Source organism: Ursus arctos, unplaced genomic scaffold, assembly GCF_023065955.2.
Source record: "Ursus arctos isolate Adak ecotype North America unplaced genomic scaffold, UrsArc2.0 scaffold_11, whole genome shotgun sequence".
Taxonomy (NCBI): domain Eukaryota; kingdom Metazoa; phylum Chordata; class Mammalia; order Carnivora; family Ursidae; genus Ursus; species Ursus arctos.
In genome coordinates this window covers 64,595,070-64,728,358 of record NW_026622775.1, presented here as the reverse complement: position 1 = coordinate 64,728,358, position 133,289 = coordinate 64,595,070, and the positions used below count along the sequence as shown (strand labels likewise).

General features: G+C 39.3%; 1 protein-coding gene across 1 annotated transcript; it reads left to right on the top strand.

Moving 5' to 3' along the window:
- The first annotated feature begins 15,362 nt into the window (after nt 1–15,362).
- ELP3 (elongator acetyltransferase complex subunit 3) lies at nt 15,363–116,592 on the top strand. Its single transcript, XM_026518933.4, has 15 exons — nt 15,363–15,484; nt 18,593–18,692; nt 21,444–21,582; nt 37,396–37,466; nt 38,268–38,331; nt 39,697–39,765; nt 42,876–43,030; nt 57,948–58,109; nt 61,985–62,111; nt 74,107–74,300; nt 85,930–86,020; nt 88,368–88,433; nt 90,053–90,280; nt 91,455–91,536; nt 115,374–116,592. The coding sequence occupies exons 1-15, from the start codon at nt 15,466–15,468 to the stop codon at nt 115,451–115,453; spliced, it is 1,647 nt and encodes a 548-aa protein (XP_026374718.1). The 5' UTR covers nt 15,363–15,465; the 3' UTR covers nt 115,454–116,592.
- The last annotated feature ends 16,697 nt before the right edge of the window (nt 116,593–133,289 follow it).

Sequence of the window (133,289 nt, the reverse complement as noted above, 5' to 3'; positions counted from 1 at the left end):
AAAATTGCCAGGGCATCAGAGAAAAACTCACCGAGGCACCAAACCAACCATTTTCAGTCTTTCTTCTAATCAGGAAGAGGTTATTTTGACAACAGCCCTCCTATCCAGAGACTTCTAGAGATGAACTACCAAATTACAGATCTCTGCAGACTCTGAGACCTCCTTTTCTGGATCATGATCATTTGAAAATATTTCATCCTTCTTTCCAATTTAACCTTCTCCTCCTTTGAGCATTTTTACACGTTTGGAAAAGAACAGAGCCACATTAAAACAAGCCACACAGCAGTGTCATGACACTCACATTCCTTAAGAGCACTTTGTTCCACGGAGGGAAATGCTCGGAACCGCTGGTCTCTATCTGAACGTCTTCTTTTTCTCATTGGTTCTTTAAATACATCATCATCAACTAGAGATAAACAGAGGTCATATAAAATTAAAGGTCTGGGGGCATAGCATACGTGCCTGACATCTATCACTACACAAACCCAAAGAATCTAAGAAGGCTCCTGCCAGCTCTGTATGCCTGTAAACTCATAGCAGAAGCAGGCGCTGTTGGACCAATCCAGTCCCATTCCTACCTCCCAGAGTCATAGGACTTTGCATCTAGCTCCAAAATGCAGTCTGACGTATCTCCCCAGAGTGTATGTTGAAATGAAAAGTTTGGAAATCTAGAGAAGCCAAAATGGCTGGATATTCTTCACTAAACGCCAACTACGTACAGAGAAGCCCAAGATAGGACTAAGTGTGGGGTGAAGAAAGGCCTCTGGGAGGTCTTTTCAGACTGGGAAAGAAATTGATCAGGAGCAGAGTGCAGAGGAAAGAACAGGCCACATGACCAGGGCAAATCTCTTCTCCTTGACCATCTGGAAGATGAGAGGGCCGACACAAACACACATAATGTAATAGTGTGGGAGGGCGTTCTACCAGTGGATGCCCTTTAGAGGTTAAATTTGGAAGAATTTCCCGCCTTCCTCAGTGAAAGTCATGAGCAGCTGCTTCCTTACACAAAAAAAGAAGAGAAATCCCCAAGAAGCAAATTTTTGCAGTTCTCTGGAAATTTATTCACTTTCATGATTTCCCTCGGTTATGAAGTGAAGGGCTGGTAGGGTCCATAATCCTCGGGAAAGGGTACACCAAAGCATTGTGCTTTGGATGAGTTTTAGAAAATACCCCCTGAAGGTCTCCACCTGGTTAGAAAAGGGCCATAGGTGGGTCTGTGGGGTCAAGTTTACTGGAAATGATCCTAACCGAGTGCTTTATGGAGTGGGAAATGGCCATAAGATGAACCCAAAGAGCTGATCCCCAAGAGTCATGGCCCTCCAAGCTCATACGGGGGCGTGAGGTCCCAGAACTGAGCATGACATTGGGAGGTCATCTTCCCTGAAGAACCACAGAGGAGAAGTTTCACTTTGGGCCCAGAAGGCCCAGCCTCCACCACCGGGCTCCAGACAGTAGGACTTCCAGACCTTTCAGCCGGCCTTCCCCCTCGGTTCAGCCTTACGGCTTCCAGCATGAATTCTGCCATGTCCTGGAGCCAGCTCACCCCCCAGAAAGTACTGCAGTGTGGTAGGATGCTGTCTGCCAAAGCCCGACTCTCTGCCACCTCATGCTCCTGCAGAGACAGGGAGCTGAAAGAGCTTGTATTCCAGACCCTTCTGTCTCAGACATTCTAACTTCTTTAATTGTGCTCAACTCTAAGAATTCAACATGGCTTAGTTTAAGGACTACAGAGAATTAAATGCCAAGTTGCGGGCTCAGTGGTTGGAACTGGAGAAGAAGAAGCAGGGAAGAAACGAATCTGCCACTCAGGCCACCCTACGCCAGCTACAGGTCAAAGAATAATTTAGTCCATGTTATAAAAGGTTTCTCAGGATTCCAGGATGTTTCTACAACCTGCATGTGGAAAGTCAAGGATGTCGGGCCTTGATCTCAACTTTATAACTCAGGAACTCTTTTTTTCAAACAATATGTGTGTAGTATCTTAGCCACATGTATAAAGCAAGGGATGGGTCCATGTATCCATGGTCTTTATTTCAATTTCATAAGCACTGGCAATTAATCTGATAAAAGATCAGAAGCTTATTTCTCAATGAAAGCAAAGGCTAAGATGTCAGATAAAACAGTAGGGTTTTAAACTTTTTCTTTAATTTCTAAAATGAAAAGCCACTTGGAAAGGAGAAAGAATTCTATCTGGGATTTAGACCATTTAAGGGTAGTCTTTCTATATAGATTATAACTGGAATGAACTGGTCTGAACTGGTCACATCTCTTCTCATTCCCTGTAACTGCTCAAGCACTCCCTCCCCCTTTCCAGCATTTTAAACTGAATCACCCAAGAAAAAGAGCAGTAGGGTGAGTGGGGACAGCCCAAAGCTATTCTACTACTGCTGTTGCTTCTTGCTGCCACAAGGTGTCGCTTTTGAAAACTGATCCCTAAAAGCCGGACACAGGGTACAGGCTCCTTGATCCCCAGGGTTGTAGGAGAGTGCCATGCATCTTCCAAGCAAGCTCTTTCAGGGCTAAGCTCAACCAAGGGTGCCCCGTTGTTGTTGTTCTTTCAGTTTATGTGCCCAACCACGCCTCGGATGCTAGCCACCACTCCACTGACCCAGAAACCCGTGTATCCCTTGCCCCTACGGTATTTTATCCCCTGTGAGTGAGGAATTTTTCCTCTCAATTCTCAAAACACAATGTGATACTCCCTGTTTTCTGCACATAGGGGTTACTGTCCTGCATCCTCCTAGGGAAGGCTCCCTTCTTGACTCCAGGGGCCCTACGTCAGCCTTCTAGAGAGGGAGACCACCCTCGCTGGCTCCAAAGGCATTCATGCTATATCTCTCCTTCTAAGGAAAGCAGCTGATATGATTCCAGGGGCCTTACCTTGCCCATTCCAAGAGAGACTATCCTCAGAAAATCCAGAAAATCCAAAGGAACTTCCTTTTAAAAGGGGGGGGGTGTATATAAATATAATTGCTAGTCAGACAGTCCACTACATTATGAATAGGCTATTTTGATTGTTGAAATAATTTATATTCATTCACTATTAAACAGTGTCATAAGAAAGCAGCTTTTGAATAAAGAGGAAGGAACACTGACTATAATTAAATACAGTCTCAACCCATCAGCCTTCATTATATAACGATAAATAGGAACTATTTACTCCATCAGGGATCTTGCAGGGATGTTACCTGAATGTGGTCCCTGACCCACAAAATCCTCAGTGTCTTCCATCACCTGTTATGCAAATGTCTGCTTTTGTCCACTTAGGAGAACCAGCCTGAAAAAATATACAAAGTACAAGGGTGGGGGCAGGGGTGGCAGAAATTGTAAATACAAAAAGCAAAACAATAACAACAACAACAATGTGTAAATCTGCTTATGCTGTTTCCCCAACTAGATTCCAAGCTCCTAAAGGGCAATGGCCATTCTAACTTATCTTGGACCTCCTCACAACACCTCATATACTACATGTCGATCTGAACATGACAAAAATCCACGTTTGACTATTGGTTTTCAGTAGTAGTTACATCTATAAGAACTTTAAGCAGATATTATCTGAGATCTTTAAGACAACCCACTCTGAAATAACTATAAACCTCCAGTGACCAGAACCACGAAAGTGAGTTTATATGGCTTTGCTCCTTTGGGTGACATCAGTGGCCCAATCAGATAAGTCTCGGGTTCAGTTATATTTAGTTCCAGCAGGTCTCAGCAAGAATCTGGAAGGTGGATGGAACATTTGGTATTCCTAGGGTTCCCTGGAGTGGCTTTGGGAGCTCCTGAGTGGACCAGGAGAGACGAGATAACTAGGTTCTCCGGGTCTTCCTTGCCACCCCACTCCACTTCGACAAGGGAGACACCCCCTCCTCGGCTCTACATGCAGCACCACGGCTGGGGGCATCTGCAGGGGTAGGGGGTGGGGGGAAGAGAGAGACATCCAAAAGAAGTGTCAGATCCCACCTGTCTGCAGTCTTAGACCGACAGAGCTTGGGCATGGAGGGAGAACGGGGCCCAGAGAGGCCCAGAACAGAGTGTGCTGTTAGGGTAGGGTAGGGTATGCTACCCTGCAGCTTCTTTGCCTCCACACATAGAGGAGAATTTGAGCAACACAGGTGGGGAGCACCCGAAGGGCTTCCTCTCTTATATCTGACGTTGCTGTGTGGATCACTCAGCCATGTACTTCAAAAGCAGAGAGTCACCAGCCCTTCTGAAAAATGCAAAATCCCACCTGATCTGGCAACTGCCACTGGACCCCTGGGCCGTTAGAGTCAAAACAGCCTCTTCTTCTTAGCCTGGCTGGTGTCGGCTGGATGTAGTGGGGATCCCTACTACGTGCAAGGTCCTGAGCCTTAGGTGGAGTTCCTCATCTCTCTATTCCTTATCTTGAGGCTCCCTCTCGGACCACCCCGAACTCCTTACGATTCTCCAAGGCAGGTATCCTAATCCGTGCAGTGTAGCATAGGCGGTTCTCTCTGTGTGCAGTACCCTTCCCCTCTTCTTCCCGGTGAATTCCTACTCTTTCTTCAAGATCCTGTTTTAGCATTTCCTCTGTGAAACTGTCCTGATTCCCAGTCATTCCCCTCCTGTGTCACCACTGCTCCAAGCACACCTCTGTTATAATCCTTTCTTGCCCCTTCCTCCTTTCTGAACCAAGAGCTATTCGAGGTCATATCTACGTTTGTTTCAGTGTTGCATTTCCATCATGAAGTGTAATGACTGACGGTAAGTGAGGATGGAAGGAAGGAGGGAGGGAAAGGAGGAAGGGAGGAAGGAAGGAAGGAAGGAAGGAAGGAAGGAAGGAAGGAAGGAAGGAAGAAGCGAAGCAGGAAGGAAGGAAATAATGGATGGGAAGCTTCTAATGAGATTCTACACCATAGGATGTTTAAAGCCAATTAGTTTTTTTAAGTTTTTATTTAAACCAAATTAGTTTTTGATACAATTAGAGTCCTGGCTTAAAAAGTAAAGCAAAGAGTAGGAACAAGAGGACACGTATGCAAATGGAGCAGCATCAACCACGAAGAGTGTTGGGAATACTGAGCCTGACAAAGGGATGACACTGCAAAGGCAGAAGATGTGCAGAGGACTTCACACTGGTCTGCAAATGCATGACCGTAGAGTCGCGTATATGAGGTAAATGATACAAGTTTTCTGTGGTCCCAAGAGAGGACCACGAGGGCTCTTAGCTTCCATGGAAGGGCCATTTTGGCCTCACATTCTCCAGTAGTTAGAGTTGTCCAAAATGCAATGAGCTCCCTTCCAAAGGAAGGAATTCTCTGCCCCTAAAGGTATCTGAACCCATACTGGGATGACCACTTGTTAACAATGGCATCGGACTAGATGAATTTTAAGCCTCTTCAAATCCCAAGATTCTATGTTCTTACTTGAAGTGTTCACCAGCAAAGCTAGTGGTAGAAGTCCTCTATGAAGTCACAAGAATTCACGAGACACACAAGCAGCTCCTGGTTTGTAATGCTGAGTTGGAAATGTTAAATCACGTCGAAACCTAGGTAGGATAGGAAAACAAAAGGGTAGGTGAGCTATAACATGTGCAAGTATATGGCAATGCCTATCAATAACTTGATTTTTTTTAAGTAGGCTCTATGCCCAACATGGGGCTTGAACTCATGACCTAGAGATGAAGAGTCATGCTCCACCAACCGAGCCAGCCAGGGTCTGCCCATCAATACCTTTAGATACAGAACTAGGAATTACCCCAAGAAAGAAAGCAAGCTGTTGTTGTCTGAAGACAGCAGCTCAAAGAGCCACAGTCACACAAAGTGTTAGGCACCATATCATAGGGAGCGCTGGGAACAAAACAAAATATATGGTCCTATCAATAGACAAATCGACTGCAGACCTCCAGGATAACTTGTTTTCTGGTAGCCACAATCCAGGAAGAAATAGAGAAGTCAGATGAAGTCCAAAAGAACTAACAAGTTGGTAAGTGTTGCCACCATATAAACACTGAGACGAAGGCCCTTCAGTCTGAGAGAGAAGGCGATTTAGAGGAGAGGCAGACATGTTCGCCAAATCCTGGGCATTGGTTTTGGCTTCCGTTAGGGTTATAGGAACTTCAGTTCATCTAACTTCATTTATGAAATCAACAGTACACAATGGCCAGCAAGGGCTGTTAGCATGTAGCTATTCGGGTTTGGGCTGGGCTTAGCTGCTGCATGCAGTGGAGACACCGAACCATGAGCCTCCCAATGCAGGGGCATCTATGGTACCAGTACATGAGTAATTTGTGATCCCTAATTGAAACGTGGAGAAATGGGAAATGATCTGAGTTGTGGTTGTGGCAAATGGGGCTTCCAATTCCTTCTGCTAGTGTTCAAAGACTGGCAGGAAGGGACCATTTGATCAGCAAACTAAGACACTGAAAAGTGGGAAGGGATCACCAACAAAAAGGCTGAGAAAGCAGAATGAAAGAAACACCAGGCACTTCAAAGGAAAACTTATAAACAAATGTATCAATAGGAAGGGTAGTATGGTGCAGACATTCAGTACATAGTCACTGAGCTGAACTAGGTGATGGCAGGAAGGGCGGTAAGCTGCCAGTCAGGTGTGGAATGTAGAGTTCTGGCTTTGCCACCAAAGTAGCTGGTAGGACTTCAGACAAGTCATCTTATCACCCTGGGTCTTAGTTTCCCCATCTACGAATGAGAGATGGAACTAGTATTTAAAATGTGAATATTCTCTGATGTAGTTGGATGCCAAAAAGATTAAAAGCCTTAATTTGAAATGTCACCTGCCGTTGAAACCAAGACTTTACCAATTATTAGGGCTCCTGTGTAATCAAAAGCAACACAACCGAGATTCCTGTAATTTCAGGTTCATTTCGCTTTCAGGAGCAAATGACCCATAGGTGCACAGTCCTTCCTCAAATTATGTGCAGATTGACTTTACCCTCAAGGAGAGGCAGTAATGGTGGTTGCATTTTGTGCAAGTTTGGCTGCTGTGGAGAAGCAATTGAAAAGAGTTCAAATTTATTGCTCAAACAGACAAGGTTTTCACGTGTGGTTTATTTCACTTGTATTTCAACGATGCGGTTAGCACTTAAGTTTTGATTTTAGTACTTATTTACATTCATGTGCACAGAGCCTAAGAATAGCATCTTTTAAATGAGACTCTCTGCATATTTGGCTAGATATGGGAAGGTTGCACAGAACGCATTTCCTGTTAAATAATTGTGACTTTTGACAGTTATTCTTGCTTCTCCCATTCTCCATTTCTTGTTTGTGTTTACTTGACGTCTTTTTTTTTTTTTGGACATCAAATGCACAAATGCAATAGTTCTTCCTTGACTAGAACAGCTTCATATAGTTGAATTAAATAAAGAATGCTCTTGAGCCCCTTCTTTTACAGATATTGACATTGAGGCCCAGAGAGGGGAAAGAACTTGTCCAAGGTCAGAGCAACTCCAAGTTCAGTGTTCTCTCCATTCCACGGAGCAGCCTCTCACAGGTACTATATAAATAAAGCCTCTGGAGCTTAAGTGCAGGAGAATGGAGGGAACAGCGTTCACAAATGAGGGGTTCCTTCAAATACACGACAAAGTCATTTTGGGGATGAAGGCTGTTGAGTAGGACTGAGAGTAGTTACTAGATAAAATTGTACTTGGGACTCAAACTGAAGCTTTCGATTGAACATTAATTCTTCAGTGCCCTCAGACGTAAAATAACCCAGTGTGTGTGTGTGTGTGTGTGTGTGTGTGTGTGTGTGTGTGTGTGAGAGAGAGAGAGAGAGAGAGAGAGAGGTGAGGGGGAGAGACTGAGTAGAACACTTTCACTGCATTCCTTCCGTGTCTGTTGCAGAATCGAATGTGTTTAAGAATTGTAAACATCCTGTTCTCTTCCCCTAGCTCGTCTCCTTCAGCCAGAATCTCATCTCATCCTACCTTGCTTCACATCACTAACCCTTCCTAACATGATTTTTGTTATCCTTGCATTTCTGTCTCCTAACTTAGCAAACTTCCTTTACGGGGTATTCTGATCATTAACTGGTTTACTCCCCACTTTTATTGAATGTGGGAAGGGTTTGGTCCATAGTAAGCACTGAATAAATATTTGTGGAAGGAATGAGGTATATCTTTTAAATGTATCTTAGATGTAAGATTAATAATGGCAGGAATTATGTTCATTCATTCATTTATTCAAGTATTTGTTGAGTATCTCTTATGTGCCAGGCACTGTTCCTAGGTGCTGGGGCTACACCGGGGAAGGTGTCTACACACACAGGGCTTACATTGCAAAATGTGAACAGTGTAGTGGAAGTTACTCAGGATTTGGCTTCAGAATGTCTTTATTTGGGGATCATGTTCCAGAACTCCAATGTAACACTGAGCAAATCACCTAAGCTCTGTAAGCCTCAGTTTATCCACATATAAAATGGGAATATAAAGAGACCTATATCAGGAGTTCATTGTGATGATTAAATGTGATATTGCATGCACAGTTGGTCTGCAGGCACTTAAGCATCTGTACAAATGTTATTTATTTTTAGAATATTTGGTGAAGACAATTAAATTAGAAATTAGTACAAGGATTCACCAGGGTCAAGTCTATTTAGTTTTGAGAGCACATATGCCGCCTTCTCTGATAAACTGACTCCATTCTTGTCCACCTTGATCAGTCAATCACCTGGAGAGTTCTATCTCTTTGTCCTCCAAGAGGCCTTGGTGAAGTCTTTACCTCCTCCCATAGAGAGGTGACTGGAGTATGAAATAAGGAGAAGGAGATTCTTAATAAACTTATGGAATGCTGGTGACGTTTAGGATGTATTTCCTTTCTTTTTAAGTTTTAATACCTTTGGTATTGGCAACATGTCTTAACCATTTTATTGGACATCGCACTGTTCTTCCAAGCTAGGTATGTGCCAAAAAAGCAATTTAAACACATTAGCTCCAATGCAAAAGTGAAACAAGAGCTTTCGAATCCCAAAGGATAGGAATTATATTTTCAGCATTAACACATGAGCTAGTATGTGCAACCTGAGACGTGCAGTCCCCAGAGGTGGCTATAGTAAAGGAGTTACTAGAATAACATGATTTTCTCCTTCCTTCCCACCCCCTCAAGAAGAGGTAAGAAAAATAAGCAGATATTTTCATAATGTACATTATCAGAGTCCAACAGAATGAATTCCAATCCTCTCATACTGCTCCCCCAAGCTTGCCAAAGCTAATGAGGCATAAGATGACATTAATAGGGGCACTTGGGTGGCTCAGTCCATTAAGCATCTGCCTTTGGCTCAGGTCATGATCTCAGGGTCCTGGGATCAAGCCCCGTGTCAGGCTCCCTGCTTAGCGGGAACTCTGCTTCCCCCTCTCCCTCTGTCCCTCCCCTGTCCCCGCTTGTGCTCTCTCTCTATCTTCCTTAAATAAATAAATAAATAAATAAATAAATATGACATTAATACTACCCCTAATGATGACTGAACTGGCTGGTTTTTTTTTGGAAGGAAGGAATGATTAGTAACTTGCCTAAGATCACACTCTTATGTAAAATTCAAGCAAAAACCTGATTCTCCAGATTCTAGTTCATTGGTGTTTGCATAGCCTTAAAATTCACTTAAACCAATCAGAAAGTGAAACCCACTTTCCTTCATTAAAAAACTTACCGTAAGACAATTAGAGAGGGAGAAGAAACAAGTCTTCCATATAGAAAAAAACCAAATAATTTATGTAGGTACTCCAACCTCAAGAAGAGGGAGCATAACCCCCCACTCCTTAAGTGAGGGCTTTGCAGAGTGACTCCCTTCCAAAGAGGGCAACATGGAAAGGAGGGGAGAAAAGTAACTTTACAGTAGAGAGACCTGACGCATTGCCTCAGCCAGGTGATGAAGGTCAACAACAGTCAGAGATCAAATTGTCTGTATGTACCCTTGACATGATATGATGAGAGCAGCACTTTAACTCTGTGATCTTCCTCCCCTAAACCCATCACTCCAGTCTAATCATGAGAAAAACAGATTCATTTCAATAGGGGTTAAGCCTACAGAATATCTGACCTGTACTCCTCCAAACTGTCAAGATCATCAAAAACAAATTCTGAAAAACTGTCACAGCCAAGAGGAGCCTAACACGACATGACAATGAAATGTAATATGGTGTCCTGGATGGGATCCTACAACACAAAAAGGACAGTAGAATGAAAACTAAGACAATCTGAATAAAGTATAGCCCTTAGTTAATAATAATGCTACAAATATGGTTTCATTAATTGTGACAAATGCACCATTCTGTTGTAAGATAAGAGAGGAACTTGGATGTGGGTTACATGGGGACTCTTAGTACTATCTTCTCAATGTTTCTATAAATCTGAAGTCTATTTCTTTAAACCAACCATACATTACAGCAAAAATTACATAAGAGATACAACTTACCAGATGTCACTTTTTCTGCTTCAGCTCTAGGAGTCCACAGAGGAGATGGTGGCAGTTTCTTTGCCTTGGTATAGATATGTGGAACCAGCTGGGGTATATAGCCCTTTGTGGCCACAGTCACAAGCCACATTCAAACAAGCAGAAGTGAAACTGACTTGCCATCCGAGGGCTATTTATGACGATCTCCCCCTTCAGAAATTGATTCATGCTATTTCCCCCTCTCGTTTAAACTTCGATTCTGTGTGATTGGGGATCTTACATCCTTCTCTGCCCTATTCCTACAAGTAGGCAGGTATTAGTATTTTTTTCTTTCCAAATAAATTGCAACATTCATCCTGCAGCATCCTTTCTTTGAGGGGGAAATTTATTCTGATGGATCTTTATTTTAAGACATTATTTATTTGAGATCACAAGCAAGGGGGAAGGATCGAGGGAGAAGCAGACTCCCCACTGAGCAGGAAGTCCGACTTGGGCCTCGATCCCAGGACCCTGGGATCATGACCTGAGCTGAAGGCAGATGCTTAACCAACTAAGTCACCCAGGCACCCTATTCTGATGGATCTTACTTGAGCAGATAGGAAAAATGCCCCAGCCCCAAGAGAGACAATGCACTGGTTCCTGCACCCTGAAATACAAGATCACTGTTCGAGATCGATATCATGAGGTGGTAAAGATTAACTAACTCTTGGTAACCTCACCAAAAACCAAACAACATTGGATTGTTTGTAGAAATGAGGGTCATATAGTTTTAAAGATCTCTATGGAACTTAAATTTTACATCCATATTTAAAAAAAAAAAAAAGAAAAACAGGGGCACCTGGCTCAGTTGGTTAGGCATCCTACTCTTAATTTCAGCTCAGATCATGAACTCAGGGTCCTGAGATCGATCGAGCCCTGCTGATGTCAGGCTCTGTGCTCAGCAGGAGTCTGCTTGAGATTCTCTCCCTTCCTCTCCCTCTGCCCCCCCATACTTGTGCATACTCTCTCTCTGTGTAAAAATAAATACGTAAATAAATAAATAAATCTTTTTAAAAACCCAGAAAAACAAATATTTTTAAAATGCTGTCTAATGGAGAAGAAAGTAGAACTTTACTTCGCTGTGTTTGGCAACCTAAACAATCACATCACGTACAGGGAAAAAACCATTTTTTTGACCTTCAGCTTCAGGTTGTGTTTGACCTTCAAAGGCAGACTCAGTCTTTACGAGGACAACTCTCAGTAACTGTAGGTATTTTTTAGTACAAAGTGGGGATTCAGAAAGCAAAGAGCTTAAAAAGAATTAAAGATAAATATTTAGAGGGGCGCCCAGGTGGCTCAGTCGTTAAGCGTCTGCCTTCGGCTCAGGGTGTGATACTGGAGTTCTGGAATGGAGCCCCACATCAGGCTCCTCCGCTGGGAGCCTGCTTCTTCCTCTCCCACTCCCCCTGCTTGTGTTCCCTCTCTCGCTGCCTGTCTCTCTCTCTGTCAAATAAATAAATAAAATATTTTTTTAAAAAAGATAAATATTTAGAACTTTTAGCAAGATGGTATGCCTCATCCACAAGAAAATCATAGAAATACCAGTATAAAGTTCAAAGCAAAGAATATCAACGTGAATACCATCATTAGATTTGGATCTTCTGTTTCTGGGCAAAACCACACCTTACGCTTACGTTCATGTCACACATGCTTAGGTCTCCCCCTACTGGCTGTTTCTTTGCTTCAATAGTTAATTAACTGTATTCTAAATCAGAGGTACTACTAAAGTACCTAATAACTAAAATTAATTTTGATCATTTTTAAAGATGCCTGGGTTATTTATGATTGTCCTTCATACCTGCTGTTAGACACCTGAATGCTAGGTCTGTTAAAAGTTTGGAAAATCTACCAGGCTGCATTTTCATTGAATTCACTTGAAATACTGAAGCAATTGAAAGAAAACTTCGCAGAGCCCCATCATCACAATAACCATCTAACAGAATCTGCACTCATGTGCTCCGCCTTCCAGCCTGTTACTAGAGGGACTATCCACGCACCCATTAAAAGCAAATATCTTCTCCTGTGCACTTCTCTCCAACTGCAGGACTAGGAAAAGTACCTTCCTCTTGTAATTCATCAGATTTTCACTCTCCATTGGATTATTCCCACTGGCATAAAAACTGGCTATTATTTATTATTATGTTTTATTTTATTTTTTAAAAATTTATTTATTTATCTAAGAGAGAGAGCAAGCATGAGTGGGGGGGAGCAGAGGGAGAGGGGCAAGCAGACTCCGTGCTGAGCACAGAGCCCAATGCAGGACTCGATTCCAGGACCCTGAAGTCATGACCTGAGCTGAAGTTAGATGCTTAACTGACTGACTTACCCAGTCGCCCCTGTTATTTATTATTTTAATAAATACTTTCTTTGACACCATTTTCCCTGCCAGCTACTACCCCATTTCTCTGTTTTTCTTGAGGGCAAAATCCTTCAAGAGTTGTCTAAACTCACCTTCTCAAATTCCTCTCCCCTCAATCTATCAAATACATTCTCTAGTCAAGCTTACACATCTACACTTTCATAAAACTGTTGTCGTCAAAGTCCCAGATGATCTTAGTTCTCCGCCCTCATCTGACTTGACCTTTCAGCAGCAGCATTTGATCACTCCCTTCTCCTTACCACACTTTCACTTGTTTCCCAGGTAACCACCACTCTCCTAGTTTTCCTCAGCTTCCCTTGTTGGTTATTCCTCTTCTCCTCCACCTGCCAAGAATACAATGCCCCCAAAACTTGGTCTTCGGCCTTCTCTTTCTTTTCCACATTTACCCTGTTTCATAGCTTTAAATTTCACCTGTGTACCTGTAACTCTCATTTGGTATCTCCAGCCTGAAACTTTTTCATGGCTTACTGCTCACTAGGCATCCCAAACATGACATGTCTGGATTGACCTCCTCACACCCCCGCCAAACCCCACTCTGCCTACAAGCTTCTCCATTTCAGTTAACGGCAACTAAAGCTTCAGTGTCACCCTTGATGTTGATGTCTTTCTTTCTCTCATATCCCACATCTGGTCCATCAGGAAAGCTTGTTGAAATCTTCAAGATATTTTCCAAATCTGAACACTTCTCATCACCTCCACAACCTACTACCCTGGCTCAAGTTATAATCATTTCTGGGCTTGGTCAGTAGTTCTCAAACTTCGTTGCACATTGGAATCACCTGAGGATATTTAAAACATGAGTGGCTCCCACCCCTTGATATTTTTATTTAATCGGTATGGGATGTGATTGGTATTGGGATTTTTCACTACTCTCTAGGTGATTCTAATGTACAGCCAAGTTTAGGAATCTGCAACATAGGTATGATAACAGCCACCTAACTGATCTCCCTTCTTCTGCCCATCCCGACCTCCAAGTCTATTCCCAACACAGCAAATAGAGATAATTTTAAAAATTATAAATCAGATCACATCTCTGCTAAAAATTCTCCAACAGCTCCCCATGTCATTTAGAGTAAAAGCCAAAGGCTTTACAATGGCCTACAAGATCTTATATAAACTGCTCTGTTCCCCACCCCACCCCATCACTTCTCTGATCTCTATTACACACCCCTCACTCAGTGTCCCATTGACACTGGCCTCCTTACTTTCCATGAACATACCAGGCATCCTCTCACCCCAGGACCTTTGCACTAACTGTTCCCTTTACCTAAAATACGCTTCCCCCTGATATCTGCATATCAAATATTAGCTCAAATATCACATTCTCAATAAGTCCCACTCTCTCTTTAAAATTTACCACTGTACTATTCACCTCACTTGTTCTCTTTTGTGAGGCAAGAGAGTAATAAGGTGGACGATGGTGACTTCAGATAAGGAAGAGTGGGAAAAGAGCAGATCTGGAGTAAAAATAGAGTTCTGTTTTGGACATGTTGCTTGAGATGTCTGAATCTAGATACCCAGATCTAACCAGATGTCAAATGGGGAAGAAGTTGGGGCTGGACTATAAAAATGGGAGCAGATAGATGGTGTTTAAAGCTTTGGTACTCTGGAGATTACCTTGGGAGAGACGAGGCTGAGAAATGAACCCTGTGGTACACCAATATTTTGAAGTGAGGTAGAGGAGGAGTCCACCAAATAGATGAGAAAAAATAGAAGAAAAATGAAGAGCGTGGATGGTCCTATCATGAAAGACTTTCAAGGAAGATAACATGTCCATTGGTACCAGGATAACAATAAGGACAGACAAATACTACTGAATTTGGTCTGATGGGAAGTCACAAAACTTGACCAGAACGGTTTCAGTGTCATGGTGGGGTCAAAGACTTGGGGTTGCCTCAATTCTAGTGGGAAGAAAGGGGACTGGAAAAAGAACCAATTCCTGTCTTTATGTTAATGAGAGGAGCTCTAAATTTCTGGCCCATGAACAAAGATCATGGATGGCTTTCAGGAAAACGTTTTCCCAAGTCCTCCCTCCAAACTCTGCAAAACTTCGTGCATGTGCTAGTTTTTCTGGAGAGATTTCCACAGCTTCTACGATGTTTATTGATAATTTGTGCCACTCATCTGAGACCAAGGTGTTTAACTGGCGTCAAATCCTGCACCTCAGATTGTTACTTGATTCCTGCATGGTCTGTTCCAGGCTCTGATTTGGTTTCCAACACACTAGATGGCTCGTCCTCAGACTATCTCCCACTGGGGTGTTAGCCCAGCCTCCTTGGACTTAGCGCTCCCTGGACTCCTTACTTAGAGACCACCCATATCCACACTCTGATTTAGGCTTGCTGGCGTAGCCCCTATTCATAAGCATTGTCCGGTCGCTCTACCCTCCAGGTCGAGCTCCCTAACGCGTAAGCTGTCCTTTGCGTGCAGACAGTCCCATCTTACAGCCCTTAAACCCCAGGCAGAAACCATCTCGGCTGCACATTTGCCCCGCCTCCTGCAGCTTCGCTAGCCGCCGCTGGGGGGCGGGGCGGGCCGTTGCCCGCGCCGTCTTCTGGGAACAGCTTTACGATACGTTGACCGTCATTTTACGACAGGCTGGGGTTGCTTTGTGGCTGTCAACTTTCCCCAGGATCCGCGTTGGTAGTTACGTTGTGTGTGGTCGCAGATACTACCACCGCGGAGAAATGAAGCAGAAGCGGAAAGGTACGGAAACGTGGAAGAGGCAGAGGGGGCAAGCGGGGTGATAGGGAAGGGGCGAACACTTGAGCGGTCAGATGCTGAACGCAGTTTTTCCCGCGGGAATTCTCTGCCTGAGCCAGTCGCCCTGCCACCCTAGGGTCAGTCCATGTGTCGGCTCCAGCCCCTTGTCTTTCGTTTTACCTGTTGTGCTTTTTACCAGCCTACCTTTACCTTCTTCCTTTTTTGGCAGTCAGTTGGTGTCTTTTGCATAGATGGCAGGAAAAGCTTTATTCCAAAGTGTGCCCTCCAAGGAGTTAACGTGGTCGGTCGATTAAACGTGCTTTTGGGTCTCTTAATTTGCTAAAATTTGTTTTATGGTACATTTCACCTATTTTTTAAAATTTTTTTAAAAGATCTGGGTTAAAAAACAAACTCTTGAGTTCTTGGTTTTCTGTAGGACAGTTATGTAGTTATTTTCGTTTATACTACCTCGTGAATTAGCATGGAGCAATTCCATCTTTCGTTTTCAACAGGATGTAATCAAATTTTCAAGTATTTCCTCACAAGTGCTAGACTTACCTCTGTACTCTCATGTGAGCAGTCGGGCTAATCATGATTGATGGCTATGATAATAATAGCTACTGTTTATTGAGCCTTTGCTAATAATTTTGAAGTCGGTATCATTTCCACTGTGACGGAAAGTGGAATCTTTCCCGCGGGAGATTCAAAGAGTTAAGTAACTTTCCCAGCCCAAAATTATGGAATTGATGGTCAGGCTGTGTGCACCCAAAAAACCACAATTTTTTCTTTTAAATCTGTCTTTAATCACTATGCCTCTGGGCATCCACTACCATTTCCTGGAACAACAGCTCCAGATGTCCAGGTTACTTTCAGTTGTCTTGTGGAATCAAACTACATGCCCCCAGTTAGTCATCTTCTCCCTCTGCCTTGCTCTTCCTCAGACTGTCAGGCCAGACAGCTTCACAGTCTTCATTTCATCTATCGTTAAGCCCTGCCTAATTTATTACTAGTCATTTTGACCACCATCCTCCTAAGCCATCTTCATCAGTAACTAATATTTGAATAGTACATTGGCTTTCCTGTATGTTATTTCAATTAATTCTTACAACAGTCTTGTCAAATGTGTATGTTTTATCCCAATTTGGCAGGCAGGGAAATGGGAGTACAGAAGTCTTTGATCTTCCCATTATCACACAGCCAGTAGGGGTTGGAAGCTAGGGATGGGAGCCTAATGTCCAAATTTTTACTTTAAATCTTGTGGGTTTTTTTTTTTTTTTACATTGTTGCCATTCAAAAGGCTTTTGTTTCGTATCAAATTATATGTATTCTTTTCACCTTCTGAATCATTTTTATATCATTTTCTTTATTTTATATACTTTTTTGAAAACATGACTTTCATCTTACTCCCAAACTTGAGAATATATAATTCTACACTCAATTTAAATGCCTTTGCCTAGTAGTCAGTGTACCCTGTAATCTGTTTTTTTATCGAACCTTGTCAGAAAGCCTGTATTCTTGTTAGACAACACTCCTTCACACAAAGATAGGAAATTCCTGTACCTGACATTGTTCCTTCTGGATTGCCCTCTGTTTTGCTTGTCCATTCCTTTCCTTTCTTTAAAGACCCCTGTGCCATTTTCTCTATGAAGCCTTTTCTTACTAATTTGCTTCTCTAGTTGATTTTTTATATACTCAAGAGCTATACATGTAGCTTTCAAATCTTTTATCTATTTTTATCACCTGAATCCTCTTTTCCTCTCCAAATTATTACATAGAGCTTCAATATATTAAAGATGCAAAAGCCAAGCTGCTTTGGTTTAATTGGTTTAATGAACAAAGAGACCCTCCTTTTCCTTCCTTTCCTTACTCTCCCTCTTCTTCCAGCACCACCACCAACCCTACCTCTGTTATGTGATCCTTGAAGTGCCTTTTTGGAACTCTGGAGTGCTGAATTACGTGGTTTCGAAAGCATTTAGCTTTCAATTATAGATGGACTTCTTTTCTCTCAACATTGTATGTGTTAACTTTGCTTCATTAAGTTAGAGACAGCTTAGTATAGTGAAAAAAGTGTGGAAGTTGTGGCCAAAACACCTGGATTTAAGTCTTAACTATACCATTTACAATGGCATCTTAATTTTTAACATCTATAAAAGGGGCTGACAATATCAACCTTACAGTGTTGTGAGGTTTCAAATGAGATAAAGTAAATGAAGGGGCTCCATAACTGCCAGGGCTCTCTCATCTATACTTCTCTCTGATGACTCCATCGTCTCTGCACACTAGCTTTCTCTGCAGGCTGGAAGTATGCTTGGTAGCAGTTCCCAAGCTATAGTCTCACAGCTGTTATCACTGGCGGGAGACTGGCATTTTTTACCTTGAGGAAAGAGCTCAGATTGGTCTTACTTGGGTAGGTGCCCAACCTTGAACCAATCTACTATAATTGGGAGGGGGTCATTTAAGAACATGTCAGCTTCCACTTGTCATGTCAGCTTCAGTTGCCAGAAGCCCATGATAGTGGACAGACTATATCAGAGATGCATTAAGATCCCTAGGCAAATATAGAACCAGATTCCTTTGTATTACAAAGTAGTACTGCCTTGCTTTGTAATATTAATTCTGTTGATACCTGAATTTGAGTTTCAGCTTTACCCCTTGGTGGCATTTTTGTGGGACAAGCAAATATTCCTGTTCTATCTACTGCGTTCTGTTCTGAGAGTCAGATGAAATAATGCATCTAAATGTCGTTATAATTCTGGAGATAAAAGGAAGCTATTTTAACCACTTTGGCACTTTCTTGTGCAGTTAGGTTCTTTCTCCTCGTGTTTGTCTCTATTCTTTTCTGTATCTGTCATTCTTACAGTGTTTGTACTTCTAAAGTCACTTCTTTCCATATATAGGTGAAGCAGGTTTGTTTTAATTAAAGATACAAAAGTGATAAAAAAACTGTAAGCAGTGGAAGTTTGGTGTCTTATAAAGTTTGGTGTCTTATAAAGTTTGGTGTCTTGAGCTATTCATCTGGGATGATTGGAATAATTTTGGAAGAAAAAAATAAATACAAAAAACTTTACTGGATAATACGATTTTTTACATTGTTAATTATTATTTTTCCAGGAGATCTCAGCCCTGCCGAGCTGATGATGCTGACTATAGGAGATGTTATTAAACAACTGATTGAAGCCCATGAACAGGGGAAAGACATCGATCTGAATAAGTAAGTGGACTTTATAAAAAAAGAAAGCAATCCTGTTCTTAGGTGGTAGGTCTTTTTACTGAAATTATCAAATACTACTTGTTTTCTGTCTCACATTTTATGTTTTAATTGAGAACTTAGCATTCTGCTCTGTCCTGTCACTCATTTATGGCAAAATTCTCTCATAGCCCAATAATACTAATAGCTTCCAATATTTATTGGGTGCTCACTATGTCCTAATCACTGTTAGTAGTGTGTTGTGTTAGTTCAGTTGGTCCTCTCAAAAACTGTGTTAGGTACTTACATCACCCTCATTTGACAGGTGGGTAATCTGAGACAGAGAAAGATTAAATAATTTGTCTAAGAGGAAAGAAATAGTAATTGGCAGAACTGGGATTTGGAATTAAATCGTCGGTTCTGTCCCAGAGCCCGTGTTGTCTTCTGTGCTACATCACTTCACATCCTGTCTCCAAAGAAGCAGTAGTTCTCTCAGGAAAACACTGCCTTTGGGATCCTTGATCTCATCCAACCCTTTCCTACTTTATAGCCTCTTTGACCTGTTCATCTGTTTCTTTTCAACAGTCACGTTCAGTTTTGACTTTGCTACATCCTCAGTTAAGAGTAGTCTTTCATCTCTGTGTCTTTTGTTTTCATTAGATGATCACTGTGTAGATCTGCTCTAATGAAAGGGTTTTCTCCCCATTCCTAAGTGGGTTGTCAGTGATCTAGTCACCACAGCATGGCCTTTTTAAGACTGTTTCCTATCGCTTGAGATACTGCAGTGTTTCATCACTTCCTTGGAATATTGTGCTTAATAAACTTTTGCTAAAGGAATAAATAAGTAACTATCCTTTCTTGACTGTGGAGTTATATTTTGGTGATTTTTCTACCCTGTCTTTAGAAGTTGCTTTTCTGTCATTGTTGGCTATACCTCTAATTATACAAGTGTTTTATTTCTAGTGAACATTTCTACTTCTTCTATATTTTTCTTGGTCTCTTTAATTTAGCACATCTAAAGTTTATGCTAGCATCTTCCTTAAAACCAGCCTGTATGCATATGTCCTCATTGCTTAATTGTGTTAATCTTCACCCAGGCTTGAAACTCTAGTGTCCTCTTCAGATTGTTTTTATTAGGTCAAATTAGTATTTAAATTTTGCCTACTTTCCCTTCGTTATGATTCTCACTTTCATTTCCACTTTTAACTCCCTATTCCATCCCTTTTTGAACTTAATTCTAGAGTACTGCAATAGCTTATGCTTTCTGTCTCTATCTCCTGCTGGGTTCATTGTTCCTTGTCTCCTCTTTTATCATGTCATTTCCCTGTACAGGAATTTTCACCATGTCCCCAATATTTATGAAATTAAATGCAAATTCCTCAGCCCGTTATGTAAGGCCTCTCAGTCTGGCTTCAATTTTCCCATCTTTTTAAACTTCTGTAGCTTTACATTGAAAGTCTCTTGCTTTCTATCAAGTCTACCCATATATCTTAAAATATGTGCATTCCTGTTTTTGTGTCTTCACATAAGCCAGCCTGTTTGCTCTCAGTGGCATCTCCATGTCTTCACTGCCTGTCTAAAGCTAACTCTTTTCTGGGCCTGTTTTCCATGACTGTCTCCCCAGCTCACATTGAGTTCCTCTCTTGAACTCTGGACACATTCATTATCATATGTGTGTTTCATCACATATATTTTTATCACTTACACATTAATTTTTGTGAATGCCTATCTGAAAATATGCAAACATGCAAACGTAGAGCGTGCAACAACTATGCCTTATACCTTCTGGTATACCAAGTACTTAGGTAGTCTCTTTACAAATCAGGTACTGAGTTAACTTATTTTGAAAATGATGCAAATACCTCACAATATTTTTAGATGGATTAAAATGAGAAATTAAGGTGACCGTTACGGTTTGCTAGCATGCAAGAAACGAGAAAGCAATAAAATTGTAGAGAAAAGCAAGAGATTTTTAGTTGGGCTGAAGGTTATTTTGAGGGATTAGGGCTAGAATTATTATCGGGAAGGGGTAAATGGTTCTTCCGAAGCACTGACCATATTCTGTTCCTCAGAGTGTAGTAAAAGAAGTGTTTGCTTCTTAAATGTTTACGTATGTTTATGTTTTATGTTCTGTTTTTTATGTATGTACTACGTTACATTAGAAAAAGTTTTAAAACACTTTTAAAAATATATACTTTTTTTACTGTTTGGTTCTTCACACCTTTCCTTTAAGTTGTTTTTTGTTCGTTGGTCTGGTCAAGACCATGGCTTACAACCAGGTATGATACCCCGTCTGCCACCCGCCCAGGAGACATTTCACAATGTCAGGAGACATTTTTAGTTGTTAACAATGGGAAGTGGGGTGCTAGTGGGTAGAAGCCGATGAATCTGATAAACATCCTATAGTGTAATAATAAACAGTCCCTTACACCAGAATTAATCCCAGATGCTGTAGTGTTGAGGTTGAGAAAAGGGTAGAACCCTGTGAAGCTAGAGCACTTTGTTGAATGAGACCTATGTTGTGTCACTCTCCTGGGAGCCTTCCCTGTAGTCATCTTGTTTTCTTTCTTGTACTCCAGGTTAAGAAGAAGTCATTGATATGTTTTCCTGATTTTCTTCTATTTTTCTGATACTCAGAAATGTTAAAGCCACTGTCGTCATTGGATGAAAGGATAGGGGAGTGACAGGAGTTGATGATGTTATTTATAGGTCATTCTTTTGGTAGTATGCCTTGAAATATTACGATCTTGATAATGCTAGATACTTTACTTCCAGGGTAAAAACCAGGACAGCTGCCAAATATGGCCTTTCAGCACAGCCCCGCCTGGTGGATATCATCGCTGCAGTCCCACCTCAGTATCGAAAGGTCTTAGTCCCCAAATTAAAGGCAAAACCCATCAGAACTGCCAGTGGGGTGAGTAATTTGATTCATGAAATGTTGATTGCATATCTATTCTGCCAGAAATCCTTGCCTCTATGTAACACCCAGGTAGCGAGGTGGAAAAGGGGGATTCAGTTTAATAAAATCCATATATTATGATATGTGCTGCAATAGAGACATGTGCAGAATGTTATGAGGTCATAGCGAGGAAAAACATTCAGTGTGCTTAAAGGAGTAGATGATGTTTTGATGTCCTTAAAGGTATAAATGGAGGCTTGGTGACTATCTCGATATGATAAAATATTGTCGGCCATTTTGAGCTCATGGCTTTTAATACAATTGATACTTATAAAAAGTACTTTTATTTTTAAAATATTTTGTTTGTTTGAGAGAGAGAGCACATGAGCAGCGGAAGGGGCTGAGGGAGAAGGAGAGAATCTCAGGCAGACTCTGCTGAGTGCAGAGCCCGATGCTAAACCCAATCTCACAATCATGACCTGAGCTGAAATCAAGAGTAGGACACTCAACTGACTGAGCCATCCCCGTACTTTTAAAAGGTAGTTAATGGTACAGAGTCATTCTGTATATGGTATTTGTGAAGCAACTGACATAATGGGAAGCACTATGGAAGTCCAGAGGACAAAGATGTCCCTGCAGTAAAAGAGACTAGGGAAAGCCTAAGAGAAAGCATGGCACTCACTTGACATAAATGGAGCCCGTATAAGCAGAGAAGAGTAATGGGAGCAAGGGCACAAGGAACTAAGGCACAGAGGTAGAGGTGTTATAAGAGGTATGATGTGTGCAGGGAACAGTGAGTGCCTCAGACTGACTGGAGTTGATAATTCATTTGAGAAAGCAGCAGGACATTAGGTTAAAGAGTTAGTTTGGGGTCCATCTTGTAAAAGATCTTAAATGTCCTGCAAAGAAGCTGGGTTATAGGAAACTGTTAAAAGATACTTGAGGAGAGTAATATGAACAAAAAAATTTTTCAGAAAATTAATTTGGATACAAGATGTAGAGTAGCTTGGAGCCAAAAAGACCAGTTAGGAGACTCTTGATTTGGTCTGGGTGTGAAATATGTTAAGAGCTGGAATTAAGGTAGGGGCTTTAGGATAAAAAGGATAAGTGTGAAAGATAGGATTTGGACCCTCTTAAAACATAATACCCAGAATTGAATTGTGTGTTTCTGATATGATCATAGAAATTCAATCTCTTATTTGGATGGGAGTATTATACTTGTGGTAATTACAGTTTTTGTTGACTTGTTTGGCCATATCTCCTGGATCATATTGCATTTGTGGCTAATTAAACCCTAAAACTTTAATACACAATGTATCAGCAATCCTGGTGTCTTCTCCCTTGTACTTGCAAGTGTTTTTGTTTTAATTATTTGTACCTAGTGTAAAGGGTTAAGAGAAATTAATACAGTTGAACAACATGGGTTTGAACTGCATGGGTCCACTTACAGGCAGATTTTTTCTGATAAGTACAGTATTATAGATGTATTTTCTTTATGATTGTCCTGATATTTCCTTTTTGTCTAGCTTACTTTATTGCAAGAATACAGTGTATAATACCTATAACATACAAAATGTGTATTAATTGATGGTTTCTGTTACCAGTAAAGCTTCTGATCAACAGTAGGCTATGAAAGTAATTAAGTTTCTGGGGATTCGAAAGTTATATGCAGATATTCAACTGAGTTGAGGGATTGTCACTCTTAACCCCTGCTTTGTTCAACTATAGTTTCAAACCCCTCACCTCCCATTTTTCCCCTCAGGGCAAGCACTTTTAACTCTTAGCTGATTTCTTGACATTTGTTTCCATATTCCCAAGTAACATGCTCTATAGATAAGTCTTGAATTTTTAGTTTTCAGCATTATGTATGAACTTGCCACTGTGGAAGACAAAGATTTATCAACCTTTCAACCTCACTAATAAGCCTGGCTTCCATGACACCATTCTCTCTCCTTCTCCTTCTACCTCTAGTTACTTCTTTTCTTTCTTTGAGGTCTCTTCTTGTTCTGCTTGCCTCTAAAAATTGATGTTTTCTGTGGTCCTGAGTCCACTGTTCTAAGTACCGTACGTGCCTTTGGTGATCTCATCCATTGACATTTCTAAGTATTCTTATATGCTGACTTCCAGCTCTGACCACTCCTCAAGTTTCAGGCTTTTGTCAGAGTGCCTGTTAAACATCTCTCCTTTGAGTGCCTATATGCCCTCAAGTGTAACATAACCAAAACTAACCTCAAACTTGCTCATTCATCTTTCTTCTCCATCCTAGTTCATGGTACCTCTAGCCACTCAGTTTCTAAAAGATGTGAAATGCATTGCCCATTCCTACCACCGTTGGTAGGAATATTTTGGCCTTCATTATTTCTTGTTTAGACTATTTCAGTCTAACTTTCAGTCTAACTTGTCTACTTTTTCTTACCAGTACCAGATCTGTCATTGACAATATCACCAGAGTGAACTATTAAAAATATCAGATATAGAGGAAGAGGTTGGAAGATGGCAGAGTAGGAGGACTCTAGGCTCACCTCATCCCACAAATACAACTAGATAACTATCAAATTATCCTAAATACCCCAGAAATTGACCTGAAGAATTGCAGAACAAACTACACAACTAAAGGTAGGTAGAGAAGAGGCTACATTGAAGAAGGTGGTAAGTGCAGAGAAGCGGTTTGGGAGAGAAAGAGATGATAGCCGCTGTGGTGGAGAGATAGCCACAGTTGCAGAGAAGGGTGAGAGACAGCCTAACACTGTCCCACCAGGGAACCCACAAGTAAAATGAATCCCCATAGCATTTGGCTTGGCAAGTGAGAGGGGCTGAATTTGGGGAGTTCTTGCAACTAGTGGGGCTTAAAGACTAGAATTTTAAAGGTCATGGGGCTGGCTGGTATAGAGCCCAGAGGGCATTGCACTGGTCTTAGAAGTCAGGCAAACAACCCATGACATACAGTGTGGAAACAGTGATCTGAAGAGCACCTGGGGCACACAGTGCAGCGGTTATTTGCTCATCTCAGAGCACATCCCAGAGAAGCAGAGTTCAAGGAGAGACCCCTCCAGGAACAAGGAACTGACTAAGACCATTTCCCTCCCCCATCCCTCAGCATAAGCACAGGGCCACCTCTGGGAATCAGTGCAGCGCCCACACTCACTACGTAATTTGCTTATACCAAGCTCCACTTCCCTTTAGTCCTGTGGAACTGCCCTTCCCAGTCACACTTGCCTCAGTCCCAACTTGGCCAGTCCCCTCCCCCAAAAGACGGGCCCAAATTCCTGCTTACACTGTGTCTCCTGACTCAGGAGTTTTGTGGAGCCCCTGTTCAGACAGCTGTGGTAATAGGTCTCATTCACAAGCAGACCAGAACACACCTATTTAAAATGCACTACGTTCAGGTCAGGGGCCAAGCACCGCTCACAACAGGCAAAGATAGCCTCTGAAAATGACTGGCCTGAAGGATAGAACAGCCAGGATAAAACAACACAGCACATGCAGCACACATTGGTGACAGTCCCAGAAGCACCAGGCCCTGGGACATAACACAGCAGGGCAGTATAGGACTTCTTCATCAGGCCATTATCCTCAAGAACAGGAGATTTAGCTGACTTTCCTAACATACAGAAACAGGCACAGAGACTTAGACAAAAAGAAAAGAAAGAAAGAAGATAAGGCCATGGCCAGATATCTAAGCAAAGTAGATATAAGTAACATGCCTGATGGGGTACTTAAAGCAAGGATATTCACAGGACTTGAGAAAAGAGTAGAAGACGTGAGCAAGGTACTTAACACAGAGATAAGGAATAACATAGCAGAGATAAAGGGCTCAATAAATGAAATGAGAAACACTTGATGGACTGAATAGCAGGATGGAAGAAGCAGGAGTGAATTAATGACCTACAAGACAAAGTAATGGAAAAAAGCTGAACAAAAGACAGAAAAAAGAATTATGCAAAATTAGAATAGATTTCGGGAACTCAGTGACTCCATCAAATGTAATAACATTCATATTATAGGTATCCCAGAAGCGGAAGAGAGATTAAAGGGGGCAGAGATTTTATTTGAGGAAATAATAGCTGAAAACTTACCTAATTTGGGGAAGGAAACAGATATCCACATCCAGGAGGCACAGTGAATGCCCAGTAAAAGCAACAAAAGCAGATCTACACCAAGACATAATGTAATTAACATGGCAAAAGGATTGATTTTAAAAAAATACATCCTAAAAGCAGCAGGAGAAGACAGTTACATAAGGGAAAACCCCCATAAGGCTATCAGCAGATTTTTCAGCAGAAACTTTGCAAGTCAGAAGAGAGTGGCATGATATATTCAAAGTGCTGAATGGCTGGGGTGCCTGGGTGGCTCAGTCATTAAGCGTCTGCCTTCGGCTAAGGGCGTGATCCCGGTGTTCTGGGATCGAGCCCCACATCAGGCTCCTCCACTGGGAGCCTGCTTCTCCCCCTCCCACCCCCCCCGCTTGTGTTCCCTCTCTCGCTGGCTGTCTCTCTCTCTCTGTCAAATAAATAAACAAAATCTTTATAAACAAAAAAGTGCTGAATGGGAAAAATCTTCAGTCAAGAATTCTCTGTCCAGCAAGGCTATCATTCAGAATAGAAGGGGAGATAAAGAGTTTCCCAAACAAAAACTAAAGGAGTTCATGACCACTAAAACCAGCCCCACGAAAAATATTAAAGAGGACTCTTGGAGTGGAAAGGAAGACCAAAAGTGACAGTATGAAGGTAGGAAACAGAAAAGCAGTAAAAATGAATATTTATGTAAAAAAGCAGTTACAGAACTCACAGAATAAAAGGATATAAAATATAACACAATATACCTAAAACATGGGGAGGAGAGGAGTAAAGAATGGGTTCAAACTTAAACAACCATCAACTTAATATAGACTCCTATGTGCAGAAGATGTTATATACAAACCTAATGGTAACCACAAATCAAAAACTAGTAGATTAACAAAGAATAGAGAGAAAGGAATCCAAATATATCACTAAAGAAAACAAGCAAACCATGAAAGAGAGAGAAGAAAGGATCAAAGAAAAACATCAGAAACAACCACAAAACAGGGAATAAAATGGTTATAAGTACATACCTATCAATAATGACTTTGACTATAAAGGGACTAAGTGCTCCAAAAGACTTAGGGTGATAGAATGAATTAAAAAACAAGACCCACCTGTGTGCTGCTTACAGGAAACTCATTTTAGACCTAATGACACCTGCAGACTGAAAGTGAGGAGATGGAGAAACATCTTTCGTGCAAATGTATATCAAAAGAAATCCAGGGTAGTGATACTTATATTGGACAAGATCCATCTATATGCTACGTATAAGAGGCTCACTCGAGAGCTAAAAACACTTGTAGATTGAAAGTGAGGGAATGGAAAAACATCTATCATGCAAATGGATGTCAAAAGAAAGCCAAGCTAGCAATACTTAAATCAGACAAAATAGACTTTAAAACAAAGACTGTAACAGGAGACAAAGAAGGACACTATATAATAATAAAGGGGACAATCCAACAAGAAGATACAACAATTGTAAATATTTATGCACCCAACATGGGAGGACCCAAATATATTAAACAGTTAATAACAAACATAAAAGACTAATCCATAGTAATACAATAATAGTAGAGGGCTTAATAGCCCACTTACATTGATGGACATATCATCCAACCAGAAACAAGGAAACAGTGGCTATGAATGACACATTGGACCGGATGAATTTAACAGATATTTCAAAACATTCCATCCTAAAATAGCAGAATACACATTCTTTTCAAGTGTACATGGAGTATTTTCCAGAATAGATCACATATTAGACCACAAAACAAGCCTCAACAAATTCAAGAAGATTGAAGTCATACCATGCATCTTTTCTGACCATAACACTATAAAACTAGAAATCAACCACAAAAAAAAATCTGGAAAGGCTACAAATACATGGAGGCTAAATAACATGCTACTAAACAATGAATGGATCAATCAGGGAAATAAAAGAAAAATTAAAAAGTACACGGACACAAATAAAAATGGAAACACAACAATCCCAAACCTTGGGATGCTCCAAAAGCAGTTCTCTGGGGGAAATTTATAACAATACAGATTTACCTCAAGAAGCAAGACAAATCTCAAATTAACAACCTTCTCTTACATGTAAAGGAGCTAGAAAAAGAACAAACGAAGCCTAAAAGTAGCAGAAGGAAGGAAATAATAAAGATTAGAGCAGAAACAAGTGATATAGAAACTAAGAAAATAATAGAACAGATCAGTGAAACCAGGAACTGGTTCTTTGGGGGAAAAAAATCAATAAAATTGATAAACCTTTAGCCAGACTTATCAAGAAGAAAACAAAAGAAAGGAGTCAAAATCACAAACGAGAGAGGAGAAATAACAACCAACACCAAAGAAATAAATTATAAGAGAATACTATGAAAATCTAAATGCCAACAAATCAGACAGCCTACAAGAAATAAGTTCCTAGAAACATGTAAACTACCAAAACTGAAATAGGAAGAAATGAAAAATTTGAAGAGACTGATTATTAGCAAAGAAATTGAATCAGTAATCAAAAGACTCCCAACAAACAAAAGCCCAGGCCTGGATGGCTTCACAGGTAAATTCTACCAAACATTTAAAGAAGGGTTAATACCTATTCCTCTCCAACTGTCCCAAAAAAATAGTAAGGAAAACTTCCACATTCATTCTGTGAGGCCAGCTTTACCCTGATAGCAAAACCAGGTAAAGACACCACTAAAAAAGAGAACTACAGGCCAATATTCATGATGAAGATAGATGCAAACATCTTTAACAAAATACTAGCAAACTGAATCTAACAATACATTTAAAAAAAAATTGTTCCCCATAATTAAATGGGATTTATTCCTGGGTGGCCAGGGTGATTCAGTATTCATAAATCATTCAACAAATACATCACATCAATAAGAGAAAGGAAAAGAACCATATGATCATTTTAATAGACCCAGAAAAAGCATTTGGCAAAGTACAACATACATCCATCATAAAAATCCTTAACAAAGTAGGTTTAGAGTGAACATACCTCAACATAATAAAGGTCATATATGAAAAACGCACACCTAATATCATCCTTAATGGGGAAAGACTGAGAGCTTTTCCCCTAAGGTCAGGAACGAGTTACGGATGTCCGGTCTCACCCCTTCTGTTCAGCGTAGTACAGGAAGACCTAACAGCAGCAATCATACAACAAAAAGAAATAAAAACCATCCAAATCAGTAAGGGAGAAGTAAAACTTCCACTATTTGCAGATGGCATGATACTGCATGTAGAAAACCCAAAAGACTCCACCAAAAACCTACTAGAACTGATACACGATTTCAGTAAAGTTTGGATACAAAATCAATGTAGAGAAATCATTGCATTTTTATACATCAATAATGAAGCATCAGAAAGCGAAATTAAGGGGTGCCTGGGTGGCTGTCAGTTAAGCATCTGACTCTTGATTTCAGCTCAGGTCCTGATCTCAGGGTGTCGGGCTCTGACCTCAGCATGTCGGGCTCCAAGCTCAGCATGGAGTCTGCTTAAGATTCTTTCTCTCTCTCTCCCTCTCCCCTGCTCGCCCCCTCACCCCATTCATTCTCTCTCTCTAAAATAAATAAAATCTTAAGAAAAAGAAATTAAGAAAACCCGTCTACAATGACACCAAAAATAATAAGACACCTAGATATAACCCTAACCAAAGGGGTGAAAGACCTGTACTCTGAAAACTATAAAACACTAATGAAAGAAATTGAAGAAGACACAAATGTAAAGACATCCCATGCTCGTGGATTAGAAGAACAAATATTGTTAAAATCTCCATCCTACCCAAAACAATCTACACATTTAATGCAATCCCTATCAAAAAACCAATAGCATCTTTCTTAGGACTAGAACAAACAATCGTAAAATTCATTATGGAGTCACTGAAGACTCCAAATAGCCAAAGCAATCTTGGGGAGGGGGGGAAGCAAAGCTGGAGGGATCACCGTTCCAGACTTCAAGTCCTATCACAAAGCTGCAGTAATCAAAACAGCATGATACTGGCACAGAAATAGACACACAGATCAGTAGAACAGAATGGAAAGCCCAGAAATAAACTTAGAACTATATGGTCGATTAATGTTTGACAATGCATAAAAGAACATCTGGGAAAAAGACAGTCTCTTCAACAAATGGTATTGGGAAAACTGGACAGCAACATGCAAAAGAAAGAAACTGGACCACTTTCTTACGCCATACACAAAAATAAATTCAGAATGGATTAAAGACCTAAGTGTGAGACCTGAAACCTTACAAATCCCAGAAGAGAACACAGGCTGTAACTTCTTTGACATCAGCCATAACAACTTTTTCTAGTTATGTCTCCTGAGGCAAGGGAAACAAAAGCAAAAAATAAACTATTGTGGCTACATCAAAATAAAAACCTTTTGCACATTGAAGGGAAACAATCAAGAAAGCTAAAAGGCAACCTATTGAATGGGAGAGGATATTTACAAATGACATACCCGATAAAGGGTTAGTATTCAAAATATATAAAGAACTGATACAACTCAATATCCATCCAATTAAAAAATGGACAGAAGACATGAACAGACATTTCTCCAAAGAAGACATCCAGATGGCCAGAAGACATGAAAAGATGCTCATTATGACTTACCATTAGAGAAATGCAAATCAAAACCACAATGGTGGCCAACTTGTCAGAATGGCTAAAAGCAACAACAGATATACAGCAGGTGTTGACAAGGATGTGGGGAAAAAAAGGAACCTTCTTGTACTGCTGGTGGGAATGCAAACTGGTGCAGCCACTGTGGAAAATAGTATGGAGGTTCCTCAAAAATTTAAAAATAGAACTACCCTGCAAAGCAGCAATCACACTACTGGGTATTTACCCAAAGAATACGAAAACACTAATTCAGAAGGGTACATGCACCTCTATATTTATTGCAGAATTATTTACAATAGCCAAATTACAGGAGCAGCCCAAGTGTCTATCGATTCATGAATGGATAAAGGAGATGTGGTGTATATATATACAATGGTATATTATTCATTAAAAAGAATGAAATCTTGCCATTTGCAATGACATGGATGGAGCTAGAGATATGCTAAGCGAAATGAGGCAGTCAGAAAAAGACAATTGCCATATGATTTCACTCATTTGTGAAATTTAAGAAACAAAATAAGTGAGCAAAGGGGAAAAAAGACAGAGACAAATCAAGAAACTGACCTTAAGTGTATAGTACAAACTGATGGTTACTGGGGGGAGGAGTTTAGGGGGATGAGTAAAATAGGTGGTGGGGATTAAGGAGGGCACTTGTGATGAGCACCAGGTGATGTATGGAATTGTTGAATCACTGTATTGTACATCTCAAACTAATACAACACTGGATGTTAACTAACTGGAATTAAAAACTTTAAAAAATTTAAAAATATAAAAATACCAGAAGCACATACACAGGTAAGATTGTCATTCCCTGTTTGCTACACATCCTGATCTTCATGCTTTTATTCCTGTTGTTACTCTGGAGTTTTGTTTTTTTTGTTGTTGTTGTTTTTTGTTTTTTGTTTTTTTTTTTTAAAGATTTTATTTATTTATTTGACAGAGAGAGACAGCCAGCGAGAGAGGGAACACAAGCAGGGGGAGTGGGAGAGGAAGAAGCAGGCTCATAGCAGAAGAGCCTGATGTGGGACTCGATCCCGTAACACCGGGATCACGCCCTGAGCCGAAGGCAGACGATTAACCGCTGTGCCACCCAGGCGCCCCCTGTTTTTTGTTTTTTTGTTTGTTTTTTGTTTGGTTTTTTGCAGAGCAGTTTTAGGTCTGCCTAAAAATTGAGCAGAAAGTTCACAGGGTTCCCATATACTTCCTTTCCTCCCTCCCTAGGTTGCCCTTGGCATTGGTTTGGCACAGTTGTTATAATTGATGAACCAATAGTGCTACCTTATTATTAAGTAAAGCCTATAGTTTATACTGGGGTCACTCAGCAGTGTTGTGTATTTTGTGGGTTTTACCAATGCATAATGGCATGTGTCCACCATTTCAGGATCATGTGGAATAGTTTCCCTGCCCTAAAACTCCCCTATTCATCCTTTCCTTTGCTGCAAACTTCTGGTAAACTCATCTATTCACTCTCTCTGTAGTTTTACCTTTTTCAGAAAGATGCAGTTGGAATCAAATAATATGTAGCCTTTTCAGATTGGCTTCTTTCACTTAGCAATATGCACTTAAGGTTATGCCACGTGTTTTTAATTTAGTGGCTTGATGCAGCTCATTTGTTTTTAGAACTGAATAATATTCCATTTCTGAATGTACCACAGTTTATCCATTCACCAACATCTGGGTTGCTTCCAATTTTTGGCAATTATGAACAGAGCTGCTATAAACATGTCTGAAGGGTTTTGTGTACACGTAGGTTTTTAACTCACTTAGATAAATACCTAGGAGCATGATTGCTGGATCATATGGTAAGACTAGGTTTAGCTTTGTGAAATTGCCACACTGTCTTCCAAAGTGGCTGTACCATTTTGCATTCCCACCAACAATTAGAATTCCTGTTGTCCCACATGTTTGTCAGCATTTGGTATTGTCTGTGTTCTGGATTTGGGCCATTCTAAGAGGTGTGTGGTAGTATTTCGTTTTAGTTTGCAATTCCCAAATGACATATGTTGAGTATCTTTCATATTATTATTGCCATTAGTATATCTTATTTGACCTGGTGTCTGTTTGGATCTTTTGCCTATTCCTAATGGGTTGTTTGGTTTTTTATTGTGAAATTTTAAGAATTCCTTGTATATTTAAGATACATATCTTTCATCAGACATGTGTTTTGCAAATATTTTCTCTGAGTCTTTCTTTTCATTCTCTTAAGAGTATCTTTATCAGAACAGAACTTTCAAATTTTAATGTAGTCCAGTTTACCAGTTTTTTTCTTTCTGGATCATCCTTTTGGTGTTGATCTAAAAACTCATTGCAAAACCCAAGGTCACCTAGATAGTCTCCTGTGTTACCTTCTAGAAGTTTTATAGTTTTGATTTTACGTTTAGGTCTGTGATCCATTTTGAGTTTGTATTTGAGTTTTTGTTTGTTTTCCTTAGAATACCATGATTATTATTAGTAGTAGTAGTATCAGTATTAAATATAACAACAGCTACTATATGTTGCCCACCTGTTACATACTGGCCACTGTGTTTCTAATTTAATCCTCAAAACAGTTTTGAGGGGTAGGTAGTATTGTCTGCGTTTTTCAAAATAAGAAAATACATAGTAAGGGGCAGAGAAAAGATTCAAACCTACATCTCCCTGACTGACTCCAAAGTCATTGCTTTTTCGACTTACCGGTAATTTTTAAATTGCAAAAGTAGAGTTCTGTAGAAGTCTTTTGGAGCGACTATGGGGAATAATGAGTAGGGACGCCATAGGAGCAGGTACATTGCCATTTCACCCAGGGCTGTAGCTTTTATGTCTTTCATAAATTGAGGTTGTAAGGAAAATGTTACTTCAAAGGAGAGTTCTGCTGCTTAAAAACTGTTTGGAAACTACAGCACTTTGCTTCCCTAGCCCCACCTTACCCTGTCTCTTTATTATTTTATTCTATTTATTTAATTTTATTTTATTTTGAGAGAGAGTGCGTGCATGCGAGTGCGAGCGAGGGGAGGAGCAGAGGGAGAGGGACAAGCAAACTCCACACTGTGCGTAGAGCCCAACACGGGGCTCTGTCTCACCACCCTGAGATCATCAACTGAGCCACTCAAGCACCCCATCAATTAATTCTTAATCAGCACAATTGTTAGCATCTCAGGAAGGCTTCCCTGACTTCCTTGGTAAGGGCTAATTCATTGCCTTCTTTGGCATTCCTAGTATTTTCTACATCCCTCTTACCATGTGGTTTAATTTTTTTATTTTATTTATTTATTTATTTATTTATTTAAAGATTTATTTATTTGACAGAGAGAGAGACAGCCAACGAGAGAGGGAACACAAGCAGGGGGAGTGGGAGAGGAAGAAGCAGGCTCCCAGCGGAGGAGCCTGATGTGGGGCTCGATCCCACAACGCCAGGATCACGCCCTGAGCCGAAGGCAGACGCTTACGACTGAGTCACCCAGGCGCCCCCCTTACCATGTGGTTTTAAATAGCCTGTTTTCTATGTTTTTTGCTCCCCTAGACAGGTCTGATTTCAGAGGACAGAAGCAGTGCATTAATATTTTTGTAGTCTCAAGGGCCATTTGCTTTGTGAGCTTAGAACCTGGCCTATGTACTGGGCCCTCAATAAAAGATTTAAATTAAATTAAAGATTGAGTTAGACTGACCTCATCAGTGGTATATGTAGTTGTGGCTCATTTTAAATAAAAGCATTTCTTTGAAAATTTAAGTTTTCATTCAGATTTGCAATTTTTTATAAATTTTGGACTTTCTCTAGATCACTATCACTATTTAATGACTTAAATTTTATTAATTTTTATTATGAAAAATAATCAAACCTACAGAAGAATTGAAGGTCTAGTATAAACCTGAACCGCTTGAGAATCTGTTGCAGAGTAAGTTGCCTTTGAATAATTTAGTGTGCATTTCCTACAAATAAGGACATTTTCTTATATCACCACAACACGGTGTCAAATTCAGGAATTTAACACTGATAAATACTGTCATCTAATCCTCAGACCTTGTTCAAGTTTCATCCACTGTTTCAATAATGACCTACAGAACCCAGTTCAGAGACATGTGTTACATTTGATTGTCATGTCTCTTTAGTCTGGACACTTCCTGTCTTTCCTTGACTTCATTGCCTTAACACTTTTGAAGATTTCAGACAGGTTATTTTGTAGCATGTTCTTCAATCTGGCTTAATCAGATGTTTCCCCATAATTAGATTCAGGATATGCATTTTTGGCAGGAACAGCATAGAAGTGATAATGCGTTCTTATGGTATCCTATAAGGTGGTATATAGTTTCAATTTGTCCTGTCACTGATAATGTTCTTTTTTTTTCATTGAGGTAAAATTGGTATGTAACATTTTTATTGGGGTAAAATTGATATATATCATGTTAACTTCAGGTGTATAAGATAATAATTTGATAATTGTATACACTACAAAATGATAACCACAATAAGTTTCATTACCATCCATCACCATACAGTCGACCCCCTTCACCTGTTTTGTCCATCCCCTAGCCCCCTCCCTCCTTGATAACTCCCAGTCTGTTCTCTGTATATATGGGTTTTATTTTGTTTTCTTTTTTATATTCTACATATAAATGAAATCATATGGTATTTGTGTTTCTCTTCTGACTTATTTCATCTACCATTTAATACCCTCAAGGTCCATCCATGTTGTCACAAATGGCAAAATTTCATTCTTTATCCACACCTTCTTTATCCGTTCATCCATTGATGGACACTTTGGTTGTTTCCATATCTTGGCTATCATAAACAATGTTTCAGCAAACATAGGGGTGCATATGTCTTTTCAAATTAGTGTTCTCATTTTCTTAGGACAAATACCGAGAAGTGGAATAGCTGGATCATATTGTAGGCCTATTTTTAATTTTGACCTCCATACTGTTTTCAGTAGTGGCTGCACCAATTTGTATTCCCACCAACAGTGCATGAAGGTTCCCTTTTCTCCACATCCTCACCCACACTTGTTCTTTCTTATCTCTTTCATAGTAGCTATTCTAACAGGTAATATCTCATGGTTTTAATGTGCGTTTCCCTGATAATTATTAATGTTGAACATCTTTTCATGTGCCTGCTGGCCATCTGTATGTCTTTGGGAAAATATCTGTCCCAGTTTTCTGCTCATTATTTAATCATATGTGGTTTTTGCTATTGAGATGAGTTTTACATTTTGGATATTAACCCCTTATTGGATGTATGATTTGCAAATATTTTCTCCAGTTCAGTAGGTTGCTTTTCCCTTTTGTTGATGGTTTCCTTTGCTGTGCAGAAGCTTTTGTCGCCTTTGCTTTTGGAGTTAGGTTCAAAACTTCAACACCCAGACTAGTGTCAGGGAACTTCTGCCTGTGTTTTTTTTCCAGGAGTTTTATGGTTTCAGGTCTTACATTCAAGTCTTTAATCCATTTGGAGTTAATTTTTGTGTGTTATGTAAGATAGTAGTATAGTTTTATTCTTTTGCATGTGGATCTCCAGTTTTCTCACCACCATTTATTGAAAAGACTGTTTTTTCCCCATTTATATTCTTGGCTCCTTTGTTGTAAATTAACTGAGCCTATATGAGGGGTTTATTTCTGGGCTTTCTATTCCTGTTCTATTGGTCTATGTGTCTGTTTTTATGCCAATATCATATTGTGTAGTATAGTTTGAAATCAAGAAGCGCTCTGTTCTTCATTCTGATATTTTTCGCTTTGATCAAGGTAGTGTCTACCAAGCTTCTCCTCTGTAAAGTTAATCTTTTCCATTTTGTAATTAAAAAGTTTTGTGTGGTGAAGTACTTTGAAACTATGTAAGTATTTTATTCCTTATCAGATTTTCAGTTTACTCATTCATTTATTTGTATGAATGGATTAATGGTTTCCAGTTTGGTGGGTTATAATCTGTTACTGTTATTATTTATTTTTATGTACAAATGATCCCTGATTTGACCAGTGAGAGCCCTTTCAGGCTGGTTTCTGTGTCTTTCTAAAATGTCCCCATCATTTTTTGATCAGTTTCTAGCTTTCTGTCATAATAAAATGTTCCAGGCTCACCTTGTTCTTTCTTTGCGCCACGTCTGGAATCAGCTGTTTCTCCAAGGAGCCCTCGTTTTTTTCACTGGAGAAGGGTGTTTAGAAACCAAGATCTGAATGCTGATACACTCATTGCTCTTCGGGTGTTGCTGCTTCTAGACCGAGTCAGTGATCCAAGCCAGGAAATACATACGTATACATACATACCTGTGTGTACACACATACACATAACACGTTTGCATTTATATTGTATATCAGTATATTTATTGAAAACTGAGAGTTCACAGCAATACCTTCCATTCTATCCAAGTTCTCTCCCTGTTCATATTTATAACTTCCTTCCCTGATAGTAAGAAACCTGGCTTATATTCACCTTAGTCTATACCCTTATTTGGCCAACTCCCCCCATATGTAACCATACTTCTTTTTTTTTATAATAATTTTTTATTATGTTAGTCACCATACAGTACACCTTAGTTTTTGATGTAGTGTTCCATGATTCATTATTTGTGTATAACACCCAGTGCCCCATACTTCTATCTCTGTCATCATCCCCTTTCTGAAGCACATACTGTCCTCAGACCAGGAGGGCTCTGACAGACCCCTCTGAGAATATTTTGTACATACTCTGAAGTATAGCTCCTAGTTTAATAATGTCTGCTCTAAATATTGAGATCAGTATATCCGTGAGGAGGTTGAGTTGCAAAGGTTAGGCTTAGATGTAATTTTATATCTTTATTGCATAAAGTAAATTTGTCTTGTAGGCTATTTTAGTAAAATAGAGTGAGAGAATAGAATCACTCTGACTTTGAAAATTATTAATTCCTTATTTTGCACTAATTTATAGGTAAAATATAATCCAAGCTAGTATATAAGTCCATTTGTATATTTTAGAGATTAAAAACATTAAAAAGAGATCACCCTTTAACCACTGCTCAGCTTAAGAAATACAGTGTTACCGATACATTGAAGCCCCTTATGTGCCATTTTCTTTTTGTTTTTTTCCTTATGTGCCATTTTCTGATTGCATTCCTTTCCCTCCTTCTGAGAGATAGCCACTCTCCAGGATTGTGTATTCACTATTCCATAATAGCTTTTTTATTAATCTTTCTTTTGTAGATTGCTGTTGTGGCTGTGATGTGCAAACCCCACAGATGCCCACACATCAGTTTTACAGGAAATATATGCGTGTAAGTATGGATGATTTTCATAAGTTGTGTGCATGTGTATTTTAAATGAATTAGTTAATCCCCTAGAGTTTTAATCAGTGCATGCTGGTAATATTTAAAACTTCGTTAATTTTGATTTTAAAACTAACTAAAAGTTCTTTGAAACAAGCAGCCATTGATAGGATGTTTCACTGCTTTAAAAATGAAACATACAAAGATTTTAATATGTTGCAATAAACCAAAAAAACAGAGGTTATAGAACTCAAGAGTGACAGTCTGTAACTTGATAAATGAAACGTGGAAATATGAACTGCCTAAATTCTAAATGTCAGAAGTATAAAATGAGCTTGGATCAGAAAAGTATCAGATTAAAAAGTTGTCCTTATAAATAACTTTTAAGCTTCTTAAATTTAGATAATTGGAAAAATAGGCAGAAGAACATGCATGATTCTAGGTAGGAAGATTAAATGAGAGAAAGGTTTTTTAAGTATAGTTACCAAGCGAGCACTGTGAGCCATTCCAAACCTAGGAAAACTTAGATCCTGTTCCTTGTCCCTAAAAGCTTAAACTTCTAAAATAACAGTGACTGCAACATTCTGACAATGACTATAATAATGTTCCTTATATGTTCATTGTGTTTACTTGTTCATAGAAAATATATTAATTGTAGATACTGCAAAGATGGACTCTTCTATTAGGATTTGAAAATGAATCTTGTTTGCTCTCAGGATTTTATGGAGACTGCAGATACTTGAACTAGACTGTATCTGACAGTCTGAACTGACTTTTGTGTCTGACATCATTTTTTGGTTGTTTTGGCAGATACTGTCCCGGTGGACCTGATTCAGATTTTGAATATTCAACCCAGTCTTATACTGGATATGAGGTAAAGTAATGTGAAGTTGTCCTGAGGACATGTAACATACTTTACCTATTGTGTGCTCATACAAGTACTGGCTTTCTTAAATTTTTTTATATTTTTTGTCCTGATTATAGAAGGTGTTCACCAAATATTTGCTGAATGTCTACATATATTGCTCTAGTCACTGGAAAAATACTTATATAAGCACTTGTTATATATGTCCAGCTATTCTAAGTGCTTTTACAACTTGAAACCTTACAGCAGCATTTTGAAGGTAGACACTGTTATTATCCTGGTTTTATGAATAAGGAAACAGGCTTAGAAGTCCTAAACACCTGGCCTAGAGAGACACTGCTAATAAGTGACAGAGCCAGGTTTTGAATTCTTTGTTTTTCACCACCACATTATACTGCTTCTTCAGCAGCAAAAAATGGACAAAGCCCCTGATCTTATGGAATTTACGTTCTAATGGAGATAGACAAAAAAGAAGAAAATGTCAGGTACTAGTAAATGCTAAGCACAGAAGTAAAATTGAGTTAGAGCCGTAGAAGCCGAGTAGATACTTCAGTCTGGGTGGTTGGGAAGTGACTGTCTGAAGAGATATTTGCACTGAATCCCAAATGACATGAAGGAGCCATGCAGGAATAGCGGGAGAGGGCATTTCCAGCAGAGAGAATAGCTAGAACAAGGAGCCGTAGCAGGAACGACAGTGGGGTGTACCAGGACTTAGTGGGTAAGGGGAAGAATGAGATTGGAGAGACAGATGACATAGGAGTTTGTAAGCTGGGCAGAAAGTTTGGATTTTATTATAGGTGTCACGAGAAGCCATTAAGGTTGAAGGCAAGGGGATGATCTGTTCCAGTGTCGTGTTTTAAAAGATCATTTGATGCTGTGTGGGTAAAGAATTAGAGTAGGGACAAGGTGCAAGCAGGAGAACAGCAAGCAGGCTTTTGAAGCAGTCAGCCTCTTCAGAAGAGGTCAGCAGCCAGCAAACCACTGGACTTTTTCTTATATATGGCGTTTCACTTTTTACTTGTTTTCCATTGTTCAAGTTTTTAAAAATACAAAAGGAATTCTTCGGTGAAAAGGCTCCCTGTCATTTCTGTCCCTTAGCCGCCGCTTTCTGCTCCAGCAGAAAGTGAGCCTGGAGATTTCGTAAGTGTTTACACAAAGATAAATACGATTCAAGGAGACGCCCTGCCGTTAGATACTTAAGACAGTGGGGTAGAGACTAGCCGCATGCTATTCAGGACATTGTTTGGATCCCTAACAAGACTGAAGAAGGAAGGAGCACAAGAGAATTTTATTTTTAATACAGTCCTTTTGAAACTACTTTTTATTTTTTATTGAATGTGAGGCCAGCAGGAGACTTTTCTCTTTTTTTCTTAGCCAACCTCCATGCGAGCTATCCGTGCGAGATATGACCCTTATCTACAGACAAGACACCGAATAGAACAGGTAAGTTTTTAAAAAGCATTTTTAAATTAGATTTTTGTACACAGAAGGTATTATCGTTTGATTTGAGTTGAACCCGAAATAACTAAAAGAGTGTCTTTCCCCTCGGTAAGTTTTTAATATCCATCTGAAGGAGGAAGACTATTTTGCAATACCCAGCAAGGTCAGAAACGCTACTTCCTGTAGAGACTCTATTATTTTCTTTAAGGGTTTTATATTCTCTAAATTTCTTTCAACTTCTACAAGCTCATTTACCATATGAAATTTACAAATGTAGGTGTGTGGAAGTTCTTAGACAGTAGGTGGATGGATTGAATTTTTGCTTCCATAAGCCACATAAAAAGTATTGTGCCTGGTTTGCCAGGGTGGGACTGCAAAACAGTATGAGGAACTTTTGGGAGTCGTGAAATTGTTCTGTATCATGACTGTGGTGGTAGTTACACAACTCTAGACACTTAAGCAAATTCATCCAGTTGTACACTTAAAAATTAATTCATTTTCTTGTATGTAAATTATACTTCAATGTAACTGATTAAAAACAAGTCCTGTGTAAATAGCCTTGCTGTTTGGGAAATCTGAGCATTAATATAGTTTTTTTACAATTCTATTTTGAATTTACCCAATTTAAAAAAGCGTGAACACTAATTTTTACAGTAACATCTAGTAGGGCAACTACAGAATCTCTAATGGGAAGTAGTATACCCACGGTCATTAAGTCATTTCTGCATTTATCTAACTAGTATTAGTGAATACCAGCCAGTTCAGATTTTGCACTTCACTGCCACCCAAGCACACGTGAATCAGGATTGTCAGCTGTAGGAGAGGACTCCACCTGGGTGGAACCTACCATGTTCTAAACTGACCATTGCTTCAGTTTCCTTTTTAAAATGTTTCATTTTAAATGTTTAAAATGTTTCAATACCATATGAAATTTTTATGTTTACGAAAAGAAAATGGGTTTTAAAAGATTTAGAAACTACCACAGAGCAGTGATTCTTTTTTTTTTTTTTTAAGATTTTATTTATTTATTTGACAGAGATAGAGACAGCCAGCGAGAGAGGGAACACAAGCAGGGGGAGTGGGAGAGGAAGAAGCAGGCTCATAGCGGAGGAGCCTGATGTGGGGCTCCATCCCATAACGCCAGGATCACGCCCTGAGCTGAAGGCAGACGCTCAACCGCTGTGCCACCCAGGCGCCCCAGTGATTCTTTTCTTAACTCTAAATGCACTAGAATCACCTGAGTATCTTTTCCAAATTATATGCCAGCATTTCACCCCTGGAGTTCTGATTAAGTGTGGTTTAGGGTCCTGGCAAGATATTTTGAAAAAGCTACCAGAATGATTTTGCTCTGTAAACAATCACAGATAGCTTTCTTTTAGTGTGTGAGTGTGTGTGTGTGTGTGTGTGTGTACACACACCTTACATGTATACTTAAATACATATTTGCATGTGTATGTATGTATGAATATGATTTACATACATAAAGATATACATATGTATAAATTCTTATTTGCCATTTTCAGAAACACTTTAAAAGGTGCCTTTTTGTCCATATTAAGTGTAGACATCCTTTACATAGTGCATTAATTTGAGTTCATAAGTTGGTAGTCCACTTGACCCAGTTTTTCTCAAGCCTAAGATGTGGCAACAAATTTTTTTTTAATTGTAGTTGGCACACAATGTTACATTAGTTTCAGGTGTCCAGACTAATGGTTCAACGAGTTTGCTTTGCTTTGCTATGCTTACCACACCTGTAGCTACCATCGCTCACTATACAACCCTGTTACAGTATCACTGACTATATTTTCTATGCTGTACCTTTTATCCCTGTGACTTATTCATTCCATGACTGATTCATTCCTTAACTGGAAGCCTGTATCTCCTACTGCCCTTCACCCATTTTGTCCATCCCCTCACCCACTTACCTTCTGGCAACCATCAGTGTGTTCTCTGCATTTATGGGTCTTTCTGCTTTTTGTTTATCTGTTTTTGTTTTTTAGATTTCACACATAAATGAAATCATATGGTATTTGTTTTTCTCTGACTTATTCCACTCAGCACAATACCCTCTAGTTCCCTCCATGTTGTTGTAAATGGCAAGATCTCATTGTTTTCTATGGGTGAGTTATAGTCAATTGTCTATATATACCACATCATCTTTTTTTTGTTTTTAATTTTTTATTATGTTATGTTAGTCAACATACAGACATCATTATATACCACATCTTTATCCATTTGTCTATCAGTGGACACTCGGGTTGCTTTCCTAACTTGGGTATTGTAAATAATGCTGCAATAAACAGAGGAGTGCATATATCTTTTTGAATTAGTGTTTTTGTTTTCTTTGGCTAAATACTCAGTAGTTGAATTACTGTATCATACTGATTTTCTATTTTTAATTTTTTGAAGAACCTAAGAAATTTAAATACCTGTTTTTAAAATTTAGAATCTTGGCTTATTATAGTTGACAAAATGAAAAATCTGTACCATTCTCTCCCCTAGTAGAGAGAGATTATATTTTGTATTTCATCAATCGGACTTTTATTTTCCTTTTTTCCCTCCAGAGAGCAGTGCCACCTGTGCTCATAATCTTCACAATTGATTTAAAACTTTAAAGTTTTGAGTTAAAACTGCCTTCTTAATTTTTCTTTCTAATGTAATGTTCTTTTTCTTCCATTGGCATCAAGTCCTGATTATGTTTCATATAGTCATCTTTTTCATCCCCAAGGCTTACCAGAAGTTCTGACATAAAAATACATAATCAATAAATATTTGTTTATTGTATTGCATATTGTATTATATTATTATATTTGCTCTTCCTGCTTTCTAGCTTATATTCCATGTGTTTTTTAATTTCCACATAGGTATTGATGTTAAGTTTCTTGCTGATTCTTTTTAATTCTCCCTTTCCCTCAATGAGCTATAATTTTTTTTTCTTTCAGACTCTGGAGTCTATTTTTTTAATCCACAGAATTTGCTAAATATGTTTAATTGCTTTTCATTTTTAAACTATACTGATGAAAACACTACAAAATAAAATTAGAAATTTGCAGTGCCTTCTTAGGGTAGTTGACCATATCTGTCTAATGCTGATGAATTTATATGTATTTCAGTTAAAACAACTTGGTCACAGTGTGGATAAAGTGGAGTTTATTGTGATGGGTGGAACATTTATGGCCCTTCCAGAAGAATACAGAGATTATTTTATTCGAAATTTACATGATGCCTTATCAGGACATACCTCCAACAATATTTACGAGGCAGTCAAGTAAGAAATCCTTATTTTACTGTCTTCTCCAGAGTGGTTGTCAACTTATCCTCCTAGCCACAGCCTGTGAGAATTCCTTCTGTTCTACATCTATATTCCTAGTTCTTTTTTGGCAGTGGTGGGGGGTGGAGTGGGGGTGAATTTTGTTCCTTTTGTTTGCATATTTTTGATCGGCTATAATTAAAATACATTTTTTCTAGTTTATTGAGATGTAATTGACCTACAGCATTGTAAAAGTTTATGGTGTACAGCATAAGGACGTACATATATTGTGAAATGGTCACCACAGTCAGCTTAGTTAACATCCATCACCTTACACGTTCCTAGTTCTCATAGTTACATCCCTTTTGTGGGAAAGGATTGTTTTCATTGAAAAAATTATTTTTTTTAATAAGTGAGTATGGTTCATTGACATTAGTATTCTCTGAGAAAGAGTGATTCATATAATCACTGAAGGTTTTTCAACCTTAGGCTGGTCTAAACTACAGGGGTAGTTTTGATTTGAGTGGTTGAGTTTTTCGCAGACATTTAACCACTCAAAAAGAGCACTAGGAGTACACTTTATGTAAAACATCTGGCTGCCATGAAGTCAGCAAAACAAGTGTTTTTTATTTAATAACTTCTGTTCTTAATAATTACTAAATGATTCCGTTCATGAATGATATGACTTATTCATTGTAGTTGACAAAAGAGAATTATACATTCTTTTGATATCTCATATCTCAGTTTTTAGCAAGAAGAATACTAATGTTTTATATATAGTTCAGTTATTTAAAAAGTGAGTCTTAAAGTAGTTTTTATTTTCTGAAGTTTCAGGAAAACCTAGTTAATTACCATATACTAGTCCCTCTTATTTACTGAATGTTTATGGAAGGCCCACTAGGTGTTGTGCACTGCTTTAGGCACTGGGAATAAGAAGGATGTTGTCCTTGCCCTTGTGGTGCTTATTTCTACTAGTTCAACGAATAAACAGGAATGCTATGGTAGAAATAGACTACTATGATAAAGAATAAGATTATTCTCTAGACAAAGTGGTAATATTTAAGCTGGGACCCGAAATATAAGGAGGAATCAGGCCAAGAGCAGAAAAACTAAGACGAAGTCACTGAAATAGGGAAGATCTTGGGGTCTTCTAGGAACAGAGAGGAGGCCAGTGTGGCTAAACTCCAGTGAACAAAGGAGAGAATGTCATAAGGTGAGCTTGCAGAGTGAAGTATGGGCCAGAGAATATAATGCTTTTGGGGAGCTAAAATTTTATTTGAAATGCAGTAGGAAGTAGATGAATGGTTTTAAGCAGGAGAGTGACACATTCAGGTTGATAAGAAGGTCATTCTGTCTGTTGACTGGCTAATGGATTAAAGGATTACAAGAGTAAAAGTGAGAAGCCAGATAGAAGACTATTACATCGGGGCGCCTGGGTGGCGCAGTCGTTAAGCGTCTGCCTTCGGCTCAGGGTGTGATCCTGGCATTCCGGGATCGAGCCACACATCAGGCTCTTCCGCTGGAAGCCTGTTTCTTCCTCTCCCACTCCCACTGCTTGTGTTCTCTCTCGCTGGCTGTCTGTCTCTGTCAAATAAAAAAAAAAAAAAAAATCTTTAAAAAAAAAAAAGAATATTATATCCATCATAGCTCAGTTGAGGGTGGTGGCAGTAATGATGGAGAAGAGAGGATGGATTAGAACTCTGTTTCATTGTTGCAAATGACAGGGCTTTGAATTGGGTTGGGGGTAAGAAAGAGGAAGGAATCAAGTGTGATACCCAACTTTTGGTTATAGGAAATGGTTGATGGGTGGTGCCATATGCTGAGATGGAAAAGACAGAGAGAAGAGCAGGTATATGGGAGAAAACCAAGAATTTTACTTCGGATATGCTAAGTTTGAAATACCTAAGATATATTCAAGTGGAGATTCAGGTAGACTATACAAGAGACATCTGTGCTGGCAGTGCAAAATTGGGGGTTATCAACCTATACATGGCATTTATAGCCATGCAGATGGATAAGTTCACCTAATGTGGAAGAGTTACAGGTCTCTGAGGTATACTGTGTGAAAAAGCAATTTTTAGAACAATTCTTACAGTAGAGATCCCATCATTTTTGTGAATGGTTTTACATGCACATAAATGTAAATGCATGGAAAAGTAAGCACATGGAAATGTGTGTAAATGCTTAGAAAATGTAAATGCATTGAAGCGGTAGTAGAGTGATGATTATTATGGGCATTAGTTAGAGCTGAGGAGGAAGGAACATGGGAGATGGGGATAAAGGAGGACATTCATGTTTACTCTGTATATCATGTGCTGGGCATTGTGATAAATATTTACTCATTTATTCAAAACTCACAGTAAACCTTTGAGTTAAGTATTTATTTATTTATTTTTAAAGATTTTATTTACTTATTTGAGAGAAAGAGCACGAGAGCACAAGCAGGGGGAGGGACAGAGGAAGAGGGAAAAGCAGGCTCCCCGCTGATCAGGGAGCCCAATGTGGGACTCGATCCCAGGACCCTGGGATCGTGACCTAAGCTGAAGGCAGACATTTTAACCAACTGAGCCTCCCAGGCGCCCTGAGTTGAGTATTTAAATTATCCCTGTTTTACAGGTAAGGAAACTAAGGCACAGAGATTAAGCAGCTTGTCAAAGTTACACAGGTAGTTGGTGGCCGAGTGGGGCTGTGAAACCAGGCAGCTTTGCTTTCAGAGCCTGAACTTTGCTATAATCCAGGAAACTATGCTAGGTACAAAGATGTATGAAAGTGTGTGTCTGTGTGTATATGAGCACACGTGTGTACATCATCAGAACTTCAAAATATTGGAAGAAATAGGATCTCTTGAGTTTTTTTTACACTCCTCTTCCTGCATTCAGGCTTTTTTCTAGCTTCTCTTTTACATTGGGTAGGGAGGGTCACATAGGTAATTACAAAGCTGTTCAAATAGTGCCTCTCTTAGAGAATTTTTTGTAGAGTGGTAAGTGCAACCAAGGTTTGAATGAACCTAAGGGTAGTTTTCATTGACCCGTAAATAAAATGGTTCTTGGCACATAGTAGCCATAAGTAAATGTGTAAATGAATTTTGAAAGAATGCTCAACCTGTAGGTCAAATACTGACAGCTAATAACTTAGGTAGGGCAACCTCTTAGAATAGGGACATCTTTTGTGTCCTTCCTACTTTCCCTACCCCCTTAGCTTAAAGGTATCTCGAGAGATCTGTATAAAGAGTTCAGCAACTGGGAGAGTGTGTGAGGAACATACTTCGATTGCTTCTAGAGAATGTGATGGGTTAATTCTATGTCCATGAATCTGGACTTTTAACAACAGCTGGCTGGTGTGATCTCTTCCTCCTACAGGATCTTTAGTAGCAAGATGAGATGATGACCGTATTTTTACTGCTTATTCAAAACCTTGATCATTCATGAATATAAATCATGCTTTGTAAAACACTGAAGTCTTTGAGACTTTAGAGGACTAATGATGTAATCCAACTCATTCTTCTTTTTTTTTTTTTTTTTTTTTTTAAAGATTTTATTTATTTATTCGACAGAGATAGAGACAGCCAGCGAGAGAGGGAACACAAGCAGGGGGAGTGGGAGAGAAAGAAGCAGGCTCATAGCGGAAGAGCCTGATGTGGGGCTCGATCCCATAACACCGGGATCACACCCTGAGCCGAAGGCAGACGCTTAACCGCTGTGCCACCCAGGCGCCCCAAACTCATTCTTCTTAATACTGAAAATCAGGTGATAGCTTAGAATAAAACGTAATTTGAGGGGAAACAACATTAATTAGTTCAAAGCCTCATGACATCGAAATGGCAACAGTACCTCAGAATTACTGACTTAAATTCATTTAACTCTGAGAATTCCCTAACAGGATAATCTATCAAGACCACTGAATTTGTCTACCCACACTTAGATGTTATATATCCTTTTCTCAGTGCGACTCTTCTCGTGTTAAAGACCTTGTTTATTAAGTGGAATTGAGTATACTTACCCCACCCTCCCAGCCTCCATAAAAGTTTGCCACAGAGCTTTTCACCATCTATAGTTTGGGTCCCCTGGGTCATATGAGCTAGGTTAACGGAAGTCTGCATAATGAATTTTTAGGATGCAGCTAGTTTGACATTTTTATCAATTGAAACTTTAAAATTTTTGCTTTATTCTTGGTGTGAAGTTTTAGCTTTATTTTTGCAGAAATATTTTAGCGCCTTTTGTAAGTTGTCTGTCATTGGGGTAAAAACAGAGTTTATATTATAACTATCCAGCTTCAGATCATGATATGTTTGTAGAAGAAGCCTGTTGGAGAAGAACGCTTCTTTCTGTAATGGACTAGGTCAAGCCAGCGTTGTTTTATTTCTGTTCTTGAATTTACCTCAAGAGGGCAACAAACACTTTACTTTCAGATGAAAATTTACATATAATTTGAGTCTTCATTGCAACAAATTTCATGAATGGCTCTTGGGAAGTAATAAAAGTACAATCTGGGAGCCATAAAACCATCCATAAGTGTTATACTGAGTCATGCCAACCCATATTTGACATGTTTTGTTCTTTTCTCCTGGTCTCTATAGTTTTATGAGATAATCTGGATAAAGCTGATTTGTGACATCTTGTTTGTTTTGTTGAGGTAGATTTTTTGCTACTAACTCCCTACAATAAAGATTGTATTTAGTTTTTAGGGAAATGTTACATAGTTTAAAGAAATGGTAGTCTGGTTTGTACTATAGAACTAGAGACCTAGAAAACCATTTTCAAATGTTAACATTTTGTGAAAGGGAGCAGCCCAGAGATACTGTGTTTGGGACATAATGTGTTTTCTTCAAAATTTTTGGATGAGCTATTTACCTCTCTGTTCTCTGTGTTATCTTGCACCCAGGGTATTTGTGAAGACTGGCTGGGTTACCCCTTTTGGCTGACCTTTCTCAGATGTAAAGTAATGAGCTTTATGTTTGTTTTAAGATTAGTTGCTATTAGTTGTTATTGCTGAGTACAGATACACCATACTGACTTTCATTAGCATAGCAGAGGTTTTAATTTAAAAGATTAATTCTAAGTTAGGTTAAAAATTACAGTGACAGACGAGTCCATAATGTTTAATGTTAAAAGTCTTCATTCATATTGCAGTTAGCTCATGTTACCCTCCTTTGGTAGCCAGTGTCTCACCTGATCAAAGTTGAAGCGATGTTTAAACCTGATTAAAGTTTTGCTTTTTACTTAAAAGATTAAAAGTTAAGGTAAGGAAAAGTCCCCAAAAGTGAACCTGGTTATTATTTACAGCAAGTTAGTAGCAAAAAGTATGTTCTATCCTTGCAAATAGAAAAATTGGAAAGCTAAGTAAAAGAGTTCAAGGACAAAGCAGGTGTGGTTTCTGTGAAGGTGCATAAAATCAAGCAGAGTGGTAATCACTCATTTCTATCAGCTAGACTGAGACGTCAGTTGTCTCCAGAGAGCAACAATTACTGGTGACTGTTGTCCTTTAAAAATCATAGCTCTGGAGATGAAAAGGACCAGCATTAGGATCTGAGTCACCCATTCACTGGAATGCAAATATTGCCAAATAACTCAGAGTAACCTTTTAAAATAGTTTTATTCCTTTTTAATCAGTCCTGCCCAGAAGCAATTTTACATTCAATCTTTAATGCTTCTTGGCTGTTTTCAATAGATGCAATTTCAAAGGGTAGTTACCCATCAAGAAGTGGGTGAGTCATACCTTCTCCCAGTGGAATTTTTAATTCATTTCCGTTCCTTCTATTTTGCCCCTCATCAATGACTTTAAATCCTCCAGCTGTGTCCTTATGCATCTTGGAAAAGCTAGAGTGCTAGATAATGCTGGATACTAGGCCTAGAAGACAGTTTCATAGACTTGCAGAAGTTAAGAAGAAAGCAAAAGCAATCTCAGAAGGCTTAAATGTGACTATTTTCTGCCTTGCTGCGCTGGGCGTTTTTTCAGGCACAGTTCAGACTTCTTGCATTTATTGGCTTTGGCTCTAATTTACTCCCCACCCCTCACTTTATATATTGACCTCTTTTACTTCCTCCCTTGGTCAACCAGATTTTCATGGATGGTGACCAGGATCCTTGACATTGGCAGTTCAACCTAAAATACGATCTCAGTCATATTAACTGCTGTTTTTCTTCCCAGTATTTTATATGAAACAAGCAAACAAAAACCCAGAATTTTTCAGTGAGCACTACATACTTGTCACCTGGATTCTACAGTACTTGCTTTATCACATACTTATCCAGCTATCCATTTTTCTACTCATCCATGGATCCCTCTTTTTTTTATGCATTTCAAAATACATTGCAGACTTCAGTACACTTCTTTCCAAATATATCATTATGTACATCATTACTAGTCCACTGTGTTTTCCTTTGAAGTAAAGTTACGTACAATCAAGTGCAAAGATCTTAAGTATATCATTTGATGAGTTCTAATAAATGTATATACCTGTGCATCAAAACCCTATTAGGATATAGAACATAACCATCATCCCAGAAAGTTTCCTAGTGCCCCTTCCCAGTGAATTCTCACCTGTATCTCCCAAAGGCAGCTGTTATTCCCTTTTTTCCCCTTCCATATAACCATATCCTCTTTTGTGTAAGGCTTCTTTAACTGAGCTTAATATTTTGAGATTGATCAATGTTGTTGGGTATTTCAGTGGTTGTGCTGAGTAGTATGCATAGACCACAGCTTGTCCATTCTATTGATGGACACCAGGGCTATTTCCAGTTAGCAGTTATTATGATAAAACTTCAATGAATATACTCGTACAAGTCTTACTGTGAATGTAGTATTTATTTCTGTTGGGTAAGCTAGAAGTAGAACTGCTCTGTTTTATGTTTAATTTTATAAGAAACTGCCAGACATTTTTCCAAAGTAGTTGTACCATTTGTACTCCCGAGGGTGATGTATGAGCATTTGGTTGTTCCACATCCTCACCAACATATGGTGTTGTCAGTCTCTTTAATTTTGGCCATTCTAGTAGGTGTGTAATGGTATCTCATTGTGGCTTTAATTTGCATTTTCCTGATGACTAATGATGATGAACACTTTATCATGTGCTTATACTTTCTGTATATATTTCCTTTGTGAAGTATCTGTTAAAATCTTTTGCCTGTTTTTTATTGGGCTGTTATAAATCCTGGATACCAGTTTTTGCTAGATCTATATTTTACAAATATGAAAACCCAGTCTGTGGCTTGAGTATTCATTATATTAAGATTAACTTTAAGCTGAAGTTTTTATTTTGATGAAGTCTAATTTATCATTTTTTTGCTTTAATAGTTATTGCCTTTTGTATTGTCTTTATTAAACCTGTGCTTACTCCCAGTACAAGAAGTTACTCTCCTGTGTTTTCTTCTAGTTCTAGTTTTAGTTTTTTATATTTAGCTAGCCAATTAGGCTTATGATCCATCTTGAATAATTTTTATATGTAATGTGAGGTAGGAGTCAAGATTTCTTTTTTCCCATATAGGTAGACCTCTGATTGTTTCAACATCACTTGTTTAAAAACTTCCCTTTCCGGGGCGCCTGGGTGGCACAGCGGTTAAGCGTCTGCCTTCGGCTCAGGGCATGATCCCGGCATTGTGGGATCGAGCCCCACATCAGGCTCCTCTGCTAGGAGCCTGCTTCTTCCTCTCCCACTCCCCCTGCTTGTGTTCCCTCTCTCGCTGGCTGTCTCTATCTCTGTCAAATAAATAAATAAAATCTTTAAAAAAAAAAAAAACAAAACTTCCCTTTCCCGTTTGGATTATATTGGTGGCTTTGTCAAAAATTGATGGAATATAAACGTGGAGCTGGGCTCTGTTCTGTCCCATTGATCTATTTTTTAATTCTTACGCCACTAACACACTGTCTTGATTATTGTAGCTTCATAGTATATCTTGAAGTCAAGCAGTGTGAGTCATCTTTATCATTGTTTTTCAAGATTGTCTTGGATATTCTAGTTCCTTTGCATTTCTGTATAAAGTTTAGAATCAGCTTGTCAATTTCTGCTAAAAAGTGTGTTAGGATTGGGATCATGTTAAAACTATAGAACAATTTGGAGGAAATTGACAACAATATTAAGTCTTCTGACCCATGAACATAGTCTGTCTCTTCGTTTACTTAGGTCTTCTTTAATTTCTCTTAGAAATGTCCAGTGTAGAGATGTTATTAGCCTTTTGTTAAATTTATTCCAAAATATTTTTGTGTCTGTTGATGCTACAGAAATTGAACTTCTTAAAAATTTCATTTTCAGATGGTTTACAGATAGTATATAGATATACCATTGATTTTTGTATATTACCTTATATTACCTTAATAAATTCACTGCTTAGTTCTAAAAGTTGTTTTTGTAAATTTGCTAGGATTTTTTTCATAAACAATCACTTAATTTGCAAATACAGTAGGCTTTAATTTTTCTTTTTGGATTTGCATCCTTTTTCTTGCTTTATTGTAATGGCTAGGACATTAGGACAGTGGTAAATAGAAGTGGTGAGAGTGGGCCTCTTTTTCTTATTCCCAGTAACACAGGGGAAACATTTCAATATTAACTGCAGTGTTACTTGAGGGGTTTTTTGTAGGTACCTTTATTAGATTGAAGAAGTTTGCTGAGCGGTTTTATCATTAATTCATTTGTCTAATTACTTCTCTTTATCTAGTCAGACGATTACATAATTTTCCTCCTATATTTTTATCAGGTAGATTACTTTGATTTTTTTTAAATTTTAAACTAACCTTGCATTCCTAGGTTAAACCCTATTTGGTCATAATGTGTTATCCTTCTTATATATAATTTTGCTAATACTTTGGAAAGGATTGTGTGTATATGTTCATGAGAGAGGGTGGTTTGTAATTTTCTTTTTCGTAATTTCTTTGTTAGCTTTTGGTATTATTATGCCAGCCCCATAAAGTATGTTAGGAAGTGTGTCCTCCTCTGTTTTCTAAAAGTTCAAATAAAATGAATGTTTTTTCTTCCATCAGTGTTTGTTAAAACTCACCAGTAAAATTATCCAAGGCTGAAGTTTTCTTTATGGAAGGGTGTTAGATGATTAAGTCAGTTCCTAACTAGGGATATTCAGATTTTCTGTTTTATTTGTATCTATTTTGGTAAGTTATATTTTTCAAGGAATTTGTCTGCTTCATCCAGATTGTCAAACTTTTTGGTATTAAGTTCATAATTCCCTTATTATGCTTTTAATGTCTGTAGGATGTTGGTGATCACCCCTCTTTCAAACCTGATACTGATAATCCGTGTTCTTTTTTTTTTTTTTTCCTTGATTAGTCTAGTTAGGGGTTTATCAATTTTGTTGTTCTTTTCAATGAACTGACTTTTGACTTTGTGTCCTCTACTTCATTGATTTCTGCTTCACTTTTTGTTGTTTGTTTTCTTCTACTTTCTTTGGGGTACTTTATGGTTCTTTTTCTATGACTTAGTAAGGTATAGAGGCCTGGCCATTATTATAGACCTTTTTTCTTTTCTGATGTAAGTATTGAAACCATTAGGTTTTTCTCTAAGCCCTGCTTTGACAGAATCCCATAAACTTTGATATGTTGTTTATAATTATTATTCTATTCAAAATATTTTTTAAATCCTTTATATTTTGACCCATGGATTATATAGAAATGGGTTGTTTAATTTCCAAATTTCCAAAAACATGGAGTTTTTCTTGATATCTCATGGTCGTCAATTTTTAATTTAATGCCATTTTGGTCAAGGAGAGCCTGTTCTATATGATTTTAGTTTTTTGTTTTTGGGGGTTTTTTTGTTTGTTTGTTTTTAGATTTTTATTTATTTATTTGATTGATTTGCGGGAGGGAGGGAGAGAGGGCAGGGGAGGGGCAGAGGGAGAGGAAAGAGCGAATCCCAAGCAGACTCCACACTGAGCGAGGAGCCTAATGCGGGGCTCAATCTCACAACTCTGAGATCATGACCTGAGCTGAAATCAGGAGTTGGATGCCTAACTGTCTGAGCCACCCAGGCACCCCTTCCTATTTCCTTTAATAGGGAATGTCTTCTTAAGAGAGAAGATCCCTTATAGCTAGCATAATGTCTTACAGATAGAGAGTACTAAGGAAACGTTATGAAATGACCCAGTGGAAAGAACTGTGCATGAAGAATCAGGAGACGTAGGTTCCACATTTATTTCTGTGATTATCTTACATTATTACCTGATTTAAGCCACTTAACGTGTTCTGTGCTTTAGTTTCCTCATCTATAAAAATGAGGTGGGACTAAATTATGTCTGAAATTACTTCTTTCTCTGACATCCTGTAGTTTGAAGATTTCTATTGGAATGAGAATGTTTATCTAAAGGATGTATTTGGAAGTTATTTTTTATCTAGCAATTATTTTCTGGCAACGACAGCTTTTCTATAATGCATTTATAGTCCTTATATAGTTGTTAAATTTGAATGTAAATGTAATGTTAAGAGAATGTGTAATAACTGTGGTTTTTTTCTATTAATAATGCATTGCTGTTGGTTCTTCAGCTGTCTGATAGCATTCTTGTCAGCTGTTGAAAGAATCAAAACCCAAAATGTTATGGGTTGTTTTGCCTATACATATCTTATACCTTGTCAACTAGCATGATAGGGAGCAAGGATCCCTGATTAGTCTCTAAACCACAAGGTCACCAGGTTAGTTTGTCATAGGTTGTACTCATTTAAAAATCAGAATTCTGTTTCCTTGGTTTGTGTTGGACAGAACATTACTGTTTTATAGACCCCCTTGACATAGCAACCAATATCCAGGAAGCAAAATTGACCACCGTCTCAAAAAATAAAGGGAAAAGGAAAAAAGATGTTATTTTTATATCATCAAACACCCAACTCAGTCATTGTACAGAGCATAAAATTTTATTGAGATATTTTCCAGATATAATTATAGCAAAAAAGAATTTGTTCTGTGATGCTACTATTGAGGAATTGCATCAATAATCCCAGATGTTATTTGGCAATTCACACAGATCTTTGGCTGTCCAAGAATTTTGTAGATTCTACATACCGATTTTGGGATTATAGATATGGAAGAGAGTTTTTTACATTATGACTAATGAAAATTAACATTTCATCTATGTACCATTTTTATTTACTTTGCCATTTCATTTAAGCAGGTTGAGGTCCATGCAGGAAGGTTCTATAAGGTTTTCAGGAATTTGGGCCTAGAGCTCTAGTGGATTTCACGCAGGAGTAGACTAAGATATATCTGACCTTATTAATGACAGAGGCTTTAACAGAGGACTGCAACAAATTGATAGCAATGAGAAGTGTTCTTTGATGCCATAGCCCTCCTGGAGTGTATCATGTAAACAGTTTCCAGAAGATAATAGAGAGACTTTAACATTGGTTTGCTGTCTTCCTTCAGTGTCCCCTTTGTTGGGGCCCTTTAGGCAAGGAGTTTAATAATAGATATCATTTTTATAGTTTACTTTTTTCCTTCCATAAATAGACCAAGAAATAATATATATTTCTGCCTCTTCTAGCTCCTTGTTCTTAAGTAGTTCTTGATTTTACCTTTGTCTTTTTCTTGTAGCTAGGTTGTGAAGCATCTCTGGGACAAGAGCTAGTGTATTTTTCCTTTCTATAGAATACCTAGTCCAGTGTGAGGCACCCTCTAGGGTTGATTCTTTGCAAGAGGAAAGATAACCAACCGGCAGAATTATCTAGAGGCTGCTATGGGAGTAAAGAGAGACCTGTGTCTTCAGTTACGCCTGATTCATTTATTCATTCTTTGTATTTGTATTTTTTTACACTGAAGGAAAGATTTTAGTGCTGAAGCCCTTAAGCAGTTACCTTTAAACATATTCGAGCCTCCTGTCTAGATGCACAGATAAATATCCACAAATAACAAGGCAAACTGTATTCATATTATGGTCAAGGTGGCTCTGGGAATGGGAGCACAAAGTTATGAGAGGCTCTGGGAAGATGTTGTGGAAGGAGAAATGTATTTGAGCTATGTTTTGAAGACCGGGTAGCATTTAGTTTTTGTGTACATTCAAACTCTGAAGGTATTGTCCCACCCCACCCCCACCCCTACGCCCCAACCTTGTAAAAAAAAAAAAATGCTGTCAGCATAAGTTATTGGTTTAAGTTATATTTGGCTTTGCAGAGCATATTATCTTCTATAGTTGGTGCCACTACTGTGGCATACAAAAAGTGTAGGATTCATCATAGCCCCACATAGGTAGGGTCCAGACTTATTTAAGATGACCCTGTAATATCACAAAAAGAACAGTGGAATTGAAGTTAGAAGAAGGAATTGGATATGAGTCCTGACTTGGTCTCTTAAAAGTTCATGATCAGGGTTGGAAAATGTGTAGCACATTTCCCAGGTGCCCAAGAACTTAAGAATTCTGTGGCCCCCAGAAGGTATGGAAGTTGAACAAGGTACTAAACGAGAGGCATACTGTTGGATGGCTACCTAAAATGATAATGGAGGTTTATGGCAGGCCCTGAAAATCGTCCCAAAAGTTGTAATTTGCTTAGACTAGTTGAAAGCCTTTATGCAAATACTTGCATATTAAAGAACAATCATTAATATCTTTACACCTCTCTTAAATAAAGAGGTAGGTTCAGTGATTGTAGGACTAAATGTAGCATTAACAAAATCCTAATAAAAATAGGATTTCCTTTCCTATAGGAAAGATGACCTTGAACTCTGTTCTTGAGGAAAATACCCCATTGTTTTTGTCATCCAAATTAAGAGTTTCTGCTTAATTGCTTTTCAAATGAAATAAAATTCTGAAAAGATAGTAGTAAAAGCTTTTCGTAAATATAAAATGTCAGCTTTTAGAAACTGAATTTTTTCTTTTTATTTTTCCATTTCTTCTCCTGCCAAAGGTAATGACAGTTCTCTTAAGAGGAAAGACATTTTTGAAGTGGTGTTAAATTATTGTTTGAGAAGAAGGCTTGTCTCTGTCCTTATACTATATTCCAACTACTTAGGAAGAAGCCTTACAGTCCTTGCAGCGGCTTCTTCTCTGTGTCTGCATGCCTTCCATGATCTGGACAATAGAAAGATTAGCTGGTGATTTTTCTCTTTCCCCTACGAAGATTCCCACTTGCACAGTTACCCATCCTCTAGTTTTTTCCCCAGTTTTCCAAGGTACTGTTGTGTTGCTGAGCTTTCTTTTAAGAAATATTGGAGGCTTTATGAAACAGTGTTAATAGGGAGATCTATGATACAATTTTGGAATGCCTGGTTCTAATATGTTCTTACTCACTTTCTTAAATACACTAATTTAGAGTTTCTTGCTTTCCTTTTTTTTTAAATCAATCTTCATGTGATTTCCTTTCTCCATAACATAGGAGTATTTTAACTTTTTAATATGGTTTTCCCCAAACACAATGATTGATATTTGAAGAAAATTATATTTAGCCACGGCATTATGTACTCCTGTCACTGTAGGTCTTGGTACCCACCTTTCTGAGACGCTCGGGACTTTCAGATTTATTTCAAAGAAGCATAATGATTTAGTATCCTGTCTTAGGCAAGATTTGATAAAATCTGAGCCCTTTTTCTCTCTTATGATTCACTTTTTAGTAACTTTGGACTACTTATTTACTTTTTAGTTCTGTTGCCAGTGGTAATCCTGTATAAAACCTTCTGGAATACAGTAGTAAACAGTGCAAAAGAGTTTGAATGTCAAGAATGAAAAATTTCAGAATCAGTCCTCCAGTTCAGTGATTCTTAACTTCGTTAATAACTGTTATTAACATTGACTAAGTTGGCTTTTATTGACAGTTAATGAAGAAGTGAACCTAAAGGAGTAGTTACAAAATTTTGGAAATGTTATGATTTTTGTACTTCAAGAAAGAACTTTGAACTTCTTTGAAAGGAAGGAAATTAAACGAAAAAAAAAAAAAAAGAGGTTTACCTTTTACCTTACCCTCCCAAGGAATTGAGAAAGTTGTAGAAGGGTGCACCAAAAAGAATCACTGGGTTCTAGGACGTTAGAGAGTTGAAAAGAGAAATCTGATGTTCCTTGCTGAATTGTCTAAGCAGTGCTGTAAAATGAAATGTAGAATAAGGATTTGGAAGTCAGGTGGACCGAATTTCAAATCCTGACTTGGATTTTATGAGCTCTATGTCCTTGGACAAGGTACTTCATCTCCTTGAACCTGTTTCTTCATCTGTGAAATGGAGATAAGAAGACACACTTCATAGAGCTGATGGAGCATTCCATATGTACTGAGTATCTAGCATTGCGCTTGGCACGGTGGCCTCCATAAACGTTAGGTCCTCCCCTCACATCAGCAGTCCCCTCAGCAAGTCGTTTTTACTTCTCTGGACTCTTGGCCAGCAATAAAGCCATTAACTCAAGCAACTAGAATCTAAAGTGTTACTCACTACTTTGATACCTGGTGTTAGTGAAAGAGAAAAATGATGCCTAATTTTGTAAATCATTGGTAAGATTAATAGGCTTGGCAGAATGACTTGTGTGTATATAGAAGACATTTTATATGAATTATTCCTATGATCATTATACATACCTTCTCCTTTTTTTTTTATTTAACATGACATAAAATATGGAATGGGAAATAAATAAGGCAGATAATTTTCACATATATGAAAAGGGATTGCTAGGGTTTCCACAGTTGAAATCACAGCTTTCAAGGAAACTGTGGTTAGTAGCGTACTGTAGGAGGATAAGAATGAACGTGGTGATGGTAACAGTACTGTGTGCCAGGTCACTCATGTCGGTCCTATGAGGTGTGACTCCCATTAGCCTCATTTTGCAGATAATGAAACCAAAGGACAGAGAGGTTAACAACATTCCTGTTTGCATAGTTAGGAAGTAGCAGAGGCAGGATTTGAACTCAGACAGTCTGGGTCCAGAGGCCACGCTTTTAACCACTGTCTTATAGGAAGGACTAAGAGAAAACAGTCCTTTAAATGTCCTAAAGCTGTGGTAAGTTGTTTACTTTTAGGTTTGCTCTGCAGGTATTCTGAGAGAAGCCTCACAAAGTGTATCGGAATTACTATTGAGACCAGACCAGATTATTGTATGAAGCGGCATTTAAGTGACATGTTGACCTATGGCTGCACAAGGCTGGAGATTGGGGTGCAGAGTGTCTACGAAGATGTGGCCAGAGATACCAACAGGTAAGATGGGGGCAAATGATTTCACACAAGCCTCCTTCTAACTCCCACTGGTCATATCTATGTTCATACTCATCCTCTCCTCCTTCCTACCAATCTTAGAGAAAGGGGTATAGGTATTCCTTCTTTTCAGAGTCATCCTTCTGTCTCTGCTCTTAATTTCCATCCCCTTGTCTTGTCATAAACAGCCTTTCCCATATGGAAAACAGAAGACAGGGCTCAAGGTCAGCCATCTAAAGCAGGAGAGGCGGACAGGAGCATGGAAACGAAGAGAAGGGTTTGAACAAGAAGGAAATCAGGGTGATATGTAAAAGATAAGTTTTCGTGAAGTAGAGGCTGATAAGCAGAGTAGTGAGAGAAGGGTTGGTGAGCAGTGGGTACAAACTTTGAGAAATTTGAGAGGGTAAGAAAGGATAGAAGTAAGGTTTAACAGAGCCATATGAAGTTCTCTCGTAGAACTCTAGAAATAGATCACTGAGTTGAGGAGAAAAGATATACATGAGAGATTAGCTGTACAAGGAACTTTATGGTTAACTGGTAAATTAGAGAAAAACAAAAGATTTCAGCAGTTTACTAGGCAGCAGAGATCGATTGTGGATGTAAAGGCGGGCTTCGGGGAGTTGGTATGTGTTCAGCTGGACTTTAAGGGCCACTTTACCAGGAGGGGCAGATGGGATTGGGGGTTGTGGTAGGAGAAGGAAGTAAAAGGGAACTAGGGAAACATGCACTGGTCAGCATCTTAGAAACCACCAGAAGGATGCCAGGCTAAAGAGAGAGGAATCTTTCCTTTAAGTACTAGAAGTCTGTTGGATACTTTTGAGCACAGGGAAGAATTACACAGATATCAGGCTTAAGAGAGATTAACCTGAGTAGAATGCACCCTTGTAGGGGGAGTCTTAAACCGGAAACCCTGGTGGGCCTGCTGCAGTGATCAAGGGTTGTACCCGGGGAGATAGGAAGAGTCTCATGAAGGTCAGGAAAGCTTCCTAAAAAGAATGACATCAGACCTGAGACTTACAGGAAGAGTATGACTCAGGTGGGGAAGAAGAAGATTATTTCAGGCAGAAAGAAACATATAAGCAAACTCCTGAGGATGGGAGCACATGGCTTATTCAGGGGATTTGGAGTGGGTTAGTTAAGAGTGTAGAGCACGAGGTGGGAGAGTGGTAAGAGGTGAGGCTGAAAAGGTAAGTCGTGGCGGCCAAATGATGAGGAACCTTAAAAGTCAGCCCGGGGAGTTTGGGCTTTAATCTGAGGACAGGCTTTATTTATTTATTTATTTATTTATTTATTTATTTATTTATTTTTAATAATAATTTTTTATTCTGTTATATTAGTCACCATACAGTACATCCCTAGTTTTTGATGTAATGTTCTATGATTCATTGCTTGCGTATAACACCCAGTGCACCATGCAATACGTGCCCTCCTTAATACCCATCACCGGCCTATCCCAGTCCCCCACCCCCCTCCCCTCTGAAGCCCTCAGTTTGTTTCCCAGAGTCCATAGTCTCTCATGCTTCATTCCCCATTCTGTTTACCCCCCTTCATTCTTCCCTTTCTTCTCCTACAGATCTTCCTATTTCTTATGTTCCATAAATGAGTGAAACCATATGATAATTGTCTTTCTCTGCTTGACTTATTTCACTTAGCATTATCTCCTCCAATCCCGTCCATGTTGCTGCAAATGTTGTGAAACCGTTCTTTTTGATGGCTGAGTAATATTCCATTGTATATATGGACCACAGCTTCTTAATCCAGTCATCTGTTGAAGAGCATCTCGGCTCCTTCCACGATTTAGCTATTGTGGACAATGCTGCTATGAACATTGGGGTGCATATGGCCCTTCTCTTCACTACGTCTGTATCTTTGGGGCAAATACCCAGTAGTGCAATGGCTGGGTCATAGGGTAGCTCAATTTTTAACTTTTTAAGGGACCTCCACACTGTTTTCCAGAGTGGCTGTACCAACTTGCATTCCCACCAACAATGTAGGAGGGATCCCCTTTCTCCACATCCTCTCCAGCAATTGTTGTTTCCTGCCTTGTCAATTTTTGCCATTCTAACTGGTGTAAGGTGGTATCTCAGTGTGGTTTTGATTTGAATTTTCCTGATTCTTAAATGCTGTATTCTTTGTGCATCATTTGGTCTTAGGGATATTATTCTGTAATTCCATGTAATTTTCCTTGTAACATTTATATATTAACAATTCATCTGGCCTTTATCAGTATTCTATAGCCACCCAAAAGAACACGTATGCAGGTCATTCTACACCTAGTTTGAATCCGTATTGGAATATGGGATTTCAGAAAAGTGGTTTTGATTTGAATTTCCCTGATGGCTAATGATTTTGAACATTTTTTCATGTGTCTGTTAGCCATTTGTATGTCTTCATTGAAAAAGTGTCTGTTCATATCTTCTGCCCATTTTTTTATTTGATTATTTGTTTCCCATGTATTGAGTTTGAGAAGTTCTTTGTAGATCTTGGATACCAGTCTTTTATCTGTAGTGTCATTTGCAAATATCTTCTCCCATTCCATGGGCTATGAGGACAGGCTTTAATCTGAGGACAGGCTGTAAGGTAAGTTGTGATAGGAGCATATCTGCATTTTAGATCCCTTTGGAAGGATCATAGTATGGAGTTGGATTAGGAAGTGCCTAATCCAGTTAGAGGCTGGATGTTAGAGACCAGTTAAGAGGCTGTTGTGCTCATTTAAACAAGAAATGATGTCTTGAAAAGAAGCAAATGACCGTGTTTGGTGACTGAATGGAAATGGGGGTAGGAGAAAATGGGAAGTAGAGGAGTCTTGGAGGGAAGGTGAGTTTCGTTTTTGGATGTCCTGAGTTCTAGATACTTGTAGAACAACCAGTTGGGGGTTTGCTTAAGAGCAGAGCTGTCCAGCAGAACATTCTACAGTGATGGAAGTGTTCCACATCTGCACTGTCCAATATGATAGTGTGCAACTGAAGAACTGAATTTTTCATTTTAATTAATTCAGGTATAAACTGAGTAACTACATGTGCCTAGGGACAGTGGTATTGTACAGTAGAACTTTAGAGTACTGGATATTTGGTTGGGGTATCAGAAGAGAGACCTCACCTAGTCATATAAATTGGAACGTGGCTAGCAAAAAGAGATTGGAAATGGATTAGTGGAAGTGGATGGTAACATCCAGAGTGGGATGGAGTCCATGTTACTAGGATTTTTGTGTGTGTGGTGAATGGGAATGTCCTGGAAGTGAAAGGATTGGCGTAGGGCTTCAGTTTATAGTAGCCCCAAACTGTTATTAGGGCTTGCTTCCTACTTGGATGTGGTACTAGAATGTTAAGATGATTTATCCAGCTGGCCCCAAATGATTCTGCCTTGTCACCAAATCATTCACTCTTCTCACCTTTTTAAAGGACCTTGGAGACCACCAAAATGAAATCTATTTTGTATGTAGGTGACATTCTTCATCTCTCTCTCCAAATAATTTCAAAAGATTTTTAAAGGAAAGAGCGTAACAAGAGGCTGCTTCTGCATGGTTTTGAGCTCATTATTTTTGTTTTTAACTTAAATATTTACATTAGTAAGCTTACTTCAGCTGATGATGCTAAACCAAATATTTTTTTTATAGTCCAAATAATTTTAGTGTACATTAACTCTGGTCAACCCAGTCATTTACTGGGTAAATGACTTCTTCGAAGTGAGATGATTTATTTCCAGGCCTTCGCAGAGCTAGAGATATAAAATGATTTTCTGAGATTTTTATTTCCCAATCATATTATTCTTCATTTTAAAACTACCATTACATGTCTCAGATTGTTTTCCCTCTGTTGCTTGTGTTAACCCTCTTGCCCATTTATTTGTATAACAGGTAGCGAATTTTCTTTCCTCAGGGGCCACACTGTGAAGGCAGTATGTGAGTCGTTTCACCTTGCCAAGGATTCTGGTTTCAAAGTCGTGGCTCATATGATGCCTGATCTGCCAAATGTGGGACTAGAGAGAGACATTGAACAGTTCACAGTAAGTATTGCCTTAAACCAGGCTAACTTAGAGTGTTCTGCATGCTGCTCTATCTGCCCTCTGTCCTTTTTGATTATTTACTAATCTCCACCTCATTATTTAAGCAGTAGGTCCTCATTATAGCATAGTAGAAACACTGTAGTGAAAGAAAAGTCATTCACAGCCCCAACACCAAATAAAACCCTAACATTTTAATATACTTCCTTCTAGGATTTTTTTATGCTTAGGCTTTTTGGAGGGTTGAGGTGGTTTATACACACACACACACACACACACACTTACACTTACATATATGGTAAGTAATTATTTTAATGGCTTTTTCACTTAATGTTATGCAAGCATTTATCTGTGTTATATAGCCTGGTCTCTGTTAAAATGTTAACATATTTAAATATGTGCCCTCCTTAGTACCCATCGCCAGCAACTAATGAATCATCGAACTTACATCAAAAACCAGGGATGTACTGTATGGTGACTAACATCATATAATAAAAAAATATTATTATTAAAAAAACATATTTAAATATGTACTTAATTTCCATTGAATAAATATGCCATACTTTGGTTAATTCTTTCCAAATTTTTTTTAAATTGAAGGTATTGCCAGTTTTTTTACATTGTAAATACCACTGCAGGTGATCAGTTTTATGCCTATAACTTTTTGTAGTATTTAGGATTATTTCTTTGGGATAAATTCCCTAGAGTAGAATTATCAGGTAAAGGTATAAACACTTCAAGAATCTCACCATATTACTTAGTTGCTTTTCAGAGGGTTGTAACAATTTACAGTCATTTTAACAGGGTTATCTTTTAATCCTCAAATAATTCTCTCCTGTGTATGTATTTACACACACACACACACAGATATAATGTTTCTACCTTTGCTAATTTGGTGGATTAAAGTGCCATTTCAACTTGTATTTTGTAATTATAGTAATATATTTTTCAGGTTTGCATGTAATAATCATAATTCTTTCATCTTTTTGGAATTGTGTGTTTTTGTTCTCTAATTACTCTGTTGGATATGAATATTTTTAATGTTAATTTAGATGAACTTTCTAGGTAAGGACATTCTGGATTCATTGGGAGTTTTTTTGGTTGGTTGGTTGGGTTTTTTTAAGATTTTATTTATTTATCTGAGAGAGAGAGCGTGCTCACGAGCAGGAGAGGAGGGACAGAGGGAGACGAAGAAGCAGACTCCCCGCTAAGCAGGGAGCCCGACATGGGGCTTGACCCCAGGACCCCAAGATCATGCCCTTAGCCAAGGGCAGACGCTTAACTGACTGAGCGACACACATGCCCCTCGCTGGTTTTTTTAAATAGTTGTTACAAATATTTTTGCCCACTCTGTCTTGGGCTTTCACTTTTGTATCTGTTGTGAAATCCATCCTTTATGATTTCTTCAGATGCTTCTGAACTTAGAGCTGCTTTTCTCTTCCAGGATTTTATTGAATAGTGAAAGAAAATACTTGTGTTTTTTTCCTAGGTTTTCTGTTCTTTAAATTTGAATACCTAACTCCGGGTTGGTTGGTTTGGGTTTTTCTTCTTTGTTTTGTTGTTTGGGGGAGGGGGGTTGTCACTTTATCACGTGTTTGCTTGATCTGTGTTCCCATTGTTTTGGGAAATGAGATTGATCAGAACTCTTTTTTTTTTTTTTTTTTTCCTTCAGATTCTCAGCTAGGGAAAGTGCCTTTGGGATAGTCTTTTAGAGAAGAGGGTGAAAGTATTATCAGGTTATTTTATTCACAAAAATACTTTATTTTACTCTATTTAGAAAAATGGAATTCACCTTGCCTTATTTGTGACATATTTAATAATTCTTTGCTTGTCAGTAGTTTATCTTTGTAATTTTTAAGCCAGTGAATTACAACTGAAGGCCTATTTATAAGATAGTACTAATTCATAAATGTACCTGTTACTAATTCCCCTATGTTAGCTGTGTAAAGATTTTGAGTCTAATAGCCTCTCCTCAGTAGTTAATAGCCAGGTACCCAGACTCCAAGCCTAAAAGACCCTGAAGACCCTAAAAGAGACTTTTCTTTAGCACAGCTCCTAAGTGGACCAGAGATATAGTCAGAATTCAAAACTTTAGGTATCCTTAGAAAAAGATATGGCATGTTTCAAATAACCGCAAATAGCTGAGTCTTACTATTCATTTTCCTTAGTGTCTTCAAAATAAAGAATAGTTCAGTGATAATATTGCAAAGACAATTCTTTATGTAAACATCTATCTTCTTGTTTGTAATCTTCTCAGAAAAACTCAAAAGGGAATATGAACAGACTGTATGCCTTTTCTGACTGCATCCCAGCAAATAAATGAATGACAAAATAGAGCTAACATTTCTCTCTAGAGGGAAAATTGTCTGCAAAATTATATTGCCTTAAAATTAAGAATTTCTACAGATCAATAAGCAAAAAGCAGATGTCCCAATAGGAGAACGGGCAAAAACACTTGAACAAACACTTCACAAATAGGGTATTCAGATAGCCAATAAGCATACTTAAAAGTCCTCAAAGTCATTAATCTTAAAATAAATTAAATTTAAAACTATGATGTGTTCCTACTATATACTCACCAGAAAAGCTAAGAATAGATAAAATGAAAAAAGACAAAATCAAGTGTTGCTAAGAGTATGGAGCAACTAGAATTCTTCATTTACTGCTAACACATTGGTATATCATATTTGACATTATCTACTAAGGGTGAGTATATATGCATATCCCACGACCCAGCAATTGTACTCCTAGATCTATACTCAACAGAAATGCCTACACATTTATTTACCAAAAGTAATGGTCACAAATTACTGTTGGTAATATCATCGGAGTGGAACAAGTATCCATTAACAATAGAATGGATAAATAAATTGTGATGTAGTCATACAATGAAATACTATAAAAAATAATAATTAATTACAACCTCATGCAACAACATGACTGATTCTTTTCAACATAAAATTGAGCAAAGGAAACCAGATCCAAAAGACTAACTAACATACAATTCTGTTAATATGAAGTCCAAAAACTTTGGGTAGAATTGTAACTGGAAACAGGCATGAGGTGGGCTTGTAAGGTTTTGATATTCTTTTTTTTTTTTTTTTTAAGATTTTATTTATTTATTTGACAGAGATAGAGACAGCCAGTGAGAGAGGGAACACAAGCAGGGGGAGTGGGAGAGGAAGAAGCAGGCTTCCAGCGGAGGAGCCCGACATGGGGCTCGATCCCAGAATGCCTGGATCACGCCCTGAGCCGAAGGCAGATGCTTAATGACTGAGCCACCCAGGCGCCCCTTGATATTCTTTTTCTTAATTTGAGTGTCTGGGTGCTGGTTATAAGATGTGTAAAAATCTGTCAAGATACATACTTTAAGAGTTTGTGTACTTTTCTGTATCTAAGATACACTCCAATAAAAGTTTACACAAAAACTTCTAAAACTAGTTTTTGTTTAGGAAATCTTGTTTGGGCCTACTTGGAATTCACAACCTTTCCTGCATTAGTAGGACTAGCAGGGGGAGAGGGAGCAGACTCCCCACTGAGCAGGGACCCCGATGCAGGGCTCGATCCCAGGACTCTGAGATCATGACCTGAGCTGAAGGCAGACGCTTAACCAACTGAACCACCCAGACACCCCTATTTTATACTTTAAAAACTTTTTTTCCCTACTTTATTTTATTGTCCTATCTGTGTCCCATCACAGATTTATTTTCTTCAGTTAATGTGTTTTGTTCCATAGGAGGGGTTGCTAAATCGGGAGTCCGCTCATATAATTACAGAAGTGTACCAAATGTTATCTTTATAGGGGACAGGATGGCCTTGCCTGGCATGAATCCATAAAGCTACTACCCAGCCTGCTGAGATATCAGAGCTATATCTTGGTTTGTATGCCTCCAGTGTGCTAGTTATAAATTGGCTTAGACCTCACACCTTGTTGTTTAGGTCAGCTCTGGCTCACTACTCTTAGTATCTGTTTATTTGCATCTGTTCGTGACAAATTCACCCTCTTATCTAGTGGTAGGTGCAGAGCTTGTAGCTGTGTGTGATAAATAGCATTTGCTTATGTTTTGCAGGAACTCAGAAATAAAGTTTTCTTTTTTCTTACAAAGCTGAAAGTCCTTGTTGTGGTGGAAATTCAGGAATTTACCTTAAAAGCATTAAGTTCACCCTTTCCACCTATCCTCAGATAGGACTTATTTATTACTCAAAGTGACTAGCTCTTTTGGTGTTTTATTTCTTTAAAAATTATACTGCTCTTAAATATCCAAGCTAAGATTGCTGAAAATGCTTGAAGAATATCTGTTTCTCTTCAGAATCTCCTGTCAGTTACCAGTAGTCTTTCAAAGTTCATTAACATCTGACACGAGTTCTTTTTTTTCCCCACTGAGCCAGTCTGATTGAGTTACTGTTTGGCGGGGATGGCTAGCGGTATTTGTTGTTACTTGTTTTTAATATAAAGGCTTGTTACTGAAGATAGTGGCATAGGATACAAGTCACTGCAGCATTCTTTTTTTTTATAATAATATTTTTTTATTATATTATGTTAGTCACCATACAGTACATCCCTAGTTTTTGATGTGAAGTTCCATGATTCATTACTTGCGTATAACACCCAGTGCACCATGCAATACGTGCCCTCCTTAATAGTCATCACCAGCCTATCCCATTCCCCCACCCCCCTCCCCTCTGAAGCCCTCAGTTTGTTTCCCAGAGTCCATAGTCTCTCATGGTTCATTCCCCCTTCTGTTTACCCACCCCCTTGTTCTTCCCTTTCTTCTCCTACCGATCTTCCTACTTCTCATGTTCCATAAATGAGTGACACCATATGATAATTGTCTTTCTCTGCTTGACTTATTTCACTTAGCATTATCTCCTCCAGTCCCGTCCATGTTGCTGCAAATGTTGAGAAATCGTTCTTTTTGATGGCTGAGTAATATTCCATTGTATATATGGACCACAACTTCTTAATCCAGTCATCTGTTGAAGGGCATCTCGCCTCCTTCCACGATTTAGTTATTGTGGACAATGCTGCTATGAACATTGGGGTGCATATGGCCCTTCTCTTCACTACGTCTGTATCTTTGGGTTAAATACCCAGTAGTGCAATGGCTGGATCATAGGGTAGCTCAATTTTTAACTTTTTAAGGGACCTCCACACTGTTTTCCAGAGTGGCTGTACCAACTTGCATTCCCACCAACAGTGTAGGAGGGATCCCCTTTCTCCACATCCTCTCCAACAATTGTTTCCTCCCTTGTCAATTTTTGCCATTCTAACTGGCGTAAGGTGGTATGTCAATGTGGTTTTGATTTGAATTTCCCTGATGGCTAATGATTTTTAACATTTTTTCATGTGTCTGTTAGCCATTTGTATGTCTTCATTGGAAAAGTGTCTGTTCATATCTTCTGCCCATTTTTTTATTTGTTTATTTGTTTCTTGTGTGTTGAGTTTGAGAAGATCTTTGTAGATCTTGGATACCAGTCTTTTATCTGTAGTGTCATTTGCAAATATCTTCTCCCATTCCGTGGGCTGCCTCTTAGTTTTTTTTAACTGTTTCTTGGCTGTGCAGAAGCTTTTTATCACTGCAGCATTCTGTCAGAAAAGACCACTTGTTGTAGTCTCCTCAGTTGAGGAAGCCGGCCTGATGAGATTGAGTCAAGTCAGAGGTGAGTCTCAGGTCGAACCCAAGCTCTTAGGGAAGCACCCTTTCCATGGCATCTTTTAGTGGTAGCTTTTTTAGGTGAAGAGAAGTTTGACTATGAATGACTATGCATGACCTGAAATACAAGTCAATTGGATCTTAAAACTTTAAACCTCATTCTGCTTTTCGTTATTTTTTATTTGTATCAAAGGAATACATGCAGAATTTTAAAAGCCAGATTGTACCAAAAGACCTACAATGAAAGACAGCAATACCTTCCTTTCCTTTTCCTTGAGTGCACCCAGATCATTTTCCAAAGCTCGTGTCTCTGCTCCCTCCTCCCCTTCTTTCCCCAGACCCACTGCAGTTTGGCTCCCACCCTCCACTGAAACTCCTCTCTCAAATGTTGTGAAATACTTGCCAATCTCCAGATGCAAAGGGTGCTTCTCTGCTGTCATATTATTCAGTCTTAGCATTTGTTGTCATTAAAGACTGTCTCCATTTTGGGATTCTCACCCTCCTGGCTTTTGTGACTCTTCTGTCTCTTGGCTCTCTTCTGTCTCTTGGCTCTCTTCTTACCTCCAGGACTCTTTCTTTTCTGCTATTCTTTTTGTTCCCACCACTGAAATGTAGGTTCTGTCTTTAGCTCTCTTCTATCTGCTTGCCTTTCTTCTGTTGTTCTAACTCGACCACTTACACTTTGGTGAGTCTCATTTTCTCTCCAGCCTGAAGCCTTAGGCTCCTCAGACCAATTACTTAATACTCTGAACTAGCACCAGATATCTTATATGTAGTTAGAACTTAGTATGTCCAGCGTGGACATACTTATCCTTTCCTCCAGCAGTCTCATCCTCTTTTTTTTCCTTTCATACTTGGTGGCCCCTTCATCCACATATTCTCCCTAGCCAGAAATTCAGGAGTCATTCCGGAGCAAGTAGAGAATATTTGGACTCTGGAGCTAGACCGCTTAGTTTGGATCCTGGCCCCCAGTACTTAGTAGGAGACTGACTGCTTTGTTCCCCAGTTTCTTCATCTCAAGAATGAGGTTAATTATATTATCTCCCTATTGTGACGATTAGCTGAAAAAATGCATGTGACACACTTAGAAACACACCTGGCACATAGTGAGTGCTCAGTAAATCTTTGCTGCTGTGACTCTCCCTTCATACCCTGAATCTAACTCCACAGGAGGTTGTCAGTCACTCTCTCTGCATATCCTTCAGCGCTCCCCTCCTCCCAGTCCCCACTGCCACTACTTCAGCTCATGCTGTCGTCAGCTCACCTACACAGTGAAACAGCTTCTCAGAACTAAGTCACCCTGCCACCAGCCCTGTTCCCTTCTGGTATTACATTCGCATTGCACCAGAATGTTTATCAGATTAATTTTTTTATCTTTATAATGTAAAAGTTGTTAAATAATAAAATCACTGTTAAATATTATTTGAAAATTGAGTAAATCGTACAGAGATCATATCAAAACACAGTTAGTAGTCCTCTACCACGTTCAGCTGTTGTAGCTGGGTGGATTCTTTTGTCTTACTGTTATCGTAGGTGAAAAGTTAATTTTTTTTTTTTTAAGATTTTTTATTTATTTGATAGAGATAGACAGCCAGTGAGAGAGGGAACACAAGCAGGGGGAGTGGGAGAGGAAGAAGCAGGCTCCCAGTGGAGGAGCCCGATGTGGGACTCGATCCTGGAACGCCGGGATCACACCCTGAGCCGAAGGCAGACGCCTAACGACTGCGCTACCCAGGCGCCCCAAAGTTAATTCTTTTATACTCTGCTCCCATTCTCCCAATATTGTTACGTCACTATTTTAGTTACATTAGTAGTCAATGTTTACATTATAGTTTTTTACATAAATGATTACTGACATAGAGCCAAGTAATATACTAACATTCTTTTCTTGAATAACCTTTTGATTTTTTTCTAGAATTAATAATTGTCTTTTTTTTACTTAGTTCTCTATGCACTTGTAACTTTCAAGGGTATCCACCCACTCAATGTTAAGACCTCTCGATCAGTGGCCTAATTAATCCGATATTCTCTCAGTTCCTTTTTTAGCCTGGCGGACATGACTTACGGATGTCTTGTCTTCCACCTCCAAACTAGACTGGCAGTTCTCTGTGCCTGGTTCACAACTGTCCTCCTTGGAGAGCTTCTCTTCACCAGTCTCCTGGATTGGATTCTTTGTTTTCTGGATTCCAAGTTAACCCTTTTTATTTGTTTATTCCTTGCCTTTACTAAAACACATTTTCCACCAGCTTCCTTAGGAAAGATTTGTCATAGAAAGTAAGCCTTTGGTGTGCTCAAAAAATGACTATGCAACCTTCACACTTACAGAATTGTGTAAAAACATTTTTTTAAGGCATTGACCATTGCCTTGTAGCTTCTAGCATTGCTGTTAAGGAGCTCAATATTGTTTTTATTCCTAATCCTATATTCCTTATTCTTTAATCCTATGATCTATGTAACCTGGGTGTTTTGTTAACTCTGGAATATTTTAGGAAATTGTCTTTATCCCATATGTTGTGAAATTTCACTATGTTGTATCTTGGCAAGAGTTTTTTAACTAATTGTGCTGGATTTTGGAAGGATCTGTCATCTGGGAAATTTCCTGGTACCACTGGATGATTTTCCCCTTTCATTTTCTGTGTTCTCTTTCTAAAACTCCTATTAAGCAAATGTTGGCTCTCCCAGATTCATCAGGTATTTTCCTGTATTTTTTACCTATTTGTCCTTTTTTTTTTTCCTGCTTCTATTCTCATGTTTATCTTTCAACTTTTCTGTGAAATGTTTTTATATTTGTTATAGCTTTGATTTTCAAGAGTTCTTTCTTACCTTCTGGTTGTTTGATTTTCTCTAGCATCTTGTTCTTGTTTAAGGGATGTAATAGATCTTCTCTCTTTGAAGGAATTATAGGGTTTTTTTAAGTTCTATTTTCCTTTATGCAATGCATCTTTCCTTCAAGTTCCTTTTTTTTCTTTTTTGTTTTGTTCTGCCCTTTATTTTCTAGGCTTCCTCCAAGGTTCTGTTGGTCCTTAGCCAAATGGTCATACTTTAAAAGTAAGGGGCCAGGGGGCCCTGAGTAGCTTAGTCAGTTAAGCGTCCAACTCTTGATTTCGTCTCAGGTCATGATCTCAGAGTTGTGAGATTGAGCCCCATCTCAGGCTCCATGCTGGGTGTGGAGCCTGCTGAAGATTCTCTCTTTCCCTCTCCTTCTACTCCACCCACCCCCCTCTCTCCCTCTCTTAAAAAAATTTTTTTTTAATTAAAATTAAAAAATAAAAGTAAGGGGCTGAAAGAACAGATTGCAAGCTCTAGGTGGCTAGCTGCTAGTATACCTCATTGAAGGATAGTCATGTAATAAGCTCTCCTTTTTTTAAGGTTTTATTTTATTTATATTTTTAATATTTTATTTTTCAGTAATCTACCAACATGGGGCTCAAACTCACAACCCCAAGATGAAGAGTGACATGCTCTACTGACTGAGCCAGCCAGGCGTGCCCCAAACCTCCTTTTCTTTAGGGGATTCTCAAACGTCAGCATCTTGAACTCCTATTTAGGGCCATTTGATTAATCCAGAGATGAACTCTCCAACTTCCTGCTTAAGGGTGGCTGGTATGAGTAGGTCACAGAAGATTGGCTGCTGGCATCCAGGGAGCAAGGCAGGGCATCCACCAGTCAGTGTGCTGGCTTTCACTTAATCTCTGTTTTCAGCCTTTATCCTCACCTAGGCCTTCTTTGTATCTGAAATCTCAGAATCCCGCAGTTTCTCCAGGGAACAAATGGGCAGGTGACTACCTATAGGCAGGGTGAAGGAATAAGGGATAAATCTCTTCATGTTCAGATTTGATCCCACGATTTCTTCCATCCTCCCTGGTTAATGGTACTTTTGACCCATGAGCCTTTCTAGGACTCTAATGTGACTGAGCTGAACCTTCATTGGTATCCACTTTTGCAGATACTTGGTTTACAGTTTTTTTTACTTGCCAAGTCATTAACCAATCTTCATCCATTTTCTGTCTTCCAAAAATTTATTACCATCACTGGTCCTGTCCTCTAACCCCTAACCCCCATCTCCTGTCATGTTCTTTTTGTTCTTCTGGGTTTATAGTTTTTTAAAAGTTTGTTTCTTACATTACTGTGATTTTGGAGGGAAAGGAAGAAAACGCATGTTTCAATTCTCCATGTTTAACCAGAAGTCCAGAACCAATTTCATCGATCATTCTTATCAGCCCACCTGTCTTCTAAATTTATCATATAAGCACTTGAACTACTTTTCTGAAATCCCATATTCCAATACGGACTCAAACTAGGTATAGAATGACTTGCATACATGTTCTTTTGGGTGGCTATAGAATACTTATAAAGGCCAGATGAATTGTTAATATATAAATGTTACAAGGAAAATTACATGGAATTACAGAATAATATCCCTAAGACCAATGATGCACAAAGAATACAGCATTTAAGAATCAGGGAAATTCAAATCAAAACCACACTGAGATACCACCTTACGCCAGTTAGAATGGCAAAAATTGACAAGGCAAGAAACAACAATTGCTGGAGAGGATGTGGAGAAAGGGGATCCCTCCTACATTGTTGGTGGGAATGCAAGTTGGTACAGCCACTCTGGAAAACAGTGTGGAGGTCCCTTAAAAAGTTAAAAATTGAGCTACCCTATGATCCAGCCATTGCACTACTGGGTATTTACCCCAAAGATACAGACGTAGTGAAGAGAAGGGCCATATGCACCCCAATGTTTATAGCAGCATTGTCCACAATAGCTAAATCGTGGAAGGAACCAAGATGCCCTTCAACACATGACTGAATTAAGAAGTTGTGGTCCATATATACAATGGAATATTACTCAGCTATCAGAAAGAACGAGTTCTCAACATTTGCTGCAACATGGACGGCACTGGAGGAGATAATGCTAAGTGAAATAAGTCAAGCAGAGAAAGACAATTATCATATGATTTCTCTCATCTATGGAACATAAGAACTAGGAAGATCGGTAGGGGAAGAAAGGGATAAAGAAAGGGGGGGGTAATTAGAAGGGGGAATGAAGCATGAGAGACTATGGACTATGAGAAACAAACTGAGGGCTTCAGAGGGGATGGGGGTGGGGGAATGGGATAGACTGGTGATGGCTAGTAAGGAGGGCACGTATTGCATGGTGCACTGGGTGTTATACGCAAGTAATGAATCATTGAACTTTACATCAGAAACCAAGGATGTACTGTATGGTGACTAACATAATAAAAAAGCATTAAAATAAAAAAAAAGAATATGACAGAAATCAATGAGAGAGATCGAAGAGTCTGTAGTTAGGTTTCTTTGAAAAGCAAGCAGCGGAAAGCTCTCTAAGAATAATGTAGCACAAGATAAAAAGCATTGTTAAAGTCACAAGATATAGTACAGCTAGCTCTATAGATGCTAATGCCAGGGTGGGGTGAGAGGAAACTGAGTCCACCTTCGGTCTTCTGTCACACACTGTGCTAAATTAAGAGCAAACGAGCAGTGCAAAGTCATGGAAAGGATAATGCCCGTGTCTCCTTGCTTTATCCCAAATAAAGCCAGCTGGGATGATATAGTACAGGAAATGACTATGTCAAAGTAGATAAATTAGATGTATTTCTCAGTGTCTAGATAACAAATAGTGTGTATCCCAGGTTAGGAATGGTGCCAGTTGGCCGGAAGACAAAATAGGCATATCCAGGGATTGGCTTACTCTTCCTGCTAAGGGCTATATAGTAAATATTTTAGGTTTTGCAGGCAAGTGATGATCTCGGTCGCAGCTTTTGAAAAGTTTAAACAATTAAGTATATTCTATTATGAAAGGAGGATATACAGTCTAGAGGTGAAAGCAGGCATCGAATAAATTATCAGTGTGATGATATTAAGAAAGCAGTAATATAGAATTTATATGAATTTTTTTTCAAGCAAGGCAACTTGTATTTGAAGGTCAGGAAGGCCTCTCAGAAGAATTGGCATTCATGCCGAGACCTGGAGATTAGCTAGATGAAGTAAAATTGACGTACTTTCCAGACCGAGGAAATTGCCTTTGCAGAGGCAGAAAGGCAGGGTGGTGCGGGTGGCATGAGATGAGATTGCAGCAGTAGACGGGCTGTTAACAAGGGCTTTGTAACCCAGCACACACACATTTTGCTCCAGTGAGACTAAAAACAATGAGTTGCTATTTTGTCTGCATCCCCTCCCTTGATGGAAAGGAAAGGCAGTCTAAGGACTTGGTAGGTATGTGAGAGAAGCTGGCCCAGGACTGAGACTTGACCATGGAAACTTCATCAATCTCTACATAACTAATGGAGTGGTAATTTTCTGTTCTCCATTCACAGGAGTTTTTTGAGAACCCTGCTTTTCGTCCTGATGGTTTGAAACTCTACCCTACCCTGGTAATTCGTGGAACTGGGCTTTATGAGCTATGGAAATCAGGAAGATATAAGAGTTATTCTCCTAGCGACCTGATTGAATTGGTGGCTCGGATCCTTGCTCTTGTGCCTCCGTGGACTCGAGTGTACCGAGTGCAGAGGTAGTGTGTTATCTTTTATGCCAGAAATAATCACTGCTGAGCCTGTCTGTTTCATTTCTAATGAGAACAGACCGACTTAATATTGAGGGGTTTGAATCTGTTTGTTTTAATTAAAGATGAGATCTGGAATGCTGTCTATACATTGACAGAGATGGAAATGAACAGACAGCATGTCCACGCCACTCTGCCAGTATCTTACTTATTCATGGATTCATCTCTCCATTGATTCATGTGCCAGGAGATGGAGTTATGATGGTACATACACATGATGTTGGTTCCAGAATTTCCTTTTCCAGGCCTACTTTCAATCTGGATACAGTAGTGAGTACAGAAGGAGGAAGTGTAGCCATGTGTCTGTTATCCCTGTCGTAGAGCCTATAAAGAAAAAAAGAAAGAGTAGCAATAATCATTCTTTACAGGTATTAATGTAAATGTGGAGAAAGAGTGACCCATTCCTGATGACATGAAGGAAATGATCTTAACTGCTTTTTTCCTAGAGGAGAGAAAAACTAAGATCTCAGTTGCATTCATGACATTTATTTATTTATTTAACAAGAAATATAACACTGAAGAAAAATTTTAGGAGCCATAAAGTGACCTGTCTACCTACAATCCTGACAAAGCCATTCTGTATTTGCTGGTCAGGAAGGCGCATTTCCACCACCTTGCCAAAAGCTGCCTAGATTCTAGTACAAACAAAAGATGAAAAGGTGACTAGCAAATGCGTGTACAATCAGTTGCTGTGACGGTTACTCCACTGAGCACAAAAATTGTGTTCCTAATAATATAAAATAGTGAGTACTGAAAATAAGCAGATTGTTTTAAAAGTTGAAGGATATTTGCACCATACTTCTGCCACAACATAATGATTTCTTGGTTTTTTTAATTATTGGCCCAATTTAAAGATCTAAATTGCCTATATGATCTCTATTTTTTTCTTTCAAGTGCTGAGGAAAACTCAGCTGCCAAAACTGTTTGCATTGTCCTTCCCCTTCTTTGTCAACCCTTCTGAAACAACTCAGTTCAAAAGACATTAGAAGGTGCTCTGTCAGTACGATCAGGCGTCCGCACAGAAGTAGGGAGCCACAGGGCGTGCAGGCTGCTCTTGTGGAGGAGGCACTGGTGGGGTGTGGTCTCTGGCAGCCCAATGTGGTAAAAAGGGCATTCTCACGGAGGGCTGGTCTGGCACAGGATGTTAGAATGGAGCAAGGTGAGGAACATACCTCTGGGGGGGGGGGGTGCAGAGAAGAGAACAGCAGCGGAAGATTGGTTACTTGCAGAGGGTTGATCTAGGAAGTAGATAATATTAAGGATAATGGGAGCTAGGTTTTGTGTTATCTGGAATGGAAATTACAAGTGTGAAAAAGGAGAAAATTAGAATGGTGGTTTAGAATAGAAGATACTGGTGTGAACTCATGGTTTTCAACATATAGGTAGATATAGCAATAATTGCAAATGTAAAATAGTAAATACAGTGTGTGTGTCTTTTTCAGTCTGTTTACTGCCACGGGTTTTGTTTTTTTTGTTTTTGTTTTCATTTTTGTGCTGTTTGTTGGTGATTTCATTATTTAAAATGACCCTTAAGGGTACTACTGAAATGTTGTGTAGTGTTCCTAAGTGCAAGAAGGCTGTGATGTGCCTGATGGAGAAAATAACATGTGTTAGGTAAGCTTCATTCAGCCTTGAGTTATAGCACTTCTGGCTGGCAGTTCAGTATTGAATCAACAATTATATATATAAGGTGTTCTTAAACACATGTGAAACAAGGTTATATGTTGATCAATTAATGAAAATGTTGTGACCAGAGGCTCACAGGAACCTAGCCCTGTATTTCCCCTAGGAAGCAGTGCTTTAATATTCACTAACTAGTGTTCGTGGCAACTTTGTAGAACATAGCTACTGCGAATAATGTGAATTGATTGTATGTTGTTTCAGAATGCCTCCCTACACCATGTTTATTAATTACAGAGCAGAAATAAGTAACTTGACTGTGGAGAAGCCTGGCAGCTGATCAAAGTGGATATCACCCGTAAAAGTACAAGTCAGTTATGTGCCACATGATGGTATGACGGTATCACTTCTGTGTTACTCAGCCAAAATTTCATAATCTGAATTTAATTATGAGGAAACAGCAGACAGTCCCAAATTGAGGGATATTCTAAAAAATAGTGTGAAATCTTCAAAATTAAAAGAATTAAGGAAGGAGTTTCATTTTGAAGGAGACTAAAAAGTCATGACACCTAAATACGACACAAGGTTCTGATTGGACCCTTTTGCTATAAAGGACATTATTTAGACACTGGTAAGCCTGCAGTGGGGTCCAGAATTAGACAGTAGTAAAGTACCAGTGTTAATTTCCTGATTTTGATGGCTGTATTATGGTTGTGTAAGAGAATATACCTGTTGTAGGAAATACTTGAAGTATTCTGAGAGTGTTGAAACATCTTGTTCCCAATTTACCATCAAACAATTTAGGAAAATAGTTATTTGTACTGCACTTGGGACTTTTTCTGTAACTTTGAGATTGTTTCAAAAAATGTAAATTAATACAATAGAAAGCAAAGATGCAATAAGTAGTATTAACAAAGACAAAAGAAAAAGGTTATTTGCGTTTGACTTCAGCAACTAGATACAAGTGAGGATACATACTACTTCCCAGGAGCGGAGTAGGACGACAAATCTGTTGTGTTCACCTCAACTTAATGATAGTGATCTTATCGGCTCCGAGTACCTCAGGTAGTCACCTGGCCCTTATTACTCATAGTGAGCCCCAACACATATTTACCACATGGGGTCAGTGTTGCTGGACTTGCTCTTATGCTGCTTATTATAACTGCAGGACACACATCAGCAAAAACCATCAGGGGACTTTGAGAAACAAAATTGTTACTCAAATGTCCTGGAGGGTACCCAGCAAACCCAAATAGGTACACAGTGAGTTTGAGGGGGAATGGGGGAAAAGCACGAACCTGGGCCTCTGCCTTTATTGGGATCCAAGGGTGAAGTGTCTAGGGTTTTGTGGGTTCACTCATTATTGGTTAATTGAAAGAATAAGAATGGGAATTAGGGTGTCATAAGGAAGAAATGGGGACACTCAGAGGGTCAGTTGTCTAGGCTTCCCTGGGCTTTCTGAAAGAGGGAACTTATCAGGGGAAGGGCCAGTCTAAATCCTTATCTGATTGTTTTGCTAGTAGCTGTGTCACACAGCTGGCAATATGTTTACTCAGGATGGATGTCTTTTGAAATGGATGCCTCAGCAATCAAAAACTTAATGTCAAGCACTTACACTACAGAAAGCTTAATGTCAGGCACTTACACTACAGGGCAACCAGAGAGTGCAGAAGATAATACTTCCCAGCAGCAGAGAATGGCAGCAAATATCACAGAATAGACAGAAAATTCACAGCCATAGACACCATAGTTTTTTTTTTAAATAATTTTTTATTATGTTAGTCACCATACAGTACATCCCTAGTTTTTGATGTAAAGTTCCATGATTCATTACTTGCGTATAACACCCAGTGCACCATGCAATACGTGCCCTCCTTAATACCCCAGGCCGGTGATAGACACCATAGTTTTCTTACCATAAGTAACAAGGCATAGCTCACACAGTCAGATGAAGAATTTGCATTCTCCCCCTTCACTTTCAGATTTAAATTTCTTACTGCTGTAACCAGTGAGTCAAAAGCAACAGAAACATTGCTATAACATTAAAAGCTTAATTTTATAGACTATGGAATATCACCATGGGACATTATCCTGGCCTACCACCAACCAAGAAAATAAAGACTTTGAGAAAACAAGAGCAGCAAAATAATCTCTGAAGGAAAATTGTCATGACCAGAAGAATTAAGAACATGTCAGTTAATACAACCAAAGGTTGTATGATGAGAAGGGCCTAATATTATGGATAACCAACATGAGGCTGATGAAGGAAACCCTGTTCTCAGCTCTTCTATCATGACCCCATTGCAGCTCTCTCTGGAGAATCCAGCAATAGAAGTGTCCCCCAGCTCTAATTCCAAGAAGCCAAACTGTCAGTTCTATTTCTCTATCAATACATCACTTGAAAGATTTATGCAGGACAAATGGTACAGGTGGGTGTAGGCTTAAGATTTTGAAGTGACACTCTTTTATTACCTTACAAATGTGTGGGTGAATTAAAACTTAACAGAATGCTGTAAAACAAGAGGTACAATCTCTTTTAAAACATGGAATTAGTAATGTCCTCAGGCTCACTCAGAATTTATTTCAAGATCATGATGACTCAGTTCCTAACACAGCAAATGCCTTTGGTGGAGAGAGTCATCCAGAGTCTACCTGTGATGTCAGATTTTCATGCTTTGGGAACTGATAATTTACTTAATTTTGAATGTGATTATTTTCTAGCTTTTTTTAGAATAAAGATTAAAATCTTTATGATACTTTCTATTTTATTTTTATATTTTTTGTGTTTCTAAGCTATGATATTGCTAAACAAGTTTCCATGAGAATTTTTTGTTTTATGTAGCTTACCATGCAGTAATTTAAAGCATTTGTTTCCCAATAAGCTTGGACAGAATTCTTTCAAATACATTACCTTATTTTTTGCACTGAATATTACTGAACTATTATTATGGCTACCTGCGTAAGAGTTCATTCAGATTTCTGTTTTGCTGCTTGCTTTTTACCCATTTTTATTTGTTTACTTTCTTTGTGTATACTGCATGCAAAATTATTCAAATTTATTTTATATTGCCTTGTTTTTTGTTATCAGTAATCACTGAAATTCTAGCCACTGTTCGTTGATCCCAATACATTTCTTTCGGAGCATGTGATTTTATACTTTTTTTCCAACAGAGTTTGTAGAATATTACTAACTATCCAGAACTTCTACTTAAGTTCCAGCCATAAAGCACTGTATTTACATGAACAAAATGACATCTTTTTAAAGCTACTTTAAAAGCACTTCCAAAATTTATATTAATAACAGGCTTATGTTATTTTTCCAAAAATGTCCTTGTATGATTGGGATGCATCTTTACATAGCAATACATTTTATACACTGGCAAATATTTTGTTTGCATTTTTGTGTTCCACTTCTCATTAAAGAATTAGAATAATCTTCATAGTTATAATTTTAATGGCAGCACCGTAGACTAGCATTTTAATTTGTCTCATTTAGTAAACTGTTCCCTGGTGTTGGACATTAAGGTTGCTTCCAACTTTCTTCCTTTTTTTTTTTTTAATCATCATCCTGACCTCCACTACAGCTAAAATCCATGTACATAGAAAAATCCATTTTCAATTTCGATGAAGTCATCTGTTAGTATAATCTAGGAGAAGGATCACTCATGATAAAGGAACTAAGTAAGATGATGATGAATATACTTTCTGAAACAAGGGGAGTATAAATGAATTTTTTGGTTTTTGCTATGTATATTGATACAGTTTTCCAAACGGATTAGGATAAGCTATCAATTTAGAGTTATAAGTAGTTATTGATTTTTATCACAATTTCTATATAATCAGATGCTTGTATTTTTTATTTACCTTGGGGGTTTTAATTTGCATTTCTGTAGTTATTAATGAAGATTAACATTCTTTTCATGTAACTGATTATTATTTGTGCTTCTTCTCAAATCAGTTGTCTGTTTATATATCAGTTGCCAGTCATGGAATTTGGATCATAAAGGAGATGGTGCTTTTTATTAAGATGACTCAGAGAAAATCTCAGTTTTACCTTTCAGAGGCCTTTTGAATTATCTTCATTCTTCTGGACAGTTATGAAGACTAGCGAGACAAAAAGCCATGTTCACATAGTACACTTAACACTTAATAACAGACCGATAGCTGTGTTCTGGTAAACAGCTTCATGTCTCAGCTTAAGAACCTTATATTCCATTTACTCATGTTTATATTTGGTTATAGCTCAAATTTGGTATCTGGACCTCTAGAAGGAAATTTGTATTGATAGCTGGATGGTAAAATTTTGAAATAGTGGTGCTAAAGAAAGCTTTAGTGGGTAGCTCAAGTGTTATATACAGAGGTGTACAAGAAAAGGCTGGATCTTTAGACAGTGTTAAGTAACTGAGAAACCTGATTTGGGCAAAGAGAATCATATGGCTTTGACTCTGCAATGTTCCTTCTAGCTTCAGTTTGAAACTTTTAGAAAACTGATTAAAGAAACCATTGGCAAGGGAGAAAAGTCTCCTCCCAGAGTGTTGAATGTAGGTAATTTAATAATTATAGTTTATTTTTAGTTTAAACCATAGTAAAGGCAAATCGTATGTGTCTCTGTGTTCTGTGCCTTTAGGGTATCTGGCTATTTCTATGTAGGGTCACCTAGTGACAACTTCAGCCAACTACAGGTAATAAACTTAGTGTTGACTGCAGAATCTAAACATACAGGGAGAAGATTTTAGGAATTGTTTTTCAGATGGGTGTTAGAAGGGGAGAGAGGAAGGAAGGTAGGAGAGAAGGTATTTCAAGAGAAAACACAAAGTTTTATACTTGGCTTTTTTTTTAGTACTATATTTTACTAATAGATACTTGATAAATTGGATATTTTCCCCACCTTTTCTTTTCTTGACTAATTTATAATTTACACTTTTAATTTTATGACACTTGAGTCAGTAACATCTTACTGGATATTTTTATGAAGCACTATTCTAATAGATGATTCTGTATTGTGGCCCTGAAGGATGCAGTGAATGATTAAATGTAAAATTCTGCCCAGACACATGATGGAGCCACATTAAAGTGCTGCTGCCCGCAGGCTTTTTGACAGCTGTCTCCCCTGATGTGGTATTTAAATCACTGTGAAGCATTAGAATAGGAATACCAATTTGCAACCAAAACATGCTTCTGAAGCTCGAGAACCTTCAGACCAAAAAAGCTCTAGACATCACTTTGAAAGGTTTTTGATGAGCAAATTGCAAATATTAGTGCCTCTAAGCTTAAAATGTTACCTATCGAAATAGAAAAGTGAATAAATATTCTTGAGTGTAATCTCTTTTCAAGTCAAGAAAGTGAAACTAGATTGAAACAAATTGAGAAACCTAAAAATAATTTTAACTCCTACCTAGATAGAGTTCAGATGGTCAGTAATCTCACCTGGGCTTTGAACTCCTAAAACACTATAACAGTATCTGTTTATCTTTATATATTCCAGATTGCTTAATACATTACTTTGCACATAGAAGAACCTCAGGATATATAGAATTCTTTCCCTTTGTTTTCATTGAAAAAGACCTTATCACTGAAAGTGGAGCTTGCCACATTTCTATTCCTTAATGAGGAAGAACTCACATCTGGTATACTCCAAGCATGTCACTGCCAAAGACTATTAAAACCATGTTGCAGGGTACCTGGGTGGCTCAGTCAGTTAAGCGTCTGCCTTCCACTCAGGTCATGATCTCGGTTGCCCCACATCGTCAGGGCTTCCTGCTCAGCAGGGAGTCTGCCTCTCCCTCTGCTCCTCCCCCCCCCAGCTGTGCTCACTTGTGCGTGCACACTCTCTCTCTTAAACGAATAAATAAAATCTTTAAAAATACACATGTTGCATTTTTGTAGTGATAGACATAAATTTAAGGATATTTATGAATTGTCAGCATCATTATAAAGCCCTTTATTATCAGGTCCTCTCTGACTTGTGCTTCACAGTAACCAGAGCCAGCTTCTGGGATGTGTGACCTGTGCAGTCTCATAGGGCCTTGAACTTGGCTTAATGCTTTGCTTTCACCATCTTAAAATTATTAACAACTTCTTAACAAGAGGCTGTTGTCATAGTACTAGGCCCCACAAATTATTAGCCAGCCCTGTTGGTAATTATTTCTGTCATATAATTTTACTTAACAACACTATATGATAAAACCAATGCCTTAGAGAGTTTACTTCCTTTGAAAATTTTAGTGTCTTTTAAAAGTACTGGTTCATGGGGCACCTGGGTGGCACAGTCGTTAAGCGTCTGCCTTCAGTTCAGGGCGTGATCCCAGTGTTCTGGGATCAAGCCCCACATCAGGCTCCTCTGCTAGGAGCCTGCTTCTTCCTCTCCCACTCCCTCTGCTTGTGTTCCCTCTCTCACTGGCTGTCTCTCTCTGTCAAATAAATAAAAATAAAATCTTTAAAAAAAAAGTACTGGTTCATTATTTAAAATATTTGTAGAGAGCCCATCTTCCTTTCCCTTCCCATCTCTCCTTCCCATCGCCTACGGAGGCATTGACCACAGCATGTCTGTCATCTGAAGAAATGGAGAGTAAGGGTAAGAGAGTGCAGTGGTGGCAGCTTGAATAGTTAGGAGATTGGTTACATTGAGCAAAAAACTGTTTGATTTAGCAAATAAGTAAATATACTAAAGATAAGAGAGCCAGATTTCTTACTGTCTGAAGGGATTTATAAACATTGAAAGGTAGAAAATTGAACACTGGATTAGAATTGTAATTATCAGCATGAACTCACAGATTTTTAAAATTTACATGTAGAAATAGTTATAGATGTATGTTTACATGTGTGCATGTATGAACGCCTATATGCACATACAAATGTGTATGTATATACATAAATTTCTTGGTTGTTTACACTGAGAGAATCTGGAGGCAATGACACCTCAGTAGTGATGAGCACAGCGAATGCCCAGATCTTGATTTCTAAATACCATTCCCCAGTAAAAGTAATCAGGGCTGCTTGGAAAAATGGCTGGGGCAGCAAACATACAAAATAAACCTGGAACGTCTTGTTGTTCCAGAAAGTAAGGAAATATTCAGAGAATGAGGACATGTCAAAAGGACCCAGAAACCAGCCTGAATACATACCCACTGGCCAAATCTAATTTAAGCAACAAAATAAATAACATTAGCATCAGATTACAATTCTTTGAATAAAAAAGGAATCCATGAGTTCATAAGTGAATAAATAAGTGGAGAAGAGAAAGTTCTTCATTGTAGTACAAGCCCAACTAATAAATGCAGAAGGGATGATAGATAATCACCAGTTTGACGGTCATAATAGGGACGGTGGAACAGGTGTCATCGGTGTATGTTAGACTAGTAGCTGGAGGGTTGATGAGGAACAAGATATTGTTCTGATACTGTGTACTTGTTTGAGCTCTCATACTGTAAACAGGTGTCCTTTTTTGCAATCTTCTGAATAACCCATTTTTCACATTTTTGTGCTTTGTGTTGATTTTGCTGTTTAAAATGGCCCCAATAGTGCTGAAGTGCTGTCTGGCATTCCTAAGCACAAGAAAGCAGTAATGAGGGGAGCCTGGGTGGCTCAGTCGTTAAGCATCTGCCTTTGGCTCAGGGCGGGATCCCGGAGTCCTGGGATCGAGCCCCACATCGGGCTCCTCTGCTGGGAGCCTGCTTCTTCCTTTCCCACTCCCCCTGCTTGTGTTTCCTCTCTCGCTGGCTGTCTCTCTCTCTCTGTCAAATAAATAAATAAAATCTTAAAAAAAAAAAAAAAGCTGTAATGAGCCTTCTGAAGAAAATAAATATTAGATGAGCTTCATTAAGGCATGAATTATACTGCTGCTAGCCACAAGTATTATGTTAATGAATCAGATATATGTTAAGTAAAGTATCTTTACACGAAATAAACATAAAACAGGGTTCTATGTATTGATCAGTTGAAGAAAATGTGACTAAGGCTCACAGAAACCTAACCCTGCATTTTCTGTAAGAGCGGTGTTTGAATAATTGCGACTACAGTGCCCATGGCACTTTATAGAATTTAAGTGCAGTGAATAACTAGAATCAAATGTATCTGTCCTATGATGGGTACTAACAGTGATTGCCACTGATTTTATCAGATTAATGTTATATATCGCAGGATTTTAAATTTTACCTTTAAGTCATGAAAGTACATGTATTTGTGAGTTATTTATAAAATGTCTCAGGGTAAATGGGGTGCCTGCGTGTCTCAGTTGGTTAAGCATCTGACTTCAGATCAGGTCATTATTTCAGGGTCCCGAGATTGAGCCCCAAAGCCCCACATCAGGCTCTGCACTGAGTGGGGTCTCCCTCTCCCCCTGCCCCTCCCCCCACTTGTGCACTTGCATGCGCTCTCTCTCTCTCTAAAATAAATAAAACCTTAAAAAATGTTTCAGGGTATAAAAGGGCATTTAGAAGACTTGAACTTTAATATTTAGGACAGTATATTTGTGCATTCCTTGCTGAAATAAACCATTTTTTTTTTTACTTCACTAACCTTCATTTAGTTGCCTCTGATTACTAATTAATTTTTTTTAAGATTATTTGTTTGAGAGAGAGAGTGTGTGTGACAGGCGGGAGAGGGAGAGAGAGTCATAAGCAGACTGCTCGCTGAGCTCAGAGCCCCATGCAGGGCTCGATCTCACAACCCTGAGATCATGACCTAAGCTGATACCAAGAGCCGGACACTTAACCAACTATACCACCCAGGCACCCCTGCATCTAATTTAAAATGTATTTGATTTAAAGAAATTATAGCTCCAAAGATAGAAACTTTTTTTTTTCACCAAAAACTGTAAGTAAACCATATATATTAACTAATCACTCTAAAATATATTCTTTAATATCACTCTCATTCTGAACTCCCTGGTGTGTCATTTTCTTAAAGAATTTTGACTTATCGTTGCTTTATGTAATGTCTAATGGAAACTCTACTGGCTTCCAGAGCCTAATAGATTCACTGTATATAGCTTTTAATGCTAATTGATGGGCTTTTGATACTTTTGAGAGAGTGAGAAATCTTATTAGAATCAAATGGGTGAATTAGCTAATTGTATATACTTAACATGACTCGAGTTGATTCAAGAGCAAATGAGAAGAAAAGATATTTGGTATGTTCTTCAAATCTTTCTTCTAATGAACCAGATATTAGACAAAACAAATTGGAGACTTGTCTTTGAATAGGAAACAGATGTGCTAGGCATATTCTTCAGATTTTTTTTAACTTTTATCTTCAGATTTTTGTCTAGAAGAGGGTTTTGGGAGCTACTAAAATAGAGCTTATAACTTCACCTTTTGATTGAAATCTCCTAGATGCCTGGCACTTCATGCTGTATTAATGCCAGGGAATAAAATTTATCTCCTCTTAACTTTAGGCAAGCTGTTAATCTTCTAATGCAGAGTCACTTCTAATTTAGATTTCTAGGAAATGGGGAGGGGCGGGGGAGTATTCTTTGAGTCCAGTTGTTGGTTGAGCCAGGCTTTTGAGCTTCCTGGTTACTTATCATTCAGCAACTGTATGGGCAAGTGTTTATAAGCTATTAATAAAGCAGTGCATTAATAATAATTGTTATTTCTCCTCTTTAAACAAATTGGATTTTATTTAAAAAGACAGTTGTATTTCTTGTTTCTCTTAGTGCAAATACATGTCTTCAGCCAAAAATCATTACTGATGGTTCAGACATTTGTTTTACACTTTGTAATCTTATGAAGTGATTTTCATCGGGTGTTTCTCACAAAAACCCTGAGTGGTAGGTGAAAATCATGATTTCATGGATGGGAAAACAGGGGCAGAGAAGCCCTGAACCTTGCTTCCTGTTTACAATATTCTGCTTTTCTGATCTGCTTTGTAGGTTTTTGTTTCCTTTTTGTAATATCCCTGCCTTACTACTGTAGAGAATGATTTATATTTTACAACAGCTAATGTCTTTCTTTTGCAGAGATATTCCAATGCCCTTAGTCAGTTCAGGAGTAGAGCATGGTAATTTGAGAGAGCTGGCATTTGCAAGAATGAAAGACCTTGGAATACAGGTAAGAGTCTGATCCTAACTGTTGAGATCAAAGTCATCTGAAGCACAAAACATTTTGATACTAACTTTGACACATACTTACAGACACAAGTTTGGTCAAAAAGTTTCACATACTGAACGCATTGTTACTCCGCAACATGAACTGGAAACTAGTGGTTGCAAAGGCTGCATCTTACCCCTTGCACCCCTTTGCTGTCTTCTAAAAGAATGTAGGCTTGCTGATTTAAGAGTTGCTTTTTTACCTACTCAGATGCCAGCTATGTGTGCTCAGCTCTCTTTTTTAATTTTGAAGTACTTCTTTTTTTCTTTCTTTTGAAGTACTGGGTATTTGATTCTTGACTAGCGGTGATAGACGATACGAGCATACATTTGAAGAAACAAGGATTACATGGATAAAATGATTACCAAACAATGCTGTTGCCTACATATTCCAATGTCACGTGCCCCACTCCACCCCCATGTCTGTTCAGGTACTTACTTCTTTCACAGATATTTACTAAACATCTTTCTTCTGGCCCAGGAATCTGCAACAGTCTCTGCAGGTGACTCTTAAATCACCCTAAGGTTATGACATAAATTCACAGTGCCCTAGAAACCCTTCCTTATTGCTGCTAAAGAGAAAAAGCCGGGAGTGGGGTCAAGGCCTGAGCATTGATTCCTGGGCTCTGCCTTGGAATTGTTTGTCCAATGTATTATAGCAATTAGTAGCACCAAACAAGACTATGCCTATTCTGCTTCCCAGTTTCCAGCCGTCCTTGTCTTCCAACCCCTCTCTTCTCTGAGAATACCATAACCAAAGTGACTGACCTGGCCTGGTTATCCTGATAATCTCATCGTCTAGCTGTCATCTTTAACCCAGTGTCCCTTTTAAACCTTGATAGCCTCTCTTAAACTGGGAAGACTGAAATTCAGTGATAGCCCAAAGACATCTGCTTCACATAGGCAATGTCTTTGCCAGAAAATAAGCACACACCTATCTCTGCTTTTTAAAAAGCATTCTCCAGGTGCCTGGGTGGCACAGTAGGTTAGGCTTCTGATTCTTGATTTTGGCTTGGCCTGTGATCTCAAGGTTTTGGGATCGGGCCCTATGCCAGGCTTGTGCGCTGGGCATGGAGACTGCTTGGGATTCTCTTTCACCCTCTCCCTCTGCCCTTGCTCCCCCCCCCCAAAAGGTATTCTCTCATAGCCCCTCTCCAAAGGCACGTAACTATGGTGTGTTCACATGCAAACTACTATATAGAATTGCTGTAGCTTAAAGACAACATCTAAATGTAATAGATTTGTAATTACAGAGACTTGTGACTCTTGTTCGCTACATCAGCAAAGCATTATCATCTTCGGCTGGTTCCTGGGACATGGAAATAGCTTTGTTTTTATAGAACTGAATAATGAGCTCTTATTTTTCTCATGGAGTTCTATACGTATATAACTACTTCATAAATATGCTATTTTGGTAATATAGCTTGCATGACACCATCACATTTCCTAGCATGATCTTTTCTCACTGGTAGAAAATGTTAGAATCCGGACAATAATTTTACAATTTGTTCTGTAGGGGAAAATATACCATATAACAGAATACTTTAAGAATTTTGTAATTATAAATGTCAAGCTGTGTAATATGCACACTGGGTTGTGGACTAGAAGTGAGAGTCGCGTCACATGAGCTTGGCCGTGTAGAGACCAGGCACTGCGTGCGTATCATCTGCAGGCAGCTCCGTGCCTCCTAGTGATACTCTCGCGACTATGGCTGAGACTTTTTTCTTCCTTTTTTCCTCCCTTCCTTCCTCCCATCCTTTCTTCCACAATGCCCTTCTCTGAAAAGAAAACAAAAAACAAACAAAAAAAAACCCACACCAGTCTTTCAGCATCCCTCTTTTTGACCTTTGTAAAATGATACGAACATGGTGATGCTAAAAATATTAACTGCCATAAAATGGTGAAGGTTTTAAAAAATTACGAATTTGCTTTTTATTCTTCTTTATACATAGTTTTGGATTGTACTTTCAGGTATAGTTATGTCCCCTGGGTAAACCTATTTTCAGATTTTAGGACATATGTTATTTACTTTGAGTATTATATATTGATCTCAGAATTCTAAGCTTGTTTTTAAAACGTTACTGTACTAACTTTATACTTTGTTTCCTTCCCCCGTCCTTAGATTTATTAAAGATGGTTTTATTTTTAAATTTAGTTCTTTTTCTCTCATTGTAAATTATGTCCAAACTGAATTTCCAGCCCAGGGTTTGATGGAAAGGTGTGAATAAAAATTGAATTAGTTACCACAGTTTTGTATTTGCCCCTCTCATCCACCTTTTTTTTTTTTTATCTCTTTTTTTTTTTGGCAGTGTCGAGATGTAAGAACCAGAGAGGTTGGAATCCAAGAAATTCATCACAAAGTACGGCCCTACCAGGTTAGTTTCTTCATTTTATAGAGAGATTGGGTCCTGTTCATAAATCTTTGGCAAGCCTGGACCCACGCTTTCTAACCAACAGGACTGATCCTTAGAAGTTAATAATAAGTAAACTAAGCAAAGACTAATTTGAGGATCAGATACGGATGTCAAGACAGGAAAGGCAAGTATGAGGGTGGGTGAATCGTAGAAGAACCAGGCTAGGAAAACCAAGTCTGAGCTTCATTCTGGATCATCACAATCCACCAGAAGTTTCTGCAGGGTTAGAAATGTTCTATAATCTGCGCCATCCAATATGGTGTCAGCCACCAGCCACATGTGATATGTGACTCGTAAGCACTTGAAAAGTGGCCAGTGCAGCTAAGGAACTGAGTTTTTAATTTTACTTACGTTTAATTAATTCAAATATAAATAGCCACATGCAGCTAGTGGCTACCTTCACGTAGAGCTGGATGTGATGTTTATTTCTGTGTGTACAGCTATTAAATTCTACCCCATTGGTGGTAATCAAATGAGTGGATGGGCCCTTATCCACAGGGTTCCACAAAACTTAAGCTTAATGCCCAAAGCATTCATGTCTGTAATGAGTTAACTCCTCTCCTATATACCTATAATGCCTAGCTGTGTGCCACATTTCCTGTGGAAGTTAACTCTCTTGTGGAACCCCATTTGAGAAAGACCAGATGATACCTGCATTGATATTTTTAACATTTGGGACCTTGTGAGGAAAAAGTAGACCCAAACACAGTTCATCTTTTTTCCAAATTCCTTTGCAATTAAGTTACTTAGCAAACATTAAGTTTGAAAAGAAACATAAGCATTAGTCTGAATTGTTCACCTCACTAAGGGTACAATCCACCCATTTTTGGAATGTGTCTGGGTGTGACCATGTCCACATATGTAGGTTTCTCTATGCATATTGTTACATATTGCTTATGTAGATGCAAAGTTCAAGGGCCACTTGAACAATGAGTTGAAGAGTCAAAAGCCTATGTAGATTGCTCCCAAAAGGGCTTCCCCCAAAAGCTACTTTCCAGTGCTTGAATTTTCTTTGGTGTTTAAATCTTATAACTAACTAGGCATAATATTTTAAAGGGCTCATCCCTTTAAAGGAATACCATACTTTCTTAAAATCCCATCAAGAAACAAGTGACCAATAACACATTTTTCCCCCAAAAGCAGGTTTTAGTGGAAGAGATAAAGGCTAGACATGAAACTGTTGAGCCACCTGACTGTTCTGGGGCTCAGTGGTGCTCCCAGGAGCTAGAGATGTGATATAATGTATAATTTTACCTTAGAGACTCTTCATGGAGGATCAAAGATTGAAGTACAGAGAAGCATTTACTAAGTCCGATCGCAGCAAGAAACTCAAGGTTAATGAAGTTCAAATATGTTTTCCTTTTATAATATTCCATGAACAAGGCATGAACTCTTATTTAATCATTGATATGTGAGAGTAGACAAGTAAAAAGAAACATAATTTATGATTATTCATTCTTTATCCTTAATTGGGTATATTAGCCTACATAAGTAAACACTTAAAACAATGAATTTTGTTCTCTAATTAAAAAAATATGTTTTTCTCTAATTTAAAATTTTTTATAATTTTTCTTAAACAGGTTGAATTGGTAAGGAGAGATTATGTTGCAAATGGTGGCTGGGAAACATTCTTATCTTATGAAGACCCAGATCAAGACATATTGATTGGCCTCCTGCGATTACGAAAGTGTTCAGAGGAAACCTTCCGTTTTGAACTGGTTGGAGGTGTTTCCATAGTTCGAGAGCTGCATGTGTATGGAAGTGTAGTCCCTGTGAGCAGTCGAGATCCTACTAAATTTCAGCATCAGGTATCCTGTATTCCATTTCTATTTGACTGTAATTAAGAAATTGCCCAGGGATGCCTGGGTGGCACAGTCAGTTAAGCATCTGACTTGATTTCGGCTCAGGTCATGATCTCAGGGTCGTGAGAATGAGCCCTGCATTGGGCTCTTTGCTGATCTTGGAGCCTGCTTGAGATTCTCGCTCTCCCTCTGCCCCTCCCCCCCACTTACTCTCACAAGTGCATGCACTCTCTCAAAAATAGATTAATAAGGAAGGAATGAAGGAAGGAGAAAAAAATTGCCCAAAGGTGGAAAAGTGAAAAAGAATGGGTTGGGCGGTACAGAGGAAGAGACCGTGAAAGAGGAAGTAGGACAAGTAAGACAAGTACAAAAACCGAGGAACTAAAATTTTATGTTCAGGGTTGTTTTCTCTCCAAGTTGTACCCTTTTGGGTGTGAGAGGAAAAGGATTGAGAGAGAAATTTGAGACTCAGTCAAGTAGAATATAGTATTAGATTGAACCAAATAAAATTGCTATTTTTGGAAGTCAGAAATGGTCTAATACCAGCGATTTCTTATGATTCAACTATGTATTATGAAATCAAAGCCAATGATAATGTAAAAGCACTTGTGAAATATTAAAGCTCTTCATAGATGCAAGCTGTATCTGATAGATAGTGAAATGCTATTCCACTCCCTACAAACAACCTAAATAAACAAATAACTCACTTTTTCAGATTTCCAGAAAATGGCTTAAAACCACTAATGGTGGATATAGCATAAACCCCAAACTTGGTGATTTAAGAATATTGCCTGGTTTCAAAAACCTTTTAGAAATTGGAGGGGTGACTAATAGAGACAAGATTAGATGCCCCAGACTTCATCACCTGGAGATTGCCTAGAGCTTATTTAAAAAGAGACGGAAGTTGAGAGGGAATTGCCCCCTTCCTGTGATGAGATTGCATCATCCACAGAATACCTTTTGATGGCTTTTATTGCAAAATTATTGCCTTTTTTACTAGTCTGCTATAGTGTATTTTTGGTATAATTGAATGGTTTCTCTTTTCTTATCCCCATAATTTTTTTTTGTCACTCTTATTTTAGCAGATTTTAGCAACTACTGAATATTAGCCTTTTTGTTTTGCAGACCCTTCTTAATGACTTCCTTCTTAATTCCCTAACCTCTCTTTTGCTCTTTCCAGGGATTTGGCATGCTGCTGATGGAGGAGGCAGAAAGAATAGCTAGAGAAGAACACGGATCTGGGAAAATAGCTGTTATATCAGGTAACTAGAGGAAAACAGAGGTGATGATTCAGTCGCATTTTTAACTTGGTATCACAATTAAAACGATCTCAGGCCTCTCTTGCCCCTATTTATGATTATTCACAATTGGGCAGAGTATAATAGTGAAAGACCTATGGTCAAACACAGAATTCCTGCAAGCAGTTTGGTGGCATAATCTCAGAAGCATCCATTTCTGAGTGGCAAGACCAGTAATCTGGATCCTGTCTTCCTTGCTGTCTGTCACACCAGTCCTCTGTCTAGCCCACTAGTTATGGTCATTTCTTCTCTTACACTTTGTGCCCACTCTGTCTGAGAAAATGAAATTTGGTGGTAAGGATCCAAGAAAAAGTAAACCAATATGGCCATTATCAATATTGTTGTTCAGAAACTGAAAATGGAACTCAGGTGCCAGTATGAGATGTTTAAAGGTAGAGTTCTTTGCTCCTTAAATATTGTCCTCAGTGACTTTGCTTCTGGGAAACAGCTTTCCCCTGTTTGGAAGTTTCCCCATACTTTGTCTAGGACATCAGGTAATTGGGGAAGTGGGCACAAAAGGAAATTCTAGTATGAATGGAGCAAAAATAACATATATACCCTTTCACTCCTACACTTTAGTACTATATCCTTACAAAAACTGCTCTTCCCAATCAGAAGCTAACATGGGAGAAAGCTATGATCAGAACATTGGTTGTTTTCCTCCAGCATTTGTTTTCCCATTAGAAAACATTCTCTCTTAAAGGCAGATTATTTTCTTTTAAATCTTTTAAATAATCTTTCTGAAAACGAAAGTTGAAATATATTTTTTTAAATCAATAAGTTGTTGCTAATCAATAAATCGATACCCTTGCCTAGATATTAACAATTATAATTATGAAAATGTAATGACCCAGGCTCACTTAATCATTTAGTCTGGCTGTGGTTTTTGGTATAATCCAGACAGATTAGTAAAGCATTTCTTAACATGGCTTAGCTTTTTATATATTTTCCTCTGTTATCTTTAATTTCACTAAAGAAGAGGGAACTAAATGAGGCTCACCTGATTGATACTGATATTTGTAATAAAAAAATGTTTACCTCTCAACTGTTTAACCTGTGGTTGTTCAGAAGTCAACCTTTCCTGGTACCAGGAAGGGCCAGCCTGACTCAGGACTCCTTCTACACACAACTGTGGAGGGTTGAGAGCACCTGAAATTTCAGTGGTCCCTTTTGCCTAGAGCACTGCCAGTGTTTTCAGCACAGTACTTCTCAAGTCTTAAATGTGCCCATGCTTCACCTGGAGATCTTGTTAGAATGTAGGCTGGTGATGGGTATTAGGAGGGCACGTATTGCATGGTGCACTGGGTGTTATACTCAAGTAATGAATCATGGAACTTTACATCAAAAACTAGGGATGTACTGTATGGGACTAACATAATATAATAAAAAAATATTATTTAAAAAAAAAAGAATGTAGATTCCGACTCATTCAGTCTGGGATGGGGCTTGAACGTCATATTTCTAACCAGCTCTCAGTGATACTTACACCTGTTGTTTCTTCAGACCACACTTTGAGTAGCAAGGTTTTCATATTCTCTTCCAAATCATTAAGGTCAGGATAGTCTCTGTGGCCCTGGCAGTGCCTGTGCTCCCACAGTCTGCTGTGCAATCACATGGTTTTCTGGTGTCTGTGGGAACATCATCAATTTTAAAACTGAAGAGCATTGGTATTCTATCACTTCTCCACATTATTTAATTAGCCTTCATAATATCCATCTCTTTTTAGAAGTGTTACATGCACAGAGGGCCCCTGACTTGCCTGAGGTTCTATTCAGTTGCCCATAAGAGCCTCAGTTACTGTTTTTTATGAGCAGGGTGTCTTTCTAAGTGGAAATCCGCATCTGTTCTCTTTATGGCTTTTTATCATAATCTAAATAATAGCTCAATTTCAGATCATCTGCCTGTAGAATTTTTAAAATAGTAAGAGACTTACTGAAAATAGGGAAGAACCTTTCTCCTTATCAGCACTACAATAGGACCACTAGATTTCTGTATAGGGGGTTTCTTTTGGCCAGTTTCTGTAGAAGCAGTCCTGGATTGTCTTTTTGAACCAAAGTGAGTTCTGTAGGAGGAAGGAAGCATTACTTCCTGTTACTCTAGTCTATAAGCTGGACCATTGCTTTCTATTGAGGAAATCACATAGGGCCTTGACTTTCTCTTTGACTCAACATCTGATCACCTTTCAAATGAAAAAGCCAAGAACATTTGCTCTCTGTATGATGCATTTTATTTCTCTAATTTAGAAATATATTACTATTCCAGTTAAGTTTCTGAATCAGACACCTGAGATGTCCATTATGCAGAACTTTGAGTTGTGCAGATTTAATGTATTATTATCACGTCTTTTATGTTGCTTTTTTCCTTCCATGTTTGTTCATTTTTTACTTTGAGTATAGTGGGTGTGGTTGTGTGTGTGTGTGTGTGTATGTGTGTGTGTGTGTATTTTAATTCGTTTTTTTAAAAAGTCAAACAGTTGTTCTCCATAAATGGATCCTTGGAATGAAAAACTCTGCGATCTCAGGGGTGTTTGTGCACTGTGCTTACTCACAGTGCATCATTAGACGGGCTGTATAGGAGGAGACACGTGGCGGGGAGAGGGTTTGGATTCCATTCCTGTGTTGACAGTAGCACTCCTTGTGATCTTGGATAATTTCACTTGATCTCCATGGACCTTTCTTTCCTTACTAAAAACAACTGAGGTAGGTTATCTGTCACAGTTCTAGAGTCTAAAACTCTGCCCCTCAGTGTCTTCACGAACTCTTTTAGGGCTCAAAGTAACCAATTATGTTTTACTGATTACATCTTAAGTAGATTCTTTTCTAAAACCATGTTAGGAAGCCCTTCAACTTCATTAGTTATTGAGTTCTGTCTCCTTGTGCATTGGGTATTTGATGATAAAGATTATACAGTTTCCCATAGGTAGGTTATCCTATCCATGATTTGTGGATGCATATTGACTTCAGTCACAATTTGGTGATACTTTGTGACCTAAGCGTCCTGTGTTTTTTCTGACCTTGTCCTTGATTTGTAAATCCATCCTTGTTCTGGTCTGTAGGTTTTTGTACACAGTGGTGGCCTAGATATTCTGTCCTGGCATAACTAGTAGCTTGAGCAAGGGAGAGACAGGTCATTTATCATTCTGGTTACTGTGACTGTAAGAGTAATGCACTTATGTAGAGGGTTTTTTTAATTACATTCGGATTCATTATGACTTCCCCTCAACTTGCCAGCAGATTTTTTGTTACTTGGATTTATAATCTTTGATTCTGCCTCTAGACAGTATGATTAACTGCACAGTAGATCTGATTTGAAACACTAGTCAGAAAGACTCCATGTGTTCTATTTTTCCCTATTAAAAATAAATTGGTTTTTATCTCTGTTACCTCAATAGATTTTATTTCTAGAGGGTATATACTGAATATTTTACAGCTGATTGATCCTTTTTTAAAAAGATTAACTTTATAGCTTACATGAGAAAATTGAAAATTTTCTTGTTTATTGGAGTCAAATGAAGCACTTTCTTAGACTTTTAAGATTATTCATCCTATTTTTTTAAGTATGTATATTTGTCTTAGTAGACTGTGTTTTAAAGTTAACCATCAACTCTAAATGTGAAAATTAAAGCAAAAGTGAAATGTTTGGCTTCATCAACATCAAAATCACCAAACGTGTTGAAGATCTGAGTTCAAGGACCCAGTGCTGAGAGGCCAGGGAGTACAAGATGCTGCCCTGTCGTTGAGGAATGTTGCTATTGGACTGCACGGCTAACTCAGTCTTCACCCCACAAATTATCCTTAACTGCAGAGGAAGATAAATTTTTCTCTCTACTTACATCTCAACTCATGATTAATTGCCTCAGAATAAGAAAGTAATCTTTTTCTACATACAAAAATGGGTAAATCGATAGGATAAGAGCAACCAGTTTACAAAATAATGCGTAGGCAGTTAATTACTGCTAAATATCCAAGCAATTAATTAGTCCCCATTACATCCAAGTGCTTTAGTGTCTCTCCCCAACTTACTCATGTAGCTTCTATCAACATACATCTGCTTAAGATTAACAAATCATATCAACTTAAAAGCAGTGATGTTTATGTGGATGATGAACGTTCTTTCTAATACGTTAAGATGAAACAGTTTTTTCTTTCCCTGTCGTATGGTGTAAAGTGCAGGTGATCATACCATAGAACCTAACTACAACATTTGAAATGCCATCACTAATAATCACCATGGAAACCGGAGATCTCTGATGTCACACTGCCCGTACCACTTCCAAAAGGGCAAATATAACTGTTGATAGCTACTATTTAAAAAGCCACTTAATACCCCTGACAGAATGATTTTTTTTCTTTTGGCAATTTTGGCTAGGTATCAGATCCAATCATGTTACCGTTTCTGTTTGCCAAGCTAATTGCTATGCATCAAGACGAACAGCTATTCCCCAAGCTCCCCCTAGTACCTTCGTCATAAGCGGTATTCTATTTATGTTCTTTCAAGTAGAAAATTAATATGGCCATTGGCCAAGAATTGTACAAGGCTGATAGATCACACAGTGGTGGTGAGAAATGAGGAAAATGTCCGAATGGTTGATGACAGAAATCACTGAAGTCAGAGACTGTTAGCCATTTTGTTTAAACCCATTAAACAGGCACAGAAGAGGGAAGGGAAGAAGGTAAATATACAGGGTGAGTAAACCTTAAGCCTTAAACATAGAGTGAGTAAACAAGTCCCTGTGGAGATGAGATCATTCTAAATCATGATGCTCAGAATATGATCCTAAGGCTACATCTATAGTTCCAACCAGTGAAAAAAACATCAACGTGCCTGTACCTTATATAACCCAATATGGTTTCCCAGGACCGAAATGAATGGTCTGGTACCCCAGAGCCAGTGTTTAGTGATATGTGGGCAGAAAATAACAGTCGTTTGGTTTCATTAAACTACAGATGGCTTAGATTTACTTATTGGACCCCAGAAACCTCACCTGTATTCCAGGCTGCAACCCCTTCTCCCTTAATTTAAGGTGAGGGTAGTTTTATTCTTTGCATGATAATCTAGGTGGAAAGAAGTGTGCATTTGTAACTAGATCTGTCTGGTAATGGACTCATAATCCTTACCAAAATGCCTAGGAAAGCTTCTCCTCATTTTGGCTTATCTGTGTGCTGATGGACACAGGAAGCCTGCCAAAGAAAGGCAGACGGGTCTGTGCTGCACATGCGCGTGTGCATAGCGCTTCTCAGAAAGGAAGGGAAGAGATGGTGCGCTCTTGTTTCTGTCTCATCCCTTTACATAATTTCTCTTTTAATAAATTACTCCCTAATTAAATGCACATTGTTAGGGTTCTGTATATTCCTCTGTTTCTCACACTTCAGTATTCTAACAGTTATACATCCTTCTTTTTTTGGTTCATGTTCCCACAGGATTTTATCATGGTGGTGGCTAATATCTTTCTTTTTGAAGACAATAGATACAACATAAAATACTGCTTTGCTACCAGGATTTTCTTAATTTTAGCATCATTATTAATCAGACTAGCATTGATGATGCTAGATAAGAAATTAGCTAAGTGTTTGCTAATTGGTGTCTGTATTGCCACTGGACTGTGGAGACATTGTTGCCCAGCTCCTCTCAGGACTCTATTCCCTGACTTGACATTTACTCATTTGTAGATGAATCAGGTACCAGATTGTAGTACTTTGCATATCGAGTGCATTATACTCATCCCTCCCTTGGTATCTCATGACTATATTAATTAAGGCATGTTTTTCAAGTGTTCCTGAATAAGCCACTAGTGAGTTTCCACTGTTTGGATCTCTCCAGCAGCTGGATTTATGGTGAGGTTTCTTAGGCCGGAGCTAGTGATCCGGGTAGGTAGTAGCTTGTTGGCCCTTGAGGGACAGCATCTGGCAAGTGCTGTTGCTCTTCCCAGGTCCTTGCTAGCGAGTCGCCTTGTGTCTCAGAAATAGGCACATGAGCATCCCAGAGGACAGCCTTGCTAATGTCGATGCACATTTGTTGCTTTTTCTCCCCATTCTTGTTCCTCTTAGTTTTTGGATATTAGGAGTTACAACTGTGCGCTTCTGCTTGGGAAGAGGAATAGTGTTATGTCACGTGGCTCCTAATAATATTCCCGTGAGGTCTGGAAGCTTGACTGCCTTTATTGTAAAGTTAGACACTTCACAGACTTTTTTCTGAGGCAGGAAACCTTCTCCAAAGTGGTCTAGTCTAGACTACTCATCATCTGCTGTCTGTCACAAAGTCTGTTTTTAGTTTGTTGCAATGTTAACTCTTTATCAATGTAACTTTCATATGATTAGTTCTGTTCTTTTCTGTGAATATTTGACATTGCTATAATCTATTCGATTTGATAAAATTTTCCTCTTTTAGATTAGAGGCAAGGATTTGGCAGATTCTTCCCCTTCGGGTGAGCAGATCACTAACGCTGGAAAACATTGATGCTGCTTTCCTTAGCAACTAAGATGCTGCTTTTATGGAGTCTTTTAGTTTAAGTATTTCTAATTCCAACAGAGCATAACACAGGGAATTTTTTATTCTTTGGTCAGCCTGGCTTAAACTGTTGTCTCTAATAGTTCACATTTCCAAGACATTAACTGGTAGATTTAGGGTTTTAGATAGTGGTGGTGGGATATGTTTCTTTATCCCCTCCCCCCATCCTCTGAGCATCCAGTTGTCCAGTTTGTCCACTATTTATGAATGAATCACTGATGTTTGGTATACCAGTCCAGAAGCCCCAGATCTAGACCCTGTGTGCTCTGTTACCTCTTATTGCAAATCCTGCTAATTAGTGATTGTTTTGGTTATTTCTTGTTGTGTAACACACCACACCAAGATTTGGTGGCTTAATAGAACAACTATTTTATTTTCTTAGTGATTCTGTGGGTCAGAAATTCAGCAGGGCATAGAAGGGATGGCTCATTTCTGTTTCATGATGTCTAGAGCCTTAGCTGGGGGGGGCTTAAATGGCTGTCAGCTGACTAGGTTGGCTTGTCTGGAGTCTCAGTTCTAGCCAGTAGCAGGTGCTCAGTTCATACTGTCAACATGAGCACCTTGGTTCTTTTCCAGATGACTTGCACATCTCATAGCGTGAAAGGCTGGGCTCTAAGAGGAAGGGAACAAAGATTTGGGCTTAGAAGTCCCGGCACATCTTATATTCATTATCTGTTTCTGTGTAATAAATAACCACAAAACTTAGTGGCTGAAAACAACAAGCAGTTATTGCATAGTTTCTGTAGGTCAGAAATCTAGAAGTGACTTAGCTGGGTACCTCTTTGGCTCACAGTATCTCATAAAGCTGCAGGTAAGGTGTCAGCTGGGGATGTAATCATTTCAGGACTTAACTGGGGTTGAAAGATCCACAGCCAGGTTTACCGTGTGGTTTTGGCAGGCTTCAATTCCTCACAGGCTGTTGGTTGTAGGGCCACAGTTCCTCACCATGCCACATAGGCCTCTCTATAGGGCTGCTCATCACATGTCAGCTTGCTTCCCCCAGTAGAGTGATCACAGAGACAGCCCCTTGAGATGGAAGCCACAGTCCTTATACCTAGTCTTAGAAGAGAGTCAAGTCCAGCCCACCTTGAAAGGGAAGGGATTATGCAAGACTGAATACCAGCAGATAGTGACCTTTGGGAGTCATCTTAGAGACTGCCTACCACAATGTGACTTAGGCCCCATACTGTTGATTACCAGCGTCATTGGGCCAACCCGAATTTAAAGGGAGAGGAAATACATCCACTTTTAAAGAGATGATCTGGTGACAGCTATTTTTGCCTCCTAAGTTAAATACGTTTTCAGTAACTTGAGATTAACAGGCATACAGTCAGTCAAGGGTTCTTGTCCCAAACCCAATATCAGATTTTCATAGAGCCAGTCATGGCAGCACAATTATACCTAACACTGTCCTAAGCAGGCTTTGGCAGGCCCCCACAAGTAGCCCCTGCATCTAACCTTTTGTCTGCCATCTCTCTTCCATGAGGACATTTCTTTATTTCCCTTTACAAGTCTGTCTAAATACTATCTGATCCTTTAGATCTATGATATTGGCCATTTATATCTTTCTTCTAGGTTATGGAATATAGAAGAGTATCTTTAGGCTGAGGGTACATGGTTTCTCTTTAGAGATATCTTACTCTTATCTACATCCCTTTCCCCCACAAACACCTGAAAATAGTTAATGAACCTTAAAGCCTTTTTTTTTAATTTGAGGAGGTAGTAAATTATTTATGACCAAAAAATTACCATTATAACCATTTTTAAATATACAGTTCACTGGTTTTAGTTACAGTCATAATGTTGTACAACCATCACCCCTATTTCCAAACATTTTCATCACCCCAAACAGAAACTCTGTACTCATTGATACTCCCAATTCTCCCATCTCCCCAGCCCCTAATAACCTCTAATCTACTTTTTGTCTCTGTAAAGTAGAATCATACAGTATGTGGCCTTTTGTCTCTGGTTTATTTCACTTAGCATAATGTCTTCAAGGTTGATCCATACTATATACATTAAAGGATTTTGCTTCCTTTATTAAGACTGAATAATATTCCATGTGTGTATGGTGTGTGTGTCTGTGTGTGTGTGTGTGTGTGTACGTATATTCATATACATTTGGGTTGTTTCCGTCTTTTGGCTATTGTGAATAATGGTACTGTGACATTGATGTACAAATATCTACTCGAGTCCCTGCTTTCAGTTCCTTTGTGTAAATACTCAGAAGTAGAGTTGCTGGATCAAACAGTAATTCTTTCTAACTTTTTCAGGAATTTCCAAACTTTTCTACAATGGCTTCATCATTCATTTTACTTTCCATTAGAGTTCTGATTTTTCCACATCCTTGCCAACAGTTGTTATTTTCCTTTTTTTTTTTTTTAAATAACCATCCTAGTAGGTGTGGAGTGATATTTTATTGTGGTTTAACTTTGATTTCCTTAATGACCAGTGATGTTGAACATCTTTTTTGTGCTTATTTGTCATTTGTGTATCTTCTTCTGAAAAACATCTATTCACATCCTTTGCTCATTATTTAATTGGGTTGTCTTTCTGTTGAATTTTAGGAATTCTTCATATTTTCTGGATACTGTTTTAAGATCTGTGGTTTGCAAGTATTTTCTTCCATATACATTCATAAAGGTTAGGGATCTGTAGTTTTCTTTGTACTGTGTTTGTCTGGCTTCATTATCAAGGTATTGCTAGGCTCATAGGCTGAGTTAGGAAGTGTCTCTCCTTTTCAGTTTTTTGGAAGTGTTTGAGGATTGTGTTAATTCTGTAAACATTTAATAGAAATCACCAGTAAACCCATCTAGTCCTGGGTTTTTCTTTGTTTGGAGTTTTTGATTACTGTTTCAATCCCCTGACTTGTTATAGGACTATATAGACCTTCTATTTCTTCTTGAGTTAGTCTTTGTAGTTTGTGTTTCTAGGAATTTGTCCATTTTAACTAGGTTATCCAATATGTTGGTGTACACACACATCCATATTGTTGTTCACAGTATTCTTATAATTCTTTTTATTTCTGTAAAGTCAGTAATGTCTCCTCTTTCATCTCTGATTTTAGTGATTTCAGTCTTTTTTTCTTTATACTTTTTTCATACTTTGTAAGATTTCAGTCTTTAAATTTATTAAGATTTGTTTTATGGGGCACCTGGGTGGCTCAGTCGTTAAGCATCTGCCTTCGGCTCAGGGCGTGATCCCAGGGTCCTGGGATCAAGCCCCACGTCAGGCTCCTCCCTCTCCCACTCCCCCTGCTTGTGTTCCCTCTCTCGCTGGCTGTCTCTCTCTCTGTCAAATGAATAAATAAAAAATCTTTAAAAAAAAAAAGATTTGTTTTATGACCTGATATATGATCTAAGTTGGAGAACGCTCCATGTCCATTGTGGAAAGTATATATTCTGCTGTTGTTGAGTGATGTGTTATGTATATGTCTTGTAGGTCTAATTGGTTTAAAGGGTTTTTCAAGTCCTCTATTTCCTTATTGATCTTCTGTCTTATTTTTCAGGAAATTATTGAAAATGTGTATTGAAGTCTCAATTTCTTAATGTAGGCCTATTTATTTCTCCCTTTAGTTCTGTCCATTTTTGCTTCATGTGTTTTGGGGCTCTGTTGTTAGGTGTAAATATGTTTATAATTGTTAAACCTTGATGAATTGAACCTTTTATCAATATATAACATCCTTCTTCATCTCCTGTAAATTTTTTTGACTTAAAATATCTTTGATAGTATATCCACCCCAGCTCTCTTTTGGTTACTACTTATTTTCTTAGTGATTACTTGAGGGATTACAATTAACATCTTAAACTTCCAACAACTTAGTTTGAATAATACGAATTTAGTTTTAATAGTATGCACTTTACTGCTATACATTTCTGTCTCTGTTTTGCCTTGTTACTGTCATAAATTACATCTTTATACCTGTAAGTCTCTTAACAAATTCATAATCATTGTTTTATGAATTTGTCTTTTAAATTATATAGGGAAAAAAAGGAGTTACAAACCAGTACTATAATACTGGCTTTTGTATTTACTTGTGTAGTTAACCTTCAGTAGTGTTCATTCATTCACTCTTCATTCTTCTTCCTTCCTTCCTTCCTCCCTTCCTTCCTTCCTCCCTTCCTTCCTTCCTCTTTGATCCTCCCTTCCTTCCTTCCTCTTTGAGTTACTGTCTAATGTCCTTTTGTTTTAGCCTGAAGGATTCTTGTAGGGTAGGTCTGGTGGTAACAAACTTTCCTAGCTTTGGTTTATATGGGAATACCTTAATTTCTTCTTTATCCATGAGAGATAATTTTGCTATATGTAAAATTCTTAGTTGACAGGTTTGTTTTTTGCTTTCAGCACTTTAAATGTGTCAGCCCATGCCTTCTGACCTCCATGGTTTCTGAGATCAGCTGTTGATATTATTGAGGATCCCTTGTATATGATGAGTTACTCCTCACTGCTTTCAAGATTCTTTGGCTTTTGATGATTTGGCTGTAATGTGCCTCGATGTGGATCTTTTTGAGTTTATCGTGTTTGGAACTTGTTGAGCTTCTTAGAAGTGTAGTTTCATGTCTTTTATCAAATTTGGGAAATTTTGGCCATTATTTCCTTAAATATTTTTTTTCTACCCTTTATCTGTCTCATCTCCCTCTGAGACTTCTGTGATGTGTATGTTGGTATGCTTCATGGTGTCTCACAGGTCTCTTGGGTTCCTTGTTCTTTTTCTTTCTGTTCCTTAGACTGGATAAATTCAGTCACATTATCTTTAAGTTCACTGATTCTATTTTCTGTCTGCTCAAATCTGCAATTGAACTCCTCTAGTAAATTTAAAAATTTTTTGCTATTGTACTTTTCAGCTCCAGTATTTCTGTTTGGTTTCTTCTTATAATTTCTCTTTGTTGACATTCCTTCTTGTTCATGCGATGTTCTGATTTCCTTTAGTTCTCTTTTCGAATTGAAATGTATTTGACATATAACATTGTATAAATCTAAGGCATACAACATGTTGATTTGATAAATTTATATATTGTAATATGATTCACATTATAGTATTTTTAACACCTCTTAACACATCACATAATTATCATTTCTTTTTTGTGGTAGGAATTAAGATCTAGTCTCTTAGATGTTTATAATATTGCTGTCTGTAATCACTGTGCTGTGCATTCAATCTCCAATAATTATTTATCTACAAGTTGCAAGTTTATACCCTTATACAGTATGTCTCCTATTCCCCCACCCTCCCAGCCCCTAGCAACTGCCATTCTACTGTTTTTATGAATTTAGCTTTTTTTAGATTCTACATATAAGTGATATCATACATTATTTGTCTTTGTCGGACTTATATCACTTAGCCTAATGCCCTCAAGGTCCATCCATGTTGCAAATGGCAAGATTTTCTTCTTTCTCACAGCTGAGTAACATTCTATTGCATGTACTATGTACCATATGCCACACTTTTTAATCCATTCACCCACTGACAGACACTTAAGTTGTTTCTATATTTTGGCTAGTGTGAATAATGCTGCAGTGAACGTGGAGTGCATATATCTCTTCAATATCTTGTTTTCATAACCTTTGGTTGTATATACCCAGAAGAGGAATTATTGGATCATACAGTAATTCCTTTTTTTTTTTTTTTGTAATTCTATTTTTAATTTTCTGAAGAACCTCCATACTGTTTTCCATAGCAGCTGCACCAATTTACATTCCCACCAACAGTGCACAAGGGTTCCCTTTTCTCCACATTCTTGCCAACACTTGTTCTTTTGTCTTCTTGCTGATGGCCGTACTGACAGGTGTAAGGTCATATCATTGTGGCTTTGATTTGCATTTCCCTGATAAATAGTGTTGTTGAACACCTTTTCATGTACCTGTTGGCCATGTGGATATTTTCTTTGAAAAAATGCCAGTTTAGTTTATCTGCCCATTTGTAATCAGATTGTTTTCTATAATCAGATACAACTGAGTTGTATGAGTTCTTTAAGGAGATTAACTCCTTAGCCAGTATATGAATTGCATATATTTTTTCCCATTCTGTAGGTTGTCTTCTCATTTTGTTAATTATTTCTTTTGCTGTACAGAAGCTTTTTAATTTGTGCAGTCCCCTTATTTTTGCTTTTGTTGTTTGTCCTCCTTTAGTTCTTTGTGCGTGGTTTCCTTTAGCTTCTGAGCATATTTAATACAGTGGATTTTGCCTGGTAAGGCCAGTGTCTAGGCTTCCTTAAGCACAGCTTCTGTCAAATTCTTTTTTTCCTGGGTTTTCTATTGTTGTCGAGAACTGCACATTTGAATATTATAAGAGTCAGACTCTCCCCCTCTGCAGGGATTGCTTTTAAGGTCTGCAGTCATCCATTTGTATAGTGACTTTTCCAAACTGTTTTTGTAAAGTTGATTCTTCGTTGCATGTGCCCACTAAAATTTCCGTTCTCTCTGCAGTCAGCCTGTGACCCAACAGGGATTTTCTTAAATATCTGGATCTCTAAAAATGGGGGAGGGTGGTGTATGTCTCTTCAAATCTTACAATAAACATCCCAGGGAATCCAGCACAGCATAGAGGGGCCAAAACAAAGACACTTGTCCCCCCAGGAGCTTCCAAACAAAACAAAATATACAACCCCAAATTTTTAGAGAAAAAGGGCTTATTGCCTACCGTGGCTGCAGCCAGCCACTGTAGAAATGGAGAATAGTAGGTGCTTTACATCTGCTGCTCTCCTGTCAAAGTTCAGCAGCCCCTCCATCAAGCACCAGATGTAAGTGTCTTATTAATTTCTAGTGTACCAAAATAGTTGGTTCTATTTTTTCCAGTTTAGTGGTTGTTTTAGTGGAGGGACTGATCTCTGGAGTGTCTTACTCCACCATTTGCTCTTTTAAAGTCTATTTTTTAAAAGACTATAAATAGAAGGGATCCCACTTCCTACCAGGTTATAGATGGCACAGTCTTTAATTTCTGCAGAGACACACTAATGATTTGGGACATGAGCAAAGTAGTGAGAATGATCTGTGATATACAAATATTCTGCACTGATATGAACAGAGCCACTCCATTTTTGAATTAGAAGATTGAAGGCTCTCCTATATCAGACACCCTATGAAGGAAAATAAAACCTTTCTAAGAGCTTATAGGATAAGCCACCACCATCACCCCACTCTAAGTTAACACCGTAGCTTTCATTTAGATTCTCTGTAACTGCTTTATAAGTTACCTACTTTTATTCTTTGTTCAATTTGTCTTTGTTATTATCTTAGTATAGCCATTTCAGAATGGATAGAGGAACTTTTAGGCTGCTGGGTAGCAGGTTGGATCTTATAGCTCTACTCATATTCTGGTATCTCTCATCATCTCCAAGAGGATAGAGAATAAGGTACTAATGTGCTGTATTAATGACTTGCAAAAATCAGCTGCTTTGAAGAGCTAAGATTATATGTGGGTAACTGTAAAAAAAAAAAATTTTAGAACAAGGAAAAAAAACCTCTCTCAAAGATTTAAGGTCATTGAGTTAATTGGTTCATTTTCAAACGTTCAGAATAAAAACCTTTCCCCAACAGTATGTGTGCATTGTTGAAGAGTGAAATGTTGCCATCCAACTAAGAGATCAATGAGATGTAATAAAGTCTCATTTCAATAGCAAATGAATGAAACTAATGAATAAATTTGCCTTGTATTAATGTTGCTAGACATATATCAAGTACTCAATAGTTGATTAATTGAACCCAAAAATAATTAAAAGTTTATTTTTATTTCACTGATTTTTTAAAAATGATCATGAATCATCCTCTCAGTCTTTTGCACCTACTCCGAAAAATCAGATTTAAGTTTCAAAGGATAGATTTAGCATATTTTCTCTTTTCAAGTTTGGCTTTAGGAATGTGATGTGGGCTAAATTTTAATTCAGTCCAACACATGACTAGCAATGATGGGGACAGCCTTGTGTCTTAACAGAGGTAGTGTCAAAGAACTGGAACACTCCTCCAGATTTCAAATTCATTTTCCTGCTTCAGACATGAAAGCGTCTAAATTAGGTCAGCTTTTTTCTTTCCTTGAAGAATTCGAGGAGATGAAACTTTTAATTTCCAGCTCCTAGTACATACTCAATAGTTACTTGATGTTAAACTTCCATTTTTCTTCCTGTATTAAATCACATTAGTAATTTCATGTTCTTCCTTTGTCCAGTTGGACTCACTAAACTTAAGTTTTTTTGATATTCCACATGCATGAAGAATTTATTTCCTTATTTAAACAAGCATTCACGTAGTTAAAATTACTAAATCTTCTCTGTCATTTTTAAAAGTTGACTGTAAACTGTAACAAATAGGAAAGCTCATTAACTGCTAAACAGTGAATTGTTTAACCGATGCCTATGTCGTCCTTACTTAGGTCAAGAACATATGCGGCATCCAAGAAGTGCCCCTTCTTGACCCTCCCATCATCCTTTCCTCCCACCTCCTTCTTCTTTCCACCAGCAGCCCAGCTTTTTTGGTATTTTCTTCCATGTATTCTTGTTATACTCCACTACCTAATTATGAATCCCTTAACTATAGTTTAGTTTTGTTGTTAGTTTTAGATAAATGGAATCATTTTAGTGAATTTGTTGTTGTTCTTGCTGCTTGCATGTGGCTGTGTTCATTTACACTCATTTTCAGTGATATGTAGGATTCCATTATGCAAACATCTCACAGTTTGTGTGATTCTCGCTGGATATTTGTATAGCTTCCAGTTTGGGCTCATGAATATTCTTACATATGTATCTTGGGGCCCATGTGCACACATTTTTGTGGACAGTGCACCTAGCAGTGGCTTGCTGGATTACAGGGAGTTACGTGTGTTTATAAGAATCTACAGAGTGGTTTTCAATCCTGCTACCAATTTTCACTCCCACTAGGAATATATAAGAGTTTTAGTTGTTCAGTATGTATGTGGTGGTATTTTCTGTAGTTTTAATTTATATTTCCTGATAAGTGATGTAGTTGACTCCTTCTTCATATGTTTATTGGTCAGATATTTTCTGAAGTTTCTCCATGTGTGATACTTTTTCAAAAATCCACAAGACATTATTATTACTAATATTATTGTTATATACACTCAGTATTCATTTGGATTTACTGTTGTATTTATTACTTTCTTTGCTCTTTATTTTGCTTGATATATAGGATCGCATGATGTGGATATATCACAGTTTATGTTTTATTATTGATAGGTAATCAGGTAATTTGCAAGTATTATTTTCTTTATGCCTAAAGAATTTACTTTAGTAATCTGCTGGGAGCAAATTATTCAAGTTTTGATTGTATGGCATGTCATTATCTGTTCTTTTTTTTTTTAATAATATTTTTTATTACATTATGTTAGTCACCATACAGTACATCCCTGGTTTTTGATGTAAAGTTCCATGATTCATTACTTGCGTATAACACCCGGTGCACCATGCGATACGTGCCCTCCTTACTACCCATCACCAGCCTATCCCACTCCCCCGCCCCCCTCCCCTCTGAAGCCCTCCTTGAAAGTCGTTTTCACTAAGTAAAGAATTCTGGGTTTGCATTTATTTGCTTTCAGCCCCTTGAAGCTGTCTTTCGACTGTCTTTGGCTTTTAATGATGCAGTTAAGAACTCTCAGGTCTGTCTTGAGGATATCTTTCTGGCTGCTTTTATGTTTTTGTTTTTTAATATTGTCTGGCTTTAGAGTGTGTTTTCTCTGGTTTTACTATGGTGTTTCTGAGTATGGGTTTTCTCTGCTTGGGGTCCTTTCATTGGGGAGTTGATTTTTTTTTAATTGAGTAATTTTCAGCCTCTATCTCATATTGACTGTATCCCATTCTCTACCCCCTTCCTGGGACTGCAGTTAAACATATGTTAGACCTACTCATTGTATCCATTGTGTCTCATACCCTCTTTCCCTAGCCCCATTGCTTTGTTTCTCCGTGTATCATTGTTGATAGTTTTTCTAATTCAGTCTAACCTACTGCTAAACTCATTCATTGATGCCTTAGTCCTCATTTTATTTTTCAATTCTCCAATTTCTTTTTTTCAACTGTTCTATCATGTTTTATAGTTTTCTGTTGCTTTTAAACAGTCTTAAGTTCAGCTTCTATCTCAACGAACGTAGTAAGCGTAGTTCTTCTACAGTCTGCATTAGATGACCCCAGATCTAGAGTACCTACAGTCTCTTGTTACCCTGTTGCCTTGTTTCAAAGTATACCTCATCATTTTTTATTTGCTGTGCGTTTTATGAGAGAATTTGCTTTCAAGAATACTTTAAGACCTAGGTGATGTTAGCTTCTTCCAAGGAGGATCTCTGTTTCCTTTTACCAGGGCATCTAAGAGCACTAGTTGTCCAAGAACAGGGCTTGAGGGTTATCCAGGTCGTGTGAATGACCCCCTCCCCAGCAGTCCCTCTCTCCACTTCAAAGTTGAGCCTCTCAGAGACAGTCCAGAAAGGGGATTGTTACGCTGGAGTCTGCCTTTACCAGGCCCTGGATTCAGACCCCCCGTCTGTTCCTTCATCTCCTTGAGTCTTAGAAGCAGCTCTGGCTTTCAGTTCCTCTCAGTGCAGAGCACAGCCCTTCATGGGGAGGAGTGAGATGAGCAGCATTCTCGCTAGCTCTCTGCTGCTGCTGGCCACGTGACTCCTGTCCGGTCCCTCTTGTCTCCAGCTGGTCTCTGTGGCTCTCAGCTACCCTTCCTGGACTGGCACACACCACTGAGGCAGAAAAGGCTCTACTCCCTTCTTAAAGCTCACCTTTTCTCACCTTGTTCTCTGCCTGATAATTAATAACTGTTAGACCTTTGGGGTTTTTGTTTTTGTTTTAGTGGAAGCATTTTGAATTTGTCTAAATTTTTAAATTGTTCTCAGCTGGCAAGTTGATCCCCATCATTTAGTGTGCCACAGTCCAGCCTGAAGTCACCTTCTTTTCTATAGGCTTAATACTCCTCCTGAGTTGACTGCTCTTCCTCTGGGATCTGGTTTCCATCATTGTTCCATCTTTGTTGCTTTTTCCGTCCAAACTCTGTATGGTACTTTTCTTCATTTTAGAAAGGGTGACCACAATTTATCAAGTTGTTACTGAAAAGTGACAGTAGGTCTCACATTTGTAAGCCGTATCTGCTTACAAAGTTTGTTATTGCCTGCCTATGTTATCAGACCATTTTATGTCACTTTTCTTATTGAGCCCTATTAGTGAAATGAAAATAAGGTCACCGTGTTTATTTCATCTAGTGATCTATCAAAAACGATACTGACAAACTAGACACAGATATGAGAGGTAAGGTGATGAAGACAAGCCAGTTAGTTGTCTGTTCTGTGCTGCTACTAGAGCAGACTTGATGTTTAAAGCCAAAGTGGGGGAAGGGACTGTTGCACTACCCACAGCACCAGTGCCACCAGTGCTGTAGCTTATCAGAAATACTGTGAGCTGTGGAGACAAGGGACCTGGGTCTGAATTACAGTTCTGCTTCCTAACTCTTGAGACGTTTTTTTAGGACCCTTTCTGGAACTCACAGTCCTCATAGGATAGTAATTCCAACCTTGTTAGGTTTTTTTTTTTTTTTTAAGATTTTATTTATTTACTTATTTTAGAGCGAGCATGCTCACCAGCAGGGGAGGGGCAGAGGGAGAGGGAGAGAATCTCCAGCAGATTCCATGCTGAGCACAGAGCCTGATGCGGGGCTCGATCCCAAGACCCTGAGATCATGACCTGAGCTGAAGCCAAGAGTTAGATGCTTAACTGCCTGAGCCATCCGGGTGCCCCTTTGTGAGGTGTTTAAGTTGGTGTGTCAGGCATCTAGATGCAATGCCTGGCATTTGTAAGCGCTCGAGAAAGTCTCCCCCCCCCCAGCTTTATACTTTGTACTCAATCAGCTATTAAGTTGTTGCTTCCTTTGTTTTGAAATGGAGTTGGTTGGGGTGTAGGCTCATCTCCTGCTCATGACTTAAATCTCTTGAAGGGAAAATGTGTTTTCAGTTTTCTCAGCCTCTACTTTGATGTTGGATTTATCCTTTTAGAAGGAAAGGGCTGCAGTAATATGGAGAAGCAAAGAGTTGTTTTGTACCAATTCAGGTACCACATTGACTAGTTTACTCCTTTTGCTTACTTCTTCCCCCTTTGTTTTCTAAAGTAGAATCAGTGGAATTTAAGTAAACAGATTTGTTCCATTTTCCTCTTTCATTAATCTTAAGGTTGTGATTTTTATTCCCCCACTTTTACTGAAGAGCTTTAAATAACCCATAATTAGCCTGCTCCTCTAGCCAGTGGCTGAGGCAGTTGGCATGTATGTACACTTTATATGATTTCCTTTCTTTCCTCAATATTTAGAGTTTGCAGAACTTAAGCTAAATGGTGTGCATCTTCAAAGAAAGAGAGGAGAGGGGGGTCAAAAAGCAGAGGCATTTTCACCCACTGTGAGGGGCTTGAGACTTGAAGGCATTTGGTAAAGAAATAGGATCACAGAAATACTATAGCCCCTGATCTCCCCTAGGTGGCAGATTCCCAGGAGGTGGGCAGCTCTTGGCAGCCAGCCTTGGAGCAATAAGCCCCAGATCATAGTTGGGAAAGGGAACGGAGGCTTTCCCACCTAGTCAGACAGCTCTCTCTTCCTGTCACCCCATCGGAGTGAACGGCATCACCTGTCTTTACCTCTGTCCTGGGGCACAGGTGGAAGCCAGGAAGGTAACTAGAGGCTGGTCACTGAAGCAGAATCACAGAGTATCACTCCAGCACATTTCAAGATACTCTTCTTTCACCTAATCTCATTTCATCATCATCACAGTTTGCAAAGTGGTGATGATAGAACATTTATCCCGCCTCTGAGAGTAGCAAACAGGCTCCCACGATACAGGTAACTTCTGGTTGTGGTTACAGAATTTGGAGGATGAAAGCAAGCAGGCATTTGGCCCACCCCCACTGTCCCCATCCTGACTGCTCTACTAACAGCTGGCCATAGGGCACCCTGAGGGCTGCTTCGTGTCGGTCGGTTCAAGTCCTGCTCGTCCCCCAGCCCAGGGCTTCGCAGCCACCCAGGAGATTGAGTCGAGAACTCGGTTGTTACGTGAATAGCCCACTGCGTCTCTCCTCAAAGGCAGGAGCAGCGTTAACGCTGAGCCCTGTGACACAGCCTGCCGACGTCAGTCTGGGAGGCTGGCTGACGTCAGCTGTGACACGTAATTGCTTGTTTTTGGCCGAATAACAAGAGGAAAGTTACTGTGACAGGACTGTTTGGAGCCCTACTTCGCATGGAGGGGGGATGGGAGCAGGGTGTGGCCTGCACCCAGCCTGGGTGATGGTGTGTTCTCCTCCAAGCTGGCTAAGACTACTAATGCTTTTACCAGTCTGTTCTGCAGATTGTAGAAACAGCAGGGGGTGGAGTGGGGGCCAGGGGAATCTTTTAAGTAACGAGAGGCATAAAGAAATACAAATGGGGAATATTTTTGCTTCGTTGGTTAAGACCCACTGGTGGTCAGACTTCTTTCCCCCAAATTCTTAAATCTTCCCAGAGGGTCCAGAAGTAGATTTTCCATCTCAGTGCTATTGCATGTTACTGAAAACAAGGATAGGAGCTTGAAAATATAGCTTTCTTTCAAAAAAGCACAAAGCCAGAATGCCTCTTCTCAAGCTAGTAATGGTTTCTAGGGCCCGTGTCTTGTGTAAAGGCAGAAAGAGAGAGCTCAGGGAGCCTGTATGCTCAGTGGGAATCGTGGCTGAGGAATGCTTAGTTGGACCCCTGTAAAGCTGTTCTTTTCAGCAGCACGCTTAGGAAATCGGGACACACTCAAGGTGAGTGAACTTTTGCAGTTATCCAAGGCCTGGCTCGTCCTGTCTCAGGAGCGGCTGCTGTCTTACCTCTGCAGCTGGTTGCGGCGGACAGATACAGGTTGTGGCACGTCTCAGGAAGTAAGGCACTCTGACCAACGGTACAGCTTCAGTCTGGCAATTGATGGTAAGGAAGATGCCATCATCTTTATTTGAAAGAAGTCAATCAAAACATGTCTCCAGTGACCAAGCTGAGCAGAACCAGAAGGAGACAGTTGTATTTTGTGACTTCCCCTGAGTAGAGAGCTAGAAGCATTAGCACTCTGGTTGACGAACTGATAATTGTTGAAGCTGGGTAATGGGTATGTGGAGGTTCGATATGCTATCATCTTTACTTTTATATATCTGAAATTCTCCATAATGAATTAAGTCCATGGAAAATGGCATCTGCTTTGTGAAATTAGAAAATATAAAAAAGCCAGAAATATTTCTAACACATTTGGGGGCAGTTTTATTGGAGATCATAGTATAAATTGAAAAGCTGCCTCTAAATCTTTAAGTTAACAAGGTAGAAAATTTGTAACTAGGTGAAGAAGTCCTGCCCTTAATGCCTTTTACATTGAGTCATTCCCACTACCTGGCACCTAACCACACAGAGGCAATTTTTTTTTCTTTTTCATTTTTTAAAGACATCCCCCAGGAGCACATTTCTTTGTGTGTACACAACATAATAACTAACTGAATACAGTACAGTATATGTGCAAGCATTTGTCACATGTTCATTATATGCCACTCGCTTATTAAGCCCTGATGATGGAAGTCATTGAGTTTAAAGAGCTTACATTCTAGGAGGGGAGCTAGACATGCAAGTAAAAGAAAGCACAGCATGATTACCAAAACAACAGGACAGCAAGTAAGGGCTGCAGCTAGCACGGAGAGATGGGCCATGATTTCTAGCTTCTTCGTGCATAGAGGAAGTATGTGCAAGGGTTTCCTGGCGGTTTGTCCAAGTTGGGGGCTAAGTGTGGAGTGGCCCACTCATCCTACTCCTTCTGCCTTATTTCTCTGAATTCTCCAGACAAATTGATCTCTCAAAATACATTGAAACATGTATTAAATGGAGTGTCCCTCTGGAGTTTGGTTTTGTTTTGTTTTGTTTTTTTTGAGATATTACATGCAAAAAGTACACATTAAGCATACCAGTTGATGGATTTTTGCGTGTAGATTTTGTTCCATGTAACTACTAGATTAAACTAGAACATGTTCAGCGCTCCAGAAGACTTTCTCCTTCGCTCTTTCAGTCCATATCATCTTCTAGATGTAAGCAGTACTCTGATTTCTAGGACCATAAAATTAGTTTTACCTCTGTCTGAACTTCGTGTTACCAGGTGAACTTGTGTTAACCCTTTTATATCTGGTTTCCTTCATCCACGCTAGGTCTGTGAGGTCCATCCATGTTCTTACAGATATGCTAAAGTTCTTTTTTTCATCGCTGTGTAGCATTCTGTTGTGTGGAAATACAGTTTACCCATTCTGTTGATAGATACTTGGGATATTTCCTGTTTGGATATTCTAAATAATGTGTCTTGTTGGATGTAAGCATTCATTTTTCACTCGGGAGTGTAATTGCTGGGTTATAGGATATGCTTATGAATAGAGAACTGTCGGAGAGGTTGTGCCCCTCTGGGGGTTTTCAGCTTTCTTGCTGTATTCAGGGGGTCTGAGTTGCCTCCTGACCTGGACTGTGTTTTTGTTTTCCCCTTGCTCTACCCCAAGCCACAGTGTTGAACAGAAGTAATGATTAGAACGCAGAGACAGGCGCAGTTGTGTGAGGTGGAGTATCAGTAATCCTCCACTTAAAAGGGAAAGTCTCCAGTGACCTGTTCTCACGGGCCAGTTTTGTGACCTCCGTCGTGCCAGCTTCAGTTCCAATTTCTAAACACTTGAAAAATTTTGAAGGGGATGGGAAACAAAACATGGTGGGAAGGCCTGTTCCTAAATAGCAAATGTTGGGCTAAAGAGTTAGGCTAGACTTGAAAGAGCTAACAATTATTTGATTCCAGGCACAGTCCTCCGTACTAGGAATACAAAGTGAGGAACCAGATCAGTAGAACTTCCACCACACAGGGAGGCAGAGCAGCGACGCAGTCCGCCGTGGGGAGAGCCGTGGGGGGCAAAGCGCTGTGAAGAAAAACGCTGTTGTTTTCAATCACAGTGCACACGGTGCTCTGTAAATACTTACCCTCCTGACACCAGATGCAGCAGGTTTCCGCACATCAGGCAGTTCTGCAACACCAGCTGGGTGTCCTGTAACTTAACTCCGTTCCGACACCGGCTCCCTGGAGGTGGCGTCACATCCCACAGGTGGACGGCTCAGCCCCACAAGAATGTCTGCCTTCAGTTGCCGATTGCAAGTCCAGCTTGTTACCTGTGCTTCTGACCTACAAATGGAAGTTTCCACTACCCCCCTCCTCGGGTTCTGTTAAATTATTAGAGGGAACAGCATGAGCATAGACCTGGAAGCTAGAGAAAGAGTCAGACATGCGCAGAGAACTTGGAAAAATTTTAAATTCACCAAGGTGAAAGCATAGTGTTTAGGGAGAGAGTTGTAGCAAGAGATGAAGCTAGAAATATAAGCAGGTACCAGGCCATAAAATGCTTTAAAAGAATAACAACGGCAGCCAGGGTTTCTGAGGAATCGGCCTTTTTCAGACTCTGAACTAATCACATTTCATAGACTGTCTCATTTAATATTTGACATCCTTAAAACATAAGTACGTTATGACAGGCAATCAAATAATCCGGGCAGTGAAGTAACTGGCGCAGGCCACAGACCTATACATGCAGTGACGGGTCCAGGTCTGCAACCCACAGCAAACCGATGGAAAGCCCAGCCTCTTACCCACTCCCGTAGACATACCCGAGAAGCCGTGCATTATCCTTTTACGTCTATACTGTTTTTAGTTTAGAGGCATCGCTCAGGATAGTGTTTCTCTAAAGAAAGTAAGTTCATGGATCTTTCGTACTGACAAATCAGCTATGTTGTTTAAATACGTGCAAACTTAAAACTGGTATAAACTCCTGGTACTTACGCTACTCGTACATGAAAATAAATATGACCGTTAATACAAACAAAACTTTCATAAAATGCAAATTAAGTAGCATTGATTTAATGTGACCGATGTGCTGACACTACAACGCAGCTCCTTTGCCTCCAGGCACTCTGTGGAGGTCCCGCCTCCCAGCCTCTTCTCCCAACTTCCCGGAAACGGCGCTACTGTTGGGCTCCGCTGAGAGTGGGAACATCTCACACACGCTCCACCTCCTCTCATGTGCCGTGTCCACAGGACTGAAACACGCGAGGCTCTAAAATACAGTTGCTGTATTTTAATGCGGCTTGATTTCAAAATAATAAAAATGTTTCAGACTTGTTAAGATTGGGATTCAGTCTGGACTGGAATTTGGTCTGTGAATGAGGGGGAGTGCTTGCTGGCTCTTGAGGGTTTTACTAAAGTTATGCTTCATAGAGACTTTGCTTGACTTCGGTTTTCTGCTGCTTCCCAGGAGTTGGCACCAGGAATTATTACCGAAAGATTGGCTACAGATTACAAGGGCCATACATGGTAAAGACGCTAAAGCAGTGACCACACCACCCACCTTGATGCAGTCTCCTCCCCGGCAGAAGATAAAGTTCAAGGTATTTTGAATACTCAGCAGAGAGGCTGAGCTAAACAAATGGACCCACCCTGTCCCCTGGCAAGGAGCTTCACCCTCATCCTACAGCTGCGGAGACTGGAAACTGCTTGCAGAGCCAGGCTGGACGTCTGCTGACCAAGCCCACCGAGCTTCTGGTGCTCAGACCTCCTGCACGCCCTCTCCTGCGTGTTCTCAAGTCACGTGTCCAGTTTCTAAAGTCTGCATGAAGCCTGCAATTGACCTACTTTGACTCATGCACAGTGACGAAAGCAAATTAACTCATTTGGACACCGTCATTGATGAAATAAAACTAGCCATTGTCATTTGAGGAATAAACTTGGGAGGAGGTTATTTATATACTGTAGGGACAAAAAGGTTGGAACATATGAAAACTGTTAGACTTTGATCTCTGGCCCTTTATTTTATATACATTCTGGCACAAGAAAATGAGCTTTTGTTTTAATGAAAATCACTCTGATTCCTGCGCTGATGTTTGAAATAACAGCATGATGGGGAGAGAGGAACCGAAGGTGTTGGTTGGGGTTTCAAGCTTTGAAACCAGCCTTTCTCACTTGGGAGTCTCCTATCTACGATACAAACGCCCTTTATTTCCCAGCTTTTCTTGTCTGTACTCCCCACACTCTTGATACCTGAGCAGCGAGGGCAGCTCTTCCCAGAGAAGCGTCTGGCTTCCCCTGTTGTCTGTCCTGAGCAGGCGGAGTCTGACCGGCCCCTGTGTGGGTGGGCGTGGCCTGAGTCCAGATGCGCTTCCACAGAAGGCGTGTCCTGCACTGTAATTCTTCCATCTGGGTTTTGGTTTGCGTTAAACGAAGAAAGGTAAGAGTTCAACTCTTATGAAAACAAAAAAGTGGAAAATGAGCCTAAATCTAAAAGGTTCATATTCTAGAACTGCCTCTTTGTAACTTCCAGGTAATCTGCGAAGGAGACTCCGCCTGGAGAGGGCCAGTTCTTAAGAGCATGGCTTAACCTTCTGCCCCCTGGCTTCTGTGGCATTTTACAAAGGTTTAGTAAATGGAATTGATTCCCCTGAAAGATTCGAAAAATAAAATCTTCAGCATACAGAGAAGAATCACGTACGGTGTTTTTCCTCTGCCTGTTACACCTGTAGTGACATTTGCTCGGCATCCGTGACGCTGTTTACTCCCTCCGGGGGCTGCGTGCCCTGTCGTTCAGCTGCCACACGGCGGCCGGCACTGGCGTTCCCGGGGCGTGCTGCGGAGCTGTGAAGGCTTGCTGCGCGCGTAATTTAGCTACTTCTCGGTTGTGCTTGTTTTTCCTTTAAAAATAAAACTGTTGAACTGACGGGGCACGCACCACACTAGATGTTAGCACACGTAACTGGGGGTGGCGGGATGGCAAGTGCGCGGGCCCAGCCCTGCCCCTATCTGCAGTGTGACTGCGGCCAGCACAAGAGTTTCGAGGCCTCCAATGGCTCACCCTCACTGTCCTGCTTCCCTAAAGGGATCTGCGTGTGTAACGTACAAACAGGTCCCTTGTAAAATTGTAAAAAGGTTTAAAGGAATAATTTAGAGCAAGATTAAAAAAAAAAGTTGCCTGGGAACGTGCCCATTTCCAGTGGCTATCAGCCAGTGCTCCATCTGGATTTTCATCTCCGGGCTCAGGAAAACACCTCTTTCTAGCTCGTCCTCAGCTTTCTTTGGAGTGAATCTCCTAAGTTTGTGTAAAAGCTGCAGAACTTCCAAAGCTCCATGGGAGAGAGGGAGAGCAGGCAGAACTCCTGCAGCCTTTCTGCCACCAGAGGCTTCAGGGACTCTTCTGACTGCCCAGGGCTTTTCCTGGCGTGTGTGGTGCTTGCTGCCTCCTGCCTCCGCACAAGCGGTGAGCCCCTCATTCCCCCGGGCCGCTCCCTGAGAAGGGCCGGGTGGGCGGAGTCCTGCCAGCCTCAGCTGGAAAGCTATAAAGCTTGTGTTTCTGATCTAGATGCAACAAACCTTAGCAACCACCTCAAGCCTAGTCAAATAGCTCTGCTTTCAGTTCACCTTGTTAAATCACCTGGAGGGTTGTTTTTTTAATTAAGCCATATCAAAAACAGACTGAAATCTGAATAGAAAATAACCTATTTTTAAAATCTATCACCAAGTGAAGGGGCCTGGTAAAGATACAGTTTCTCAAAGTTGGGAATGAATCAAGTCCCTTTCATGGAAAGATTTCTACTGACCCAAAGGAATACTGAAAAGTATAACTTAACTAAAACCTGTTCTATGAAAATATCTTTCAAATTGCAAATTTCTATTTCCAAAGGTGTGTGTGTACGTGTGTTAGAGATTGTCATCTAATTGAAAACACAATTTGTTCATAAAGAACTCACAGACCCCTGAGTTTAAGAAAGAGCTTCAAGACCTAGGTTCTGAAAACCCTGAAGCTCTGGGGGTGCCCCCTCACCTTTCGAGCTACATTTAGTTTTATTTCTTTTAGAGAAAGTACGGGGGCAGGGGCAGAGGGGGAGGGAGAACAAGTTTTAAGCAGACTGTGTGCCAGGCGTGGAGCCTGATGTGGGACTCGATCTCACAACCCTGAGATCATAACCTGAGCCAAAACCAAGAGTCACTTAACCAACTGAGCCACCCAGGTACCCCTACGATTCCCCTTTTAGTGTGAGATAAACACCCAGCTCCTCCGGCAAGTGCGAGGATCAGATGTGGTCACACTGGAGACACAATGCATAAACATGACATTCTCTTACATACAAACAGTTGTTACTCTAGTGAAGTGGCTTCTCGATAGAAGTGTGACCTTGGGCTCGTAAACTTACTCTGTTTCTCAGCAAGTTCCCAAAGATGACAGTAGCTCCCTCCCGCAGTAGTCGTGCGGGTTAAATGAGCTCCTGTATGTAAGGCCCATACTATAGGTTCTGTTCAACATAAAACCCTGCAAGTACCGGCTGTTACTCACATCTAACAAAGTACACTATTTGGCCCATTTAAAAAGGGAGCTTCTTGTCTGTTGGCAATAGAATGTGGCTTTTTGCTAGAATCTCTTAATTTTGCTAGAAACCAGTGAGAAAAATAGTATCTCTGGTGCTCTGAGGCCTTTTCTCCCATCCTCTGTTGGTCCTTCTATCGCATTCATCTAAGTCTTGGGTTGCAAATTGTCAGATCCATGCTTTGAGAGACAAGAGACTAGCTGAGACCTGGAATAGCAAAAAGCATTTTAAAATATCACTCTTGGGGCACGGGTGGCTCAGTGGGTTAAGCATCTGCCTTTGGCTCAGGTCATGATCTCAGAGTTCTGGGATTGAGCCCCGAGTCAGGCTCCTTGCTCAGCGGGAAGTCTGCTTCTCCTCCTTCTGCCCCTCTCCCCTGCTCATGCTCTCACTCCCATGCTCTCTCTCAAATAAGTAAATAAAATCTTTTAAAAATATAAAAGTCACTGTAGTTCTGGGGGCTTCCCAGAACACTGTCCAATATCAACATGGACTGCCAGTCTCCCCTGTGGGTGCTGGTGGCTGCATCCACTCAGGGAGCCCCCCCGACGGAGTTCAGCAGCCTTTCAGCATGCAGAGCAGGGTGGTACCACATTAGAGTAGAGTCGCGTACGCCAGCAATACACTTCCGTTTCATTCTGGGCAGCAGTTTCAAAAACTAAGTTTACAGACCCTTCAGAGAAACTGATTTTAACATCAACAATCAAATCCATGCCTGTTAGAAGACACAAACTGGCTGCTGTTTCATGTCTGAATGCGCAGCACTCTGTCCTTCCTGGCACTATTGTACAAGCCTAGAATACCCTCCTCGTCCACCCGGAAAACTCCTTCAAGGGAAGGAAGTAGCGTCTGCTCAGTCCCACGATGCTCAGGCCCTTCCCACGCTTCACTAGGCAGCCCTCGCCCAAAGGTGAATGCCAGACTCCCCACGTGACAAGGACACCGGCTGGTGTCTTCACCGCGGGGCCTCGAGTCACAGGCAGGGCCGCCACACTGCCCAGCTCCCGTCTGTCCAGTCCTGAAGCGTCTGGGTCGAATGCACTGGAATATGAAAGCTCCCAAGTGGCCCAGCACGGCAGCCCCGGTCCGCTCTGATCCGAGCACAAGTCAGTGACTCAGCCTTCCTCACCCCCCTCGGTCCCACGTTTCCTGTTGTAAGGGGGAAAACATTTCAGTCCACTTCTGTTTAAAGCTGTTCAGCCAGCAACGAGCGTATGCTTTCGTATTATTTCATCCTCACAACAAACCCTCTGTGAGGAAAACCCTGTCGTCATCCCAGTTGTTAAAGCTGCACGTAGTGAAGTGAATGACGTCATCAAGACAGAAGGCAAAGCAAAGAGTCTGCTTTTTTTTTTCAATGAATATAGCTTGTGGTTCTAAAAATTATATATGCTCATTGTAACTAATCGAAACAGAGAAGACCAAAGTCCCCTGCGATTCCCACCGTGAAAGACAACCATGGAAACACTGTGACAAATGTCCTCCGTCCATCTCCCGCACACGTGTGATCTGGTCCACATAAAGTCACGCTGTGCGTGTTGCCTTGTAACTTGACAAAATGTAAACATCTTCCCGTGCCTCTACAGAGATCCATTTAATCCTTTTTAATGACTACCTGTAATTAATATATCTATAACTAATATCCTGTTGTCAGCAGAATATCTCACACTCTCTTATATTCTCACTGTCAAAATAGCTAGACTCCTGCATTAAGCATGGGGACGGCACACAGAAGTGGATTCAACACTGAGATTTGCTTCTTCACACTTTTTCTCTGCAAGCATTCATTCATCCACGGCAGGCTTCTTCGGTGTCTGCCCCCAAGTCCTTCAGTCCCTCATTCACAACCCACCTTGCAGGAGCGGGGGCAGGGGCACACCTGTCCGCACTCGCCTTTTTCATTCAGAAAGCTGCAGCACACCCGATTGTGAACAAGTCCCATGATCTCGAGAAATGTCAAGCTGCCGGTTCACGGGAAGGCACTGGAGCGTGAACATTCATGGAGATTAGAGGTGACCATACCTTATCTTTCCTCCCCTGATGGAAGTGACTGCTTTGAGTCAGATTCCTTTGCCAGCTAAAGCCCTGCAGGGAAGGTTATCCTCTTGTCACAGAGCTGATCTTATCTGTGAGGTTAGCAGCAGGAGCACAGGAAGATGACAGCTCCTGCTGTCCCCACCAGGGCAGGTGGACAGGGGCTCAGCACCTGAACCTCTGGGAAAAGCCAGCCTGGCTTTTAGCTGCCTGGGGTCAAGGCTTGTTTCCACCTTGTTGTCAAGCTTTCCAAGAACCAGGGTCTCAGACCACCACGTATTTGGGGCGCTCAGGCAGCAAGCAAAGGATCCTTAACGTCCATCTGAGGAAAAGGAAAGGAAGGCTGGGAAAGCAGGGGGAGGGTGAGAAAGGGAAGTAGTACCTGTCGAACAGATAGTCCTGGTATTGCCCTCCCAACAACCTTCTGAGGAATTATGGCCTCCATTTTACAAACTAGAAACCGAGGTGCCAAACAGTTAACCAAGGCCACAAAACTAGGATGTGAAGAGCTGAACATAAAGGCAACAAACTGGCATTCACAAACCTGCAAAGATCTAAGGAGTCTAAAACCTATGAGCAGTGGCAGCTCTAGAAGTTCTAAAAGAAAGGGTTTCAGGGCGTCTGGCTGGCTCAGTCGGTTAAGCATCTGACTCTTGATTTCGGCTCAGGTCGTGAGCTCAGGGTTGTGACTGAGCCCCACTTTGGGCTCTGCACTGGGTGTGGAGTCTGCTTGAGATTCTCTCTCCCCCTCAGCCCCTCCCCCACTCCCCATGCTCACTCACGCTCTCTCTCTAAAATAAATAAATTAATCTTAAAAAATAAATAAAGGGCTTCAGGCTGGCAATTGGGTTAGAAAGGGATTTTTTTTTTTTAAACTACATTTGCCTAGCAGACACCATCTGCCCTCACCCCACCTACCTCAAGCTACCTCTTGGCACAACTGCCAGTAAACTCTTCCTTAAAAAACAACTTGATGAAGAATTGCAGCCAAAAGGTACATCCAAATAAAGAACTTGGGACTAGGGGCAATATGGAAAGAAAGAATCAGCAGTAAGTAATCCATCTGTTTAATTAGAAAACTGAAACTAACTCTGGAAGTTACTGCTACAGAAAAGAATGGAAGCTTCTGGGTTAAAATGGAGGATCGAGCACAGATCTAGCTTTGCTCCCACCCAAACCTCACGACACAGACTAAAGGGGATTTTTAAAAATCCATACCACAGGGAGAGCAGACGAGACAAAACTGGTAAAGATTTTGGAAGCTATAGAGCAGATTGATAGTAGTAACTGACTTAGCAGTTGAAACTGGGCAATGGAGAAAGTTCACAGCCAATACAGCTCATACCACAGAAACCAAAGCCACAAGAACTGACAGCGGCAAACACTGGAGAGGAAGGGAAGAGGCTGCAATAAGGAGAACCGATGGACAGCATTTGATAGCAGGTAGGTCCCTGGGTCCCTATACCAGCTCCTTCCATTAAGCAGAAGCTCTGTTCCCACTTCCCAAATAAAACCTGGAGGTTTATTTTCTGAAGAGGGTCAAAAAGAGCATCTTTAAGGGGCGCCTGGGTGGCACAGCGGTTGAGCGTCTGCCTTCAGCTCAGGGCGTGATCCTGGCGTTATGGGATCGAGCCCCACATCAGGCTCTTCCGCTGTGGGCCTGCTTCTTCCTCTCCCACTCCCCCTGCTTGTGTTCCCTCTCTCGCTGGCTGTCTCTATCTCTGTCGAATAAATAAATAAAATCTTTAAAAAAAAAAAAAAGAGCATCTTTGAAAGAGAGGACCCTAGACAAAGTTGAAGGTTGGGGTAATATAACTGAAAACAGGATGATTAAGGGAACCCTTGCACACCAAATAGTGAGGAGTTCCAGTCATCTTCCACAGCTCCGTTTTCAGAATGCTGGCAGCTGAAACTTTTCCCTACAGGCCAGAAAATGAAAGGCTCTTCTGGAGACTCTAACCAGCCCTAGAGGAAAGGCCTCAAAGAGACTGTCATTTGGAGTTCCTCAGGAAACAACTCAGATGGCTACTCCATAGCAAGATCAGTAAGCCCCAGTGTCATGGACTGAATGTTTGTATCCCCCTCAAATTCATATACTGAAGCCTCAAACCCCAATGTAACTGTATTTGGAGATAAAGCCTTTTAAGGAGGTAATTAAGGCAAAATGAGGTCACAAGGGTAGAGCCTTGATCCAATAACATTAGTGTCCTTATATGAAAACAGGGGTGTGACATTAACAAGATGGTGACGTAGGTTGTTCCTGAGACTCCCTCCCCCTCACAAGAACAGCTAACAATTATTCATAGGCAAGACACCACTGAGAATTCTAGAACATGGGGATGAGGCTGAAGAATCCCCCTGAACCACAAGAGACCAAGACAGACTGCGTTAGATGAGAGGAGTGGCCCATGTGGACTGTATTGCCCCCCACCCAGGCTGGCACAGCCCTGCACCAAGAGATCTGCCCTGAGCCTATGGTACCTCCAGTGAGAAAAGAAAGCCTATGGTGGACATCCATCTCCCCCAGCATTGTGGGTTGCTTCTTGGGAGCCCTACAGGCATTGCAGGGGAATGTGAGGGGCTCAACCACTGGGAATCTGATAGTGATGGAGAAGGGAGAGGAGCTTACAACAACTAGCACTAGGACCCTGACCCAGTTCATATCTACAGCACCCTAGTAGTAGCACCAATGACTGCAGCTGTTTTGTTCATTTGCAGAGCCAGGATGACACAGTCTGACCAGGAAACTTGGCAGGATGCAGGTCTACCTGATTCGGGTCCTCAAACAAAGAGTTTTGCTGGCCTTGGAGTCTGGTCTGCCTTTACCCAGACAGGGAAGCTGAGTTATAGCCCAACCCATTGCTGAGTGTAGCTCCTGGCCCCTCCCAACCAGAAAGTCTGATCAGGAACACCTGGAAGCTGCATAACCCAATATGCTGAAGCTGAGCAGAGAGAATGGAAGGCAGACCTGATCTGCAGAGCAAAGCCAGTGGCACCATTCAGCCAGGGAACTTAGGGAGCAGGTTGGCTTGAGTCGAGACCACAAACAAAAAGTCTTGCCAGGCTTGAAGCCTTCCTCTGCTTTCCACAGGCAGGCAAGCTGAGTCATAGCCCAGCTCACTGCTGAGTGTAGCTTCTGGGCCTGCCCGACCAGAAAGCCTGACAAGAACACCTGGAAGCTGTGTATCCCAATAACACTCTAGCGAGAGTATAACAGGCAGAACTGATCATCTGCAGAGCAAAGCCAGTGGCAGCATTCGGCCAGGAAACTTGGGGCATAGGTTGGAACAAGCCAAGACCAGAAACAGAGTCTTGTTGGTCTTGGAGCTGGTTTGCCCACTCTGCCTGGACAGGGAAACTAATTTGTATCCCCACCTATTGTTAAGTACAGCCTTCACCCCACTTTATCAGGATCCTAACCAGAGCACCTGGGAAGCTGCATAGCCCATTAACAGTCCTGCTGAGAGAGACACTTCAAAAAAGAGTACCCTATGGCTTTCCCCATTTGTGGAAACAAAACCAGTGGCCCCAGCTGGCCAGGAAATTCAGTGCACAGGCTTGCCAAACAATGAGCCATGTAGGTCCTGGGGCCTATCCCTGCTTCACTGCCATGGCAAGGAAGCAAATTCATAGCTCTACCTACTTCTGAGTATAGTATCCAATCCTAACCATCTAGTAAGCCTGACTAGAGAACCCAGGCAGCCACAGAGCTCATCCTACAGTACTACTTGAGCAGGGAATTAAGCCAGCAGTCCTATCCAAATGTTCTAAGCCAGTGACACATCCCCTAACCTCAGAGGTTAGGCAGTTGTCTCACCCAAAAATAGAACACTGTTTAGCAAGCTCCACCTCCCCAAAGAAGTTATCAGCACACACATCCAGAAGCCCAAGCTGAGCTAACTGGTAAGTAACTATCTCTGCCAAAGGGAATCTGTAAAGTCTGGAAGAGACCACTTATCCAAATGTACCAGTGTAAGTAATCAAGAATTGTTAAAAAACAAGTAAACATGACACCACCAAAGGAAACTAGTTTTAAAGCTCCAATAACTGACCCTAAGAAAATGGAGATCTATGAACTGTCAGATAATTCAGAATAATTCTCTTAAGCTTATTGAACTATTAGAACACACAACTAAATTTGGGAGAAATGCATTAAAAATAAGTTCCTCCTCCTGCTCCTGTTCTCTCCCTCATTCACTTTCTCTTTTTCAAATAAATAAAACCTTAAAAAGAAAAAAAGTTCAACAAAGAAGTAGAAACCATTAAAAATTTTTTTTTAATCTAGAGGTAAAAAATACAATGACTAAAGTGAAGAGTTCAATTCAATAGAGAGCTTCAAAAGTAGATTTGACCATGCAGAAGAAAGAATCAGTGACCTAGAACACAGGACATTTAAAATTATCCAGTCAGAGGAGAAAAACGGGAAAAGAATGGAAAAAGAGTGAAGAAAGCCTATGGGATTTATGGAACACAGTCAAAAGAAAGAGACAAAGCATACTGAAAGCAGTAATGGCTGAAAACTTCCCAAACCTGGAGAGAGAAATGGACATCAAATCCATGAAGCTCAGAAGACCCCAAATAGGTTGAACCTAAATAGGGCTACACCAACAAATACTACAGTTAATTGTCAAAAGTCAAATGCAAAGAATTTTTAAAACATCAAGAGAAAAGAGAGAAGTTATGTATAACAGAAGCCCTCTAAGATTACTGGTAGATTTCTTAATAGAAACTTTTCAGGCCAGGAAGAGAATAGGATGAGATATTCAAAATATTGGGGAGGGGGGGTTAATCAGAAGGGAGAATGAAGCATGAGAGACTACACACCCACTATCTCTTAACCTTTCAGCAACTCTTCAAGCTGGCTCAACAGGAGAGCTTACATCTTCCTGGGCATGCCTTTTCACACTGCTCTTGTCCACAGTGGCAGCATTTGTAAGCTAGCTGCAGCATGATACCCCAAAGGCTGAGTCTAATATAGTTGTGTCAGTTTGGAAAGAGGTACGGATGAGTCAGGTGACCCATTTAATCACTAGCCATGGCCTCAGCAGTCAACTTAATAACCTGTTGAGAAGATGCCAGGTCTAACTGTTCAGGAAGGAATTCTTGCCTTTGGCATTGCTAGTTTTATTCAGAACTTCCTTCTATTTTGGGGTTAATTCTGTGTCACATATATAATGTAATACCCACTAGCTATGTGACCTTGGGCCAGTCTGCTAACTTCTGTCCACCCCTCACACTCTCCAGCGGGTCAGACAATTCTTAAGTGGAGGTGAACTACTACTTTCAACAGCATCCAAAAATCAAATGATGAGCAAAAGATCATCTAAATGTTTCTTTATCCCTTTCTTCTGCTACCCATCTTCCTAGTTCTTATGTTCCATAGATGAGAGAAACCATATGATAATTGTCCTTCTCTGCTTGACTTATGAAAGAAAGGGGGAGTAATCAGAAGAGGGAATGAAGCATGAGAGACTATGGACTCTAAGAAACAAACTGTGGGCTACAGAGGGGAGGGGGGTGGGGGAATGGGATAGGCTGGTGATGGGTAGTAAGGAGGGCACATATTGCATGGTGCACTGGGTGTTATAGGCAACTAATGAATCATCGAACTTTACATCAAAAACCAGGGATGTACTGTATGGTGACTAACATAATATAATAAAAAAATATTATTATATAAAAAAAAATGAAAGACAAACCTGCCAGCCAAGAATTCAACACATGGCCAAGCTGTCCTTCAGAAATGAAGAAGAGGTAAAGACTTTCCCAAACAAAAGCTGAGGGAGTTCATCACCACTAGACATGCCTTATAACAAATGCTAAAGGGAAATCTCTAACTTTAAGTGAAAGGATGTTAATTAACGTCATTAAAAACATAAAATGGTAGCATAAAACTCACCGGTAATGGTAAATATATAGTCAAAGTTAGATTCAATAATATGGTAATGGTGGTGCGTAATTCACTTATAACTAGTTTAAAAGTTTAAAAACAAATAAAAATTAAAAAAATATACCGTAACTATAATAATCTGTTATTGTTTGCACAATATAAAGATATATGAACTCTAATGTCAATAGAGTCAATAGGCTGTCATAATTTCAAGATATTTTATGTAAGTTTCATGATAACCGCATGGGAAAAATCTGTGGTAATTATATACAAGAATATGATAAAGAAGTAAAAACATACTTATGCCAAAAGACATCAAAACACAAAGAAAGACAACAGGATTAGAAACAAGGAACAAGTCTCCCAACATCCAGTAAACAATAAAATGACAATAGTGAGTCCTTATCTATCAATAATTACTTTAAATGTGAATGGATTAAATTCTCCAATGAAAAGTCATAAAATAGCTGAATGGATTTTAAAAACAACACCCAGTGGTATGCTGCTTATAAGAGACTCATTCTAGCCTCGAAGACACACATAGAATGAAGACATGGAAAAGGATATATCAAGTAAATATATATCTTTTTTTCTATATTTTTATATAATATAAATTTATATATTTATATTCATATTTATAAAGTAAAAATGAACAAAGCTAAAGGAGAAATGAACAATAGTATAATAATAGTTGAGGACTTTAATACCCCACTCTCAGCAGTCATCCAAACAATAAACAACAGAACAGATTTGAACAACACTATACACCCAAAAGGACCTGACATATACAGAACATTCTATCTGACAACAGCAGAATACACAGTCTTCTTAAGTACACATGGAACATTTTCTGGGATAGACCATAAGTTAGGACACAAAAAGGTCTTAGCAAATTCAGGAAGATTGAAATCATACCAAATATATTCTCTGACAAAAATGGTATGGGACTAGAAATCAATACCCGGAGGAAAACTAGAAGGCACACATGAATGATAAAAATTAGACAATACTTTTCTAAACAACCAATGGATCAAATAGAAAATTAAAGGGGAAATTAAAAAGTACCTTGAGACAAATAAAAATGAAAACATAACATACCAAAATGTATGAGATGCAGCAAAATCAGTTCTAAGAGGGAAGCTTCTACCAAAAAACACATTAAGAAATGAGAAGGGTGGAGAGGAAGGTGGTGGCAGAGTAGGAGGACCTTAGGCTCGCCTCATTCCACAAATACAACTAGATAACCATCAAGTCACCCTAAATACCCCAAAAATCGATCTGAAGACTGGCAGAACAAACTCCACAGCTAAAGGCAGAAGAGGTCACATTGAAGAAGGTAGTAAGTATGGAGATGCAGTTTGGGAGAGAAATGGATTATAGCTACTGCATGGGGAGGGAGCCACAGTCATAGAGAAAGGTGAGAGGCAGACTAGCATAGAGGGGATATGAATCCCATAGCAATTGGCTTGAAAAGCAAGAGGGGCTGAATTTTAGGAGTTCTTGCAACCAGCAGGGCTTAAAGCCTGGAGTTTTAAAGGTCAGCAGACATGGCTTGGATAGAGCCAGGAGGACATTAGGGCTGCTCTTGGAGAGAAGGTAGGGCAAAAAGCCCCTGGACATACAGCATGGAAACATCAATCTGAAGGTCACCTGGGACACATAGCGGGAAAGTTATTTGCTCATCCCAGAGAGGCCAGCATTCATGGAGAAACTCCTCTGGGAACAAAGGAACTGGCCAGAGTCATTTCCCCTCCCACCCCATCCCTCAGCATAAGCACAGGGCCACCTTTGGGAACAAGCACAGTGCCCACACTTGCTACCTAATTGCTTACACCGAGCCCTGCCCCCCTGCATTCCATTCCCAATCACACTTGCCTGAGTCTGGGCTCCACCCCAGAAGACTAGCCCAAACCCCTGCTAACACCATTTCTCCTGACCCAGAAGTTTTGGGGATCCTCAGGTCTGGTAGTGGTGGTGACAGGTTTCATTTCACGAGCAGACCAGAGCACCTATTTACCTAGACCAGAGACCTAGTTAAAACTTGCCACACTGAGGCCAGGGACCAAACACTGCCCACAACAAAGAGAGCCTGACAGACCCCTGGCCTGAAGGATAGAGTGGCAGACACAACAGCAGAGCACACACACACAGCACACACTGAAGACACTCCCAGAAGTGCTAGGCCCTGGGGAACAGGGGACACTACACTGTAGGGCACTACGGGACCTATTCTTCATCATGTCATTACCCTCAAGAACAGGAGACATACCTGACTTTCTTAACACAGAGAAACAGGCACACAAACTTAGAAAAAGAGAGAGGACAAAGAAATTTATTCCAAATGAAAGAACAGGACCAGACCATGGCCAGAAATCAATCTCAGCAAAACAGTCATAAGTAACATACCTAATGGAGTATTTATTTATTTATTTTAAAGATTTTATTTATTTATTTGACAGAGATAGAGACAGCCAGTGAGAGAGGGAACACAAGCAGGGGGAGTGGGAGAGGAAGAAGCAGGCTCATAGCGGAGGAGCCTGATGTGGGGCTCGATCCCATAACGCCGGGATCACACCCTGAGCCGAAGGCAGACGCTTAACCGCTGTGCCACCCAGGCACCCCTAATGGAGTATTTAAAGCAATGATCATAAGGATACTCACTGAACTTGAGGAAAGAATGGAAGACATTGGTGAGACCCTTAACATAGAGATAAAAAAGAACAAATCAGAGATGAAGAGTGCAATAAACTACATTAGAAACATGCCTGATGCAATGAACAGCAGGCTAAAAGAAGCAGAGGAACAAATTAATGACCTAGAAGGTAGAGTAATGGAAAACAATCAAGCTGAACAAAAGAGAGAAAAAAGAATTATCCAAAATCGGAACAGGAAACTAAGTGACTCTATCAAACATAATGACATTATTATTATAGAAGTCCCAGAAGAAGAAGAGAAGGGGGGCAGAAAATTTATTTGAAGAGATACTAGCTGAAAACTTCCCCAATCTGGGTAAGGAAATGGATATCCAGATCCAGAAAGCACAGAGAACCCCCAACAAAATCAAAATAGAGTCACACCAAGAGACATTGTAATTCAACTGGCAAAATATAGTGATAAACTATTAAAAGCAGCCAGACAACAGAAGACAGTGACATACATGAGAAAAACCATGCGACTGTCAGTGGATTTTTCAGCGGAATCTTTCCAAGCCAGAAGAGAATGGCATGATATATTCAAAGCTCTGAATGGGAAAAATCTGCAGTCAAGATTATTCTATCCAGCAAGGCTATCATTCAGAATAGAAGGGGAGATAATGAGCTTCTCAGACAAACAAAACTAAAGGAGTTTGTGACCACTAAACCAGCTCTGCAAGAAATATTAAAAGGGACTCTTTAAGTGGAAAGGAAAGAACAAAAGTGACAGTACGAAAGTAAGAAACATGAAGGCAGTAAAAATGAATATTTCTGTAAAATATCAAATAATTCACAAAATAAAAGGAGGTAAAAAAAAATGACACCATATACCTAAAATATGGGGAGGAAAGGGGGAAAGAATGGGTTCAAACTTACATGACCATTAAGTTAATATAGACTGCTATATGAGGAAGATGTTATATACAAACCTGATGGTAACCACAAATCAAAAACCACTAATATACAAAGAATAAAGAGAAAAGAATCCAAATATATCACTAAAGAAAACCAGCAAACCATGAAAGAAAGCAAGATAAGAAAGGATCAGAGAAAAACTTCAGAAACAACCACAAAACAAGGAATAAAATGGCAATAAATACATATTTATCAATAATGACTTTGAATGCAAATGGACTAACTGCTCCAATCAAAAGACATGGGATGACAGAATGAACAAAAGAAAACACAAGACCCACCTCTATACCACCTACAAGAGACTCATTTTAGACCTAAAGACACCTGGAGATCGAAAGTGAGGAGATGGAGAAATATCAATCATACAAATGGATGTCAAAAGAAAGCCTGCATAGCATTATTTATATTGGACAAAATAAACTTTAAAACAAAGACTATAACAAGAGACAAAGAAGGACACTATATAACAATAAAAGAGACAATCCAACAAGAAGATATAACATTTGTAAATATTTATGCACCCAAAAAAGGAACACCCAAATACACAATGCAATTAATTACAAACATAAAGGAGCAAATAATAATACAATAATAGTAAGAGGCTTTAAAACCACACTTACGGGGCGCCTGGGTAGCGCAGTCGTTAAGCGTCTGCCTTCGCTGAGGGCGTGATCCCGGCGTTCCGGGATCGAGTCCCACATGGGGCTCCTCCGCTGGGATCCTGCTTCTTCCTCTCCCACTCCCCTGCTGTGTTCCCTCTCTCGCTGGCTGTCTCTCTGTCACATAAATAAATAAATAAATAAATAAATAAATAAATAAATAAATAAAATCTTTAAAAAAAAAAAAAAACACCACACATCAATGGACAGATCATTTAAACAGAAAATCAACAAGAAAAAAATGGCTTTGAATGACACACTGGACCAGATGGATTTAACATATATTCAGAACATTCTATCCTAAAATAGCAGAATGCCATTATTTCTAGGGCCACATGGAACATTCTTCAGAATAAACCTTGTATTAGGCCACAAAACAAGCTTCAACAAACTCAAGAAGATAGAAGTCATGTCATGCAGTTTTTCTGACTACAATATTATGAAAGTAGAAATCAACCACAAGAAAAAATCTGGAAAGACCACAAATACATGAGGGTTAAACAGCACGCTACTAAACAACAAATGGGCCAACAAGTAAATTTTAAAAATTAAAAAGCACATGGGAACAAATGAAAATGAAAACACAACAGTCCAAAATCTTTGGGATGCAGCAAAAGTGGTTCTAAGAGGGAAGTTTATAACAATACAGACCTACCTCAAGAAGCAGAAAATCTCAAACAACCTAACCTTACACCTGAAGGAGCTAGAAAAAGAACAACAAACAAACAAAACAAGGAAGGAAATAATAAAGATTATAGCAGAAATAAATTATATAGAAACAAACAAACAAAAAAAAACAATAGAACAGATCAATGACACCAGAAGCTGGGTCTTTGAAAAAAATCAAAAAATTGAGAAACCTTTAAATGGACTTATCAAGAAAAAGAGGACTCAAATAAAATCACAAATTAGAAGAAAAAACAACCAACATCACAGAAATACAAACCATTATAAGAAATATTGTGGAAAAACTACATGCCAACAAATGAGACAGCCTAGAAGTAATGAATAAATTCCTAGAAACATAACCTACGAAATCTGAAAAAGGAAGAAATGGAAAATTTGAAAAGACTGATAAACAGCAAAGACATTAAATCAGTAATCAAAACATTCCCCAAAAAACAAAAGTCCAGGACCAGATGGCTTCACAGGCAAATTCTATCAAACATTTAAAGAAAAGTTAATACCTATTCTTCTCCAACTATTCCAAAAAATAGGAAAGGAAGGGAAACTTCCAAATTCGTTCTATGAGGCCAGCATTACCCTGATACCAAAACCAGGGAAAAAGAGAACTACAGGCCAATATTTCTGATGAATATAGAGGCAAAACCTCAACAAAATTTTGGCAAACCAAATCCAACAATACATTAAAAATATCATTCACCATGATCAAGTGGGATTTATTCCCAGATTGCAAGTGTGGTTCAATATTTGCAAATCAACCAATATGATACATCACAACCATAATAGAAAGGACAAGAAACATATAATCATTTCAATAGATGCAGAAAAAGCATTTTTTCTGCAAAAGTACAACATCCTTTCTTGATAAAAATTCTCAACAATGTATATTTAGAGGGAACATATGAAAAACCCACAGCTCAATGTAGGAAAAATCTGAGATATTTCCCCCTAAGATCAGGAACAAGATAAGAATGTTCACTCTTACCACTATTATTTAACATAGTAGTAGAAGTCCTAGCAGTAGCAATCAGATAACATAAGAAATAAAAGGCATCCAAATCAGTAAGGAAGAAGTAAAACTTTCACTATTTGCAAATGACATGATACTATATATAGAAAACCTGAATGACTGCACCAGAACACTGCTGGAACTGATAAATGAATGCAGTACAGTTGCAGGACACAAAACAATGTACAGAAATTGTTGCATTTCTATACACTAATAATGAAGCAACTGAAAGAGAAAGTAAAAAGAAAATCCCATTTACAGTTGCACCAAAAATAATAAAATACCTAGAAATCAACCTAACTGAAGAGGTGAAAGACCTATACTCTGAAAATTATAAAATACTGATGAAAGAAATCCAAGAGGATTCAAAGAAATGGAAAGACTTTCCATGCTCATGGATTGGAAGAACAAATACTGTTAAAATCTCTATACCACCCAAAGCAATCTACCAATGCAATGTAATCCCTATCAAAATACCACCAACATTTTTCATGGAACTAGAACAAACAATTGCAAAATTTGTATGGAACCACAAAAGAGCCCAGATAGTCAATGCAGTCTTGAAAAAGAAAAACAAAACTGGGATAACACAATTCTGGATTTCAAGTTCTATTACAAAGCTAGAGTAATCAAACAAACCAAAGCAGCATGGTACTGGCACAAAAACAGACACACAGATCAATGGAACAGAATAGAGAACCCAGAAATAACCCCACAATTATATGGCCAATTAATCTTTGACAAAGCAGGAAAGAATATCCAATGGGAAAAGGAGTCTCTTAGCAAATGGTGTTGGGAAAACTGACAGCTACATGCAAAAGAATGAAACTGGACCACTTTCTTACACCATGCACAGAAATAAACTCAAAATGGATTAAGGACCTAAGTGTGAGACCTGAAACTATAAAAATCCTAGAAGAGAACACAGGCAGTAA

What these genes read in the sequence shown, in the direction of transcription:
- ELP3 (XM_026518933.4), top strand. An exon ending in AGTCTTATACTGGATATGAG is followed by an intron (nt 38,332 to 39,696) that starts GTAAAGTAATGT and finishes TTTTTTTCTTAG; the next exon opens with CCAACCTCCATGCGAGCTAT. An exon ending in GTGGCCAGAGATACCAACAG is followed by an intron (nt 58,110 to 61,984) that starts GTAAGATGGGGG and finishes TTCTTTCCTCAG; the next exon opens with GGGCCACACTGTGAAGGCAG.